This window comes from Rhipicephalus sanguineus, chromosome 2, assembly GCF_013339695.2.
Source record: "Rhipicephalus sanguineus isolate Rsan-2018 chromosome 2, BIME_Rsan_1.4, whole genome shotgun sequence".
Classification (NCBI taxonomy): Eukaryota; Metazoa; Arthropoda; class Arachnida; order Ixodida; family Ixodidae; genus Rhipicephalus; species Rhipicephalus sanguineus.
This window is the reverse complement of record NC_051177.1, coordinates 138100850-138245028: the sequence shown is the minus strand read 5'-3', so window position 1 is coordinate 138245028 and position 144179 is coordinate 138100850. Positions and strand designations below refer to the sequence as shown.

Sequence of the window (144179 nt, the reverse complement as noted above, 5' to 3'; positions counted from 1 at the left end):
ACTAGTGGTTACGTGATGTCACGTGATTTTTAGTCACTTAAGGTACTCGCCCGTCATAGTTATTGAATTCAACGGCCGGAGAAATAGGCGCACGTGTTGTGGGAGCGAAGCAGAAGATGAAGAAGAGGATGAAGAGAGCGCGAGCCGGTTCATGACGGCGATGGTTGCTGTTCGCACTACCCGGCGCCACGAAAAGCTTAAACGGCTCCGCTCTTAAAAAAAGAAACGGAAAAATAATTTTGTTTTAAGTGTATTACTTGATCTGCTTGACAGCGATGCAACTTTATTAAAGTTGCCAAAGCATGCACTGCAAATGCGGTGTGTCTGGCTCCGTACATCTAGCACCACAAGCCAACCTGCGTGTAATTTAGCAGCCATAGTAGCTGTTGCGCTGAACCCGAATACCCTTAAAAACGGTGATACCTTTTGGAGTGAATATCACTAGCTTCAACGTTGCCTCCTGGCAAAGCACATGTCTTGGTGTGGTTTACAAACTGTTTTGTGCTATGGTGTTTTCCTATCTCTAGAGCGGAAAGCGTTGGCACAGGCCGCAACACAAGCGCGCTGCATGTTTCCCGCCTCCGTGTAGGGCACTGAGCGGTAAAACATGAATATGTGAAGCACATAACCTTTGACCTTTGCTGTTTGCCGGTTAACGGTTCATCAAGCTGAAGCGTTAATGATAAGAAAATTAGGCTATCGTAGCTGAATTTCAGTGGAAATTGAGTAAAAGGCGATGGCCGGCGTATTGCGCTGCCCAGCACCTAATATATTATTGTGGTACAGAGTGCTCTAAAGAGTGAGGATACTAGTTTAACATGCTGTTATTCAACACGAGCTGTACAAAAACTTATTTAATAATAAAAAAGAGACAACCGAAAAGCTTTCGTACTTGAACAGTTTGAACGAAACGCGCCAGACACTACACTTCGCTGAGCCTATGGCGATGAAAGCATAAAATTACAGAGCTTCTTAATGTCTTCCTTGCTGCATCACTTATTGCTTTGTTAATCTTAGCGAAGCAAGAGCAAGTGAACCGTGCTTGAGGATTTTTTGAATGGTCTCAGTTGCTTCGCCTGGCACTTACTGACATAATGCCGGAACTCAATGTGGCAATTGGAGAGAAGATCACACGTTTCCGTAGAAAGTGTCTAGCTTCGTCTTGTCAACAAATAAAGAAAAATAACGCTCACACTGACGTTGAAAGAATATTACTTGGAGTCCGCAATTTAATGAAAGAGAAAAAAAGTCAGAAAATTTTCGAACGGTCGCGTCAGGGGGAAACACATTAAAAAAAATAAAACATTGTCGGTGGCGAACAGAAACTAAAAAGCAGGATTTAAAAGAGACTTACTTGACGCTGTTGTATGTCTAAAAAATGTTCTCCTTTGTCATTCCGTAGCTTACATGCGCTTATACGTTTCTTCGCAGTTCTCTTGTGAAGAGGCTTCTTCTTGCCACGTCTGCCCTCCGTGATTTCACGAGGAGCGTACAATTGTCACTTTTTAAGACAAAAAGATATTTGAGAAAAATTGAATTAGACTGCGATGTTTTACGTGCAAAAACCACGATATTGTCGGAGGGCGCGCCGTAGTTGGGGATCTGTTCAAAAACCTGAGGTTCTTTAATGCGCACCTAAGTTAACCCGCCACAGTGGTCTAGTGGTTATGGTGTTTGACTGCTGACCCGAAGGTCGCGGGATCGAATCCCAAAAATAGGCCGGCAAAAGAACGTTTTAGGCCTCCAATATCGTAAATATACGCACAATAAGCTTTCACATAAATGCAAATAATTTCAAACGGAGACGTGCGCGACCTCTATATACGACAGGAAAACAACACTATTGTTGCTTAGGATGGCACAAAGTCGCCAACAGTTGAACATAGCCGGGCAATTGTGCTTCGTGCGGCAGAGTTCACATAACACGTTGTCTTCTGCAGGGCGAATCAAGTGTCCACTGTCGAATCAACACACTCCTGAGTGTCTTTTCCGCATGACTAAAAAGGGCAGAGCGGAAACAGACAGCCAGATCTCTATAGGACCAGAAGCGCGGGATTCCATTAATGGCTGGGTCGAATCACATAGAGCCAATTTCTTCCTTCGCAGTGAACCACTGGCGTAGCCAGGCGGAGGGGGTGGGGGGTGGTCGGAGGGGTTCAACCCCCCCACCTCCCTCGAAACGTTTCAGTTTTGCGTTTGCTTATATAGATGCACACATACAAACGCATGCAAGAACATGCATAAGGTATGGTCGACCCCCCCCCCCCCCCTCGAAAAAACTTCTGGCTACGTTACTGCAGGGAAGACCTTAAAAAGTAAATTGCAAGCAAAACAAAAGCTGCGAGCTCATCACGTTTTTCTTTCGTCTTTTGCTCTTCAATCTTCTTTCCGCTGACGGCTCTCCGCGGTTTCGCAATCGCTAACAGCTGCGCCATGTCAGCGCGGCGGCGAATGCTCACCGGCGTGTTACGCTTCACAGCTGCTAGCGGTTGTTTTCCCGGAGATGGTTGAACTAGAGGCCTAGGTTGAACCCCATAGTTCCCAACAGTCAATGTTACGCGTTAACATGAATAACGCTCTCAAACAGCACCCGGGAACGAAACGTGATGCCAAATAGCGTCTATGTGAGCCCCAATTTTGAAAATAGGCAATTATAGGCATTTTAAGCATGTAGGCACTAACGCCAAAAATAGGCGTTTATAGGCATTATAAGAACACTATAAAAGCCCTTCTTAACCTCTAATTTACGCTCATATATCAAAATGGCGCGGTAGGAGCGCAAGGAAAAAACAGGCATTTGCCTAAAATCCGGTCTCTAGTAATCAACCCAGAGGAACGGCAGACATTGACCTTCGGCAGTGGCGTTAATCCGGATTTCTAGCTTTCCCAAAGAAGGACATAAAAGGCTAATCCCCCCGCCTTTAATCTGCAACCCACCTTCTGCCGTCCCTAATTAACGCACTCCTACTTGAGATAAATAAAGGGTACGTTACGTGCAATGTGCGAAGCAAGCGCTTTTCTATTCCTTTCTTTGGAGTACGATTTTTTTTTTAATGGTGGCGAGAGTCGCATTTCTTGATACGTTAAGCGCAGGCGTCGGCATCCTTGTACTGATTGGCGATTTCATGGACATATGAACATTTCTAGACTCCAGCGCTCGCGAGGGGAAAATCACTCAGCCGTAACTAACGGCCCCTTCTATATATTACGCGCAGCGCACGGCTGTCGTCGTTGATGTGTTCCAAACGATCAAGTTCCATTAATGATTCAGGCAAATGTCGCCGAGGCTAGCCGGTCAAATGAGGAAACCGAGTGAGGGGAAGATTGCGTGAACGAAAGGGAGTAGGCTTAAGGGGATAAGTAAAAAGCAAGGCAACGTGAGTTGTCGTTTCGCAAGGCATGCAAGCGTGTCGAAACGTAGCCCCGCTGCGGGAATAGATTTCACGGGTCTCCGTGATTCTGGTGAGTTGAAAAGCTATAGCTTGCCCACGAAAGTTGCTCAGGCACATGGTGGCATCCAGCCACGTCCATTTTCAGCCTTTGTTTATTTTGCTAATATACGTAATTCAGGCAACGTAGTTTTTTTCACAATTTTTGTTTCGTCGCACGGGCCACAACACTGGCGCAATAAGCCCGAAAGGTTTCTCAGACAGCGCATTCTTCAAGAAAGAGAGCCCCGCCACGGTGGTCTAGTGGTTATGGCGCTCGACTGCTGACCCGAAGGTGGAGGGATCGAATCCCAGCCGCGGCTGCTGCAATTTCGATGGAGGCGAAAGTGTTTGAGGCCCGTGTACTTAGATTTAGGTGCACGTTAAAGAACCCCGGGTGGTCAAAATTTTCAGAGCACTCCACTACGGCGTCTCTCATAATCATATCTTGGTTTTGGGACGTTAAACCCCAGATATTATTATTATTCAAGAAAGAGAAACGCGTTTCGGTTCGCTAAACTCCTTTATGATTCAAATGCGACAGCATTTTCGACGTTACACTTTCATCGCAGAGTCTGCCGAGTGCGACTATCTACAGGCGATCGATCACCTTTCGTGATCAAATACGTCTAGTCGCCCAATCATGGGTTGTGAAAGTTACCCAACATTTGTGCTATACCGATTGTAATCGAATGATATCAATACGAGAACCACGCCAGAGAAATGTACTTAACCGGGACATGTTATTACGCTCCGGGGATGTCAGCGAAGACTACGTCATCATTACCAGGTTGGCGCGCTAAGCGACGTACCAAAGCCTTTGTGATAGCAAGTTGCAATACGATGGAACTGCTGACGCATAAAGATAATTTAGGAAAAAAATGTCCTGGAACAACTCACGAAACATAAGGCAGAATTTGTTTTAATCCATCTAAAGAAAGCAGCGCTAATTTACGCATGGACAAGGCAAGAACACAGGAGGACGGCGCTGTCTTCGTGTGCCCGTTCTCGTCTGTTCTTCACTTGTCCATGTGTAAATTAGCACTGTTTTCTTTATATGGATTCTTGCCAATGTGGTAGCTTCCAAACACTTCTATGTAATAATATTATCTGGAGTTAACCAGGATACGACTACGAGAGGCGCCGTAGTGGAGGGCTCCGGAAATGTCGACCGTCTGGCGTGTCTTCAACCTGCACTGACATCGCGCAGTAACCGGCCTCTAGAATTTCGCCTTTATCGAAATGCGACCGCCGCGGCCGGGATCGAAACCGCGACTTTCAGGGCAGCAGCCGAGTGCCATAACCACGGTACCACGGTGAATTCGTCAGTTCCTCGTTGGTTGGTTTATAAGAAAACCCTGACAAATATATTATAAACGGAATCTAAACAAAGCATGGTCCTTCCTTTCACTGAATCTTAACGCGGTTTATTGAACGCTTATGTAGGGCACAACACCGAGCAGCCGTCCTTCTACGACGGCAGGAAATGTTCAGCAATCGACCGCTCTGTAACAGCAGCCAACTAACAAGTATCACTTTATTGAAATAACTTTACTTGTTGTAGAACTGGATGGGGATGGCAGGGTAAGTAATAATGCCCAGTGGTGGGCACTTCGATCCCTCTCTAATTTACGAGAACGCCTTCGCCTGCGTTGTGCTTTCAGACTCCTCCATGCACTCTGGCGTGATGCGCAGTTAGCGGTTGTCCCAGGAACCACTGCTGCATCGAACGGCAAGACCTCGTCGATATTATGACGAGATGTTTGGCGATTCTTCCGACTTGTTTTAACGCAACGCATTATCGTGATCGATACCTCCCCGACTCCCCCTTCTCCCATTTATTCGCTCGTAGGACGGGGTAATGCGCTCATCGACCGTCAAAATAGTGCTGGTGAAGGAACTCTGTCCCGTACTCTTTGACGATGAATCACGCCGTGAAACCTGTTTATGTAATGTCATTTGATAGTTATATCTAAAACGAGGTTGGTCTATTGAAGGGAAAGCATTCGTCTTGTCGGATGAACACACTGGGAGTGCCAGAACTCAGCAATTTTTCCAGTAGGTCCCACTTTTGTGGAAAGGGTTGCGGTGACGAACCTCACAAAACAACATTACAGCGAAGCTGTATGTAGCTTCGCGAAACCGAAATTAGTATCTCCTACGTACGCAAAAACACCTAGCGCGTATGTGCCATGGAAATTGGGCAATCGTCACACACTCACCGCTGGTCCACTAAAAATGAAGTCGTCCGCGAACAAAAAAAAACATATCTGCCACAGACATTAGACAAATCTCACTACTCACCAGTCTTAAACTAAAAATGAAGATGGAAAAGCCCCAGTTTCGCCTGAAGGGCGAAGCAATGAATGCGAGAGCAAGAAATTGGAATGCCAAAGGAAGAACGGCAAGCAGCTAGAAGCAGCTAGAGCTCTGTCACAGTAGTTACTTCAACTAACCCCTACTATGACTCTTCTAGCTAGCAGATCGCTCCATCCGCAAGCGCGGGCACTGCAGCGAGCAAAGTGACCTTCCTTTGGCCTATAGCTTCAACGCAAACTTTGCGGTGAAAGCACAAGACTTAGAAACTCCCCCTTATGAGATAATCGTGCGAGCACGGTCGACCACGCCGTGTATGTCAATGTACAAGTCGAAGACGCACATCCCAACTCCGGCGAAACACTAGACAGTTTTATAATTGGGGACCCAAGAAATTTGCGAGCCGCCAGGACGCATGCGCAGAACGCAAGCCACTCTCGGTCTCTTGCGCTCGCGTTGTCCCAAGGTTCTGCAACGCCTTCCTTTGGGCGGCAAACAAAACCGCACAGCGCGCGACCACAAGAGAAGAAAATGAAGAAGAAGCTTGGCAATGGCACGTGAAGCCACGGCTCACGTTCCCTGCGGGCGTCGATTCTGGTCACTAAGATAAATCTTCATTTGGCTCTAGTTGGTTCCTATTCCTGAGGCTAAAATTACAGCTCAAACGCACTACTTTGTCCTCCTTACTTCTTCTTTACTTATTTGTCCCTGCACCCATTTCAATATGATTTCATGTCTTCCCGGATCTAATGCACTATCATCCTTCTAACACGTTTCGATTTCGAGCTATTGTTGTGTGCGCATGTGCGGTAAGTTTGCCTTGGGTTTATGTATGCATTGGCGTATAAAAGAATAAAGCAGTTGTTAGTCAGCGCTTGTGTCGTACGTTTTTTCTCTTCGCGGGTATCTTGTGCGTTCGCGCTGTAATTTTAGCCTCAGGATTGTGGTCGCGTTGTAACATTTATACTGTGATTCTGATTCAACCGTCTCGTTTTTTCCCTCCTGTGGCATGAGTCTAGAAGAGCCAAAGCGTTTCCACTGGCTCGCACCACCACGAGCCACGGGACGTTCTTCTTTTTCCCTGGCTGACTGGCCACGAGTGGCGTGGTGCTACAACCCCAATATGGAAAATTAGCGTGGGTCGCCAGCGATACGCGCAAACGCAGTGCGGGCAACGATGCAGCATTGTCCGCGTCTCGCATAATTTTAATTTTGTTACGTGTAGCGTCCCGTGCGTTTCACCCAACGCCGCGTGCGGTTGTATTCTGCCGTGAGTATCGTGGAGAACGAACATGCTACACGCTACCTTCTCCCATCGTCTCTTGATGAAGTGCCCTTTGACATGTTTTTCCTTATGGGACTGCACAGTCTGGAAAACGCGCATGTAAGACCGTAATGCACAACTAACCACTGCTTCAAGTATGCATTTCGTGCGTATGGCTCTCCATCTAAAGGAGGTTTACGAAGAACTTGACATCAGACCAGATTGACACCCCATCTTGATGAGGTGTTGAGCTTTGAAGATCTTTTCCCGTTTCTCTGGACTTGCACAGTATATATGCATGTAAGCCTTTGAATGCTTGCGCAGTGCTTGTGCGATTATTGTCGCTAAGTCACTAAGTCACTACGTCACTACGTCATTACGTTTGTGATAATTTCAAATACTCATCACAAGACCGTGACAAAAATTACACCATTTCCCGCTAAAGGAGACCACGAGGCGATGCGAAGCCGGGGCACTTGCACGATCGCGTTCCGTTGGCGTTCGTTGGGGGGTGTGTCCAGATAAGATCGAACACGAGGTCCCGGTCACCATTCCCGATATTGATGAAATTTACTGTAGGCCTAGGCATTACACCCAGAACAATGGTTTCGCAGTTAGTTTTGCGGAAAAAAAGGTTGTTCGCCTAAAAAAAATATACAAATTTTGGCCGCAAAAAACGCTTTTCCGCCAATTTCGCAATTTCTGAATTTTGAGCGCACCTAGGGAAAAAAGGGTGCACTTCTTCGTCACAATATTTATTCGCCTTAAAGAACAAGTGAAATACAATCTTATGAGTCTTTTATTTCCCTTGCTTGTCGAAGTACTTTTGAAGAAAAAAATCACAAACTTGGCAAATTGCACAAAATACCTGTATTTCAGGAATTTATTGCTGCAAGCAAGTTAAAATGAGGATGATAAAAATCGATACATATTAACTTTGATACTTTCGCTTTCTTGTAAAATAATCTGCGTGGTTTTATCGCTTTGCGTTTTACTCGATAAGTGGGCTGAAATGTAAGTGACTTACCAAAAACGCCGAACTTTGAAAATAATTTTCTCAAAAAGGCCATTTGTAACTTTTTTTAAAATCGCTCTGATTGAAGTCAAGGACGTCGTCTACCATTCTGCAGAAAAAAAACGTTGCATTATTTTGGTTGCCAACAAGTTATAGTGCATCAAATGTGACCATGCCAGCCTAGCGTTCGCGTCATTCGTTATGTGCTGAAACTCGGATATAAATTGCTAAAAATACTTGCACGGGACATAATCACAAATCAGAAGCTCCACACTACGCGCAGCCAGGTGTCATGGTTCAGCAAGCTTTGTTTTGCGATCAGCCGCTTGACAAACCCGCAGCAGCCGCCGCTCGATGCTGCGGGCACTCACATTACACGAGTGCCGCTTCGACTGTGGATGAGCTCCGCTTGTGCGCCAAACTACGCTCAGAGGACAAACGAGAGAAGGAATGCATCACTCTGAAAGTTAAAGGCTGTTAAGTGCCAACAAATATCATAATATGCAACGAAAACTCTGCCGGCAATTTCCCAGTGAGCGCCTTCAATACAGCACGCATGTATTTTTTCCCCCTCCTGTTATGCCCGAAGCCGCAAAATATCGTGATAAACGCTCGACTTGCGTTGAATATTCTATCTGCGGACGCACAACAATACAGTATTGTAAAATCGGTTCTTTAATGAAGCAAAGGACTTGGAGACACTTCTTTTACAGCCGGCTGACACAAGTGTTCTGGCACGAGATGAACAACTGCAATTTGAGTTGTTCGACCATCGGAAGCACGTATGACAGCTTTCTTTAGATGTCAATGGCTTTCTTTTGTGTGATATGTTGCTCATAGAATGAACGTAGTTATCTTTAGGCCATCAGAAGAGAGAAAGCAAAACATGAACGTATTACTGCAGGCGCTCACTGGGAATTTGCCGGCAGAGCTTTCGTTGCATATAATGACATTTGTTGGCACTTAACAGCCTTTAACTTTCAGAGTGATGCATTCCTTCTCTCGTTTGTCCTCTGAGCGTAGTTTGGCGCACACGCGGAGCTCATCCGCCGTCGAAGCGGCACTCAAGTAATGTGAGTGCCCGCAGCCTCGAGCGGCCGCTGCTGCGGGTTTGTCAAGCGGCTGATCGCAAAACAAAGCTTGCTGAACCATGACACCTGGCTGCGCATTTGTTGGTGTGGAGCTCCTGATTTGTGATTATGTCACGTACAAGTATTTTTAGCAATTTATATCCGAGTTTCACCACATAACGAACGACGCGGACGCTAGGCTGGCATGGTCACATTTGACGCACTATAACTTGTTAGCAACCAAAATAATGCAACGTTTTTTTTCTGCAGAATGGTAGACGACGTCCTTGACTTCAATCAGAGCGATTTAAAAAAAAAAAGATTTAAAATCGCCTTTTTGAGAAAATCGTTTTCGAAGTGCGGCGTTTTTGGTAAGTCACTTACATTTCAGCCCACTTACCGAGTAAAACGCAAAGCGATAAAACCACGCAAATTATTTTACAAGAAAGCGAAAGTATCAAAGTTAATATGTGTCGATTTTTATCATCCTCATTTTAACTTGCTTGCAGCAATAAATTCCTGAAATACAGGTATTTTGTGCAATTTGCCAAGTTTGTGATTTTTTTCTTCAAACGTACTTCGACAAGCAAGGGAAATAAAAGACTCATAAGATTGTATTTCACTTCTTCTTTAAGGGGAATAAATATTGTGACGAAGAAATGCATCGTTTTTTCCCTAGGTGCGCTCAAAATTCAGAAATCGCGAAATTGGCGGAAAAGCGTTTTTTGTGGCCAAAATTTGTATATTTTTTTTCAGGCGAACAAATTTTTTTTCCGCAATACTAATGGCGAAACCATTGTTCTGGGTGCAATGCCTAGGCCTACAGTAAATTTCATCAATATCGGGAATGGTGACCGGGACCACGTGTTCGATCTTATCTGGACACACCCTGGGCATGCTACTGACCTGGCGTCGTGGAACGCGAAGAGGAACGCTACGCGCGTCGTGTCTTCCCTCTAGCCCGGCCGTTAATTCTCACAGGGCGAGCGGGGAACGCGGTCGACAGGTGCGCGAGAGGGTGCAGCGTAGGAGAGGAGAGGGAGGGGGAGGGGACGCACATGCGCTGGCGCTTATCGCGGCGATGCGCAGGAAAGAATTTCGGCATGTCGAGCCCGTGTTTCAGAGGTGAAGGGGAGAGGAGGTGTGTGGAGATGGTTTGCGCATGCGCCGAAGGGTGGTCACGCCGCACACCACCACCACCTGTTTGAACTCCGCTATAATATGCCTCGCATTTAAAAAATGAGGCATGGCGTAATTGTCTAAGGCAACGAGCTGCAGAGCGAGGGGTCGCAGGTTCGGAACCACGGTCGAGCTATTCGGAATTTTTTTCTTCTGAATTACTTTTATTTGTGGCTTTTATTTATATATACATACATATACATATCCGGGCATGACAGCGACGGCGACGGCAAAAATCAGCCGCGAGTGTCCATATATTTGCGATCGCAATAAAGCATATGGGCTGCAAGTACCAGATAGGATTTCTGAACGTAACCAATAATTGAGAATTACTTTAGTGAACTGCCGGGATTAACCCAGTGAAAAACACAGGGACCGCAAGTTTAGGCTTCGTTCTCTGATTCATGCGCATGGAGTGCTTCGGTGCTGACTGATGTTTTTGTTACTATCTATCTGGGAATGACACCCAGGCTGCGCCCGCCACCTTAGTAGGGGCACGATAAACCGGCGGCGTTTGGCGAAGGAAAGGGAGCGTTCTCCTCGCACGCCAGACGAGTTTTATTATGGCAACTTTTACGGGTCAGATACTGCTCCAAGTGTGTCTTTGTGTTACTAGTTTTCTTAAGTGAGCCTCAAAGTCATGGCAATTTTTATTGGAGATCAATCGCCAGTACTCCTCTCGACGGGTTACTTTTGTCGGCAACAGCGTTCTTTTCTTTTATAATTAACGCAGTATTTACACTAACAGATCAAAGCCATTCGATATCTAAGTAGGCACCACCAGAAAAGAGCATGTTTCCGAGCCCCTTGGTGGGCAAAAGCTGGTATCACCTGTGCTGGCGAGACGTTGCGAGAGCTTCCACTCCAGAATATTAGATGCGAAGTATCTTGCGGCGGAGCTCAATCCGGTGGTGGTGTGCGGCGTGACCACCCTTACTGCGCATGCACATACCCTCTCCACACACCTCCTATCCACTCCCCCTGTCCTCTACCCCTCCCCTTTCCCCTCTCCACTCACCCTCTCCGCTTTCCCTCTCCACTTTCCATCTCCCATACCCTCTCCCCTTACCCTCTCCCATACCCTCGCCACTTCCCCCCCCCTCCCCTTTCCACTCTTCCTCTGAAACGCGGGCTAGACATGCCGAAATCCTCTCCTGCGCAACGCCGCGATGAGCTCGAGCGCATGAGCGTCCCCTCCCCTTCTCTCTCCTCTCCTATGCTGCCCCCCTCTCGCCCGCCTGTTGACCGCTTTCCCCGCTCGCCCTGTGAGAATTAACGGCCAGGCTAGATGGAAGATACGACGCGCGTAGCGTCCCTCTTCGCGTTTGGCGACGCGAGGTCGGTAGCATGCCCAACGAACGCCAACGGAACGCGATCGTGCAAGTGCTCCGGCTTCGCATCGCCTCATGGTCCCCTTTAGCGGGAGATGGTGTAATTTTTATTTTTTTAAACCTCCTTGGCTCGGCTACATGTCGGGCTTTTCGGCAGCACAACTTACATCAGTGGGCGACACTAGCGTGGGATACTATCGTTTGAGTTTAAGAGAAAAATCATGCTTGAAACTCGAATAACAGGTGAAATACACGTGTCAACGCGGGATGATAGCATTTATTGTATACGTCTGATCCTTTCCGCGACTTGAGGAAGAATTTTGCTCTTCTGAGTTTCACGAAGGTGGACCCATAAGAACGTTGTGCATTGCCGTTGTTCTTCAATCACGCGACTTCGCATATGCTGTTATATTCAGTGCCTACTAACGGCATCGCACGAACAAAAAATATAAAAAAATAATAAAAAGAGCAAAAAAATGTTGTTCATGGCGTCACTTACTTATCTGCAATGTTTTTTTTTTCTTATCAGCTTACATCGCCCTGGTTCAAAAAATGTCCCACGTAGTTATGACATTTCAAGTTGTTTCATTTGAAGAAGACTTCCACATGATTAGGAACACATATGATACCGCCGCTGCACAAACGTAGTATTTGAATAGAACTACGCAATATACTTAATATCTGGAGTTTAACGTCCCAAAACCACGACATGATTATGAGAGACGCCGTAGTGGAGGGCTCCGGAAATTTCGACCACCTGGGGTTCTTTAACGTGCACGTAAATCTAAGCACACGGGCATGAAGCATTTTCGCCTCAGTCGAAAACGCGGCCGCCGCTGCCGGGATTCGGTCCCGCGACCTTCGGGTCAGCAGTAGAACGCCACAGCCAGTAGAACACCGTGGCGGGGCTACGCAATGTACGTATATAACTGAGAAGCGCTCCACTGCTTTGGTAGCGGTGGTGAGCATTAAGCTGACGAGCTTGCATGAGAGCAACTCCTTACATGCCAAAAATGCGCAAGAACAAAGCGCCAGGCCAGCGTGAAGCACGCAGCACCGCCACAACGTTAAGCTGCAGGAGCGGCCTTCCTAGAGACCGTTGTAAACTCTCTTAGGGCGCCTACTGCCAATGCAGTTTCGAGACAGCCACTGCGCTATAAATGATCATGATTGTGCGAAATAGCAAAGCACCCACTACGAGTCTTTAAGGCAACACGCGCAGGTGCGTTGCTGCACACTTTGTTGATGCTGTGGCAGAAGATGGTGTGGGAATTAGGGCTGAGCCCTCCGCGTTGTTTGAACAGCTTCAAACCACCCACTTGTTCAGCAGTGCACGTGGTTTCACGCGTGCTGCGATTCCTTTCTTTTCTTATTTTTCTCAAATAAACATTAGGCTGCAGCAGTGAGGCCATTCGATGATTACTTGGAAATGTGATTATTAACCCCTTTAAAGAAACTAGCACAACGACACACGTTTAGCAGTGTCTATCCTGCAATAAAAAATGCCATGTTAAACATAAAGATCTCGGAAGGGCAACCGGGAAAACCGCACCACTTTGATCGCTGCACCCTAACGTTTTAGAATGTCCCTCCTAAGAGGGCGACCGCAGCCGACCAGACCAGGGAAAGGCTTCGCTCATGAGTAGAGGCCGGATTTTTAGGCATTAAAAAAGGCCGTTTTAGGCGCCAAAAATAGGCAGGCAAGACAACCTTTTAGGCTTCCAAAATCGTAAATATAGGCGCAATAAATTTGCACACAGATGCAAATAATTTCAAGGGAAGACGTGCGCGACCTCTATCCACGACAGGAAAACAAGAATGTTATTGCTCAAGATGGCACAGAGGCGCCAACAGTTGAACATAGCCGTCCCGCACGGTTCGCAGAACACGAACTTTCCCGTGTTCTGCACGGTGAGTAAAGTGTCCACTGTCGCATCAACACACTCCTGGGTGTCTTTTCGGCATGACTGGGAACGGCAGAGCAAGAGCATATAGCCAGATCGCTAAAAGACCAAAGGTAGGGATTCCTCCTAATGGCCGGGTCGAATCGCGTAGAGTCAGTTTCTCCCCTAACAGTGAACCACTGGCGCAGACAGGGAGGGAAGGAGGTTCGGGGGCTTGAACACCGCCCCCCCCAAACCCAGGGACATTTCAGTTTTGCATGTGTATATACACACGCACACATGCAAACGCACGCGCGAACATACATGAAGTATGGCTGAACACCTCCTCCGAAAAAAATTTCGCCTACGCTACTGTATGAACCCCTTAGAATGCAAATTACAAATAAAACAAAAGTCCGTGCACATCACATTTTCTTTCTCTTTTCGCTCTTCACTCTCCTTTCAGCTGACGACTCTCCGCGATCTCGCATTCGCCAACCGCTCGCGCCATGTCAGTGCGGTGGTGAATGTTCGCCGGCGTGTCCCACTTCACTCCTGCTAGCGGTTGTTTTCCGGAAGCTGGCTGAACTAGAGGACTAGGTTGAACTCCAAACAGTTCCGAACAGTCACTGTTGCTCGTTAACATGAATAACAGTCTCCAAATGCACTTCAAAGCGAAACTTAAGGCTCAACAGCGTTCATATAAGCGCCAGTTTTGAAAATAGGCATTTATAGGCATTTGTAAGCATTTAGGCACGAACACCAAAAATAGGCATTTATAAGCACTATAAAAACACTGTAAAAGCACCTCTTAACCTCTAATTCATGCTCATATATCAAAGTAGCGCGATAGGAACGCAAGGAACAAAATCGGCATTTGACTAAAATTCCGTCTCTACTCATGAGACACATCTATGTGAGACATACTTTCAACTGCTCCCATTCCCTTAAAGGGCCCCTCACCAGGTATGACAATTTTGAGCTAACGAGCGCAATGCATACACTGAGCGTTCACGATCACGTCTGCAAAAATTTGCAACGCTACGCGCCGCGGAAATGGGTCAAATTTCAAGGTGAACGCTGCTTGCCCTTCCCCTCGCGGGCGCGCGCTTTAGAGGATGAGGGGATGACGTACATGAGAAAATGGCCCTACGTGGATGGTAGTGCTGCGACGTCGCTCCTCTACGCAGACGACTGTGCTCTGACGTCGCCAACAGTAGGACGCGACACTGCGATAATTATTTGACACGACATGTGTAGTTTTTGTAATTTGTTGCTTGAATAGATTAATAAAACTTGAGAGAAATAATGAGACACACAAAGGAAATGTGTGCGTCTTTTTCATTTTTTTTCGTGAATTGCAGCGAGATGCGGGGCTAATGTGCCTCCCTTTCCCATGCGTTCGTGCCCTCGCGGTTAGCGCATCGAGCAGACGCCGGCCCTGGAAACGAAAGTAATGTTCTAGCGCGTTCGAGCACTCATCGTGCTCTCTTATTCTACCCCGTCCAAGTAAACGTTAATGCGGCACTGGCTCATGATACCACCACTCTCGTGCCCGTACAAATGTCTCAACTTCCATACCCGTCCCGCAGAAACAGGCAGTACACCACAAAGAACGCCTACAAAACGCCCACGGCCGCTACATCAAAAAAAAAAAAAATTGGCGCGTATCTGCGTGCTTCGCTGCAAATGTCGTCTAAAGACGATAGAAGAGGCGCTTCGTGATATATGGACGCCATCTGGCAATACGTCGGGAAACATGAGTGCTGTGTCGCGGGCTGGTAGTCCCGGCGCAGCAGCAGGCGAAGACCGGCGGTGACCAACGCGACCGGCGGGGACGCCAGCCAGCCCGAACAAGCGGTTTGACGCGAAGCGTTGAAGCATTGGAAACGTCCGCACTCAACGAGTACTCTCCACACACTCTTTTATTTACACGTCGCCTAGGTAAAACAGGAATGCCAGAGCGGCGCCCCATGGCATTCGTACAGTGCAATACAGAACCGAAACCGAAGCACAACAGTGAGTTCGTGCGGAGGGCACAGAGGAAGGCAAGTTTCAGCGCAGCTTAAGAAACTATAGGGTCTTTAGAATTACGTATGTATGTATTTTCTATTAAAGGAACACACCACCTAACACTTACCTAGTGATGTTGCGCCTCAGGTATGCGTAATGTTTGCTTTTTCATCGACAATGTACAAAAGTATGAACCTAGTCAGCCGTTCAAGATGGCTGGCCCTTGGGCAAGTGGTTCAACTTTGGCCGAGTGGCTGAATTGAGTGACGTGCCGACAAACAGAAAGACAGACAGACAGAAAGACAGACCAAAATTTCTCCGTTTAAGTATCCCAAGAAAGACTATCGTCTTTAAAAGGTAGCGGCCGTGCAACGCCGCTCGCGTGCTTGGGCTGGCTCGGCACGTCATGCGCACGTGACCATGCATCCGCATGACGTGTTCATGCGTATGTGTCAAGTGAAGAGGGCAGGGAAGGGATTTGGCTTGCTAGGGCTACACGGGGCGAGTGGCAAGGGTTTGAAACTCGCCTCCTCGCATCATGGTTCCGCACCGCTACAAATTATTCTTTTTCTCAGCTCGTAATGAACCGATTTGAAAAATTCTTGTGGCATACTACTCTTCATTCGGCACACAACAACTTCTAGCGTCTAACTAAAATTTGCTACGTGGCCTGGTGAGGGGCCCTTTAATAAACCATCCAAGAATCAATGGCAGAAGAATAAAATTAAATGTGCACCGTTCTCGGGCTTGAGCACTTCCATCTTTAAGCACCACCCACATACGTGCGCTGGCTGCCGGCCTTGTTTCATACAAAATTACGTATAGTGATATGCGTGAGTCACACCAAATACTGCATCGCAGCCAATGCTCGTCATGAAGAGCAGGATTCCTTTATTAACCATTTACTCCATCTTATTGCATGTACGCAACATTCCTATAATTGGTAGTAAAAACAAACCGCCTGTATACGTTGAGCTGCCTGTACACGTTGTTGCATGCATTCCCGCCATATATGTTCCCTCAACATTGCTTTCGAAAACTCGCCGTGTTGTGCTGCTATATGTGTGCTCATCCCACGCGACTGTTCGCAAAACATCCACTGCGAACGCGGGGTGTTGTATGTCTTGTGCTTTCCCCGCGATGTCCGCGCTGAAGTCACAGAGCGTACGAAATTCGCTTCGCTCGCTGCAGCAGCCGTGTTTGCGAATAGAGCGCGCTGTTCAGACAGAAATAAGTAACAACTGTGACAGTTAGTTCGCGCTCGTCCTGTGTGTACCTGTTCGTTCGTTTCGTGTGTCCTGCTTTTTGTTTGAGCAGTGCGCTTTAAGTGTCGAGCTGTGACGCATTATAGTTCGCGCTCGTCCTGTGTGCGTTCTTTTCGTGCGTCCTTTGGGCTCGAGTGACGCGCTGGCAATTTCGAGCTGCTTTCCGTTCTTCGCGTTACATTCCAAGTTATTGCTATTGCATTCATTGTTTCGCCGTTGCGGTGAAACTGTGAGTTTTTTTTTTCACATTCTGCTCTACCCTCACTCCCGTGCGTTCATGCCCCTCGTGTCCCCACGCTCCTCATCGTCTTCGTTCCTTGACCCAGCCCGGAACGTGTAATAAAAATTTACACCATCTCCCGCTAAAGGCGACCATGAGGCGATGCGAAGCCGGAGCACTTACGATCGCGTTGCGTTGGCGTTCGTTAGGCATGCAACCGACCTCGCGTCGTGGAGCGCGGAGAGGAACGCTACGCGCGTCGTGTCTTCCCTCTTGCCTAGAGGGAAGACACATCGTAGGAGAGGAGGGGGAGGAGGATGCGCATGCGCAGTAAGGGTGGTCACGCCGCACACCACCCCCTCCACCACCGGAGTGAACTCGGCCATAAGACGCTTCGCATCTAAAATGTTTGTGCCTGCGTTTAGCTCCGTATTGCCGCGCATTTTATTAGCTTTGTTACGATCTCTTTCCTCCTTCGAATGTTCAACCTCATGAGGAAGAGCGCTGTAAGTTTTCTGGTTGCACGGGAATCTGCATGACATACTGCTAGAAGTGTGGAAACTGGCTTTGTTCAACAAGCAAGAGCAATTGCTTTCTTTTGTAGCACACTAAAACAGGAGTGCGCGCACTCATTGTCATGTGCTAATAAATATTTGATTTCGAATCACACTGAGTACCTTCCCCTTCAACATGTTCTTTATTTGGTTATTGTTGCAAGTATGCAACATACCTTTTTTCGGCTAATAGAAACTCTAAAAATCCACGAAGTTATTTTCGATGGTAGTGCAGGTCTTGTTATGCTTGCGTGCAACTCCGTAAATACTAATACGATTAAACAAAAAGATGTGCAGAAAAGGTTTAAAGCTGAATTTCACAATGCGCGCTTTTTCGAGGTTTGCCGTTTGGCGTGTCTGCTTAGTTGGCCTACATACCAGCCTAATGTGCAGCTTACCACTTCGCGTTCTCCAGGATCGCCTCGATCTAGCGGGCGGCTCCGGTATGGCAGGCAGTATTGTAGCAAAGCGTCCCGATCTCGGAGACAGTACAGAGCGATTTCACTTGGATTTCATAGGCGGTGAGAGTGTCCGCGTCTTGCCTTATAAATTGATCAAAACGTAATGTGTTTGAGAAAAAAAATCACAGCATATCCACGGAGTGAATGATGATGAGTGGGCGAAGCTGCGGAGGTTCATCGGTAAACCGTGAACCTTCCGTGAATTCTGCCCAGTACATCATCACCGACGTGAGATCGGGCGCGTTTATACTAAAGGTTCGATGAGTTATGACGACTTGCAGCGCACTTTAATTTTACATGTACGCTGTGAATTTTCATTGTTTAGAAAACCATTGCTTAGAAAACATCTGGCGTCTTTCGTTAAGCAGCTGGCGTCTTTTCGTTTTGCTTTAGAAACATCTGGCGTTCTTTCGTTTTGCTTTTACAAACATTTTACAAAACATCTGGCGTCTTTTGTTGGTTTATTTCATCAATCAACGGCGTTTTGAACAAAATTTTTATTGTTTAATCACGCACAGGAGAAATCTCACCAGGCACTACCTTGGAGGTAAAGAATGGCTGCTAATGGGAATGAGAGACAGAAGAAGTCGGCTTTTAGCTAACGCTGCGAATTTTTTATTGTTCAACAACGCACAGGAAAAATCTCCCACCGGCACCACCTTGCAGGTCAAAGCGTGAGACTGGTTACATACTACGCTACGAGGGACGAACGGGTGCCGCTATAAGGAGCTTCGCCCCTAAAATGTAGCCGATTTAGAGTACTTTGTACTCTCCAATGGGACAACTGTAAGCTGCCCCAGAAGTGCTTCTTCAACTATGGTAATCATCACAAAAGAAAGTTTATTGAACCGGTACGCGCAAGCGCTACGCTTATAAACTAAATACTTATAAATTGCGTCAGTGTAACTTACACAAACGCTAGACGCAATCTTATGCAGACGTCAGTAATACACTTTACGCTACGAAGTAACTATACAACAACACACACGTTAACTGAAAGCATCGTGTTTCTCAAGGAGATGGGAAAAAAAGAAGAAAAAAGAACGAAAAAAAAAAAAACCATAGCATATCCACGGAGTGAATGATGATGAGTGGGCGAAGCTGCGGAGGTTCATCGGTAAACCGTGAATCTTCCGTGAATTCTGCCCAGTACATCATCACCGACGTGAGATCGGGCGCGTTTATACTAAAGGTTCGATGAGTTATGACGACTTGCAGCTCACTTTAATTTCACTTGTACGCTGTGAATTTACATTGTTTAGAAAATCATTGCTTTAGAAAACATCTGGCGTCTTTCGTTAAGCAGCTGGCGTCTTTTCGTTTTGCTTTAGAAACATCTGGCGTTCTTTCGTTTTGCTTTTACAAAACATCTGGCGTCTTTCGTTGGTTTATTTCATCAATCAACGGCGTTTTGAACAAAATTTTTATTGTTGAATCACGCACAGGAGAAATCTCACCAGGCACTATCTTGGAGGTAAACAATGGCTGCTAATGGGAATGAGAGACAGAAGAAGTCGGCTTTTAGCTAACACTTACACTTCTACTTCTACTAACGTTTCCTACTGGAACATGCCAATGGCTGCTAATGAGGAATGAGAGACAGAAGAATTCGGCTTTTAGTTAACGCGCACGCTGCGCATTTTTTATTGTTCAACAACGCACAGGAAAAATCTCCCACCGGCACCACCTTGGAGGTCAAAGCGTAAGACTGGTTACGCACTGCGATTACTACGACTACGACTACGAGGGACGAACGGGTGCCGCCTTAAGGAGCTTCGCCCCTAAAAGAAAGGGGGATGGGGGATGTAGCACGTGGAGTCGGGTAACTTGTTTCTTTTTCTGAACTCAGTATGGCGCTGCTGGAAATTCCAGTTTTTCCACACGTAATGCGAAAAACCGAGTGCGCCAGCGCCCTTAAGAGCGCATCAACACCACTCACTTCCAGCTCGTCGAGTAGGTATGCGAAAACAGTTTGATAAGTACAGTGCATGGCTGGGAACGCTGGAGGTTGTGGTTGTCGACGAGCTTCTGCCTGGCACCGACACCTCCAGATCACATACATTGTGACCAAGAGTATCAATTGGGCAAACATGCCGTTACTCCTTTGCGACAGCGATTGAGCTCTAATTCCAAAGGTGCTCCAAACGAGGTGCCATACACCTTTAGTACCAACACATTCGAATAACGCATGCTTAGTTGTCTGGGATTGCCCAATACTCGTGAATCTATGATTTGGTGTCACGCGCTACCTGGCGAGGCGCTCACGCGTCGGTAACACGCTCCATCTTCTCAGCCAGTCAAATTCGCGAACCACTTCGAGAACTTTGCTTTTTTTCCATGTCTTCCATCGAGTTGGGTTCGTTTTTCTGTTATCGTCGTCTTCTAGCGTCTCTTCTATCAGCAAATAGCTTAAATCTATTGGCGCTAGTACTTCAAACCCCTTCCCATCCTTTTTTTGATCTACTGCGCGCCTAAAGTCGCACACACTCTTGTAAAACTCTAGCGGTTTCTGAGCTTGCGGTCCGCTGTATCTCTGCGTTTAAACGTAGCCTTTAGAGAACTTGTCCAGTACATTAGAAAGCTATTTCCTGGGTATTCCGGATCAGCAAACAACCTCGCGATTGCCTTTGCTGCCCATTCTCTAGTGAAGATCTTAATATGCGGTAGACCCAGACCGCCGCGATTGAGGCACCTTCACCTTGGCAGGTTTATGTTGGCATATAAATGGTCCGGTAAGTGTCTTGAGGCGCTGTACGAAACTACGCGGCAACAACGCAACCTGTGCGATATAGCAAGCACACGAGCACGCCTGCGTCTTCAGCACACCTGCCTTCGCAGTGAGTCATATTCAAAACAGCGCTATGATTGAGGAATGCCGTGGTGGGAGGATGTGGAATAATTTTGACCCCTTGGTGTCTATAAAAGTTCACCAGAGTCTGAGTACGAATGTCTTGTTGCATTTGGCCGCGTGGAAATGTGGCCGCCGTGGCCGGAAGTCAAACCGGCGCCCTTTAAATCAAAGCTAATGCCTTACAGCCAGTAAGCTACCACGGCAGACTCTTCTTGCCTGACGAACACGTAAACGGAATGGTCCCAAATTCTGTGCAGTTTATGATCACCTGTAAAACAATTCGTTGCTCGCTTATGAAGTATTAACGTGTAGACCCAGACATGCGTGACAGGCATAAATTTTAATGGTGAGAGAGTGTAAGAAAGAGAATGAAACTTTATTGTGCAAAAAAAAAAAAACCCTTTCACAGGCTTTTTCATGCATTCACCTAAGACGACTACAAGGCGAAAGCCATCAGGATCATATCGGAGCTTGAGATGGTGACGTGAGTTTTTGTACCGCACGCTGGATTTTTAAGGTCAGTCTTTTTGTTTATGACGTCGGATAATGACGATGAATTAGAGCTCAGCTATTGTAATGGCTTGGCAGATTTCAACCACCCACTCGTTGCGGTACTCACATGGTCTGACCCTTGGTGCGTTTCTACGCTTCTGCGCCGCAATATTACACCTGTTTATGTGACTGCTTACCAGACATGACGGCTCGGGATTTTACGGTGAGGTCTACTTGACGGTTGCGCCGCCTGAAGACACATACAACAGAGAAGGCACGCTCGCTAACGTCGTCTCGAGTATGTATTTTCTGCTGCACCTGTCTTTAGCCTTCGCTACAATCAAGTAGAATGCAATACCGACAAGCCCACGTTGCGAACCTCATCGGCTATTAATGTCACGGGGGTTTTTGCACTACACGCCGCGTTTTTCAAGGCCAGCGTCTAATGAGGCGCTTGAGGCTTTAGCCTCAATAAAAATTCTTGGAGCACCTGGTTGAAGCCTTCCACAGTATAGAGGGCCCGACTGGCCTCGGCTAACCACTTGACCCGGTTTATCTCGAGAAGTTTGCTTTGCCTGTTCTCCTCACTTTACGCGGTTACGCGGTCCTCACCGAGGACCGCGTAATAGGAAGTGCGTTGGTTATCGCTCCCCGTTAGTATTAAGTGCTAACGTGGAGCGACTCTGCTAAGGTAAAGCTATTCTTTGGGCAAGCTCGTTGTACACGTCAAAGGCTAACATTGCGGAAACGACAAGGACGAAAGAGAGGAACTAACACGACGGACGATGCGCTTACTTTCAACTGAAGTCCATCCAACGAAAGAAAAGAAGAAAAAATTCCAGGCAGTTCCGTGCCGTAAGAACCGTCGCACAGAGAAGCTATTGCCATTTTTCTAGCATGTTGCATTTTCTGTCTTATTTCGCGAGTGATTTCAAAGAATTTTGTTTGTTACATCATTGTTACTCTATATTAAGCCATGTGGCGCGAGCTGCCGGTTCTGGAGAGCATGGCTTGCCCTGGATTGCCCGCCTCTTGGCAGGCATAAGTGCTTCTTTCTGTGCTGCGCCGAAGTCTGTTAGGCCTTCACACCCGCTACCCATCCAAGCGAACGTACAACGACGCTCCTCTCTTTCTACTCCTCCGAGCGAGCTTCTCTCGTTCGCAACTCTCGGTGAGGCGCAGTCCTTCTGCCCCTTTCCGCCGAGCCTCACTCTCGTCCCTCGAGTCACGTGATTAGCGAACATAGAGTCAACTAAGGCATCTTCGCTGTGGTATAGGAAGCACGAGAGTTAAGGGAATATTAAAAAAAACAGCAAAAGAGTAAAACGACAAAAATTATATAACGAAATCCTACATCATTTGTGCTTTTTATGCGCCCGGGCCAAATATTGAATTTCTTTTTCCACCAAAGCAATTGACGACACGCTTACACAATTTGTACCGAATCTAACAATCTGTCCTGCCTCTATTTCCCGCGTTAACTGGGATCCGCTTCGCCCCAACACCCGGCACTTATCGAAAAGAGGTTTGCAACTTGCGGTGTCACACGTGCTGCAGTGAAGGGCTAAGAACCCGCTGTTTATTTGGCAAACATTGTTGCTGTTCAGGCGCAAACAGTCGTTCAACGGTCATGCAAATGGTCGGCACATACGTGAACGACCGTTTGCATGGACACAGCAACAATGTTCGCCAAATGAATAGCGGGTTCTTAGCCCTTCACTGCAGCACGTCTGACGAAGGTACGGACTTTAGAAACCATAGAGTAGATAAATATACACGAGAGGGAAATCTGACGCTAGTGCCTATGGAAGCTTGATTGCATGGTGCTTCAGCCAGCATGGTAATCAATGATGGTACATAGATTTGCTTAAGATTTGTCCTTTCGGTTCCGTGTACCAATTTTACTTTTAAAACTGATAATCTAAAAAAATGTCCAGCAGTCCCGCTTGACCACGTTGAATCTATTAGGAGAACCAATCCAAATCAGCTAGCGAGGTTCACAACGAGCCATTCTCTTACTCGCAACAAAAGCCAAAAACACAACAACAAACGAAGCCACAAGTGCGTTCCAATCCAAAAGCACGAAGGCGAGATAAATCCATGTACTACCATCATTCCCACGGTGGCTGAAGGATGGCAGCGCCACAGTTTTATCTAGTAAATATTGTGGGAAACTCTATACTTGGACATGCCCCAAGAGAACAATACAATCCGAGGGACGCGTGTAGTAGCAGTAGTAGGAGTCTGAGGCCAAAGGAAAGACCCTTACTTCTGCAACCCATAAGGCAGCACGGCCAGCGTCGTTGAGATGGAGGAGGAGGAAGGGAGGGACGTGAAAACTGTAGAGATGTTTTCTAGCGTCTTCTCCTTATCACACTAAGAGCCCCGCCCCAAAACTCCACAGAATGTTCGCTTCCGGAAGCGTTTTTCGTACGCGTGCGCATGAACGTCGGTGAAATTCGGGAGAGGTGTTCTGGTAAGCGTTGAGGGGAAGATTGAGAGAGGGGACCTAAAAGAGAGAAAGGGAGAATTGCGGGAAAGGGAGTTCTCATTGAGACGGGTAATGAAAGGGGACGTCGGAAAACAAGACAATACGTGACCTGAGGTGTATCGTTCGCTCGTGGCAGCTCGTACCACATATCCCAGCACTGCCTTAGGGTAAACGTGAATTCGCCTAGCATTCTGCAGCTCAGAAATATATATATATATATAGCCAAATGAGTTTCCGCACAATGTGGCGCTAAATGCAGCGGCCCCACAAAGGCAAACAGCACGTTCCTCAGCTCAGCATCCATTCGCCCTGACCCGCCGTTCTTCACGCACTATGGCATCAAAATAATGAGAGCAGCTTCCTGGGCAAGTTAGTAATCCATTACTTGAGCATGAGCGCGCAACAGGAAAGACACGGACGTAAGCGAAGAAGGCACGCCCAGCGCAAACTTATGAGATATTCCGTGCATGTAGCTTACTGCACCTACTTTGGGGCGTTTGCCGGAAGTAACATCCTGAAAGGAGAAAAAAATAGTCCTGCAGAAGGCAAACGGGAAAGTGGTCTTGTCTGCTCCCAACAAGCTTCGGGGAAGCTATGCAAGCTGACGGATCCAAATCCCGTTCGGCCCGAGAAGGGCACTAAGGGGCACAGAAACAAGACTGTTCAGTGCGCTGACCACGTTGCGTACAGCCTCCCGCTTTCTTGCGGGAAGCAACACATTGTGTAAACAGGGCGTTGCCTCAGTGACTAGCTACGTGAACACCACAATAACGTCAGAAATGGCACAGACGGTTTCTTGGCGATGCATTGTCGGGATTGTGGCTGGAAGCATACATTTAAACCTTTGCACGGTTTTGTCCCGTGGCAGGATGCAGCTCATTTGCAAAATCACTGGGACTGAGGCGATTGCTCAAATGGGTGAAAAGTGCGTTAGTTACCCTTCACTATATAGCCCTCACCGACAAGGAATTGATTATATCGGCGGAGGCATCATTTGAATCGTAAATGTTTTTAGTTTTTGTTTTTATTCCTTGTATATGCATGCATAGTCCACACTGTTTTAATATATGAACCGGTTGAGTAAATAAATTTAGGTGTTTTTTGTAATTTAGGTGTTTTTAATAAATTAAGTGTGTTTTTTGTAACCAATACATGTGTTATGTTAAATAAACTTTCAAACTTTCAAGGTTAACATTTGCACTGGGCGTCCATTCTTCGCTGAAGGGTCTCTTTTTTTTTGTGCTGCGCAATCATACTCAAGTGATGCATCAACATGTTACAACACTGGAGGGCATCGCATTGCGCCTTCACCCCAATGGGATGTACCATTTGAGTAACCATAAGAGTACACTATTTCTAGCTGTCTACACTATGAAAGGCTCCAGCGACCCTGAAAGCAGGCACGTCTCACGGTGTGGGTTGTGTACTGTGTAGACTAACAGAATGTGTTGCGCTCTAGTTGAAGCATTGGTGTACCGCTGATGCATTGTAACAAGCGTTATGTACGTGTAAACTCTGCGCCAAAATCATCGCCGATGATGATGATGATGATGACGATGAAAACTTTATTTCTCCCACAAGAGGGGACCGACCCAGAGATCGGTTACGCTGCCTAGGGTAGCGCCGTTCACCGCCAATCAGCGCTATCACTACGCTAAATGTTCGCTGAGACCGATACCAGCAATCCGTGACATCGGCATATATTATGTTTATATCTGTGTACCTTGCTCTCATTTCTTTAGTTTGCGTTTTATATACCGTAGCGGCTGCAGTTTGTCGATTGCAATATGGTATGGGAAAGGCCTGTGGTGGCCTAGAGTCCCATGATTTCGCCATTTATTATTGACAAAAAAATGCCATTTTATTAGCGAAAGCCGCCCGAGTGGACTTGTTTCGTTGGAAGATGTTGTACATTATTCCTTTATATTTAAGTCGATGATCATTTACGCGTTCCGACAAGAGTTTCTAAATGTAGCCGTTAATTATCGCGAAGAATTACTCGTCACTGTAAAGTAATCATTTCGAGCCGTTGTCAGAAAAAGACGTCTTAAGCATCGATAGCGCGATGATGTAATTGACATTCCCCAGGTTTAACTTGTGAAAGAGTGAAATCAAGCGACCGCTTACTCATTATTACATTGTTGCATACGCCGGTTCCGTGATGAGCTGGTTATTTACATTTTGCTGTGAGAAAGGTTTGAAAGGTTTGCAACGCAGAACATGCAACGAACGTTCTTCGGTATGCAGTGATAGTCAGCGCGCCACAATGGGGGTCCGTCACAAAAGCTGGCACATAGAAGCGAGGGGATAGTTTCTTCTTAGCCCCGTTATACTTGTCAGGTCTTGCCTATAACTGCATCCCCCCCCACCCCCCCACCCCCCAAAAAAAAGACGAGAATGGCAAGACGCCAGCTGTGGCAGCGTTCTTCTTACACGTGGAAGAAATCTGGTCATGCTGCACCGCACAAGGAGGCGAACCAGGGTGACCCTAGCCGCCATGGGTTGGGTGTTATGCAAGGCTAACACAAAAGCAGCGCAGCGACTTCGGTATATGGCGGTGCTGCAACCGTTTCTTCTGAATGCATATTTATAAGCGTAGCGTCATGTTATTGCAGCGAGACCTGTTATGAGATCAAAACGGCATCCAATTTCGGTGGCGTAGTTTTACGACGCCGCCGCCGGTGTCCGTAACATATATCGTGTGCAATCACACACCCCCCCAAAAAAAAGACATGGTTGATCCCTCCGTCATAGGAATCGGAATAACACGAAAGCAAAGCGTGCCCTTACACAAGTAACTGAATATTTACTTTACATTGATATAAGAAAGTTTGCACAATGTATATTGGTGTCTGGCAGCTATAGCACCGTTTAACGTGGATGCACCCACTTTGATGATTGGTGGTATACATCTCCATCCCGACGACTAACGTCCATGTTAAATGATTAAGCAAACCCTTGCGGTAGCTGTAGTAGTTAACGGTGAAAGCGTAATCAGAGAACGATAGGTGTGATAGCCAGAAGAGCGTCGCATATTGGACGCAGAACTTGGTCGCCATCCCGCGAAATGTTAAAATGTGATTGAACACCACGGCCGAACTAGAGGGAAACGCAAAGCGCGTCGTGTCGCCCCGATAGCCCGGCCGCGATTTTTCTAGGGGCGAGCGCGGGAGCGGGGAATGCGGTGTTACAGCCAGGTGAGGCAGGCGCGCGTCGCAGAGCTATGAGCGAGGCCGATGCTTTTACGACGCTTGGCTAAGATCGCCACCTTGCGGTGTGTTAAGGCATTGACAAAATTGAACTTCTATTGAAAACGCGCCGAATGGGAGGGACGTGTAACGCATTGCAAGTGCTAATCGCGAAGGCCACAGTAATGACGAATTACTTTACCGCTCCCAGAGGGCAACACCAGCCCGCCGAACGGGAGAATGGTAGACATAAAAGGCGCGTTTGTAAAGCCTCTAAAGTCTGTGGCCGTGGCGGAGTGGATAGCGTGCCCGGCATCTGCTGTTGCGGACTGAGCGGTCGTGGGTTCGATGCCCGTCGACGGAACTTTTTTTCTTTGCCATCTGGTCGTGTATATTTTTTCAACGTCATTTCCGTGACGGATATACGTCACTGAAGTCTTGGTGGACCCCGGCATAAAACATTTTCGTGTTAAAAAAAAAAGAAATCGTGTGGGTTTTGAACCCATGCACATTGCGTGGAAGTGAAGTATTGTACCACAAAGACACGCCAGAATAGAAATGATAATAAACAAACACAAAATCACGTAGGTGCTTGAATACTTTGGAAAAAGACCCTATATAGATGTCATGTAGGGGAAGGAATCACGTTAACAGATGTAATATAGCGTGGTAGAAGCGTAAATTAACGCCAGTTGTCACACAATGCGAATTGCGTAACGAGTAGGTGGTTTATAGCATACAACCCGTTACAAAAGGCTCAGACATAATTCTAAGCCACATTTTCAACAAAGTGGACATAATGCTTTACAGACACGTAGTGGGTACCTCGCTTCTCCGCAGAATCATGAATAATAGCGCAGTAAGTACCTCCACACCTCTCCAAATGCTGCTTACAACGGGCTCTATAAAGACCGCTCTTCCAGCTTTCGCTTTGACTGTGCTGTGTGTGCTGCGCAGACCTGTTTTCTCTCTTTCTGTGTTTTTTTTGCTAAGAGAACTGATTTAATTTTAATTTCATTAGGTTCCTGGCGACGACATCTGGCAGATGACACTAACTCAGGACAGAACACTGTGGAAATGTGAAACTTCATATCATTTTTCATCGTCTGCATTTCTTTCTAGTGTTCAATGACCAGGCCGGCTTCTGGCTCATCCTAGGCAACCAAATGATCTGCGCAGTAGCAGAATTCCTCGATTGTAGACAGTCAATGAAAAAGCAATATAGAAAATGAAGCGTAACTTCCAGCACATGCAACTGGCGTCAGCAACCCTCGCTCTGAACAATTTCAATAACCGATGCACATCATATAGGACTTCTTTTCAATATGCCGCTGTGCTTATAATTATTCAATCAGGAGGAACCGTTACCCAAGCGCCTTATCACTAAATTGCTGATTTTTTTGCTGGCGTTGCATAACGACCATACCAGCGCAGCCAGAGTTGCTGCGAGGCTCCTCTTGCAGCGCTGCATGACCAGATTCCTTCGAAGCGTAAGACATAGGAGCGGCAACAGCTTGCGTATCGTCATTCTCGATTTTTCTTGAGTTATGGAAGTCTGGGTAAGTCTAACGAGGCGAGGAAGCAAGAAGGTGTGTCGCTTCTTTGCATAAAAAAGGAATCAAGAACTTGAGCGAGCTCCGTCGCCAGCTGGTGTCGGGGGCATCGCTGGAAGCAGCGATAGAAGATGAACCTTGGCTCGATTAATCTCCACGCAGTTACACGCCGTGTAACAAGCGATCCCGTAATGCACTAATGTTCGAATTTGTTGTAGCAACAGCAGTTGTAGCAACATCTACGCGGCGTCGTTTTGCCCATTTTTGCAAAGCGTGAGTTGATACAGCGGAGTCAGTGTGCAAAGAGAATGACGAGAGCGTGTGCGTGTGCAACAAAAGCGAACGGGTTACGATGCGAGTGCCGACGTTAGCGTGATAGCGATGACATGAACGTCGCCCGCGTTCTTCGAAGAGAAGACACAGAAGACAGCGTGCTGCGTCAAAGACAAGTGTTACATCGCGATGTCAGAAGGCGAACGCCCGAGTTAAACAAATAGAAAGAAAATGTGTCTCGTGTTCCTTGTTTCTTTCATTAAGGCGCACATTTTGTCCCTGGGAAATCCGGAACGAAAATAGCCGTACAACGAAGCCCGCGTCCTGCGTTGTTTCAGCAGCGCGGACAGAGTAGGGCGAGAACATTGTTTCCTCGATGTACGTGACGAGCAATCTCGCACTTGTTGGTCTCCGGGGATCAATGGGGGGACGACACGCTCGACGCTCGTTTCGCTCCCGTAACCCACTTTCGTCGCGCCGCACTTCGTAACCCAGTGTTCCATGGCCCATGATTCGTTTCATTTAATGTCCGCTGCCATCCCGACCGCTGTGGCTAGTTTTGCTACGTTTAGTTGCTTTTGTTTTCTTTTGTCCCTAATAGCCCTTGCCGCTTTGTTGCCTCACTGCCTTTACACAGACACATACTGAACGACGCAGATAGAAAGGGCAGCGCGCAATGGGTCATGCTTTATGACTGCGGCGTGTTTCTATTCGTGCGTCCTCTGATCCTTTGTTTTGGCGGTAGCGATTTTTCCCGCGAGAATTTGCGCGCTCTGACAAGCAATGGGGGTCCCGTGACCCGCGCGACAAGGGTTCTGGGACGTCGAGAAGGCGCCAAAGCATTAACTCCTTCTTCAGCTAACATAATGTTGCTTCCTCACGCTGTATGTTGCTACAGTGTGTTGCGCGTTTTTGATGTTATGTGATCTTCCACAAACAACAAAAAGAAGAAGGGGTATCTGCTAGCATTTCACAATATCCAAGTTGTAATAAAAGAAAACACAAAACTACAGAAAGAGAGTGACCTGAACTCAGCTGAATGGCCTCTGCCTTTTCTCCCTTTGTTGACACATTGATGTCCGCTACGCGGGGGTGTAAGGGTGACAATTTCCTGAGGTTTTACGTGCCCGGCAAAAAACTATTACGATTACGAGGCGTGCCGTAGTGGGGGACTCGGGACTAATTACGAGTAACCGGGATTCCTTTGTGTGTACATAAATTAAAACGCGCGGGTGTTCTTGCATTCCATTGCTCCTTCATTGGAGCGTGACCGCGGTGACCGGGAGTCAAACGCGTGCCCTCGATCTTCGCAGCGCGACGCTATCTTGATAGGACGGTATGCTTATGACCGTAATGATGACGAGGCGATGGTCATGCTGGGAGTTGCGCACAGGAAGATACGATCACCTGCAATAAAAAAAAACAAAAAAAAAAACAGTTACATTCATATCGTTGGAGGCAACTTTTTCCAGCCAAATGCTCTCCTGCAACGACCTTCGCAACCCCGTTACGTTTCTCAGCCCCATTTATTCAGATGCAATTGCCGAAACGGTAATTAGAGCCAGGCGTATATTAAGGGATGTTAGCACGCTGCTGATGCATGCCGCTTACAACGAAATAGACGCGCACTACACTTGTTGGATGGTGGTTGTTTTCGACGTCGCGTTGTTGCAAGTTGTCCGAGGCAGTGCGCGCTCCCGACTAAGGGAACGACTTCGTGGAATATCAAAGCGAAAAAAAAACAAAAAAAAAACAACGCTGAAGGTACAGTGCTTCTCGAGTCTGCGTCTTTCGCTTCTCGCGCCTTTGATGCAAAAAAGGAAAGGGAGACGACCATTTTTTTTGTTTTTTTTAATATGATTATAATGATGATGGGATATCCGGCTCCAAAGTAGCCTACCTTCCCGTGTTTTTCATATACAAATAATAGACAAATAAAAAATACACCAGGCTAGCAGGAACAGCTCTATACGTCTGACACCTTTCATGACGTAGATGCATCCCCTGCCTCATTGACCTATACCCTCTTCTGCGAAGAATTTCTTAAAACCTTCCCTCCAACACTTGCCGCAAGCAACGATAAAAATGATCGTCGCATATTTCAGCCTTTAGGCATTCTTGCAGACAGAGCTGCGGCGTTTCGATCGTAAAAGAAAACATGACCAGAAAGACACAGGATGCTCACGCTTGTCACACAGCAGCAGATATTTATGACCAGCTTGCCGAATATTCCGCATGCAGCAAGTATCGCCCAGCTGATATAAACGTACAATAACGCGAACGTCTGCCGGAGCGTCTGCTTTCGCGATGGCCTATCAGGGGCCTTTTCGCCGCCAAGCGTGCCTTTGTTACGTGTATCCTTGGCACGCTATTCGGAATGACATCCACCACAGTGCATTATTCTTTCATCTGCAATAGTATCCATCCATTTCGAGTCGATGAGGAACCGTATACGCATTCCCGTTTCGTTGTGAGCTTTCATCGTCCTATATATATCCGATATGCCGAATAAAGTTCCTTTTACGAGACACGTACAGTGGCGCTCAATATGAGCTGCAACATGGTGGCCAAGGTTGAGTAGACTGCAACACCGGCAAACGAGAAATTGGTTTTGCAAATGCTAGTAGTCGAAACAGAGTTTAGGTCACCGATTGCCTTCTATGTCCGCGCCACCGTGCAGAGTTTGCGCCGCTTTGAGCACTGGCAGCATGTTGCAACTCATATTGGGCGCGACTGTATACCTCCGTGCCTTACGTGTGGATCAGTGTGCCCCACCAGTGTGTGACAAAACTGAAATTTGTCGCCGCATGTGCGCAGCCGGCTGAAATGAGCTTAAAGTGGCTAACACATTTGGAAAACACGGCTTTAGAAAATGGGGTACTTTTGGGCTTCCTTAAAGGACGCGCACCAATTTACTTCGAAATTTTAGTCAGCTTCTTTCGGTTGTGAAACCTACTATTCTAGTGTCATTTCATAGTCAGTTTCGTAGTCTACAGGTGATGCAGAAGTCAGAACTGTTCCATCGCTTTATTTAGGTTACAACGGCGTTGCCCTTTTTTTGTTTTGAGTGTTGAGACAATTGGGCTTTTTTATTTTTTTATTTTTTTGCAGGCTATGTGAGGGAAAAGCTCGGTGCGTGACCACTAAGCGCACATCGTGCGTTCTCATTTAATGAAGTGGTTACCGAAATTATTCTTGACGCTATCATTTCATTTTAGCTAGTATTAAATAACGTAATCAGCCGGCAATAGGACGTTAGGTCGCATTCTAGGTGTCCGGCCCAAGATAAAAGCAAAAAAAAAAAAAGAAACCGGCAGCCACTCGACAGTCTTCAGTCTTCTTGTGGCATCGAAGACGGTTTTAGTTTTGCTTACTTTCGAAAGCCTGCACGCTGGTTATCCATGCACTCGGTAGCTCCTTTTATCACTATCAAAGCCGAGCGAACTGCGAGCTACCTCGTCTTACTGGACACCAACAAGACTCGCAGATCCGCTGGGAATCTAGGCCACGAGTGGCTTTATGATCGTCGCGGGCTCAGTCCTGTATGATCTGCTATGGGCATCCCGCTTTCCCAAGAGCGGCTCTATCTCCATCATTCCAAATAATGGCCAGCAAACCGCGATGCTGCGCATGACTCGGCGCACGACTGAGCGGTGAACGATTACGACCTGCCTGTCCCTGGACTACAGTGCGGCAATCGGTGCGCCAAGGCCGAGTGTAGGGACAGAGCTTTCGTACGAATAAGAGCGAAATATAGCAGAAAAGGAAGAAGAAATAAAGAACAGACGCATACAATGGGACTGCGATGTCTTGGTAAAAGAGACAGGTTGGGCGGAACTAGCGCTTGAATGAAAAGAGCGCTTCAAGCGTCTCACCAGACAGTGCGAGAGTACAATAAAAATAATAATATCTAGGGTTATACGTGCCGGATGTCACGATATCATTATTTATTTGTTTATTTATTTATATACTTATACAAAAAGTCCCATAAGGGTGGGCAAGATACCCATGACTATTTACACACACACACACACACACACACACACACACACACACACACACACACACACACACACACACACACACACACACACACACACACACACACACACACACACACACACACACACACACACACACACACAGACACACACACACACACACGCACGCACGCACGCACACGCGCGCACACACACACACACACACACACACACACGCACGCACGCACGCACACGCACACACACGCACGCGCACACACACACACACACACACGAACATGGTGAAACAAGTTTGTAACACGCTTTTCACACAGTATCCTAGATCATAGGATAGATGATTAAAAAATTGAACAATTTCTGTATAATACAACTCTAACAAATGCTCATATTCGCAAAAATATTTACACAAATGGTATGCAGGGCACGGGCGCTGGAGAAATGCTTGAGTTACTTTGTTCCATTCAGCTATAATTCGTGCAGAAAAAGAAAGAAAGCACTGGAAAGTGTCAGCCCTTGCGAAAATTGGTGTTCGAGAATGAAGGTAGTGGTGTCGAGTACGTCCGCTTATCAAGAGGGCTTCGTATACTGCTGTGTCTAAGGCTAGCCTGTGATTAATTATGTTTGAAAGAAACTCTCGTCGCTTGTTTTTTTCTTTTTTCTTCGGAGTTGTAGTAAGTGGCTGCCGTTTGCGGTTAAAAAAGCAGTGGGGTTGTCGGTAGCCACTAATTCACCTACCGTTAATGCGTACCGCTTTTCTTGTCTTTCTAGGTTATTCACCCTTTCAGCCCTGGATTTTTATTTTGGTCAGATATTTTTTTTTTGTGCGTGTTTTCTTAATAGTTAGGATCTCAGAAGGCCAAAAACAAAAAAAATTGAGCAAGTGATGCAAGTATTCATGGATGTACAGGCATTGCATCAAATTCGGTCCTCAGGGCTCAGCGGTTGTGAAATGAGAAAAATGGCCTTTTTCCAGCTACTCACTAGAGTACACGAAATGTGAACCACGTCTCCTTTTTCAGTGTGATACTCATTCAAACAGCTTCGGTGCGTCTACCCGAAAATGGCGCTTAGCCGCCTCAGCTCACCCGCCTCGGCGTCATCCACAACTTCGGTCAAGCTTCTTCGTTGTGGCTCCCAGCCCCACAAGAATGTCACACTTGTGGTGTGGATCGCAGTGGAGATCATTGAAGAATTACTATACCAAGAATTAGCAGTTTTGGTTTCGTTCCCGAGGTGCTAGGGAAACATTTGTGCGGTGTCGTCAATTGACGACACCAGGGCCGAAAGGGTTAATGTAAAGTTCTGCGCGAGTGTCCCAAACCATGGAAGCGTGCTCAAGTTTTGGCCGAATTAAGGAAAAGTAAGAGGGAAGTTGAACACTAGGGGGGGATGGCAGTCTTTAGATTGTGACGCAGAATGCATAATTGCCGGAAAACGGCAGAGCAGATGAGGGATGCCGTAGTGGAGGGCTTCGGAAATACGGACCAGCTGGTGTCCTTTAACGCGTGCACAGTAAATGGGCATCTAGCATTTCGCCCGCGACTTTCGAGCCAGCAGTCGAGCAAAGTGGGGTAGTACGCCGAACGAAGGTTGCAAAAGACAAGAAATACCCAAAGGATGATCTGAAATATAGTTATTGGAGATCTTTTTTTCTGTAAAAGATATTTGACAGCATTCTGCCAAGACAAAGATAAATATATAAAAGTCAGCCTTCCTAATAAAAATAAATTATTGGGGTCAAAAGCTAACTCAAGGCGTATTACTTATTAACGCGATAGCGTTAAAGAGTTCCTTTCGCATAAAATTCGGTGTCGTTGGTGGTGAGCGAAAAATCAGCGTTGTCCGGGTGCAAAAATTCGAGATAGATGCGAATGAAGAAATAATAAAAATGTTCGGCACGAGTGGGAATATCAGTACTTCTGCGAGGCAAGCAGATGTTCTACAACAGAGTCACTACCGTGCTTGAACCTGTGTCGGAAAAGAACCCTATACCAATGGCATGCAGTGCGAGGAGTTTTCTAAACGCATTTAATACGGTAAAAGCTCGTTAATTCGAACTCCATTAATGCGAACTTACAGTTGATTCGAACTGATGCCCTGGTCCCGGCATAGCCCTGTGTATTTTTATGGAGGAAAACGCCCGATAGTTGGAACCCGTCGGTATCCACAACGGCTAATTCGAACTGGGAGCCCCTGGTTTTCATTGCTCCTCGCGGAAGTCCGCCCAAACGTGTTGCAAAACCGAACGAAACCAAGTTTACTAGAGATGTAAAATAACGAAACAGCAGCATTTCTCAGCAGATGAGAATTCGGACGCTGCGCTGGAGCTCTTTGGCAAGCTGCAAAACGATGCTTATGGAGTCGCGACAGAAGAAACGCAAGCAAATGGAAATTACTGATTACTTTTAATTTTGATTGCGTGAACTCTGCCATGTAAATAAACGTATTCTGGAGCATAAATAGCGTCAGATATTTCACATGAAGGCTCACTGCTCTCACGAATGCATATCGATGATTGTTTCTAGCGTATCAATGACAGATCAAATTATTCTGTTCACTGTTAGAGAGACATGAACTTAATTAACGAAATCACCCGCAACAAGCGTGTAGTAGCTCCTAGTTCGCGATAACGGGTCCAGAGGTCGCTTCTTTGGGTTCTGCCCGCGCAGTGCGGTGCGATGTCCGTTCAATCTAGCGCCCGCCCGCTAATTCGAACTCCGCTTAATTCGAACAACTTTATAGTCCTCTTCGAGTTCGAATTAACGAACTTTTACTACTGCGTGGGAGCAGCGTAGGTTCGCATCAGGCATCGAGACATGTGAATGGCTGAATGAATGGTAGGCACACCAAGTACAAAGCGCACATGCACAATTAACCATCGTTATCACCTTAGAAACTTCGAGCGCGTGCTATGAAAGGGACAAAGAGGGAGGGAACGACACCGGCAAAAGGGAGAGGAATTTTTATTCCCGCCTTCTTTTTCCCTGTAGTAGTACGCGCTCGGCTCTTCTAAGCTGTATATGTACCAACCAGGCCCGTAGCCAGGAATTTTTTTCGGAGGGGGGGGGGGGGGCACTTGCAGAAAAACGCCTATTTCCATAATTTCGTTTTGGTAAAAACACCTACTTCACCAAAATTTCACCAAAACACCTACTTCGCCAAAATCCCCCCTCTCCCCCCCCTGGCTACGGACCTGGTACCAACTAACTCGTCTTTCGGTCTTACTTCATGATTATCAGCAAGAGCCTCGACAAAGTACAACTGCGCAGGTGCGCATGTTAAGCCTTACGGACGCGTAGTGGGTACTTTGCCATTTCGTAAAAGGAAAAAAATTGTGGCGTAGTGGCCACTTCGCAACTGTACCTGTACTAGGCATTCTAGGATAGTTTGAAACGGCCAATTTTGCGCTCACAGGCGTTCCTTTCTTAGGGGCACTGTTGAGGGGTCTACCCAGAAGCGAAGCGAGGCTGGCGATTGTGAAGGCGATGCGAACGGGGCCCGATTACGCTTTCCCATTCTACTCTTGAAGGCGAAGCTCAAGCTTTTGCCATGTTTTTTTTTGTTTTATGTACGCGTCAGGTGGTAATGTTCTTCACATCCATTCATTTCGAAGTTTACAAGACATTCATGAACCACTTTGAAGACAAGAAATGTAATATTCATAATACAAAAGAAAGAAAAAAACTGCGTTAGAAATAAGCTGATCAGCCGCATATATCCCCAACTTATTGAATACGTTGCCCTGAGTCTACTAAGGTATCAATACGTCAATGAACGATTATGTTTATTGCACGTGTGAAAGCGCGAGCCAAACTAAATATTGACTTTTCATGTATATCCTGCGCGGCAGTGGCGTACGTGCTTAATTTCGATTGTCAATGGTAGTGGCTCTGGACAGTCGCGTTTGCCGTGGAAGAAAGGAGGGAGCGCAAACACGGACACAATAGGAGAGAACTGTGCAGACAACACGGATGTCGACGGCCGACTGAAAAGTCGCACTACGGCGGAAAAACGGCGTATGCACAAAACTTACACAAAGCTCAGAAATGGAAGCGGAACTCGTTATTCAGGCAGGCACACGTGCCGATCCACGCGAGAGGGAACTGCACTAAGCATTTCATTTCTTCTACTTAATCGAAGGCTGGCTTCCGCAGGCACTCCCGCTACTGCTGATATGACAAGCCTCAACCATGACACAGGCTCTTTCGTTGTGGTGCCTGTATAAAATTTCGCATTCGTCGAATTCGGTGAGGGTTTACAATGGCATTAGTGTAATTGCTCCTCGCAGAAGTCCGCCAAATAAAATAAAATTCGATGCCGAACTTCGGTGGCACCACTATTCAGAGCTGCTGGACGCAACACGATAATTCGATAAATGCACTGTTTTATAAAAATAAAAGAAAAATAAACGCGTTTCCTACTTGAGGTTTGACGTAACAGTAACAGCAGAGCTTCATGCGCGAGCCAGCCTTAGATGAACTTACCTAAGGAAAAAATTATACGCTCATTTAAACAGTTTATGTTTGCGTTTTCTCGTTCTTGTATGATGCCCATGTTTCAACACCTTATTGCTTACCATGAACAACTAGCTCAAACCTATGTCGTTATAAGCCTTGTTTGTCTTCACGCATGGGGTATTGCGAATGTGTGATTGATGGGACGGCTTGCTGACAATGACACCGATCGTTGGCGGCGCATCGGCATGAACATACGCACAGAAGCATAACACAAACTTATGTTACCAGCACTTAAGCACTGTCACAGGAAAACGTAATACAATACCAACAAACAACAACAACAACGTGGCCAGAGGTGCCCTCGGAGCAACACACCAAACCACGTGATTAGTAAATGCACAACTGTATAGGGTCGCTGTCACGTGTCCATATAATATAACCGGCTGCACCAGGAATCCATATAAACCTACCCCCCGCACCGAAGTGACAAATCCTCCAAAGTCGCGAACGCCACAGGCGGAGAATATGAGCTCTGTAGAAACTTGAACGAATCCATTATCGTCTAGTTACTGCGTTAACTATCATGCTGTTGGTTAAGGTGTGGTATCGTCGTTACAGTTTTATGCCCAAAGCCGCATATAGTGGAAAGGGAGAGATATTTTCCAGAAAGAGGACGGTTTCTCTCTGGGACAATCATAACAATGACTGTCTTGAACGCGTCTAAACTATTATTGTACAGATAAATCCTAGATTACCTGTTTTCACAAGCTTTTGATGGGAGCTAAATGCATAATAGACGATGTCGGCAGTGTCAGGCACATCGGCACTGAGCGATACATGTGGCGCTACTATAAATTAGAAGCTGTAACAACATTAGAGCCGACATCGTTGCACACGCCGAAGTGACGTGCTCACTTTTCCTTTTTCATCGCTGAAAGCTGTCTACAAATACGGGTCCAGCATGTATACAGCCGCATAAAGGGTGGCCTAATAGGCGATTTGCATAACTGCATCAGACATTTGTGCTGGCGTTTGATTAGAGACTGGAGACTGGAAGGAGCTCACGCAACAGAGAGAAAAGAATGATGCCACGATGGTAATGAATGAGAAAGGAAAGCGCCGGCTGCTGAGACCGCTTAGCCAAGCAACACTTAATGAATGGCGACAAGAATAGCGAAAGCGAGTACAAGTAATAGCTCGGTGTTAGGCGGTAATCTATAGCAACTCGAAGTAAGGAACACGCCGGGCTGTGCTAATTACTCGCTGCTTCCTTTTCTTAGCCTAGGCAGCATTTTCCGAGCACTTGCACAACATTTGTGCTGGTAATTTACGTAGGTGTACAATGAAGTGCTTGTCGAGTACGAACACACCCACTCAGAGGCAGGTAGACAGATTAATAAACGCGAAGCATTAATTTGCGAACCAATTGCCCTTTGACCGTATCTATCTATCTATCTATCTATCTATCTATCTATCTATCTATCTATCTATCTATCTATCTATCTATCTATCTATCTATCTATCTATCTATCTATCTATCTATCTATCTATCTATCTATCTATCTATCTATCTATCTATCTATCTATCTATCTATCTATCTATCTATGAAAAACACGGTTAACAGGTTATGACATTCATAACTTCACATGTCTGTCTTCTACGACATCAAATCCTTTCCTTCATTCACGTGTTGCGCATACTCGTATAGCACGGCCCAGGGAAGGCGGGTAGGCGCCACACGTTATTCACAGTGTATGTCAACCCGCAAACGGAAAGAATAGACTTTAGAAATTTTAACGCGATAGCGCTAAAAAGCCAGTGTCGCAGAAAATCCGGTACCGGCGTCGGCAGCTTTTTCGGTGAGCGAAAGGTCAGGTGGACGTAAAGTATAAAAAGTCACAGTTTCGCCGTAAGGGCGAAGCAATGAATGCGATAGCAATAAATTGGAATGTAACGCAAAGAACGGAAAGCAGCTCGAAATTGTCAGCGCGTCGCTCGCGCCCAAAGGACGCACGAAAAGAACGCACACAGGATGAGCGCGAACTCTCATGCGTCACAGCTCGACACTAGAAGCGCACTGCTCAAACATAAAGTAGGGCGCACGAAACGAACGAAAAGGTACACACAGGACGAGCGCAAACTAACTTTCCCAGTTGTTACTTATTTCTGTTTGAACAGCGCGCTCCTTTCGCAAACGCGGCCGCTGCAGCGAGCGAAGCGACCTTCGTACGCTCTGTGATTCAGCGCGGACATCGCGGGGAAAGCACAAGACATACAATCCCCCGTTCCCCCTCCCCCCGCCAGCCGCCCCCTTCCTTCCTCGAGATAAGCGCACGAAGGCGACCACGCCCTGTAAGTCAAAGAGCAACGGCGGTCGCAGGATCGGGGCGACGATCTTTAAAGCGCGCCACGCGTGCACATCGCGCCATCTATGCGGTAACTAAGAAAGTATGCTGATGTAAGTGGTGTATATAAATAGCTCGCCGTTAGCAGGCTGAAAGGTGGTACTGTTGGTGGCCTAACCGTCTAACGCCTCTCGCTGGAAAGCGGGCGGTCGCCCGTTCGATTCCGCGCGTCTTGAAAGTTTTTTTGAATGATTATTCTTTGTGGCTTTGATATATATATATATATATATATATATATATATATATATATATATATATATATCAAAGAGGAAAGCACGGCGTCATGCACCGTATATATATATATATATATATATATATATATATATATATACACATACGGTGCATGACGGCGGCGGCGGCAAAAATCAGCCGAGACTGTACATATAATTGCTATCGCAATATTAATAATATATGTCGGGGTTTTACGCCCCAAAACTACGATATGATTATGAGGGACGCCGTTTTGAAGGGCTCCGGAAATTTCGAGCAATAGGGGTTCTTTCACGTGCACCTATATCTAAGTACACGGGCCTCAAGCATTCTTGCATCCACCGAGAATACGGCCACCACGGCCGGGATTCGATCTCACGACTTTCGGGTCAGCAGTCTAGCACCATAACCACTAGACCACAGTAGCGTGTGGACGTAAAAAATGAAAATTACGCTATGAAATGAAATTAAAGCCGGAATCGAATCCAGGCATTTTGTGTCGCAAACGCACATATTCTACCACAGAACTGTGCCAGTGTTTGAAACTGCTTCGAAAAAAAGATCCCGTACAGACGTCATGTCGGGCAACGCCAATTGTGGTTGCAGTGCTGGCAATCCGCTTTCGTAGCAGTGTAATAATAATTACATATGTAGTCCTATGACTGAGCAGGCTATAGTGAAGTGTTGCTCCACGTTGGAGAAATACGTCGACGACCGCTGCTTATGATATGCACATCATCGCACCATAGCGTGCACTTCGTGTCGGTAATACAGACGTCTGTGCTCTAACGTTATAGGCTTCCCAAGCAACGCTTAGCGGCGCTGCTGCTCTTGACAGGCAGCGCCATCTCTGGCAGAAAAAGAGAAACTGGAGTGTAAGCAGCGCGCGTTTTTCCTTCTCTACACCGCGTTGCTGCTCGCTTCTGTGCACGTGCAGAGCTCTCGCGGTGCACTTGCGGCGCCTCACAATGTACCGCTTGCAGTGCGGCTTCAAAAGGATTTTCAAGCTTGACTGGCACTTCCGAAAAGCGAACTTGATAAAATGAGAAAGGCTCGTCAATCACCTTAACGGTGAAGAGCAGACGATCGACGACAACGACGCCCGACTCAAAGCGAAATTTTCCCAAGTCGCGATTACACCCTGTAGGACGTATACCTCGAGGTAAGTCTCATTCTGTCATGCTAAAGATGAATAATGGTCCAAATGCACTCCGTAATGAAGCCGTACACGCTATCGATGTTCTGCGGCGAGGACTACGAATAATATGATTGTTGTTTTGATATGGCATGCTCACAGTAGCAGCCGTGTACTTTCGTGGCACTGCTTCATGAGAAGGTTAGAGTCAAGTCCTCCGTGCCGCTGGAGAATCACCCGCCGATTAAGACGCGAGGCAGCTAGCTGAGCTTTAACCACTGTGAAGCAAGATGAACTGCTCGCCTCGTTTTTTCGGCTCTCGCGTCATGCTTGCAGTCTCTTTTTATGATATCGACTTGACAGGCGTATAAAACCTGTTGCGTGAACGCGGCTAGAAAATCGCACAAAATAAGAAGGTGGTTACTTCAAGGTTGCAATTGCAAAGCATGTATTAAGTGCCAGTTATATTTAGCGGCTTAAATATATATCACCCTAATAAAGTGACAAAAACAAAGCAAACCTGCAGAACGATGTCAAAGCTTGCTGAAAATGCACAGACGTCCGTTCCGGCGTGATAAAGCAGCCTTCCCGACGCGTGAAATGCAGGCGCCGAACTTCTGACAATGTGCCGAGTTCAGTTGAATTCAACCAACCGCGCAACGCTAACGGTATAACGCGAATGTGAACGTTCAACAACGACGGGTAGGTCTCACGAGCACGGGGAATCAAAACACGAAGTTGCTTCACCTACAACCGTAACTGGACTTTAACAATGCGAGAAGACAGCGAGTAATCATTACTGTAGTCGCTGCGTGCATGCGCCGCGTTACTTACCGATTCAGGTAGTCGGAACGAACGAAAGCGATGAACTCATACAGCCAAAATAGAAGGCGAGACAGCGCTGCCAGCTATCCACGCTTGCCGCCTTTATTTCTCGTGCGACACGCCCGGGAACCGTTACAGTTTAACACGTGAATCGTGTGCCTTAGTGTTGTCTGCACTGTTGTGGCTGGCCACTAAACCGCAATACTTCGGCCCACGCTTGCGCTTCCGCGGAGTCGCTTCTGCCATCGCGGAAATGCGCAGTTTCGCACAGCAAGCCTCTCGGTTCAACGTACCCAGCTGACGGTCCCCCAGTTACCCGCACCGAGAGAAGAACGCGTGCGCACGTGCGCTACCGCTACCGTGAAAGGGGCTGAGTCGGCCGCGCCTAAGGTTCAGAGCTTTCTGACAGAGCCGCAGCGCGGCTGGCGCGGCGCTGTCGTCGCGCCGCAAACTTGAGCTTGGGTTCCCTATAGCGTTACGTCGGATGATAAGCTGCCTTTAGGCGCATGTGTAGTCGACGTGCCTGGTAAGCCCACGATATACGCACAACTACTCAATGTACACAAAGGCGTCGATTCGCTTCACAATACGCGTATTAAATAAAAAGGAAAATGCTACATAGGCTTACTGTCTTCTACGCATGAAACCGACTCCGACAATTTCTGGGATCTGCCGGAATTTTTTTCTCAGCTGAAGAGACGAGCGTTCGAAGTGAACTGCTTGGCAGTCTCTCCTCGATGTGAGAATGTGCGCAAGTTCATAAAAGACAGCCGAATTGGGGTTGTTTATGCCAGGGCTATGGGAGAGGCCTTTGCCCTGCAGTGGGCGTAGACAGGCTGATGATGATAATGATGATGATAATAATGATGATGATACCAGGGCTACGAATTCCTCACCAAGTTCTCAATGACGAGCTTAGTTTCGCTGTAATAATAAGCTTTTGCGATCAAAGCGTGATATGTGAAACGCCTATGCACCATAGTGCCGTCTGCTTCATTTTTTTTGCCGATTCACGCCATTTTCTCGTGGTAGACCACAATTTTTTTGGTTTCAGTGCGCTCAATACTAAATGCTTCTGAAAAGCCTAGAATCCCAGTGTTTCTGTCTTGAAAGCTTTTTGAAATATAACTTTTATAATAGCAGTGAACAGTGAACATCTAGCCTTTGTCCTTGTTGAATTTCTTGTACGTTCCTACGAGTTCTTGCAAATTCTTGCCGGTAGAAGATACGGTACAGCTTTTCAGCTGATGCTGTGTTGGTGGACGCCTCGTCTGTGATGCTGCCCGCTACCACCACGGCGAAGTGCCGACAGTTCTAGCACTTTAGCAAGAGTAGACGCTGGACGGAAACGCCAGCATTGCTCGTGTGGCAACCGGCTGGATGACTGGCATACTCTGCTGAACTCCAAAGGTCTTTTTATACGGCCTACAGGAGTAATTAAAGCTACAGTTACCAACAGATATTTCACGACGTAACACAACACTGCTGCCTTGGCCTGCAGGTCAGGGCAGCCTTCACCAACTTATCGAGTTATCGCGACAGCGTGGCTGATTCACCGACGAAAGCTAAGTTAGGGTGGCAAGAATGGGGAGGTGTGAAAAGCGGCCGCGAAAACCGGCCCCCATATCGCGCCGATGCCGCAAGGGGCGCTGTACGCAGGGGCGCGTGGAGCCGAGCAGACGACGTGCCGCGTAGCGCTGCTCATGTCCGGCAAACCTGTCTCGCGCTATTAGCTTGCAACAATTTGCTGCGTTAATCCTCTTTTTCCTTTTCCCTTTCAGCGGGTGCAGTAAAAAAGGGCACATTGTAACATCTTCCTCTCCTAGTAAAAAACAGCGCAAAAGCTACAAAGACGAGACAGATGAAACAGGACTAGCGATGTGTCGTCGTTGTAATTTTCGCGCTGCTTTTTACTATGAATGTGTACCAACAAGCTCAAGTTCGTACGCTTCTCATCTTACTCTCCTTCTTTACTGATTTTCGTGAAGGAATGCTCGCGAGAAAGAACATATCGGAGTGAGGTGCGGTACGCACCAACCAGCAAATGTCGATTGGTGTTACTTCCTTGAAAGAAAAAAATTCGTTACACACAGTATGGATAATTCGAGAAAACACATATGAAGGCAAGGGTAACTAGAAAGTTAGATTAAAAAGTAACCATCGAGTAAATGAAAATGATAAATGAGCAAGCGGTCATACTGCCAGATGGAATTTATGAAAGAGATAACCCTCGCGGTAGTAAATATCTAGATGTGAAGTAATGCAAAGGATCCATCTACACAAAATAGATTTGGAACAAAGAAAAGGGTAAAAAAATAAGCTATCACGGTAATCTTTTTGTCATATTTATATAACCAAATACAGCATAACAGACATCCCTCTGAATATAAAAACAGTAACTTATTGTTAATCATATCTTCTGAAGTGAAGGTGCGAGGTACCTTTTTTTCTAATTGGAATATTGGCGACAGAATAAAAGGAAGTGGTTTGTTGTTTCAATTGATTGCAAATATTGCACAACGGCCGAGGACGCCATGAGACCAGCATTATATAAATAAAAATTCACTTGTGGAATTCGTCAGCGTAATCTGCTGTAAGAAACTTCTAATTGTCAAGATGCACACCGCTGTTTATTCCAGAAATACCTTACATGTACGAAGTTTTTAAATTTATCCAGCGATAATTTGCCAGTGTCGCTTTCCAAACAAACATTTCCTTACCTTAAATCTGTCGCATAAGCCGTATCTGGTAAATTAGGAATCAGAGGTCCACATAGAGATACTGAGGCTCATGAATCAACCATTTCATTCAGATACAATCCGCGGTGGCCCGGTACCCTCCGCAACCAAATTTTTTTGTAAGTTTGCAGGTATTAGATAACGAAACATGCTCAGGAGTGTTGAATTCGTTGCCGTATATAGGAAGTGCTGAATATACTGAAAAATAATCGGTAACTATACTGCTGTTGATTCATTTGACGGGAGCTTGCTAATTAAAACAACAGCCAATATTTCTGGGAATAATATAGGTGTATATATACGATGATAAGAGGAAGATAGAAAAAAAGCGCTAATTTCTGCAACCCAATAGGAGCACGAGTACCTTAGGTGTATGATTGGGAAGTCGAATGGAAAAAGACCCCTGAAAAGAGAAGATGCCTAACCCAACGTTACTAGACTAGGTAAGTAACCTAGTATAGTGACGTTGGCCTAACCGTGCCCTCTACCGATGCATAAGTCGCGGTTTTTTTTTATTGACATAATGAGTTCTATTGCTAATTGCCATGTGAGCAAGGTAATCGTGCACTGGTCGTTTAAATATAGAAATGGCATTTGTTTAACGTTAGTAGAAAAAAAATATTACGACATTGTGTGCGAAGGATCGAACTGAGCTTACTTGAAGAGGCAGTTATGTTATATTTTTACATTGAGTAGTTGTAACAGCGCTTATGCGAATATAATCTGAGGGGTGTGCACTCACGACCAATGTGCTTCAAAGAATAAATTAGGTTTTTAAATGAAAACATATAATGATTGTCTCTGGTGTGAACTGTATATCTTTAAAAATGTACGTTTGAACTATTGGCATCTCTGATCTAATTACAGACTAGGGTAATCGCGCTACCATATCTAACACGTTGTTCGCAACGATGATATCTGTAGAAGTCCAAGGCACAAGCGCAAATCATTCCTTTTTAATAGTATTAGAGGTTTCATTTTTTAAGCTGCGTTGCCAGAGAAAAAAAAAACAAGAAAACGACGCCCTATACCGTCATAGGGCGAATAAACATTTTGTTAATCATTATCATTTTATTTCTTCGCAATTCAGTTCTTTGGTTTCAGAGTTTTCGCAGCAGCCAGGAACGAAGCACCAGCGTTCAGTTCTCTTCGTTTTATAGGGCATTATCACCACAGCTCACTAATGCATGACACGTGTGCAATAAAGAACGCGTAAATGGTGAAAAGAAAAAATTACGCCGCCTTTCCTTGTGGTAGCCTTCCAACGGGCAATCTGCGACAGCGGCGGGTGTACCCGCGCCCCCTGCAGCAGCGCCCCTGGCGGCATCGGCGCGCAGAGGGACCCTGTCTGGCAAGGGAAACTCGCTGCGCACAGCACACCTCCCCATTCTAGCCACCTTAGCTAAGTGCAGGTGGGAGGGGACCATCGATATTCCCGCGAGACAGTGTTCTCGCTTCGATAGACAACACTGGACGCTCCGGCGTGCCTAGTACAAACTTGGTTATGTTAATTTCACGGAAGGAAAGGCCTTGGCAGCGTGTCCTCGCAGCTCATTAGTCCAGATAGCAACACTAGCTAGAACATAGCTAGTCTTACTATTGCATGAAAGCTGTTCGCGCGAAGGCGAGAGGTTCAATTGGTCACACCGTAGATAGGCTGCACCATGCTTGTGAACGGAATGATAGACTCCATGCCTTATCCCTTTCTTTTTGCAACTTCATTGCCTACCCAACGTGAGCTTGAGCTGATGAAATCTTGTGAGCTTTATCAAACTGAGTGAAGTCCGGATCATCTCGCTGTCTTTCGTTCCTTCCTTGTATGTTTCAAGGGTGCAATATCTTTGTTATATTAAAAAAGCGATTTCTGTCATGCCTTGTTTTCCTGCTGTAACTAATGCTCACTTGGTTAGCCTAAATTTGAGGTACAAGTAATAAAAGCTCATTCTCTAATTACTAAGTGCTGCACGAAAAAGTCGCCACAGAATTCGGTGTCACCGTTTACGCATGATGACGTTCGTGCTATTACCTTATGCTTACAATATAAACATGTCATAGAAGTCGCTAAATTTAAATCACTGTCTGGGTTTAAGGAGAAAGCATTATGTTTGTTATGCGACCGTAGGCTTGAACGAAAAAAGGGTGTGAGCGAAGTGAAGAAAGAAAAAGACCTGATGTCTAGGGGAACCAAAGCCATATAAAAGTGAATGAAAGCATGACTGTGGATATGTATGAATACGAGTGAGTAGCGTGGGAAGTTGGGCGAGTTGGTGAGTATTCATTTTGGTCTAGCGGCGCGGTGGGACGGAACACGAAGAAAGAAGTGAGACGAACAAGGGCAGACAACAACTTGGTTTACTGAAGGATGAAAGCAGCCTCTTTTTTTAACAGCGTCCGCCCAGATGAGATGCCCCCACTTGGGGTTAACAACAGAACACCTAAAAGCCATGAAAGAAGGCGCATTAAGGGGTTAACAATCAAACAGCATCAAAAGCCAACAGAATGACACGTAATAGACCAAGAAAAAAGCACGATGTGCATGAGAATATATACGTCGGAAAACAGCGCAGGCTCAGCTGGTTACATGGGACGCGGAACGGAGACAAGCATACTCCTGGTCAGAATAATCGAGGGGTGGCTGATGCACCCCTCTCCTTTTCTCCTGATATGAAGCGCCTCGATAAAACCCCAGAAATTGTTGTTATTGCTATCGGTCACTCTTGACCGAATGTTGTTCTTCACAATTTTATAGACAACTGAACTGTTTAGGTCAAATCGAAATATGTTGTCATGTTGTCAATCGTGTTTAGAGACAAGCAGTGGAACAATTATTGAACGAAGTCGTTCGTTGAGATTGCGGTGGAATGAGTGTCACTTTTGGGACGTAGAGGGCGAGAAGGTCAGTGCACAGTTACCCACTACATTACAGGCGTCTGGCCCCTAGCTACGGCGACATCCGAGTTTCTTTACCTGTCATGAAACGCATCTCGTTGTGTACACCGGGAGAAGAAGGAATACGTTATCGTCCAGTGGGCACCTTCGCGTCCCTTGACCATGCTATTGTTCATTTTTCGCATCCCTTGCATTGCGTTTTGGCTTCTTATCTGACACGTGTCTCCGTCTAAGTAATTTCCGAGCACGCGTCCACTTGTGTCATGCGCATGTCGAGGTGACAGCGGCCATCAACACGTGGCGTCGACGAGGAAGAGGCACGCGACGTGCTCGTTTTCTCGTGGCGTGCTCTGTCGCCAGCAAGGGCGACAGCCGGCCGTCCTGTGCTGGACCCGAGGGGCCGTCTGGATGAGATTGGTAATTAGCCACTGCAGCAACGTTCTTCGGTGACGCACGTCAGCCACACGACGCGCTGTGGCGGACTTGTAGAGACATATCTGACGTTGCAGGTTGGTCGTTACCTGGGTGCAGGATCGATAGAGCTAAAGGAAACCTTCCCGTTATTGTGCTTATCTTAAAGTGTGATGATGACAAGGAAGTAGGAAAGAAAGCGTGTTTTGCAGCTCCAGCAGTGCACCTAACTGGGCTGGACGGTACATCATTGAGACGGGCAGCTCGTAACTAAGCAATAGCGTTTAGTGCTCAGTGGACGATGACAAACGGATACGGAGGCACTATGGACATTTTAATTGTAAAGGTGCGCTTTATTGCTACAGTCTCAAACATTTCTACAGTGCCTATCTGATCGACCATTTAGTCAAATATAATATTCGGAAAACTTCATAACTCTTCTCCCCAGGTCCTGACAGCAGGCTGATGTATCTCCTGAAATCCTGTGCTAACCTGGTAGTCATGAATTTAACCTTAGTCTTCACCGGCTCTCCCACTATACATAAAATTTTCTGTCCCCGACAAACTGTAGTGGGCTTGAGTCCCGGACAAAGAAAATTCCAAAGATAGAGAGAGGAAGAACTTTACTGAGGTCCCTAGGGAAACGGATCATGGGGGGCCCTATTGGCCCCTTGGGGTCAATTCGGGGGCTCCACCAAAGTCGGAACCGGGAGACGGAGTCTCTCGGTGACGGCTCGGACCCTCTAGACAGCCTTCAGTTGGTCTGTGAGTTCCATGCATGTCAACGAGGCGTCCCAGCTTCTCTCGTAAGGGAGGCTAGAATCCCTGTTTGCAGCGCACAGCCAGAGCATGTGACTGAAGTTGTTGTACTTGTGTTCGCAGTATGGACAAGTGGTTGAAAAGTGGGGTTCTATTCGGTTAAACGATGAAGGAGTGGGATTCCATCTAGTTTGGATCAGTCAAACCGTGACTGCCAGGCAACGCGATTGCTGCTTTTATTCCAAACCCCAGAAAAAGGTGCTTGCGCTGGTAACATTGGCTTTAGTAAACAAATATGACTACGATATTCAGAATCCCGGCGCCACTTTCACTATACTTTCGTTTGGCGCTAGGCTGAAGGTTGTGGCGTATTTGTAGCGTTTAATTCCGGTGTTTCGTCGAAGACAAAATGGTGCTTCCTGCTGATCGCTTTATATCAATCGGTCCGGAGCATCGCAGTGACGAAAGAGCGGAAATAGTCACCCTGTGTGGCACACCACAGGGTAACTATTTAACCACGATATGCCAGATCTAGTGGTGGGCTGTGCCTGAGGAAGTCCAGCCTGTACGGCTAACGACATCAGATTTCTTTTCTTTTTAAAGATAAAACGCCTTTCAAGCGGGCCGGTGGTTGAGAAAGGCAGGTCTTCGTACGTAGCAGGCGTCTCCTAAAGGTACATGGCATTGTACGCGGCGGGAGATTCCGAATCGGCACAGCAGTCCTCTTTACGTTTTCTCCAAACTGGAAATCTCAAATTGTGCATAATGTGCTGTGCACTTTCCGTTTTACGGATAGAAACACACTTGTGAGTGCGTTGTGCATTTAAAAGCCAGGTTTGCACGAGTCAGGAGAGCATCGTTAAAACGTTAATCGTCAATAAATAATTAAAGAAAATGGCTTTTTCTTAAATAAACCGCGTTAGATTTTCAGAAATTAGCCGTGACTTGTGTTAAGTTTATTTGTGTGCGTGTAAGGGCATCACTTCGAGATGAAACTATTGCAACTCAGAGCAGTTTTGTGCACTGTGTTGCAAAGCAAACTTGTGGTGATGTGCTCAGGACTGATGCTGCGAAAGCTGGAACAAGCGCTATTTGCAGTTGCTCCTAAATTTCTCGCGAGCAGATGAACTGGCATCGAGCAACGTTGAATGAGAACACAGCATTGTCTGCAGACACCGTAGAAGAAAAGCATGCACAAAGCACGTGCGTCCATCATGAGCACACCGTGTTGCATGCGGACGAAAGTACGTCAGCGAAGATATTCCTGCCACTTAAGTTGATCGTCAGTAACTCCAAGGCTGGTCCACAAAATTTACGTAACCATATTTTTCGCGCGTCCACAATTTGTTGAAGCGCGTGCTTAACTGAAAATACACTCCGGTCTTCCAGAAGCGCTCACGATAAAAAACAACAAAAAAAAAAACAACGCGCATATGGTAATGGTCTACCGACCGGAGAAACAGACGTGGCGAGTGAACTCTTCAAAACAAACCAGCATAGCATCAGTAGCTTTTTTTCCAGATGCTACGTGTGGAAAGCACGGTATTGGATGAAAGCCCTAAAATAAAAAAGCGCTGTTTTGGAAATTCCACCGAATTCTACTGGACCACTTTAATCTCGCGAACAAACATGCAGAACCTTCACGGTTGACAAGACCTCGACATAGGCATTACTTCATATCTGGCGAAGTGGTATAGGGAGCTTGCACGAACGGCGGCGACGCTATGCACTCTGGGTAGGCAGCCATTTTTTTGTCAGAGCCGACCGCGGAGTGCAGTGGCGCAGTCGTGTTTGCGAGCGTTGGCGCAGCTTGCAGGTGTGATCAAGAGCGAGCGCGACGTAAATTCAACTCCAAGGAGCGTCGTGCACGATGTCAGCTACACTGGAAGACCACACCGCAACACTGTGCCCAAAAGACCGCGAGCGGTACGAAGAAAAGACGAGACTCTGCGGGCTGCACGCATTCACGCTCCGTCGGACGACTGTGTAAGCGATGTGGACTTGTGGCCGCGCGTCGACATCTCCGATATTCACGAATTTCTCGTTTTGAGGACGAGTTGTATTACCGGGGAACAGCTGAATTCGAGAAAGGCCCTCGAGGGCCACAGTTACGAGTGGCTGGGAGCTGTGGGCGAAGAAAGTCGCCGCCGACACCGTGATCGTCGTCACGCAAGTAAGACGTGTTAATTATTTGACTTTTCCGTAGGTGCTAATGCTGTGATTCGGCCAGTTCGTCAAGCGCACCATTTTACGCACGTTTTGCTTCCTTGTTCTTGCATCGATGCTCCTCTGAGCTTTATCATTTACGCCAAGTGTTGCGTAAATTTTACGGCACCTTTCCAAAAGCTCTTGGTGAGTAAGGGTTAATGCGGATCTGTCGTAAAGCCGACGCAAGTCAGCGCAGAGAAATAAACATCAGCACCTACGAAAAATTCAAATAATTAACACGTCTTACTTGCGTGACGACGATCACGGTGTCGGCGGCGACTTTCTTCGCCCACGGCTCCCAGCCACTCGTAACTGTGGCCCTCGAGGGCTTTTCTCGAATTCAGCTGTTGCCCGGTAATACAACTCGTCCTCAAAACGAGAAATTCGTGAATATCGGAGATGTCGACGCGCGGCCACAAGTCCACATCGCTTACACAGTCGTCCGACGGAGCGTGAATGCGTGCAGCCCGCAGAGTCTCGTCTTTTCTTCGTACCGCTCGCGGTCTTTTGGGCACAGTGTTGCGGTGTGGTCTTCCAGTGTAGCTGACATCGTGCACGACGCTCCTTGGAGTTGAATTTACGTCGCGCTCGCTCTTGATCACACCTGCAAGCTAAGCCAACGCTCGCAAACACGACTGCGCCACTGCACTCCGCGGTCGGCTCTGACAAAAAAATGGCTGCCTACCCAGAGTGCATAGCGTCGCCGCCGTTCGTGCAAGCTCCCTATAGGTTGCTCATTGTCTTACAAATATTATTACGCACTGAAAAATGATCGAAGAAATGTATTATATTTCGTCTCTAACAAGAAAGTACAAGGCTACTTTTCATTTACCTCTAAAGAACAGAGCTCTGGATTGTTTTCGCACATTAAAATGGTTAAGGTTTCCTTGGGACGATCGCTTCAATACGCTTCAACACGTTAACACTGTTTACAGGGCAGTAGATTTCGACTGTTAACCTCTGTCACATGCTCTGGAATATTTTTCCGTGGTCACTTATTCTATATGGGTGAAGGCGCCTATAACATTGTACAGATGAATTTGTATCAGGGCTGCCGTAGACACTTTCCTCTGAGATACTGCATGCCTAGATAAGTGTAAAATACTGCGACGCAGTGTCTTGGTGAATTACGCCGCATACCAGTTCAGCCTCTCTCGCGCAGTGCCACTGATACCGTAGTCGCGTTAGAGTGCGCGATGTGTGACCTTTTTTTTTCAAATGGTGCGGGCATTTTTTTTCAACCAATAGAATTAAAGCGTGTCAGAGCATTCAACTGGAGCTGTCTTTTGTGGCAGCAAATTATCTTAGTCATGTGTTTTTAAGGGCTTCGCTTCCAAGTTAAGCAGGCGCTGCAGAGTCAGCTCTGTCGTGAACAACTATGTTTTTTTGTTCGCGAAGTTGTCAACGGCAGTGCATGACCATTCTAGACAGACCTTTAAATAATATTACGAAGGGCTATTAATGTACCGTATCGTTAAATTGTTTGTTTATGGTGATTTTCAATACTTTGATTACTTCGAACGGGAATAGTTTAAAAAAAAGGAAGCATATGCATTCTTGTTTCAATCAGAAATATTGTACCGGGAAAGCTTCCATGAAAGAGCAATGACAAAACTCTCTGAAGTCTGTAATTACTTTGGAGGCTGGTGCTTTAGAGCTAGCAAAATGAGGCAGAAGATCTGTTAGCAGCGTTAACAGGATTTCACAGCGAAGAGCCATTCTTTCGTATCACCCGTGATGGAATCCTGGCCGCTGCGGCCGTATTTCAATGAAGACAGAAGGCCAAAGGTTCATGTGCTTAGATTTACGTGCAGGTTAAAGAAACCTGGATGGCCTAAATGATGCGCCTGCCTGGCATTTTCGCTCCTTGTTTATCGCGGCGGCCACAACTGTTTTGGCCATCAGAAGCGCTGTCGATGGCGTAGCACTGAAGAAGAAAAAAAGAAAAAGGCAGATCCCACACATTGTAGGAATCGGTGTCATGCGGAGCAGTCAGCGAGTACTTCTATGCTGTATTTTATGGCTTTGAGCCAAGGGTTACGAGGTGGATCGACGTGTTTTTGTAAGTGTAGCAGCTGTGTGCATATCGCGGGCTTTCCAGACACGTCGCCAACACTGGCGTTTAAAGGGTAACTTATGGTGCGACGAAACGTCAGTCCTCACGTTAGAGTATATCCGTCAGTTTTATGGAAACTAAGTACACTTTATGGTGCAATCATACGTAACTCGTTAATGCATTCCTCCGGGCTCGGGCAAAGCTTCAATATAGCTTGCTGAATAATAGGAATACGAATGTAATGTTCATTAGACTGCTGTAAAAGCGGAGCCAACACTGGAACCACAGACGTTAATGTGATATTACGCCTATATCGTAGGAGTATAAATATAGTGTTTATTGTTTTTTTGTAAAAGAGAGCCAGCACCACAACCACAATTGACATCGCACCGTAGTTACGCCTGCATAGGCTGTTTTTACAAACCAGTCTATCAGGTAGAACTGGTTTCTGGTCAGGTAAACCAGGTAGAATACCTGATTGCCACGTACGTAGAATGCTTGGGTTCGATTCCTGCTGGGATCATTATTTTTGTTATTTTCATTCGTCGGCTCAACGCTGGCAATGTGGGCTTTTCTTAACGCTCTCGCATTTAAATTACCGATGTCTTGTCTCGCCAATCCTGGGTAGATATAAACTGTCAATCACCAGTGGCGCATACCCACACACCGCGGCCCGTGGTAAACGGGTGTGGCTGGAGGAAAGGGTTTGACGACGTACGTGACAGGATTTTCACGTTAATCATGTCATGAACAGACAGTCATATTCGACAAGTCCTCTTGCCCTCCCATGCCAATCTAGGTCTACACCAAGTTAAGGAGGCGATGATGAGAGCACCCAGACGTAGGCGGCTAGATAGATAGATAGATAGATAGATAGATAGATAGATAGATAGATAGATAGATAGATAGATAGATAGATAGATAGATAGATAGATACCTTCAAAGTGCCGAAGGTTCGCTAAGAAATGCTTCGCATTTTATAGAAAACGCGCGATGTATGTGCGATGGACTGCCGAAAGAATGATGACACCGCTAACAGATGTAATGTTGCAGCGTAACTTGCCTCGTGTGCTCAGCCCGTTGAATCCACGAGTTTTCTTTCTGTATATTCTTTTTCTGCCACAAACAAGGTTTATGACGTTGTTGCAGCCGCTATAATAGACGATGAGAGAATATGCTAAACCGAAGGTCGCGGGATTGAATCCCTGCCGCTGCGGCCGCATTTCGATGGAGGCCTTGTGCTAGAGGTCCTTGTGCGTAGATTTAGGCGCGCGTTAAGAAACCCCCAGGGGTCGAAATTTCCAAAGCCCTCCACTATACGGTGTTCTTCACGATCATATCGCGATTTTGGGACGCAAAACAACAATACTTAATTATTTATCGGATCACCCGTGTCGAGACGTCGTCCGAAGGGGTGGTATTTTTCCCGCGTGATATTTCAGCGAGTTATTGGTCGCGTCTGGACTCGCAGTGCGTGACCTGTGGCTAACGTCACGAGGATTATTGGGTGAGGAGGCTGCAGGCTTATGCGATCTTGTCAAACAACGGATGCTTTTTTGAACTGCTTGCTAAACATGAAATTGCCAATAAGTTCTTACGATAAAAAAGCGTCTTTGGAAAGGAAAGTAATCAAAGCTTCTTTTAACACAAAATTTCTTTATGCCGGTGTTCACCACCGATCGATTGACGTCATTTCCGTGGCCGAAATCAGGTCAGTAAAAGGGCGTAGGAATACTTAAAGAAAAAAAAGTGAGAGACGGGCGAACGTCGGCAAGCAATGCACTGTTGCGCTAAACAGCAGCTGTGCTGTCAAGGCGATCTGCTCACATTTCAGTGACACCCAAGGCAAGATTTCATAGATCTGGGACAGTATGATGAGTATATATAGAACCAAAATGTTCAACGTCTAATAAATTTTCCAATTTTTAGTGGATACATTGGTCATGTTTAATGTTATATTCGTTGTTATCTATTTTAATTTATATGTCTGCGGCACTAAAGTGAAACGAGGTGGGGTGGAGAACTTAAATTGTCTCATGTCATGCACTGGTAAGCAGGGCTGCTCCGAAAGTAAACGATATTGAATTTTATTCATTATTTTGGTAATCGCTGAATCTAGTTCTAGACACTGTCTGCTGCTGTATAAGTAAACCATACGAAACGCACAAATTCAACAGGCATTCCAAGGCCCTTATTTGGACGTGGAAGTGCTACTGGAAAACTCCTTGGAATTTTCATTAATGCGTTCTTTTTTTATAATTGCAGGTATACTACGTACGACAACATCACAATGAACTACGACTGTGAGAGACAAGGAGTACAAAGGATACGCCAAATACCTTCCATCAATCGCTAAACAAAAAGCATCTTTGTACTTAGGCGCCAGAAGTCCGTGCGCAGATGTGCGTCAGTCGCAAATTCCATAGCTTTCTGCACAGGTTCAGGGGCGACCCTGAATGAGCACAATGGTAATATCTTATTTACATAGCTACCTGGAACTTACGCACTCGTCGCTCATGCAAGGCGTATGTACTAGATGCACCCTCCAAATAACATAACATCACATGCCGTTGCAGAGGGGTTAACAATAGTGCGAAGAGGAACGAGTTCTGTGCAGGACACTGGACTGTTGATGGGTGTGGCGAAGAATGAACTTTTGATATTACTCCTGGCGACAAAAGGATAGCAAGAACTTTTACTTTCCTGGTTTACTTATAGCAGGATTAAAGGTAAACAGAGACATTATCGCCTATATATAGAATCTTCCACCATCATTATCAGTGACTCCACGGACCGGCACTCGTAAATGGCACAGAACATGAAAGACAACAGAGCGATGGTCGACGAAAAGTGGTTTTTATAGTCGAGAAGCGGCAGTATTTCTGCGCACGTATTGTTGCTGGAAAAACGTCTGGCCGTAGGAAGTGCGGGATAACGAAGCAGCAGCCATGTACGGACTGATCTTCGAGAACCTGAGTCAATACGTGACTTCAGTGTACGGCGCCGAACGCTGGGAGGAGATCCGGCGTCGGTCGAGGATCGAGATGGCCACGTTCAGCACGCACGAGGTGTACCCGGACAACTTTGTCCACAAGCTCGTCAGCAAGGCCTGCAAGGTTAGTGAACTCTTGTTCATGGTGTTTTATATAGTTCGGTTCTGTAGCATGCGTCTTAGTTTAGCCGTACTTCAAACTTGGCACCAACCCGCGGCGACCATAGGAGTATCCGAGACACTATCCGCCACTAATCTGGCCGAAGCTTCCGGTACACACCGAGGAAGTGCCGGCGTAAAACTGGCCCCTTGGGAGGCGCTAATACTTCTCCACACGTTCGCGGCTGACTTGTGTCTAAGTGATAGAACTTTTATTGCGATAGCAATTATATGGACAGTCTCAACGTTTGCTTCACGTTTCCCGCGGCGTATTTTGCCGTAAAAGAGCGAGTCGATCTGACGGAAAATACCCGCTCCGGACATGGAGAAAATAACGAGTGATTTGAGCGTGCAATATAGGATTGTGTCTTTGGGTAGGTCAGTAACATTTATGACGAAAATACGTGTGAGTTGGGTAACTAAGCACGTTTTTTGCAGCTTCCAAGTTACTCTTTAATGCGCCACGCTGGTAATGCTGTTTTCAAAGTTGTGTTCTCTCGAAACTGTTTCACGGATGCGAAGTGAAAATTTGATGTGCGTAAGTAGTGTATGGGTTGGTGGGAACATGATAGATAAAATTTGACCGTTCTACATGCCTGTTGGCCGTTACAAAATTGTGTTACATTCTATGCTCGAAATACAGTGTATAGAAGTAGAATCATTGCTGCTCGGGAATAGACGTGCATAAGCGTTCACTTGAACCTTCAGTTGTACCTCCGTATATATATATATATATATATATATATATATATATTGAGTCGACAAAAACGCTGACTAAATTGTGGACTGCAAGGTTCTTGCGTGGTCGCTGGTCGGCAATATTTACGAAACTCTCTCATATTCATTGCTAAAATATATATTTTTTATCAGTGCTCACTAGGTTTCAAAGTTCTGGTAATCCGGCCTCTCGAACCCATTCTCAATGAAATACTGCTCGTAATAGACCTCAATCACTTGGACTCGGGATCATCAAAACTATACTGCGACTGGCTCTCTCAGGTTACTTATGGGCAATTATGAGTGAGTTAGTCGACTCATGAGCGCGTTTGTCATTCAATGGTTATAAATTATCTCGTGGGATGCGGCCCTCTCACGAAGAATGACATTTGTCAGGCGGTCTGCATGATACTGCGGGAACTCTCTGGTGAAGCGTATTTCTGATTCCATATTAAATGAATCCAACATACAACTAGCCCAAGGGCGGCATAGGGGCCATTAATTGTTGTTTTTTCATTGCAGTGTAGTAATTGTGACGTAAATTGAAATGAATTAAATTGCACGGAAAGCACCCTTTCCATCGGTGGTATCCGATCCTACAACCTTCGAATTACGCGCCCGATGCTCCACCAATTGATCTACAATGAAAGGCGCTTCCCCATCCACTTAGTTGGGTATTTCTGTAAATATAATACTTGGGAGGTGTTAGCCAACTTCACCCGTAGCCAAGGCTGCTATTGCGAAACACTCTGTTTGCCGGAAGGCGTCACGTGGCACCTGACGAACAAACCCTGGCATGTTACCCTAACGCATTAAAGAGACATTAAAGGCAAATAACAATTTGTCACAGTGAAAGCTCAACATATGAAAACGTCTAAAACGGCAATATTATCAACAGCAGTGCCCTACTTACCGAGAAATTAAGCTAAATGTACCACACGATGAGCGCCACAAGCGGGACATTTTGGAAATGATCCCGATGACGTGAGAGAGTCAGACTGCAATTAATCACTCGTAATCAAACTAGTTGCAATAATAAAAGAACCTTCCGTGCACCAAGAGACGTAATAAAATGCTACTTTTTCGTTTCTGTTTGATTCATGGAAAAAATAACCTCTTTGGCGTTGCCACGGGGAACGGCGCGCGGGATTCGAAGGTTCCGTTTTCACCGAACTACGCTTCGCCCGGCGTCCTGCTTCGCTTACGCGGCCGCGTGTTCGTGGTAGTTTCGGTATCGCGTACTGCTGCGTGTGTTTTGCGCGCTCGTGAAAGTCGCTCTGACAGAAAGTTCGACAAAATCCCGCATGCATGTGATGTTTCTGGATGCCCGAATGGTGCACGCCGCCAGTGCACGCCGCCGCGCAGTAAAGGCGGGTAACGTTGGGCACGACAACAGTGACGTGAGAAAGACCGCTTTCAGGCGGGTAATTTGAAGTGCGCTAACGTGAAGCGGACCACCACTAAAACGTTATTTTATTTCAAAATAAGCAGTTCCTTGGCACAAAAGTTACCACTACGAGGTTTCTGGACCGCTATTTCAACAACCAACGTCGACTTAATATTTGCCTTTAGTGTCCCTTTAAGTCTGCCGGGACGAAGCCCTCGCTGTGAATGAACGAAAGAATGGGAAGTTTTTCGTGGGGCTTGTTCCTTTGTGAGACAAAACGAAATGAGTGAGTCCAAGGACGAGCGAAGGAGATCAGTCTATGACTGACTACGCGCGCGCGAGCGAACGTGTGCACACCAAAAACACAGCTCCCGACAGCTCACGAAGCCTTAGTAACACTCTTAATGCCCACCTGCATAAAAAGTGCTAGTTATAACGAAGCAACTAGACCTTATTTATCTAGATTTCTGGCTATAGTATTTCACTCGGGACCTAATTAAGAGTGAAATACCGTGTTGACGTTGCACATTTAACCTAATGTGTACATTACTCCACACTCACACAGACAGTAATAATTAACGCGTGAATACCCGTTGGCGTCAAGTGAGAGCATGAACAGAATGGTCAGATGGCATCGGCGTGCAACGTCCCTCGAACAGAGACCCTGGGCAGACAACAATCCCCGAGCGTTGGCGACATCTGTACGAACGACGATGGCGAAATCACCCATACGAGCTGCTCGCACTTACACCATCACCACATGGCCGACATGGCTCCCAGGAGACGGGGAGGGTGTGCGCGGCGTGCGTCGAAGCGTCGTGACATCGCGACCGCACTTGACCGCTACCGAGTGGCGGCATCCAGTGGGCCAGTGCGCCATCGGGGCAACGAATCGTAGAAACAAGCGCACGCAATCTTTCGCCTTCGCTCGCACGCGTCAGCGCTCCTCCCATCCGACGCTTAAAAAAGATTGATCGGCACCGGGGTCATCGACAAGCCGAGCGGGTTGCATGCAGCGATCGCTGTTTCCGGACGCATGCGTGCCCCAGTGTTCTTTTGCGTCAAAGGCCACCATTGGCATTCGGGAGGGGGCAATGTTATTTCCTCTCCGTGGCGGCAAGCGTCGCAGTCTCTATGGTGGAGGGTGGGAATGGTCAGACGCTGTCCTGATCCTTCACCGCGAGTGAGAATGCACGGCGAACCGTTTCTGTTCGGGGTCAGATAGGTCGCTGCGCATGCCCCGTTGGGTCGCTGCCAGGCTACAGTTAGCTGGCGGAGAAAACTTGGCCACTTGCACGTTTGCGCCGCATGTTTTACATCGGCTGATCGGATTTTAATGCGATCACTGATGATTTTACACTGGCGTGTACTGCGGGTGGTCAGTGAAGACAAACGCTACTCGTACGTCCGGTCCACGCCACAGCGAGATTGCGTTATTGTATAAAGTTAGCGCAACAGGTGCATTCGCGTGCCATTGTCGTCAACGCATGTAACTTTCAAACTCAAGTCATGTTTACATATACAGGGTGTTTCACCTTACTAGATCCAAATATTTCAAACAAGGGGTTTACCGCGACTCTATCGAACCAACGATATGTGGCTTGCCGTCACGTGGCGCTCGTTAGGGTATGTTTTATATGACGTTTAATCCGTTAGTGAACTAAGAATACTTATGCCAACGTTTTAATATTCCCTTAATAGACACAAGTGTGTTTACTTACGTTGTAGAGGGCATTCCAAAGTTACCGACCCAATTTTTCGTGGCATCGTACATGCTGTGTGTAATATTCACTTAATAGACCCAAGTGCGTTTACTTACGTTGTAGAGGGCATTCCAAAGCGACCGACCCAATTTTTCGTGGCATCGTATATGCTGTGTATTGATTTTACCGGCGTTTAAAGAAAGCTCGCAAAATATGAAACAAAACCACGTCACTGCGCTCATGCGCTACTGTAGTTCGCTCGCAGCCGTGCTTCGAGCGAAACAAACCTATCGCTTATCAGAGACGACGGCACCTACTTGCCGTATGGTATCCTGTCGTCAAAAATGCTGCGGAACTGGTCAGTCGATGCCTGGAGCGGGGGCCTGCGCGCCGGTTGTTTCGCAACGAATCGTAACCGCAACTAGCCTTCGGCTGTGGGTGCAAACAGCTTTTAGTAACATTGCCCGTTGCACGTCTGCAAATAAAGAATTTGTTTTTAATTTTGAATATTTGCGACTGTGCTTGGAGCCAGATTTCATCAACCAGACTTCATCAAACCAGATTTAGATTTCATCAAAATATTATCTCTGGGAACTCCATCCGGCAACACACCTTTCTTTTCGATTCACAGACAAAGAAACGAACGCTGACATCAAAATATACACAGACGGCTCCAAAAACGACGAAAAAGTCGGAGCAGCTTTTGTCGCTTCCAACACAACAGGACAAATAATCAACACTCAAATATACAAAATGCCACCATACTCATTGAGCTTCGAAGGAGAAGCAATAGCACTTACCAAAGCAACCAAATACATACAAACACTTGGATACAACAATACATACCAAATACTCACAGATAGTCTCTCATGCTTACATGCTGTACAAAACCTTAGAAACAACAACCCACTGATAGTAAACATTAAGAAGAGATTATTAGAGATGCCCAACGAAGTACTAACATCAACATTTAATAAAGGTCACAGCGGGAACAAACGAAACGACATGGCAGACACATTGGCAAAAAAAGCAAGCACATTAGGAGAACAAATATATTTACCAATCACCAAAGCATTCATAAAGACACAATTAAAGACAAATCTAAAAGAAACATGGAATACTGTCTGGCAAACCGAAGGCAATTATAGTTACACATAAGAATGAATAAAAAACGTCAAATTAATCCCAGATAAATTCTTAGCGAATGCGTACACCTCTCAGGCAGCTTCAGGACATGGCAAATTCCCACACTGTATTTCCAGATTTCATTTGACTAACTCAACAAAATGTACATGCGACCACACAGCCTCATCATTTGATCATTACCTACAAGATTGTACACTCACACAAACTCATAGAAGCAAGCTCATCAAACTATTACGAGCAGACCCAGAAAGACGAAAACCAGGAAAAATAAAAAAACGAACAGGCTTTGGATATCATTGAAGAAATGATGAAAACAATTATAGAAAACATTCCGCAAATACAATCATCAATACAATAAACCCTTCAATAAACCTACCGCGCAGTCCCGATGTCGCACGGGCGGAGAGCTGGACCCCGTCAGGGCAAGGCAAAGACGCCCGTCCGTCCGACATCCGGTACAAACACAATACAAAACAACATCACTCAGTAGAACCTTGCAGGGCATTCCCTGAACATTTAGCGAGGGACTCTGAACCTCCAGGCAGCAAGAACCATACAGCCCTCCCCCCGACCCCCCCCCCCCCCCCCCAAGGAGCAGGTGGACGACAGCCAGGTCAGCTATAGATTGTTAGCCAAGAATGAATGACAAGACGCATTATGTATCAGACTCTTAATAAATCCCGCGCAGCCCGCTCCCTGCTGTCGTTTCGCAAATGGTGATAACTTTTTTTTCAATTCTGTTCCCCCTCCCTTTTTTTATAAATCCCACCCCTCCCCTTCCACCCTCTAACCTGCGATACAATAGTGGTGCAGGTCGGGACCTCCTCATGGCCCTCTCACATTCTGTGCTTGGAGCTTATCGGATAATCATGGCTGCTCTTAAACTGCCCATCACTATAGATCTACCACGCTGCGCGAAACCTTTTGCCGTGGTAATACCCGAGCTCAACTTTAATGCGTAGTTCCCGGCGAGTTCGTTGGGCTTGCTTTTCTCTCTGGCTGCGGTCAGTTCAGTGATCTCTGCGAAGACGAAGTCGCTGTATAGGCTTCAGTATGTGTTTCCGCAGTTCAGGGCTCTCATAATGGACTTGAGAGGCTTCGTTTCTCATTTGGGTGTTATTGAGTCTAGATGTCGAAACCTCTAAGTAGTATTTTCGTACTCTTACTGAAAATGTGTATTGTGAAGGCATTTCTTCGGTCTGCCCACCGAGAAAAAGAGCATGAGATTTTTTAAACGTGGACAACCGGAAAGCTAATATTGAGGTAATGCTTCGACGTTATAGCCAGACATTGTCCACGAACAATTTACCCGGTTAAAGAAAACTAAAGTGATATCAGAAGTTAAACTGGTTTCGTGAAAGATGTTTACGCCGCACAAAGATATTGCTACGTTAGGTCCCGAGGGTGTGCTCGTTCCGACGATGGGTGGCTGATAAAAGGAGATCGTCTCATATTCTTAACCAGTATACCGAAATCCCCGCTTTCAAGAAATTTCAGAACGCGCAAGCGGATACTTGTTACTGAAAAATACCATATGCGAGGGATAGAAAAGTCACATCTATAGTTCGCCGATAAATTATTTTTATATATAAGGAAGTGAAGTTTTACTCCTTCGTGCTGACACATTGTCGGATGGCATGTGTAGTAAAAAAGTGAACAAAATTGCTTTTCTTTTTTTCTTTTTTTTGTCCTTAATGTCAGTAAATGCCGACGCTGAAGGTGGATTGCAGTGTTTCTGGGGTCTTAGAACTTTATCCGTACTATACACTAAGGGACATTCCAGACCAAGGGAAATAAGCGCAGATATCTCAAGTCACAAAGCAGCAATCGCTACCATCTTCTACTGTAAAGAGGCCTCCGCTACAGTGTTACGACCAGCTATGACCACGTTATACATGAAAACAAATTTCAGAATACACTGCTTCAGTCAACACTCAACACATGTCTTACAGCGCACATGTAATATAAACATCAAGAACCATGCCTTGAGGGCAAGTCTTCATTGCAATAAAAAATGAGTTTGCGTAAAGCAAAGCAGTGTCGATTTTGTTGAAACAACTACATGGACGGGTCACTGGCGAAAAGCAGTAACACATAAGATACTTCGCCGATTAGAAACTGACGGTATGACCGCAATAATATAAGTTTACAGAGGTCTTGGCTACAGGCACGTTCCACACACGTAGGTATGCAGACACCAAGATTTCATTCACTGTAAGGCCATGAGATGTTCCGCAGAAGAAGAGAAATTTAAAAGAAATTTCCATGGGCGTGCGGTGGATAAGGTGTTGATTTTGAGATTAAATGATACCGTTCGGCAGTTTCCTATTGGCAATAAAGGTAACCAATTACTCAATCCTTCTCCTTTCATCCTGGAAATAAAATCTCCTTAATCTATATCAGCAGACCACATTTTTTTACAAATGGTTTTTCATAGGGGTTTCAAACAATCTCCAGCCACATCAAAATTGTTCCTATAGAAGTTGACGAATGTGTTTGAAAGAGCTCATTTTGCTTTTATTGCAACAGTCATTATATGGAGGCTCTGGGCTGATTTTTGTCGTCGCCGTCGCCGTCATGCCCCGGATATGTACATGCATGTATATATATAAAAGACAGAAAGAAAAATAAAGCGGAAGAACTTAGCTCGTAGCACCCGACCGCGGATGCGAACCAGCAACCCCTCGCTCCCCAGCGCGCTGCTTTAGACAACTCAACCACACGCCATGTATGCGCCGGCGAAATAGCGGTGAGCTATTTATATACACCATGTACCACTGGTGGTAAGCAAAGCTTCAAGGAGCGTGAGCGTGTTTTCTATGACGCAACGCTCCTAATTTTCTTTCAGTTTGAAAACTGCCCTGGACACGCGCACGAAAAAGTGGCCCTTTTCTGTACCCACTCGTGATGTGGAAGAGAAAAAAACAACAAAGAACACCGGGCACACCTTGCATCAGACGACCCCGTGTGGCTGGAGACGCAGGGGGCCACTCCACGCGCCGCAGTTTAAAAGAAAAAGAAAAATCTAAGGTCGACTGATTCTCCATTGTTAACACTACCAGACGCAACACTCATCATTTCCTTTCCTTTCGAAAAATGCCCTTGACACGCGCACGACAAGGTGGCCATTTTCTGTACCCACTCATGATGTGGACGTGCCGCAGTTTAAAAAAGAATATCTAAGAGCGTCTGATCCTCCATTGTCGACACTTGCAGCCATAGACGTGCGCACGGGCGGGGGGGGGGGGGGAGGGCAGGGGCGCCGGCCGCCCCCCTATTCATCTAAGAGGGGGGGGGGGCGCAATGCCAGCGCCATACATTGAGATATTTGGCGTTGCGAAGAACCTTGGCCCCTCCCCCCCACTGAAGGGTAACTCTGCGCACGCCTATGCTTGCAGCTCGTTGCTCAATCACGTAGACATAACAACTGTGACAGTTGTTAGTCCACGCTTGCCCTATGCATGCCTATGCGTTCTTTTGGGGCGTCCTTCTTTGTGCTTCAGCGGCGCGCTGCAAGTATCGAGCTGCTTCTGGTTCTTCGTGCGACATTTCAATTTCTTGTTATCGCATTCATTGCTTCGCCCTTGCGGTGAAACTGACTTTTTTAAAGTTCGTAATAGAAGGATAACTTAAGGCATCGAAAATGAAGCCGTAGACATCGATTCCTTGAATGTCACGCCTATACAAAACCGGTGATTGCTCGCCGTTGGAACTTAGCGGCTAAGTATTGGACATTTAAGCTCGAGGACGCGAGTTTGGCCGCATTTCGATGGGGGCGAAAATGCAAGAACACATCTGTACTTACATTTTGGCACGCGTTAAAGAAGGCCAGGGGTTCGAACTCAATCTATAGCCCCCTCCCCTTTGCACACTAAGGCGTGCCTCAAAATTATGTCGTGGTTTCGGCGCGTAAAAGCACGAAAACTATAATGATGACCATTATTAAATACAGCGGTACGTCAGCCTGACGTCAACAGTATTGAAGTAATTGTGCTTTGTATTCGGACCACGATAGCTAAAAGGAAAGCTTTTCCAGCCAGCCCAGTTTACATTCTGGGTCATATAAAATACAATGTAGTTCATCGTGCCAGAAAAAAAAAATTAAAAAAAAATTACCTGGCTTTGAGGCGATGTCAAAGAAGTTTATGACGTCAAGACGAGCTGATGTGAGATCCTTAATTCGGCGCTTCTGCGAGTGTTTTTTTAAATTACTTTCTATGGTTTCTCAGAGCTCCTATAGTGTAAATTATTTGGAAGAATAGCACAGTGACTAAATCAGGAGCGAGAGAAAAGAAACGTATTCAATACTTTTCAAATGTTTGTTATCTTTCCTTTTGCTCATGATTTTGGCAAATGCAGGGTTTTCTAAAATGTTTGCTCCTCGACACATGGTATTTCGTCCGACATTTTACGTGTGATTCATGCTTGAATATTGTAGAATGTCAGTCAGTCCACATATATGAAATAAATTTCTTCGATGGCTTTTCAAACTACAAGCTTGTGCAACAGCCTTTCTGCCATGACGGTGTTAGAAGCGACCGACGTAAATCTACATGGTCGGAACGCTTTGCCCGGCTCTTTCACGCAGGTGCTGAAGGTGAGCGAACGCGAATTCCTGGAAGGCATGGGCGTCTACTTCGTGTCGTTCCTGGCCCAGTACGGTTACGACCGCGTCCTCTCGGTGCTCGGTCGCCACATGCGCGACTTCCTCAACGGACTGGACAATCTGCACGAGTACCTCAAGTTCAGTTATCCACGGATGAAGGCACCCTCGTTCTTCTGCGAGGACGAGTCCTCGACTGGACTCACGCTCCACTACCGAAGCACCCGGCGAGGCTACCTGTGGTACACCGTCGGTGAGTGCTTCGCTCGCCAAGCCAGGGCCTTTATCCACATAATACTCTGTTCGAAGAACAAGATCATTCTCGTGTTGTCGGCGAAAACTCCCGACTAATATCTCCGCGATAGTGTCGCATCGCTGCACATATATGGCTCATTCAACGTTTGAAGCGCCTACTTCCTCGCATATGCTCGACCAGCCAATGAGTACGCATTGAAAGTGATATCACCGAGAGGGATCACCTTAGAAGGCGGTCCGTGGTCTGCGATTGGAACACTGGAACAAGTGCCTTTACGGGGGTTGGTCCTCACTGGGAGGCCGGTAGATATAAGTGAAATATACAAAGATAATCGCGAAGAATAACCGATTATCACCGAAAAATCTAGGCAAGGATAGGTCATTTTATTGGAAATATTTACATCAACTCTCTGTTAGAACATTTTCAAAGACAGCTTTGAACTGCTCTAGTTTTATAGCAGTTGTAGCAGCGACGATCGTATATTGAAGCGAAGGTGCAAAAGGGAAATTTTTTCTCCCCTCCTTGCCTTTTGCAGGCTGCATCAGCTGAACCATCATTATTGTCACCTGTAGCCTTGTCCGAGATAGTTGTATCGAGATGATCTTTTTATGCTACGGGCTGAGAAATAAACAATCCGCGTGCATATGTATGCATGAAAACTGTGAAAGACGCGGTGCGGGGAGGGGGGGACACCACCGGAAATAAAAATCAACTCCTTCCCTATAGTAGCCTAAAAACGGTGAATCGAACATCTGCCGAAACAGTGATGTCATTAGCAAATTATTTATGTGCATACACTGCAACACTCTGCTGTCTGAATCGAACAGGAGTCATATTGACCCAGGAGAGCGCTCTATTCATGCAAGGCTCAATGTATGTGGGCTTCCACCGTCATCACCAAACATTCATCTAAAAACTAATCTCATGCACAATGGCACACCGATGTTGAAATGTGTCCGGTTGTTTGACTGCGCCAGTAAACGTCTTGAGTGTATGTGATAGGCAGAGGCAGACTCACATTTGCCTGCTGATTGAATGCATGGCGCCAGGCCCAGCGTGTTGTGTGATAGAACAGCCGCCTTTCATAACGCAGAAACTCCCTAGAAAAGAAACCCACGACTGTGTGGATAACAGTGTTCCCGTGGAAGTTGCATGCAGTTCGTGTTCTGCTTCCTCCAAACCAGGCCAGATCAAAGAAGTGGGCCGGCACTTCTACAATACAGAAGTTGAAGTGGAAGTCTTGAAGGAGGAGTCCATCTTCAACACGCTACACGTCATCATGAGGCTGAATTTCGACAATATGGCTTACCAACCGCCGTCTTTAAAGCTGGTAAGAGATCCTGGTCAAGTAGAGGCTGAAAAAAAAGTGCATGGTCATTACACACAGTGATTTTATAAACGACAAGTTATCTTTTGAAATGGTCGAAAACAAATCTATATTTTGACGGTGTCTGATAAACCTTCCTTGAATATGCCACGTTGATGATATTTCGGTCTTGAGTATAAAAAACAAACTCTCGGTGTTCAATCAACAAAGTACGTTAAAGTCAATATGAAATGGGGTGGAGGAAGGAGAGGGAGATGCATAACTTTATTGAAAGCTGTTTTGTTTTTTGCCTTTTCGTCGATATGACCTACTGAAAGGCTCAGACAAGGAGGCCTTTTTTTCCTGTCTAATCCCTGTATGCTTGGCAATGATTAAGCGCAACGATTGTCGGGGAATGTGGTTGGTATGGATCGTGGTTGGTATAGTGTCACGGTTAATTTTCCCGAAGAGCAATATCAGCAAATATTGATCATCACTTTGAGATAACCTCTTCCCTGCGAACAATTTTTGAAAATGAGCTTGCCTGCATTTTCTTACAGCCTACATATTCAAACACACGGTTTGCTTTTATTGCGATAGCGATTATATGGACACTCTCAAAGAATTTTGCTGTCGCCATCGCCGTCATGTTCGGAATATGTATATGTATGTATATGTAAATAAAATCCACAAATAAAAATGATTCGGAAGAAAAAATTCTGAAAGCCTCGACCGGCGTTTCGATCCTGCGACCCCTCGCTCCGCAGCTTGCTGCCTTAGACAATTACGCCATGCCTTATTCATTATCCAGGCTACTAACGACAGAATACAAACGCACGCGGTGTCGGGTGAAACACACGGGACGCTACACGTGGCGAAATTAAAATTATGCAAGACGCGGGCCATGCTGCATCGTTGCCCGCGCTGCGTTTGCGTCTTATCGCTAGAGACCCACGCTAGTTTTCCATTTTGGGATTCTAGCGCCACGCCACTCGTGGTCAGTGGGCCAGGGAAAAAGAAGAGCGTCCCGTGGCTCGTGGTTGTGCGAGCTAGCGGGAACGCTTTGGCTATTGTAGGCTTATGCCACAGGAGGGAAGCAACGAGACGGCTGAACCAGAATCACAGTATGCCCCGCCACGGTGGTCTAGTGGTTATGGCGCTCGACTGCTGACCCGAAGGTCGCGGGATCGAATTCCGGCCGCGGCGGCTGCATATTCGATGGAGGCGAAAATGTTTGAGGCTCGTGTACTTAGATTTAGGTGCACGTTAAAGAACCCCAGGTGGTCGAAATTTCCGGAGCCCTCCACTACGGCCTCTCTCATAATCATATCGTGGTTTTGGGACGTTAAACCCCATATATTATTATTATTAGAATCACAGTATATACGTTACACCGCGAACAGAATCCGGAGGCTAAAATTACAGCGCAAGCGCACAAGACACCCACGATAAAAAGAAACGTATGACACAAGTGCTGACTAACGACTGCTTTATTCTTTCATAGGCCGATGATATAAGCCCAAGGCATTCTTACCGCATATGCGCACACAATAATATCTCTAAACCAAAACGTGTAACAAGGATGATAGCGTATTACATACACGAAGACATGAAATCATACTAAGATGGGTATGGGGACAAAGAAGTAAATAAGTAAGAATGACAAAGTAGTACGTTTGCGCTGTAATTTTACCCTCAGGAATATGCCCCAACTAGAGCCAAATCAAGTTTCATCTTAGTCACCAGAATCGACGCCTGCAGGGAATGCGAGCCGTGGCTTCACGTGCCACTGCCAAGCGCCGTCTTTATTTTCTTCTCTTGAGGTCGCACGCCCTGCGGTTTTGTTTGCCGCCCAAGGGAAGGTGCTACAGGGTCTTGAAAAAAACACGAGCGCAAGAGTCCGAGAGTGGCTTGCGTTCTGCGCATGCGTCCTGGCGGCTCGCAAATTTCTTGGATCCCCTATTCTAAAACTGTCAAGTGTTTCTCCGGAGTTGGGATGTGCTCCTTTGACTTGTACTTTGACATACAGGGCGTGGTCGACCGTGTACGCGCGATTATTTCTTGAGGGGTATTTTTCTACGTCTAGTGCTTTCAACAAAGTTTGCGTTGAAGCTATAGACCACACGAATGTCACTTTTCTGGTTGCAGCGGCCGCGTTTTCGAAAGGAGTAATCTGATAGCTATAGAAGAGCCAAAGTAGGGGTTAGTTGAAGCAAAAACTGTGAGAATTTGCTCTCGTCTTATGCGTACCTGTGCGTTCTTTTGGTGCGTCCTTCTTTGTGTTTGAGCAGCGTGCTGCAGGTGTCGAGCTGTGACAGTTAGTTTGCACTCGCCTTTATGTTATCTATTTTACACAGTACGGGACCTACTGCTGGCTCCACTTATGTTGAGAGATGAGCGCTCAGGAATGTTGATAGTATGAAGAAAAAAGCGAAGTGTGCCAGTGGTGGTCGTTAATAAATGACAGAAAAGCTATTGTGGTTCCTCATAGGGATTCACGGGAAGTCACGAGCGAAAGAACAGTGTAGTTACACCAATTTGTTTCATGTACCCGACTAACATGTGAACCAAAAGAAAACTAAAATAACAGCTGAAGAGCTATGTTCCACTGCTGCTGTTCTACTTCCTTAAGCTGCTTTATCGAATGGCAGTACCACTTAGAGGCAATTCGCGACCCCATTGGCTGAGCCACTATAGTGCCGTGGTGCCGCTGAAAATCCGGCTCAAACCGTGGAAAGTAATTTCGTCTCGACTACTGCACTCACTACACCGACGTCGTGCTGTTAGCATTGTTTTACGATCAACGCCGGTCAGCTCCTCTTGTTTTTGCTTCCTTTTCTTCTTCGATCGGCTAAGTGCACTCATCCGGAATACGGAAAAAGAAAGGAAACTAGCGATAAAGACCAGCGATGAGGGAGTTGGCTCAACGAGAGTGGAACTGTGCAAGAATCAGCCATTTCAGTTTACGACGCGGCATCGAAGAGTCGTTAAGCCGCGTTAACCACCACGGTATCGTCGCACTTTTACGGCGCGGTTACAGGCCATGGCGGGGAGTACGCCACTTGCCAAGAGCAACGAATGGCGGCCGCCAAGCTCGAGAGGAAATGTGGCCACTCACCGAGCACGTGGACAGTTCGGGGGAAGCACCGTCCCGCTACCGATGTCGATGTGCAAAGACGGATGAAAGGGATGTCGTGTACGGTAATTATTAAAAGAGCCGCAGTACGTGACCACCACGACCTCTTTGTCCCCCGTTCGAGCGACGGAGCAACGAAGCGCTAAGTACCTGCAAGGAACTCGCTATATTGCACAAAGAGGCGTGTAGTAACGCCAGTTGCTGTAGGTAACAAAAAACATAATTACAGCTTTTACAGGGCTGGAAACCGAAAGTATGATTTGAGAAATAGAAAGTTGAGGCTTGGTTCCAGAACAGGGTAAACTCGAAGTCATTGGAAGAGGCCTTCGTCCAGCAGTTGTAATAAATGTGCTGAAAAGCGATGATGGTGACGATGGTGGCGATAATGATCACGTAAGGAAAATTTGAAAAAGCGTAAGCGGCGGTTCGTTTATGACAGTTTTTTCGCGTATTTTACTTCGCAGTATTCCAACGGAAGGTATTGCTCACGATTACAGCTTAAAAAGTTAAGGAAACTTGCCAGTTTTGTGAGCCAATGTTCAGTTAGTTCCGTGCTTAGCTTTCCTATTTTCTTTTCCTTCAGACAAAGTAATATTTTACATCTTGGCCTTGGCAAACTTGAATCATTCAGTCAATAAAATTAATTTGTATTATTCACAAATTAGCTCGAAGTACTTAAGTATAACACGTAAGCTGAATTAGGAAACGGCGGGTTTTATTAGCCGCTCTCTAAATCAGCGAAACATATAGCGCGAATCGTTGCAGCACGAAAAGCGGACGAGTCGTACAAGAAATGGTGGTACCCGAACCTACTGACATTGACAGCCGGCGGGGGGGGGGGGGGGAGGAGGCGGTAAGGAGTGATTGACACGAACAGTGATCAAGGTTGGTCGACTACCTCTGACCCCCTCCCCGATAAATTTTCTGGCCACACCCTCGTCCGAACCGGGTGCTGACACCAGAAGAGCAGGCTGAGGCAAGACCTCTCGCGATGCACTCTTTATATACGACCAGTGACAAAACTAGAAGTCACCTCAACGCACCCCACTCATCTGCGTCGTACCCAATCGAGTGAATTGAAAATGCTGCAGCGACAACTGCAGACAAAAAATGTAGGCGGCGTAGTAACTCTCCAGGATAGTTTGTCTCAAAGCAGTTTTTAGCATTTGAAACCTCCCTCCCTCTTTCATTCCCCTCCGCTCTGTATGTTTATTCCGGCGGCTGTTCTTGTTTGGCCGGAAGTATCGCACAAATCAAGGCCACGACGACGAGGATGTGCATCATCTGTTGCTCGACTGTCCCAAGCATGACACACATAGACAGCGACTCGAACAAGAACTTCATATGCTGCACTCGGAGCGAACGTTTTCGTTAGCAAAAATACTTGGCCCATGGCCGACTAGGATAAACCGCGAAGCGATGAAAGTGCTCCAGCGTTTTTTTTTTGAGGACACTAATATTTGCGATGGCTAGTGAGTTCTTGAACTTGTGGGACTGTGTATATATATATATATATATATATATATGGATAACGAGAACTTCTTCTGGCTACCGTAATAAAAATTGTGAAAGACTTCGTACTACAATATACAGGGTTCATAGCAACTGTGAGAAATAATATTCAAGGGTTTTCAAGGACTTTTAAGGACCTTACGAAGGCTTTTCAAGGACCTAAAGTAACACTTTAAATCGCAGAAAAAGACAACGCCACTTTTTACAACATAAAAATTCATACTTTATTGCACAGAAGCAAAAGCAAACACATTTTTACAATCAATATCAAGACATATTGCACCTCACAATTAAAACATATTACACACACAGACACACACGCACAAAGAAAAGGCCATCAGTGGACTAGATATTAAGTTCATTTAGCTTTCCTTTTATCTTCTCATTGATTTCTACAAGTTCCGCAGCCTTTTCTTTCGCTGTTTTTCTGAGGCTGTTGGACTTCACAATAAAAGAGATCTCACTTGTAGCTTCTGCCCGCTCAGCGTAGTTGTCAGCGCAAGCTGTTAAGTCAGCAATCGTTTCTTCGAGCTTCCGCCTCTTTACTTTCATACTGTGAATCTCGTCTTCAACATGGCTTCTCTTGGATGCCTTTGCCTGCTCGTTCACACGTTTTTTCATCTCCTCCAAGTAGGCCCGATAGCGGCTGTGTGCAGCTGATACAGATCTACGCAATTTCTTTGTTATTGCAATGCTCATGACACCACCAGCCTTGCTTACTGCATCACAGACCATTCGCTGCGACACATGCGAGATCTCCTTGAGGTTTTCAACAGGTACCTGTCGGTTGACGCTAAAACCTCTTTCAACAGAGGCCTGTCCATGGCTCAAGACTAGTAGAAGTCGTACAACCTTCCAGAGGCGCGTATATGATGAATCAATCTTTAGCAGCTCAAGGTAAAATTCATCCAGACTATAAGAGTGTTTGTCAAACTGCCGCAGGTTGGGCTTCTTCTCCTGAAGAAGTTCTGCGTATTCTCCAAGCACCACATCGCGCTCATGCTCATCTAATCGTCCAACTGCAATGAGTGCGTCTAGGACTTTTCTGAAGCTTGGAAGACACTCATCAGGCTTTGAGGCCATTTGGCGGGGGTCGAGCGAAGACAGGCTCCTAACCCAGCTGATATGCTAGTGGGCTCTTCTCCTGAATTTTTTAGGGGCGAAGCTCCTTAAAGCGGCACCCGTTCGTCCCTCGTAGTTGTAGTCGTAGTGCGTAACCAGTCGTAACGCTAGTACCACATCTTGACCTCCAAGGTGGTGCCGGTGGGAGATTTTTCCTGTGCGTTGTTGAACAATAAAAAATTCGCAGCGTGCGCGTTAACTAAAAGCCGAATTCTTCTGTCTCTTATTCCCCATTAGCAGCCATTGGCATGTTCCAGTAGGAAACGTTAGTAGAAGTCGAAGTGTAATTGTTAGCTAAAAGCCGACTTCTTCTGTCTCTCATTTCCATTAGCAGCCATTGTTTACTTCCAAGGTAGTGCCTGGTGAGATTTCTCCTGTGCGTGATTAAACAATAAAAATTTTGTTCAAAACGCCGTTGATTGATGAAATAAACCAACGAAAGACACCAGATGTTTTCTAAAAGCAAACGAAAGAACGTCAGATGTTTTCTAAAGCAATGGTTTTCTAAACAATGAAAATTCACAGCGTACATGTAAAATTAAAGTGAGCTGCAAGTCGTCATAACTCATCGAACCTTCAGTATAAACGCGCCCTATCTCACGTCGGTGATGATGTACTGGGCAGAATTCACGGAAGATTCACGGTTTACCCATGAACCTCCGCAGCTTCGCCCACTCATCATCATTCACTCTGTGGATATGCTGTGATTTTTTTTGTTGTAGCTATAAGGAACTGTTTGCATTCCATTCGAAAGGCAAATACTTCTTTGGCGCTCACCTTTGCAGCTTTGACTATTTTTTCAGCAGCATGCCCGATGTCAACCTTCTCAGCAGACACATGGTTATTTGGGTCTGCGAGGTCCATTTTGAGTATGCTTATCATTCCTGTAGAAACTAACAGCACTGAGCATTTCACGAACCTCGTGAGGAGTTTCCTCAAGAGACTCTCCATCTCCCTTTTCAAAAAGATCTGCGGTTTGTCCAGCTGGTATTCAGTGAGAAATGGTTTAAGAATCATGGCAATGCCAAGTGCAAACTTATGTTTGGCCAACAGCAGCGGGTCCTGGCAAAAGGCGCATATCTGTGTGTATGATGCACACCTTGGTGTGTTCACGTCTTTCCTTTTTGTGCATTCCACATATTTCTTCACATCATCCCACAGTGCGATGGCACGTTCAATCACGGCTACACTCTCAACCCAGCGATGTGGAGCAAAGTTCAGAGGGAATATATCTTGGCTTGTGACAGTGGAGAAATCTTCTCTTCGTGCTGGTGCGTCATGAAACATGGCACGGAGGCTTGACAGAAGATTTTCTAGGCCCCACTTGCTGGCAACAACACCCGTACTGTAAGCGTTATGAATGGTGTGTAGTCCGCAGGTCCCCATGTTCAAACATTGAACTAGATGGTTTTTCTGCAGGTAATCCTGCATTCCTCTAAAACACTTCAGGTTTACATTGGGGCCATCCATCGACAGCTGGACGGTTTTCTCCAGCGGCAAATCTGTCAAGGCACCTAGAAGTTTGTCCTGGAGTTCTTCGGCGGTCGAATGTCCCATGAAAACCGACGTGTAGTATCGCGTCGTTACGTTCTCCGGCGTTGTGCTCCAGAACCGCAAGTGGATGCCCATCTGTTTTTACTGTAAACAGTCGTTCAAGGACTCGTCGAAAAGAATGGTGTACCCATCAGACTGCCCCGCTTCGCGTTTCAGGCAAGAGAGAAAAAATGGTCTTAGACCATGACACAAAACATACGCGGACTTCTTTTCTCCACAGGAGAATGACTTAGCAATGTTACTATCAGGGAACATTTTCCTGAATAAGTCCCCTGTACGTGATGATGAGTTGTAAGAGTAGTGGGGCGACACCATCTTCAGGGTCCACAGTATCTCCGCGTCGGTCACACACTGATGCGGTTGGCAGACGCTGCTCACATCGGACGACGATGGAACTGGCTCTACGCTTTGCTCATTAACGGCTGACATCGGCTGACACAGAATGCGAGGCGCTGATAACTAAAGGCTGGTAAAGAACACTAATTCGAAAACATTTACGCCCCAACAGACAACTTCAGAACAATCTTTGTTAAATCTTTCTCAAATTGGTTGGCTGTCTACGTTATTGCACGCTTACGAGATCAGTGCACGGGAATGGTCATAATGCATATTCCTTCCGTAAGCGGGGTGAGATAATCGCCCTAAATAAAACTGAAGGACAAATAAGACGCCGGCGACAAAAATAGTTTATCTGAAATTTGCCCAAATATTGCACAGTGATTAATAACAATACACGGCGCATAATACTTCAGCGGGACAGCGTTATGACCGAGTTTAGCGGTTCGTTTCTTACATGCATGCACTGTTGCTCTGAGGAAACGACGTCGAAAAAATGCTCTCTGACGGTTAAAACTAAGTAAAGCTATGCAGGCGCGGTTTTTTTACCGCCTATTCTTTGTTATATTACATTCTTAGCAACAAAACTATTGATTTACGTTCAGTGAGTAACTAGCACACAGTTCTGAGTCATGCTACATACATGTTAGTGAGGAAAGCCGATTTAGGCGCTTTTTTATATGCTATATTAGTTAAACAGTTGACTTCGCAACGCCTGCCTCAGAATGTCGTCCGACGTTATGTTGCGCAATAAAATCTGCCATAAACCACACAGTCTAAAATGTACACGCTTCTGCAAATTTTACGAATCATCTGCGCCAATCTGTGCTTAAGATGAGCGTTTTAAAAAGGTCGCGCACATGACCGTGACGTGCACAATTTTTGTTTGATGACTGCATGGCCATTACATTTTGTTGCATTCTTCGTGAAATCTAGTGAATTTTGTTTTGTAAAAAAGTGACGCTTGTTCTCGCTTTCTTTCTTTTGCATGGCTGCGCTTCTTTGTCAGTTGGAAAACAATATAGTCGTATCAGCGAAGCTCCTGGACTCTCTAATAAGAAGCCGTCGAGTGGGCACTCAGGTATGCAATTGTTACGGTGGTAAAGGAGCAAGCATATATAAGTAATACAGCAAGTTGACCGAATTACTATCCGCTGCAAATACTCCTTTATGAGCGCGCACAGTGGATAGGCAAGATAGAAGACAGGGTGAGCGCTCACTACGAAGTTAGCGACTGAATGCTCCCTCACTTGTGAGAACTCACTCGCTCTCTGATTGAGCACTCATCCTGCCTTATACTTTGCCGCTGTCCTGTATGTAGAATTCCCCTTGGCGTAATTCTGCTTCAGAGTAGTGTAAAAATAATTATGCATTAAGGCTCTAGAGGCCACGTCACACCATTGCAGACACGTTAAGCAGAAGGAACTTCAGAAGGGCACGCTCGCAATTGTTTGCTGCCTTTTATATTTTCGAAAACAGGTTTTAAACGATTAAACGAATGTGAAGGGAAGAAAATGACTCATCGCAGTCTTTTGATGTGCTCGAAGTTCTTTGGTTTGGTGCCGAAGACGAGCGTGATCTCTTTATTATATGCAAATTCCTTCCTTGAGAAGGCTTAGAGAAATTTCGTGCGTCCCGTGTCGTCAGCAGCTTAACATTTGAAATTTGAACCAGGACATGCAGAAAGCCATTTAAATCTGAATTTTCCTCAAGTGGAAAGGCAGATTGTGCAACGCGTTTAACGCAAGGTTCACGTCTTGACGCGTGTAAATCCGCACACACAATATAAGACGCTCGCACCTTCATAGCGATAGTTTCTTACTTCGTCGAAAACGACGTACATGATAAAACAAGAGTGCTCTACTATGCCCTATTGCTTTTGAAGTTTCTGGCTTGACGCATGACGTTCTCGCAATTAGATCATCTCGTCGCATGATGCCAAGGAAAACAAAACGAAATCTTACTGTTGGTGCTGCAGAGATCTGGGGTCGCATTTATAAAAACTACCACCCGCCATCAAAAAAAAAAAGTAATTACACAAAATTTATCATGAGGGCACCTTCCTGGCATAAGGGAAATGAATATGCCCAGGAGGCTTGACGTGATGTATTAATATGGACATTCAAGCCGTCATTTATTGCCGGACCGCTGCTATCTAGCTCAACGCCAAGTCGTCATGAAGAAACGAATGACCTGTCAAATACGCAATATGCGAATCTCATACGCTACCGAATCGGTCTAACTAAGGCTTACACTGACGTTGCCAAAGGCGCCGCTTTGTTTAGTGCTTCTAATGATACATATTTATGTTTTTGTTTCGCATAATCATCAATATCAATAAAATTTCTGTTACTAGAACATGATGATTATGTCACTCAGCTATAATGCGCGGTTATTGAGAATTCTGTGAAATGTTCAGCGGAATGCGCTGAAACAGTTTTCAATAAAAATACATCTAAAGCGCTGGACGCTGTAATTTGAGATTTACGTTTTGCTCTCTCGCCCAACTATATACTCGCATATGGCGTGGCATACAAGACAGTGGGATACAGCAGCCAAATGCAGAGGTAATGCGTATTTCTAAAAAGAAAGTTAGTATATGTTTTGTGGCAGAAATGACGAGAGTATGGCGCATGGCCGCAATAAGATCGAAGGCATGATCGGTCGCTTGTTTGCCCGAACTTGATAAACTTCTGATTGCACATGGCAGGTTGCTGAAATGCACATTTCGATCAGAGTTCCGTTTTGCCGGCTCCTTAAAGCCCCATTCCACGCGCCCTCTGCTGCTTGCCATAACAATGGATGACTACTCAAAAGAGATTGCTAGCCCTGTATTTGTCTACGGACAGATGAAACGGAAGGCTTTCTAATCTTATAAAGTTGTGCCAGTGTTCTTTTTGGAGCTGTCTCTTACGTCAGACATATCCGTTTCAGTGAGCGCGTAATTTGATGCTACTCGCACGCCAGGCCCGTAGCGGGGGGGGGGGTGCCCCCCCCCCGAAATTTTTATGATACGTGGTGTTTTACCGAAAATAAATAATGAAAATAGGCGTTTTTCTCAAATAGTCAAGGCTTTCAGTAAGTGCCCCCCCCCCCCCCCCCGAAAAAAATTCCGGGATAGGGGCCTGTGGCACGCGTATCAAGCTGTCTGGAATGCTAAACCAAAGTAGTGTACTCGGCATGGCTTCCCTGCCGGGTAGAATGATAGTGGTGGAAACTGTTTAGAGAGTGCGTTCTCTGAGCTTTTCTTTTCGACTTTCACAATGCGGTGTCCCTGTCCCCTTCCCTTACGGCTTTGGCCAGTGAGGTGGCTTCTCTGCATGCCGGTCACGGGTAAGTCATCGTATTCATGCAGCCGCTACACACTCTTTACCCCTCCCCTCAAGAAAAAAAGAATAATGCATCGCAGAAAATGGTGGGAGTCGAACAGGGACAGGGGCGTAGCCAAGGGGGGGGGGGTTGAACCTCCCCCCCCCCCGAAAATTTTCAGTCTGCGTGTGCATATACACGCACACATACAAACGCACGCACGAACTTACATAAAGTATGGTTGAACCCCCCCCCCCCCGAAAAAAATTTCTGGCTACGCCCCTGAACAGGGACACAGCGTAAGAGAACGAGACAATTGACAAAAGCCGGCTATCAGCTGCAAGGGCGCACAGAGGCGGAAAAGAAGGTAGACACAACAGTCATCTGCGTATGATTACGTATGGAGTGCCACCTGTCCATCGGGCACACGTGCGAGCAGTAACAGATTAGATATTTGAAGTGTTCGTCGCTCGCGCTCCACGTAGCGCCATGCACAGGAAGCGGCAAATACCAAGCGCATGCGCAAAACGACGCAGGGGGCCGCACGTGACGCGCATCGTCTCCTGTTGTACCAGCCCTTCACAATGCTCGCGCACGGCCTCGCTGCCTTGGCCCTGCCGTGCAATCGCACGTCGAGAGACTTGCGAAACGTTTGCGCGACACATTGTGCCTCACAGATGACGTGCAATAAGAGCATTAGAATAGTTATTTCAGATTTTCTGGAACAAAAAGTACAAAGGAAGCAAAAGGCATTCGCACTGATGGCCTTGTAGCGAGGTAAATTTCCGTTAGCTTGCTACGCAGCCCTTATTCTTCGGTATAGATATTTATGAGTAGGAATTCACTCAAAGTTTTCTCGGGGCAAGTGCCGAGCCTATGTCGCTTTGCGCATGTGCTTGGTTTTCGCCGCTTCGTGTGCATGACGCTGCGGGCAGCGCGAGCGACGCGCTCGCGTGTTCCTTCTAACAGTGGACCGACCTGTACAATGTAGCGTTGTTTCGATAGAACGCATGAACACGTCGTGTTCATCACGATTTCAGTGGGGTCAATTTTCGGATTTTGCATGCGCTTGAATATTATGCCTTAAGGGCAAGTTTTTGTCGGAATAAAAAGAAAGGATATAGGAAAGCATTCGGCCGAGTGCGCGTAAACGTTTCATTCATTGTTCCGAATACATGTTTTGAGAAAAATGTCGTGGTAAATAAGATTACGCCTTCAGGAGTTTTAATTAGATAGAGGCGCACATTTCTCCGAAGGCGCATATCTCGAGAGGTGCTGAAAACTTCTAGCACTAAAAGGACATTTCATGTGCATGCGCTGAATTGAATAGAAATATATAAGAAATACAACGAAAGTCGGCTATGTCAACTAACGGTTCCCAAAGCGTGTATACCGATGAACTGCAAGTTGTTTAACGATAGTGGATATGCGTAATTCTTGTGCTGTGGAGATTGTACCCCTGGTTTACATTTCTACTGATTTATTGTGGCGCTGTCTCTTTTAATAACGAATGTTACAAATATCTTAATCAAATCTCATGTAATCACTACACCATTGAAAAACGAAAGGGTCAAAAAGAAGGCGCGTGGCAAATATTTATATTCTCACATTAAGCCACGCCGCAAGCACTCATACTGAGCTCTCTGGTTTTGTAATACCCATGTGCAGCAACAGCGCACGTTGTCGTTAATTTCACTGTTTTTATAGAATTATTTAAAAGCCACTTTTGTCAGCGATTCAACATCTGTTTCACGCATTTGCGAAGAAAAAGAAAGACAGTGTGCTATGTAGAATTCGCCAATGAACGTGCTATCACGATTGTAACGCAGAAGAAAGGATCAAAACATTTAAAATACATAGGCCAGCTCGAAGAAAATCGTTTTCACATGCCTAGCCCTCAAATATGAGCCACTTGACAGTTTCGACGCTTCCGAATGTTCGAACTTGAAATACGGCTTTGAGTGAGCGTAACTTGCACAAAAGGTTTCTTTTTATTTTTGCGTGGGGAAATGAGTTAATCTTCACGGTTTCAAAGGTAGCGCTTTTCTTGGAAATTATTGTTTCTTCTTATTATTAGTATTGCTTGGTATGCAAATGTGCAGACATAAACACATGTGCATAGGAATGAAATGAAATAGGGAGGAAGCAGACTGACAAGTGCATGCCGCCTGAAAGGTTCACAATGCCAGACTTGTCTTTAGGGACGATAGAATAGGAACTAAAGTTAAAGATAGAATGAATCAATGAGAACAAAAAAGAAACAAAATGACAAAAGGTGAAGTAGGAGACGAAGACTAAAATCAGCGTATGACCAAAATACGTTCTTTCGGACTGCGTTGCTTTTCATGTTCGTGTGTGCCCGTACAAGAGCACCGTCGTTAAAACTACAGCTTCTAAAGTGTAACCAAGTGTCTCCGTCGATCAGGACGAAGAGGACATGGTGAGCCGAACTCTGCTACCGGTCAAGGCTTTCGTGTTCCTCGAGATATTCCCCTTCTGCGTCGTGTTCAACGAGGACCTGACCATCACCAACATCGGCAACAGCCTGCAAGCCGTGATGCCTGCCGTGGTGGGAAAGCGAATACCCGAAGTGTTCGACCTCACCAAGCCCATGGTGGAGTGCTCCTGGAAGTCGGTGAGCCGTGCGAACATGATAGGGCAAAGCGCCTTCATAAGATTTTCAACGTAGACTAACTCCGAGGAAGCAGAAAGAAAGCGCGAGAAAGAAATGCAGCAGAATCTCCATATTGTGAACTGTCTGATGGAGAGTAAGCATTACTCCTAATGACATCACTTAAAGGGGTCATGAACCACCCCGCTTTGTGAGAAAAAGACATACTGCGGATAGCAGATACTGAGATACTGTCATGGACCTCTCAGCTAAATCTTGCAGTCGTGCGTGCCACGGAGAGCTTTCAAAGGGAGCGAGAAGTTGCCATTTTCTCAGTCGCACTCTTTCCTTACAGAGACCCGTCCTCACTCGCTCCGGCGCCCGCTGATCGACGTCGAGCAGCGAATAGCATGCTATTGGCCAATAGTCGACATAAATTAAGCGCGGCGTTTGGATCAGAAGCGCTTCTTGCCACGGGGTGTCGCCACGTGCCGGCACAGCGCCCCATAGTCCGCTAACAGTTCCTAGTGAGCCACATTCGCGCACAAAAATAACAACGCGACAGAGTGATCGCGTGTCATCAGCGCGCTCAGGGCCGTGACGCGCGCTGACGTAACTTCCTTCCCTCGTGCCATCCTTCGCTGCTTAGCTTCTAGCATGGCTTCTAGCGCGCTCATCGGGACGAGTGAAAAGAGAAAGTGCTTAAAGCGCGACAAACCGTTGTAAGTTCATTCGTTCTTGAAGAACTCGAGAAATTTTTGCGGGAATCGATTCATGAGGCAATAAACTCCAATACTCAGATCATTCGATGAATACTTGGAAGAACTGTTCGTAACCTCTTTAACCAACGTATATGGCAAAGATAGCGAAAACTAGCAGACATTGTCCATCAGAACGCACGAGCCAAGAAGAGCAATGATTTAGGCACCGGTATACGACACTAACTATTGAGGGAGACGAGCCAGTAATATCCAATGTTAACCATGCTTGCCGAAGTAAGCCATTATTAGCCAATGTATTCTCAACGCTAGCCACCACAAGCGGGCATTAGACTCCCCTTTAGCCAACGCTAGCCTGTATTTTAGCTCACTTGTAGCGATAGTGATAGTAGCATACCTAATTTAGGCGTCGACTGTACGTTACTGTTACATGGTGCTTGCAACTATACTGGCCTGCTGGGTTTTTTTGCTCAGTGTATGGCATGGTTACTTGTGGCGCTGACTGTGTGATATAGATACCTGAATTTAAAGTTTATTTTATTTGGTGGGAGGAGACAAGAGAAAAAGCCGATTGTACAGCTTGACGAAGGTTCTGCCGAGGGGGCAGGGCGGCATGGTGTTGATACTTGTGGCGGTAATTATACTCCCTAGATTTTTTTGCGCCAACTGTAGGATATAGTTACTGGTGGCGGCAACTATTGTGGCCAGCTGTTTTTGGTAGCGATCGCATACTAAGACACACGCACACGCGCACGCAGACACCGGTTTTACCCCGGGGGCCAAGTCAAAGAATGCGTTTCAGATGCGCTTCAGATGCGCTTCAACGCATTAAAATTCTATAAAAAACGGATTTCACATGTTATCGCATATCAGTAGACTGCAACTTGAGCTGGTTCTGCCTGAAAAAAAATTATTGTGTATTTTGGGCCTTAGTCTCGCACAGCTGGCTTTATTTAGTCCATGACAACGAGCTTGGTCATTACGCTGCGGTTGCATGTAAAACGAGTACACGATGGTCACAGAGCACTTGTTAGGTCAAAAAGCAAATGTTACGAACGGACTGAAAATGCGCAGTCCTGTTATATTGCGCTGGTGGTCTTTAAATTACTATTTATTCCTGAAATATGATTGTATGTACTGTGTTATTTCGTGGCGGTTCTGTTTACGCGAAGGAGTGCGTTGCTTTCGGTGCGTTTGTTTCACTTTATTTCGGAAACTTGTTATGCCCCGGCGACCTAGCCTAAGAATGCTTGCGTTTTAAAATGTGCTAGGCAGTCGTTCTGCATGTTGACGCTGAGGTGGTGCAGTGGTAGAACATCCGCTTCCAACGTAGAAGATACTGGTTTCGATTAGCAGCATCAACAATAACTCGCCGCAGGTTTCTAGAGGATAGATGAATACACAGACAAGACGCTAAGTCATGTGTCGGTGTTCATCTCGAAGTGGGGTCCCTATAAAGGCCTAGACGGTCTCTGGGCGCGCCTTGTTCGACCACAGCTTTCGTGCGATATTCGATATTCTATCTACGCTGCTGTGGTAGACACAGAAACGGCCCGCCTCGGTGGTCTGGTTGTTATGGTGCTCGATAGCTGACCCGCAGGTCGCGGGATCGAATCCCTGCCTCGGCGGCCGCATTTCCGATGGAGGCGAAAAGGCTTGAGGCCCGTGTACTTAGATTTATGTGCAGGTTAAACAAGCACAGGTGGTCGAAATTTCTGGAGCCCTCCACAACGGCTTCTCTCATAATAACATCGTGGGTTTGAGACGTTAAAACCCAAAATTATCATTATTAGGCAGAGAAACGCTGCCGCCGTCTACCCGCCAAGGAAAGTAGACAAAACCTGTAGTTGGCGGAAGGAAGTTCCGAGTCACTTGGGAGGATGCCCAGCCTCTGAGACATTGGTTGCGTCAGACTACCGGAATGTCTTATAAATTCATCCTGCGCGTTTCTTTGACAGTTACGCACTTATTTACTCAGAGTGTAGTGTGTACATACAATAAATAATCCAGCAACAAATCCTACATAGTAAGGGCTGCCTGTTTCTTGTACCATGTGATGCATATATGCCCATTTACAAAGCATCGCGTGTTTTGATTACACTTATTTAACATCACTTAACATTGAAAAGTCTAATCTCCACATGAAAAAGTTATAAACACGTGGCCTGATGGCAGCGCTTCCGTATTCGGTTTTTTGTGCGAATAGGATACTGTAATAAGCAAAACTTCAAAACAGAGGAGACGTAAAATTAGGAAAAAAGTTTACATCAAAACGTCGATGCTTTGCAATGGTTTGCCGTTTGTGCTACCTGAAATGCGTTAGTATTCGGAAGTGAATGTATGAAATGCCGTAAGCAGCTTAGAAATAAATTCCCGCCTACCTTAACTTGGTGTTATCAACAAAAGCTCAATAAAATATTGTGTGGCCTACGCAATTTGATCACGGCTCTGACTCGAATTTTAGTAGTGTCGTGCCTAAAACGAATCATATATTCTTAAGAAAACGCGGAGATAAGAAATTAAGTAATTCATAATGTGAGGCCGTCTGCAGACGCGATAGGGACAGTGGGAGCAATGGCTGATACTTTTAGCATTTGAACTGAAAACTAGGTAGTGCAAACCACTGGCCTAGCCAAGGTTTGCAGCACCTCAAGGGGTTGCGGTAGGGGGGTTAAACGCCTCCCCCAAAATCCTTCAATTTTGCATGTGTGTGTGTATACACGCACACATACAAAAGCACGCACGAATATGCAAAAGTATAGTGAAATCCACCGCCCCCCCCCCCCCAAAAAAAATGATTTCTGGCTATACTAATGCAAACTGGCATATAGTAACGCTGAAGAGAACTCACACAACAAGAAACACAAGGCGATAAAACAGGAGCTGTACCGTCGTCTTTAGTTTCTTTTTGTGTGAAGATAGTGACGGCATACAAAAAACACTACGAAATTTTGTTTTCTGGTAGCACGATTTGAGTAGCCTGTATGAAGTAGTGGTTTCGTGTAAGCTGTATTAGGCGTTTTGCACAGACTCGTTTAATTACTGAAGGAAGCAGTAGAAAGCCCTAACTAAATTGATAGACACAGACGCTGGATAGACACAATGATAGACTCAGATAAACAAACTTGAAACATTTGGTACATTATACAAATAAAAAAATTCGGCAGATCCCATACCTTGTGGGAATCGATTACACGCGAAGCACTCAGCCACTAGTTACGAGGTTGATCGACGTTGTTTTTTGTAAGTGTAGTAGTTGTGTGCACATCGTGGGCTTACCAGGCACGTCGATTGCACCAGCCTTTAAAGGGGAACTCATAGTCTGACGTAACGTCAGCACTCAAGTTCGAGCATGGACGGCAGTATTATCGAAACGAAGTGCACTTTAGGGTGCGATGATGTGAATATGGCACGTAATTTTCGTTAGCGTATTCCTCCGGTGTCGGGCAACGCTTGAATATAGATTGCGGAATCAACACGGGATACCAATGTAATGTTTATTAAATAGACTAAAATAAAAATAAATAGAAAGAAGCAGACGACCAGAATTACACAGCTGCTCAAGATGACGATTACAAAGGTGTAGTTCTTGCGCGTTGGCTAACGTATGTGCGTCGTGCGTGATATAATTGCAAGCGAAGCCCGCACACCCGCACATAAGTCGGTTGATGGTTCTTATAACGACGCTCCCTCATTGCGGACATCTCAGAAGAATATGGCAGTTGCACTCGTTTGCGTTTCGGTTTCGCCGCTGAACTTGGGTGAATTTGATTACTTTGCAATTATTACTAGAGGCCGCTTTTTCAAAATCTCAAAGTTGCAATGGATTCTTCGCATAAAGGGCTTCGATTTTCCCATGTGACATAACCGCCTAAGTCCACTAATTAAAAAATTATTTAATTTAGCTTTTTTAATTACTGTCCCAGATGATGTCTTTAGCCATCTTAAGAGGTCTGCGGCTACAGAAGAAGTAGTTGTGAAGGCATCGAACAAATATTGCATTTTCTTTATTTTTGAGAATTTTGGACACATTTCTTGAAACACCCGTTATATTAGTGTTGGAATCAGCTACACAGCACGGCTTAGGAGTATGTAAAGAAATTGCCATATAGGTTTAAGGTATATTGGTGAGTTTAATAACTATGTTCCTGTCCCAAGAGCGTTTGACAGTAGCAAGACGATCGTGACAAGGACCGTGTGGCGCCGACCACACGATTTACACTTCAGCTGTTCAAAGCACCCTGAAAACGTACCGGTTGCTGGAATTTGGAGAGGTACTGGACGGGCGTTAGCGATAGGTACGATCGCACGCTATATAATCGTACTTACAAGTACGTAAACTACTTATAAGGGCTTACGTTGCTCGTACAACTTAAAGCATAGACAGAAGTATGCATGCTTGCGGCTATATCACGTGATGTACGCTAGATTAACGATGACCATTTACACTGTGCTGACGAAGGCTAAAGCCTCTTCGACCTGGGCCGATCATGAAGGCGGTACAACTTCGAACTCTTTCTGCACAGTGTCATCCGATGCGAGAAACATACTGGGAGTCGTGGTCCTCCAACATGCGGATACGGTTTGTTATAGCATCTCGATTGAACGAGCGAGTCGTCGCAAAGTAAGTCGCGAGAAAATTGTATACATGTGGAGAGGGGAAGGGGAGAGGGTTAGTGGAGAGGGAAAGGGGAGAAGGGTAGACACATGGGGAATGGTGAGGGGGAGTGGAGAGGAGGTGTGTGGAGAGGGAATGCGCATGCGCAGTAAGGGTGGTCACGCCGCACACCACCACCACCACCACCACCACCGGACAGATACTGCCGTTTACTGCCGGCTGCCGGGAGATACGCCGGACAACGGAGACGTGACAAGGTTAGACTAAGAGGAGCTATGCCCCTAGAAAAGACTATGCGTTACTCTTTTCGGTTAGCGCGGACTTTCTGCATGACTGTCTTTCAGGAGACACTTCAACGCTGTTTGGGCCCCAGAACTGTCAGACTAGAGTTTAATGGTCTCCTAAGGAAGTTCACGTGTCTCATTAAAGAGGTAATATACGCGTCAAGTCAGGACTCACAAGAAAGAGTCATAGAAGTTTTTTTTTTATTCTTTGAGTATAGGAGTATTGCGCCACAATGTTCAGAGGCAGCGGTTCGGTTCACCTGCTGGTCATGCATTTATTTTCGTGGGATCCCACCCGATGATAAAACAGAATATGTGTACGTTCTTAACTTTCAAAAAAGTTGATGAATAAGGAAAACGATGCTCGCACTAAAATTTACGAACGCATGATGTCAGTGCCGGCACCGGTGCCAGTTGCTTTCTTGTGCTTAAGCATAATTCCTGGTCCGAAGAGAAATAATGACTCATAGGAATCCTAACAATGGCCTCTAGAAACACCCAAACAGAACCGATATATACGTGCACATTTATGCCTACTCTTCGTACGTATTTTCGTGGCTTGTTTGTGTAGCAAGCAAATGTGACGGTCATAGACCCGGCCCCGATCTCTGACATCAAGCTTGAGACGCTGTCCCCACAGTCGCTGACTCGTGCGGTTCCCCGTAGATGCTTTTTGATGGGAGCTCGCATCGCTCCCGCAACAGACGAACAAGCACGACCTTGCAAGAATAAAACAAAGACAAAATAAGTGCGCCGAATAAGGTTGACGATCGCCACACAGCGGTCGTTCGCCAAAGAAAAATGCGCGCAGTTTGCTAGCTGTTCCAGATCGGAAAAACGACGGCCAAGGCCGAAGAACTGAAGGAGGAGCGAACCAGTGTTAGTGTGTATACGTAGGGCTTCGATACCCTAATAAAGACTGATATGTATAGAGCCCTCTTGCTCGAGGTTCCGTGCAGTGAGAATTGGTCAGGGCAGAAGACTTCAAAGAGGAATGCGTAACAGTTCGCAGTGATCGACATTCACAAATATCTGTTCAATAGCACCGTCTATTGGGGTACTCAAAAAATGTCACACTTGTCATGGAAATTAGTTCAAGAGGTCGCATTATTTCTTCCGCAGCGGCTCGAGAACAACTTCGTTCGGGCTAAACGCAAGTAGAGCTTCAGATATACTATTTGTATGTTGTTTTTGGTACTGCGCTCGGGGTCGCAGTTATGCATCGAGCAGCTTAGGATTCTGTCTTTTGAACACGAAAGTGTTTTATGCCAGGGTCCACCAAGACTTCAGTGACGTATTTCCGTCACGGAAATGACGTCAAAAAATATACGCGATTAGATGGCAAAGAAAAAAAAGTTCCGTCAACGGGAATCGAACCCACGACCGTTCGGTCCGCAACAACAGATGCCGGGCACGCTGTCCACTGCGCCACGGTCACATTTTTTTTCTTTATTTCCAGGCATTAGGAAACACTTTCCCAAATGCGAGACCGGTGGACTCCTACTGCGCCACGGTCACAGACTGTAGAGGCTTGACAAACGCGCCTTTTATATCTACCATTCTCCCGTTCGGCGGGGTGGTGTTGCCCCCTGGGAGCGGTAAAGTAAAGTAATTCGTCATTACTGTGGCCTTCGCGATTAGCACCTACAATGCGTTACGCGTCCCGCCCATTCGGCGCGTTTTCAATAGAAGTTCAATTTTGTCAATGCCTTAACACACCGCGAGGTGGCAACCTTAGCCAAGCGTCGTAAAGGCGTCGGCCTCGCTCATAGCTCTGCGACGCGCGCCTGCCTCACCTGGCTGTAACGCCGCGTTCGCCGCTCACGCGCTCACCCCTAGCAAAATCGCGGCCGGGCTACCGGTGCGGCACGACGCGCTTTGCGTTTCTCTCTAGTCCGGCCGTGGTGTTCAATCACATTTTAACATGCCGCGGGATGGCGACCAAGTTCTGCGTCCAATATGCGACGCTCTTCTGGCTATCACACCTAGTTCTCTGCGCTTTCACCATTAACTACTACAGCTACCATACGGGTTTGTTTAATCATTTAGCGGGGACGTTAGTCGTCGGGATGAAGATGTTCCACCAATCATCAAAGTGGGCACATCCACGTTAAACGCTGCTGTAGCTTCCAGACAATAATATTGCAAACTCTCTTATATCAATGTACAGTAAACACTCAGTTACTTCTATAAGGGCACGTTTTAATTCCGGGTTATTCCGATTCCTATACCGGAGGGATCAACTATATGTTTTTTTCAAAGTCAAACAGATGGCTACTTATGGAGTATCTCGCTGCTAAGCAAATATTTTTGGCAGCCTCGTAGCTGTAAACAAGAGAGCTTTTCTAGGTTTTTTTTTTCTTCAACAAGAACAATCATCCAGCACGAAAATGTGCCTGCAAAACATTGTGGTTAGACGCAGGGCCACGTACTGTCTTCAGGTTGGTCAGCGCAAGGAAAACAAACACAATACTGCACCGCACAGCCTGAGGACTATCAACCAAGAAGCCCGAACTTAAACAATCAGTTGGTGTCGCAACTCAGCATTTCGCAAAGTCTATTGCGCAGACATTTACCATTAGAGGAGCTAAAACTCACTAATGTCAACACGATTAGTCCAAGCTTCTATCACGGTATTCCTCAACTGAAGCTTTCACGCGTTCGTTTAGTTTTCAGCCGCAAATCCCCACTCCCGGAAACACTGCGGTCAAAGGAAAAAAAAACAAAAACAAGGACGGATTTCCCTGCAGAAAGAACGGATATTTAGTGCAGTGCCGGGAAGCCCGGTAAAGCGTGCTTACAACGGCTCTCTGCGCCCCGCAAAACGTGGGTTGCAAGACCTTGGCCCTGCGATTGGCTGCGGGAGTCGCGTGATCTCCTACGACTTCGGGCGTTGAGGCGAAAGGCCGGCGAGAGTCTGTCCGTTGGCATTTAATCAACGGAGCGCAGGGAGACTCCGTGCCTACTTCTTCGCTTTCCTTCCTTTTTTTCTTTCTTTTTTTCTTGCGTTGTTTCTGAGGCGGCGACGCACTACTGCTGACTGTCGTGGTGACTTCGATGGACGCGGCTCGCGTGCGAGGCCTTCGCTGACAGCCGGGCATTTAGGCGTCACTGATGGTAACGGCAAATTTTTGGTGTTTGTATGCTAGCGGAAAGAACGGAGTTGCGAAAGCTTAACGTTTCATTACGAAGCCCGTGGCTGGATTCAAGGAAATGTAAAATACATGAAGTGACAGTATGTTTCTCACTTTTTTTTGCGAACACGTAACCAAAGAGACTACTTCCGTTGCGAAGAGATGAAGAAGGCCTGATTTACTTTGGAATAGTTAAGTAAAATGCGACTAGGGATATGTGGGCGGGTTACTTCTTGGCTTATTCTTCTGTCGTAATCTTACATTTGTGACGGAAATTGACTTGGTGCAGGAAGGATTCCTGGGGCGGACCTAGAACACAATTTTTTTTCGTAAGTATTATCGCAGTCTCTGTGAATTCCGCTGAGACAACCAACGCGCCGCTGAAGAAACACTAGTGGTAAAGCGAGGACCGTAGTAATCTTCCACCGGCATCGCAGTAAGTAGTTATTTTGTGGCGTAGTAGACGGGGAGAAAGTAGCCCAGTGCGGGCGGCTAAAATGAGTTTAGGTTGAGCTGCCGTAATTTAACTCCAACTCGGTCGAGCATAATGTCTGTCACACGCCGCGCTGGCAGAAATCTGAGGAGGAGAACTTATTGCACGAACAGTGGCACAGCTGGCAACCTCGGCGGGAAAGCGACACTGACGCGACGCGTGCAGTAAATGATCGTCGTCGCCGTGCAGCCGCCACCGCACTTCCATTATTTTCGATATCGCCCTAGCCCGCGTTAGAGCAAAGTCGTTTTAGAGTGCCGTAGAACACAAATCTGTGCGACTCGGATGAACGTGTCTTCAAAAGCGTCAGCTGTATAACCACAGCCTTAGAAAATATGCTGCTATTGCATTTTTATACTTCTATCTTCCTCCGGCATAATTTGCCTGTTTATCTATTTTGTGTGCTTTCTTCATATTAAGATGGTAGATGGCAAGTTGAAACAAAGTGATTTCAGTGGGCGGGGGAGGGGGGATGCTGCCTAGTTTGCAGATATTAAAAATGTTAAAAAGAAACGTATGAAAAAGCTGTCGTTCCGGCCATCAACAAGGACAATGCAGCATTGTGTAAGAAGGCTCACCGCTTGAGTAAGAAGGCTGTATCTTGATGCACAACTAAGCAGTCATGACAGCTGGATATATAATAACAAGATTCCACGAAACATTGACACACAACAAAGGCCTTACTACGCACACATAATACACATAAACAAATAAAGAAAATGTGCTTAAGGGAAGGTCTTCATCGGAAAGAACGAAAAATAACTTTTCTTCAAAAGAGCGTTCACGACAGAGTCTTCCAAGGTGGGCGGCGTCTCTACAGTGCGTGTCACGTATCAGGTGCAACCACACTGCGCTAGAATTCTAGTACACCAGGTGCAACACTGTGGAGGCTAGCGAAACGTCTTGCAGTAGGTGTGTTGCATTAAGAAATAATCCGATATTCTCACCTCCTAGACTAGATTTTTTCTTTTCGTTTTTAGGCTGAGTAATAAGTGAAGATTTTAGTGCCTTGCAAATAGACAAACACCCTTATACGGCTGTTACTGTATGACTGGATCGCTTAGAGCCTTGTTGTTTTCGTTTTCTTGGTATTTCATTTGCACGCCGTCACTCGGAGGCGAGCCTCCGCGAGCGTTTGCAACGTGGCAGTGTTGTAAACGAGCGTTTACAATGACGAAAACGGACCACGAGACGTGCGGTCTTATACATTTTGCTGAACGAACTCCTCGCATAGCTTCCACAGCGCTGCACGTGATGTGTGAAGCAGGACACCTCGGGCCTCAGCTGACAGCTTGGCCCTGTTCACGAGACATCGCTGATCTTTGAGCCTGTCGGCATTTCTTGAATGTTCATATAACATGTGGGATCGCCTGCATTTCAGAAGCATTACAAGTAATATCTATGACTTGATAACAAAACTTGAAAGGGCAGAAATGGGGGAAATAAAAGTTGAGCGATGAACCGTATTTGCTTCTGCCCCTCCCAAAAATAATATGACAGGAAAAAACACAATGCTCCAGCCAAGGAAAGAGTGAAATTCCGATATAATTACTACAGTGCAGGCAATTCCCGTGAGAAAGACACATTCCTAGTAAACAGTATAGGTTTCAGGGCGCTCTCAGCGAAGGACAATTGGGACAAGATATGTTTGTGCAACATATTTTGTTGTGCAAAAGAGGGAACTTACGCGGGCGTCTGTCCTTCTGCAAGAAAACAGGCTCTGACTGTGATCGACGGTGCTGCAGCGTTGGTTTGATTGAAAAGAAAGTGACGCACTGCACGATCGCCGGTGACACGCCGATTTATTTGTTTGGAGCACAGAGAGGATTGCGTGTTTAGCATAATTGTCCACTGAATTAGGATACTTCGAAAACTAGGAAGCAAGCAAGAGCAGCAAGAAATGCAGCACTATAGCGCCGAGCACGAATGTACATTTCATGTGGAACGACAACTTGATATCTAGGACGCTGAATATAAGTATTGCGAAACGAAGGAGACCGTGAAAAGGCGTTTGCCTTTTCATTGTATCGCCCTCGCGCATGTTATTATTTCTTGTTTTTGCGTTATGTAAACCGATAACGATGCTTTTGATTCATCTTCATGAGACTAGGCCCCGTAGCACACCTCGAAGCGTCCTCAGCTTCGCCAACAGGATCATGAAGTGGTGCTTGTAGGCGAGAAATCACAGCGAACTCACCATGGGCTTTTCTGTATCATTTACACACACAGTGGTTTATATAGCTTAACTTAAATGCTTAGCCTAAGAACGATTGAAAAATGCTTGTTACAGCTTTCGCAGGCAAATCGATCGTCTACTTGTCCAATTGGCTTCGTGCGCATACCTATGACTATAGCCGCAAAGGCAGTGCTTCGAGCGCAAGTGGAGGGGCAAAAAACGTGGCTGATCCCTCCGTCATCGTAATCGGTATGACACCAAAGTGAAACGTGTCTTGCCAGAGGTACTCGAGCGTTTATTGTGCATTGATGTATGAGAGCTTGTAGAATGTCTATTGGCGTTTGGCAGCTATAGCACCGGCAAACACAAAGAAGGACGCACGACACGAACGCACAAGTATACTCAGGACGAGCGCGAACTAAGAACTGTTACAGTTGTTACTTTTTCGTGTTTGAGCAGCGCGCTCTTTTCGCAAACGCGGCCGCTGCAGCAAGCGAAGTGACCTTAGTGCACTCTTTAACTTGAACGCAAGCTTTGCCATGAACGCACAAGACGCACAAACTCCCGCCTCCCCCTCACGAGATAAGGGCGCGCGCACGAGCGAACACGCCCTGTAGGGAGGCGCGCGCAGCGGGGCGACGATCTTTAAAGCACCCCCTTCGCGCTCTTCGCACCATCTCGCTGCTGATAACGAGAACACGTTGAAGTACCACGAAGCTCTGAGTACCCCCAGCGGTATATGGTGTGTATAAATAGCTCGCCGCTAGTGCGCCGAAGAAGCAGAGTTGTCGGATGCTACCGAGCTAACAAGCAACTAATAATCACAACAGAAGCCCCAGAAAGCGGCTGGGCTCTCACGAAGAAGCCCCCCCCCCCCAAAAAAAAAGAAGAAAAATACATTTCATAAATTTTCACATCCTTGAAAATATTTTTCATTAAAAGAAAAAAAATGTCTCTCAGGTACAAAGGGGAGTGGAAAACATGACAAATATGCGCAACTATGAAGGAAAGCGCATATTTACTTTTTAAAATTGGCTACAACGTAGTCTCCACTCGGTTGAATGCATGTTTGCCAATCCATGATTAACGTTACTTGTTGATTTCCCCAACGTGTTTGGCTTCAACACCACTGAACTACTCAGTCGTTGACAAACGCGCTATGAGTGAACAATAAGAGCGCTATTTATGCCGTGATGATCACTAAACTAACTATATTTACTGGAAAAATTCAAATAAGTCCAAAAAACGCGACAAGCGACTAGAAATTTCTACAAGCAAGTCGGCGAAAGGAGCAGCCAAAATCCGCTTATTGTAAGCGGAAGTGGCAACTCTGAGAAGAACGTACGCTTTGTGGCCGAGTCGTTTAGCGCCGCGCGCTGTGGAGCGAGCGGCAGTGGGTTTGATTCCCAGTGGCGCAACTATTTCTTTTTTATCATCTGTTAGTGTACATTTGACAACGTCATATCCATGGGGGAAATGCGTTAGTGAAGTCTTGGTGGGCCGCGGCATAAAACACTTTATTGTTAACAAGGCGTTGTGTGACTCGAATGCACTAAGGGTCTGTCGCTTCGTTTGTTTTTTTCCTCACTGCGCAAGAGACCCGCTGATGACGGCGGCCGCAAGGTCAGTGAAACCATTACTCTACTATAGTAAATAGACTGCTCCGAGTCAACTCGAGTAGCAACGTTCCTTGGAATCAATCAGAGACCGTTATTAGTGAATCAAAAATAAATCGACAAGTTTTTTTAGCTGCTTGAAGTCGATTGTCCGATTAGGTTTCAGTACAGTAGTCAGAACGCCTTCTCATTGCGGTAAGGTACTGAGCACCACAAGATGACACTCGTACTATCTAATGAGACCTAACAGAAAATAATGCCAAGGAATGCTCGTACTGTAGTAGGTTACAACTTAGCATTATTGCAAAACCTCATAAAGACCTGGTGCGTCTGTCCTCCAACTCTGCGAGACAGTCGTGCCAGCTCGTTTTCGTTGGAAGCCTAAGTACTTTCTCCATGCTAATGTTAATACTCTGCTTACTGGAAAATACAAGCTTGAATTTTCTGAATAAAACGGTGTATTGAACTTATAATTGATGTCAGAATCTTCGGTAAAATTTTTCGGGAGCTTCGAGATTTCTTAAAACCAGCAACACCAAAATTTCTGTATGGAATAATGCGGCTATCTTCTATACGCAGAAACACTTGATGTCACGAAATATTAGAATGAGCTTATGGCTGTGAAAGAAGCTTGTAATATGGTGCAAGCACCTAGTGGCATTATGTTCTTTGGGGAGCACCGAAGATTCACTACCGAGTGGGGGTTCTCCATGAATTCGAAAAAAAGGCCGACAAAATAAAACAACACAAGAAAAGAAGATGTTAAGATTTTAATATGACACATATGACATAGCAGCAGAGGTTTACTACAAAAATTGGCCAATTAACTATAAGGGAAATTATTCGAATCAGTTGAATGCGATTAGGTGCGATGCGAACGAAGGGTCTCTAACGCGACCGGCGTCGAGATAGCTGTTGCTCCATTTACGCTTTCTTCGCACAAGCTACACCGATCCATAATGCATTGCGCTGGAACTGGTGCCGACACTGTTTCGTTGTTGAAAACGGCGCGTGGGTCGAGAACCATTGTGCGCATGCTCCGAAGAAAGCAGCGGTCAGTGCACGCGTTGGGCTGTGCGTTGAGCTATAGGCGAGACGGCATTTCTGTAGGCGCGCCGGGAGCAGCGTAGCTTGACAGGACGCCACCAGTGGTCGCCCACGCGTCGAGCACGTGGGTCTATAAATGCACCTTTACACGTGTGCGCTTTTGTGCGGGCTTACGCTTGCTCCGTTCGCATACAGTGGAGGTGGACGACGGTCAACATCAAGGTACTAGCTGTCTATGTGCGTTCACACAGTCCATAAGTTTAAGGATCCTAAAGTTTACCGAAACTGTACATTCAAAAGGGAATTGTCATCAAAGGAAGTTAACCTAGCTAACGTCATTACGTCATTTAGCCGCAGCTAAGGAAATCTAAACATTTAACACGAAAGTGTTGTATGCCGGGGTCCACCAAGACCTCACTGACGTCACTTCTGTCACGTAATTGAGGTTGGTAAAGTGCACACAAACAGATGACAAAGAAGAAAAGGTTCCGCTCGCGCGGGTGACCTGGGTGTCGAAACCACGGCCTCTCAGTCCGCGGAAAAAGTTGCCGAGCGCTCTACCCACTCTGCTACCGAAACACTTACACGAGTCTTTATAAACTAAAAAATCTCGAAAGTCAGGCATGTTGGTAGCGCATAATGAATGTAAGAACAGCGCAACAGACAAGGACTGACGAAAATAACACACACAGCGCTGTCACACCTTCTCCGCGAGAGGGACGCCAGCGGAAAGGGGAACGCCTTAGCACGTTCAATGCTCAGGCCGTTTTTCTGCTCAAATGACGATGCTTTGAATGAGCGCATATCGAGTACAAGTTTTTATTTTATGCTCGTTGATTCTATACTTGCGCGCAATTCGTCATATGCTGCATCCAGTTGTATGCTAGCTGCTTCAGCTATCACAAAGATTTAATCATGACCACGGACGTTAGTCGTCGGGATGGAAGTGAGCCACGAGGCATCAACGGCGGTGCGTCCACGCTAACCGGTACCATAGCTGCCAAACACCGTCATTCTGCAAGTTCTCGGATAAAACAAACACTCAAGTACTTCTGTTACGACACATTTCACTTTCGTGGTATACCGATTCCTATGACGGAAGGATGAACCATGTATTTTTCATTTCTTAGCGAACTTCAGCGACTTTGAGCGTATCTATCTATCTATCTATCTATCTATCTATCTATCTATCTATCTATCTATCTATCTATCTATCTATCTATCTATCTATCTATCTATCTATCTATCTATCTATCTATCTATCTATCTATCTATCTATCTATCTAGCCGCCTACGACTTTCTGCTCTCCTGGCCGTTTCATTAATCGGATGTATACCAATATTAGGGTGTCATAACATGGCCTTATTACGAACATAAATGACAGGTCATATCATGAAAATCATGACACGCATGTCATGAACAGCATGATATAGATTGCACGCCCTTTGGGCTCTTGCGGCCGTTCAGTTAATTTCATATATACCAAGAGACAAGAGTTCATGACGAACATAATGACAGGTCCTAACATGCAAATCATGACGCGCATGGCATGTGCAGCATGATTTACATGACATGGTCTCGGGGCGCTCGCGACCGTTTAAATGAAGGGATATATACGAAAACTGGCATGACGAGACATTTCTGTATGACGAACATAACTGACACGTGGTAACATGAAAATTATGATATGCATGTCACGTACGACATGATTTACATGCCACGCTCATTGCGCACTCGCGTTCGTTTCGCTAGATTGATATGCACCAAAAATTGGTCTTGTGCGATGTGACTGTATGAAGAACACGAATAACAGGTGGTAGCATGAAAACCATGACATCCATGACATGTGTGTCATGATTTACATGCCACGCTCCTGGTGCATTCGTGGCCGTTTCGCTTGCATGATATACACCAAAATTGGCATTGCGCGACACGACCGTATGACGAACGTGAGATGTGGTAACATGAAAATCATGACATGCAAGTCATGTACTACCTGATTTACATGCCACGCTCATGGTGCGCTAGCGGCTGTTTCAGTAGATTGATATACACCAAAATTGGTATTGCGCGATGTGACTGTATGAAGAACATGAATAACAGTTGGTAACATCAAAACAATGACATGCATGTCATGTATGTCAAGATTTACATGCCACGCTCATGGTGCGCTAGCGGCCGTTTCAGTAGATTGATATACACGAAAATTGGTATTGCGCGATGTGACTGTATGAAGAACACGAATAACAGCTGGTAAGAAGAAAACCATGACATGCGTGTCATGTGTCTTGGTTTACATGCCACGCTCATGATGGATTCGCGGCCGCTTCGCTAGCTTGATGTACACCAAAATTGGTATTGCACGAAGCGACTGTATGACGAACGCAAATGAGATGTGGTAACATCAAAATCATGACATGCATGACATGCACGACATGATTTACATGCCATGTTCATGACGCACTCATAGCCGTTTCGCTAGATTGATATGCACCAAAATTATTATTGCGCGATGTGACTGTATGTAGAACATGAATAATAGGTGGTAACATGAAAACCATGACATGCATGCCATGTATGTCATGGCTTACATGCCATGCTCATGGTGCATTGGCGGCCGTCTCGCTAGCTTGATATACACCAAAACTGGTATTGCGGTATGTGACTGTATGATGAACATTAGTGACAGGTGGTAACATGAAAAACCATGATATGCATGTCATGTATGGCATGATTTACATGCTATACTCATGGTGCACTCGCGGTCATTTCGCTCGTTTGATATACACCAAAATTGGTATTGCGCGATGCGTCTGTACGACGAACATAAATGAGAGGTCTTAACATGCGAATCATGTTATGCATGTCATCTACGGTATGATTTACATGCCACTGTCATGGTGCGCTTCCGGCCGTTTTGTTAACTAGATATATACCAAAATTGGTACGGCATGACACGAGTGCGTGGTGATCATAAACGACAGGTCATGCATTGTATATACCAGAATATGGGTTTCATTGGCATGGGGTGCTATGCAGGATGGCCCGAGCTTCTCGGGCACACGAGTTTGCTCCGAGCTCGAATTACGGCGGTCATGACAGGAAGATAGTGCGGAGCACGCGATAGCAGCGTTGATAAAAACGGCTACAAGAACGAGCATGACGTCACATACGCATGTACGGCATTTGCGGCGGTTTTCAAAGGAACGCCGCTTGCGAACGCGTCAGTGCCGCCACTAAGTCAATATTTTGACAGTCTAGCGGCGTCAGCGTGATTGTCGCGCTATCGTGTTGCTAACTGATCATCGCGCCTCCTATGGGCGTGTTCGTGGGCGTTTGTTCTCTTTCGGAGAATCCTTTCGTTCCACCTGCAGCATGGAAATTTCCACTCTCGAAGGCAAGAAGGGCGCACATACAGCAATCTGGTGCAGTTCGTTTCGCTTGTCTTGAATATTACAGATAAATAAATGGACAGGTTACTGCTACTTACGTTACACGTCTGAAGAATTTTCTGTAGTAACGAATCGGTAGAAACAATGTCGCCACAAACAAGTAAATAATAACACTTCTCGCCGCAAATCCCACCAGGGGCGCTTGCTTCGTGGCTGTGAATGGTACATCGTGAGCGCGGTGAAGTTGAATGCGAGACATCGTAGCCACGTGACGATATAACCTTTAGTTCTTTGTGCTTGTGTGCATAGTCTGTGCCATTAGGCTGACAGATGAATCGTGCCGCTGGCTGGCGTTGCGCCGGGAGCACTGCTCTTCCACAAGAGCAGACGTGGTGGGCGGACCCGATCTTCGCCGCGGGCGTCTGTCAACCAAATTGACTGACGTGCGAACTCGGGCACAAACTCGTTGATTCTGAAAAGGCCAGAGTTCAACTCGGGACTGTCATAGTGCCAGTGTGCCTGTCAAGTGTTCCATGCAGCGGACGCTACTCAGCAGATTCTTTGCATATAAAATAATTTGGTCAGCTTGCACTACTTGTGCAATGCTGGGGCCATCGGAGGAGCTTGTGATCACCTTGCTTCTTCAAGCTTATTACGTAGCTCGTCTACTCAGTATGCTTGGCCTGCTTCGGAGTAATGACCGTGTCCGTTCGGTTTCAATATTCGTGCTATTTATTAGCTAGACCTTAATTAACATGGCAGTGAATAGTTATGTTTTAATTGGTAGTGTTTAATTAACATGGTATTAATTACTCAGGTTTCATTACCAAGGTCCTCATTAGCTCGAATGTAGTTAACATAATCCGAATTAGAGTGACCATAATTACCACGTACTTGGTGAGGAAGTTTCTAATTAGCTTAGTGTGAATTAGCGCGCTCCTAATTAGCGTCGTGTTCATTAGCATGCCCCTAATTAGCCCGGTCTTAACTAACATGAAACTGAATAGTCCTGTATTGATTGCTAATGCGTTAATTGCCGCGGCATTAATTATTCAGGTTTAATTCGCAAAGTCCTGAATTGTACAGAGGTAATTAGCATAAACCTAATTAGCAATATGTTAATTACCACGATCTCGGTGAGTAATGTCTTGATTATCTTGGTTTTATTTACACGCTATCCTATTTAGCGTTGTGTTAATTAGCATGTTCATAGTTTGTTCTTAGTTTTACACTGTTCATTAGCACGGTCTTAGTAAGACGTGGCTTAATTAGCTCGGCCTTAGCATGATTTGGCTTAATCAGCTTCGTCATAGCATGTCCTCACTTAGCTAGGTATACCGCCCAGCCAATTATCTAATCAGCCGGCCGCACCTGCTGGGGGAGCGAGCAGACGATTAATAAGTGGACGAAGGGGGCGCGCGCCGACCGAGCAACGTACTAGAATGTAGAGGCCGACCATGGTGATTATACACGTGGCCTCGACGATTAGCTATAGCCGCGGTGTTGTAAGGCGCTCGGTCGGAACTAATCTCGGAGGCCGTGGTGCTGATTATTCTAAAGGATACTTAGTGCAGACGTTAAACGCTTGAAAATGGATTCAAAGGGCCCGCGAACACATAAAAAATATAGTTAGTAGAACTTGCTGCCACTTTTCTTGCATGGGTGCACTTCTGCACTCAGTGGAACGACAAACAAATGCAAGAAGGCGCCTCTAGTTTGAAGACACCACCCAACCTTCTCGACCGCCCGTGACGTAACGCCGCGATCCATCGTAACCAATGGAACGGAGCGCGCGCGTAGTGATGGATTTCACTTTCTCGTCCTGTTAGAGGAGTCCTGACACAAATATTTTCGCCCCGCGTTCTTTTGCTGAAATGTGTTGCTGGGCACCTGTTAGTCATAACACGGCACATCGTTTGCTGCAGCGGGCGACGGATAATTAATTACAAGCTCCTCATAACCGACACAGCATCAGTTACGGTTTGACAGGACTCGAAAAACGACAAGCCGCCGGGTGCAACTATCACCACCTAGCGAGTGAAACGCTCGGTCACGTCAGCACACAAAACAGTGACGCATTTCCGCGCGTCAAGGAAATAGCGCAGAAGGATTTCGGCATTGTGGCCTGTCACTGCAGCCCAGGCAGCACAGGGAAATCAAGAAGTCATTGGGAGCAGGAAACGGGAAAGCGGTAGTGTCGCCAAACACAAAACTTTCAACGCGTGCGCCGCGGCCATACACTCACGAGCAGCCGCCGAGCAGACACCAACAGCGCAGCGGCGAGCGCGTCAAAACAGAAATGGCGGCTACGACGTCATCATAACTTGTTGTACCGGCTGCGACGGTTACGTAGGGGAAGTAGGGGGGTCACCTCGGGTCACCTCCGAGGGTGTCAATGCAACAGGTGCGGCATAATGCTGGATCGCGCACGCGAACTTTAAAATTCATATAAAGTACCTTCCAAGCTTTATTCGCTGTCGATATTTTGCAGATGGTACACGCACAGAAATCGATCCAGCAGGCTATCTCGGCCGCGAAATTTTGTGTCAGTACCCCTTTAACTCGTTCAAAAAGGGGTGTTGCCAGAGCTCGGAAAGATCCCGAGTTTCGCCAAACTCGGGCCATCCTGCATAGCACCCATGGTGTATACCAGATTGTGCATGCATGCGTGCATGGCAAACATGCGATATATGGTGGAGTAGATGCCATGGCATGAGTGATTTCATTTGGCTCAAAGACAAACAAGGCGATGTATGCAGCTCTTTGCTGGCTGCTTCGCATTACATCGATTCCCACTGTGCGGGGGATCTGCCGGATTTTTTTTTAATATTAGGTTGTAATAGACTATACACTCTCAGAAAAAGAAAAAGAGCATGTGCCAATATTTTCGGTAAGTCTGAACTTGTAGCATATATGACTATCTTAAAGGAGACAAGCGCCATGACTCTTTAGGGCTTCACGACTCCCCGACGAGACTATAATGACCTCCAGTGACGGTTAACGTGTCTCTTTAAAGACAGTCATATACAGGACAAGACAGAATTCACGCGCGCTAGAAAACAGTCATACGACTTTCTTTTTCTTAGAGTGTAGGGCCCTAATCCGCCCACGTCGACCGCGCGCGTCTAAGCTCGTCCGATACAGATCGCTGAACGTATACGATGTCAGGCTGGTAGACACCCTATTTGATGAAAACATCGAAACGTTCGAGAGAGCTTGATGGAAGAAATATGCATGGAGAAATTAAACGCAATGCAATACGTTACAAAATTTTTCGAAATTGAATTTTCGGCACCGTAATCTGTGAGACCATAATATTTGGCCTGTCAAGCTGAAGCATGGTAAACTGAAAGTGCGCTTGAAAAAGAATATTTGGTAAAAATATTGTTATTATGAGTTATCTGACGCACTATCGAAAATTTTCAAAAGATTATCACATTTGCTTTGTAGGAATGTCTAAGCGTTAAGAAAACAATCTTTGCACTTTCCCAACTATTAAGATTATGGGAAGTAATGTTCTTTGAAAGACACTCTCCGTGTGAAGAAACATAAGCTGTGCATATATTCGTAGGGACTCGGCGCGCAACATGAACTGGTCGTTTCGGCTTGGGAAACGTTGGAGTGATACTTCAAGCAGTGAATTAATATATTACTACTTTGACTGTGTGTAAAAACGTCAGCAATTCTCTGTGAACATTCACACATACATGCAGGCGATGTTCGAATGTTTTAGATGAAACGGTGAAAGTTATTTCATAAAAGCGACAGCCTTACTTGCGAGCATTAGCTGCAAGCGCTCGTACGCCACTGGTGCTTACTCATAACATCGGGCTGAGCGCAAAGCCGACAAAGAGATGCAACACATACAGGTATTATTGCAACGCGACAGGACACGGACATAGGAAAGATTGGGCAGCGCGAGCGCTAACTCGTAATTGGTTTATTGGGGCTCCGCAGAAAAAAATAAACACTTTTGAAAACAGTCAAGCACATGCACACAAGCTCTTCACGGCAAAGGAAAAGACAATTCAGAAATGCGTCTCTCGCTACCAAATAAGCAGATTGACGTATGGCTGACGCACTCCGTGGCTCTTTTAGCAGTACATACTTCAGACAGTTCACGTGCTGCAGTATCTTTACTTCAGCCCAGAATCTTAAGCTCACGAAACCGTCGTCACACATGCAGGCCATTCAACGGCTTACGATGACCTGCATTTACAGAGAGATGCAATTGGAGGTGAATACTGAGTATGCGTAAAGGTTGTCTGCGGACATCGGGATGCCCACCACTCGCGCAATTTTGTTCATTATGCAATGTCGGTTACGGCGCCAACCACTCGCAGATCATGGGCCACACGAACAACGTATTCGAGTTGACTTCGCTGGAGGCGGTGCGAGCCCGGTGCAACCTGAACAGCAGCCAAGACAACGTGTCGCAATGCGACTTCAGCGAGAACGGAGATTTCAGTGAGTTCTTTTTTGAAGAAAAAACACTGACACGATATACGATACTACACAGTGCCGCGTATCTTCATGATGACGTTAGTCGTGGCCACCTTTTGTGTTGCCGAGTTTTCCATCCTTAGTTCTCTCAGTTAAGCGCAGGAAAATGAACTTTACATACATTCATAACTTTGAATTGACTATTTCACGAGAACGCTTTTACAACGTTTGCGTAACAAGATTGTAGTAAAACAATGCCGTTCTTGTGTAGCGATTGGTGTAGCACCAAGTGCTGCGCTAAATGCAGCTCAATTACTGTGAAACATGAGGAAGTGCGTAGCACGGGCACCCAGCGATTCCCGTTCGTTCAGTTTCCACTGCTCTGTTTACCGAACCGTCGATAACGCCGATGTTTGAGGTAAGCATGTAGGGTTTCCCAGGACGAGTAGAATCTCGTCCGGGCTTTATTGACTCCCTCATTGCTACAGTAGTTGAGATACGTGTCGTCCGCAGCGAGTTTCGTTCAGTTGTTTCCGGCTTCAGATTTAGCGCCGGAGATGTGCCGGTGAGAGGAACATTCGATTGCTTAGCGAGGCGGTAGTGCCCTGTCTTGCGCGGCGCCGGAGTCAGACGCATGCTTACGAAACGTTTTTAGCGGTTTTAAGTTGATTATTGCAATGACTTCTTGGTTATTTCTTTTAATCATCTTATTTTAGACCTCGTTCGTTAGTTTGAACCCGGTTTTAGGCATTGCTAGCCTTGGTTTCGGCCTGTATTGACCATTTGATTCTGAGCGTGATAACACCACATGAGATCTATGGATAAATGACAAGCCGGGCCTTTTAAGTGCTACGCACTTAAAAGCACATTCACTGTTAGGCATTTTTATGACCACCTAATCAGCCATATTTTTGGTGTGCGTCTGCAGCTGCATTATCACGCGACATCACTGAAAACGAGGATGGTAAATCAGAAATTGCAATAGCTTTGTAATAGTTAACGGCCGTTAGAGGCATTCACGAAATTGTAATAGTTCACGGGCGTTAGAGGCATTAAAACCAGCGTTGAGAGCCGACGGGAACAGCCAACTAAATTACGATACAGCTGCAAATACGGGTTCTGTACACGGGTTATTGAAATTCCAAAAACCTCACTAGTAGGGTATTCAATACTCCAATAGTTTTTGTTGAAGAGATCTGAGCTGTATTTCCGATCAATAAAATTATTTCGCAATTACATGGGGACCTTTATTTCGGTTACTAGAGCTTACTTGATGATTTGGACATTTCGGAAGGTTTATTTTGGTCTTATGACGGCAGGATCTTACGCAATGCGCTGTTGGAATTATATGCCGGTCAGCATCAAATTTGAGCGCTTGTCTCTTTATTAAAATCAGTGGTGGTGTAACCTGCAACAGAGAATTAGGGTAGGGAAAACTCAATGTAGATCTAAGTTTGAACAATAAAAGTAGTTAGAAAGGGTACTTGCTGATTTTGTACATAATTGAAAGTTACAAAATTCGTCGGTAGTGTACTTCGGATGAGAGCCTAAAGCGATGTAGAATGGCTATGTGTTCCTTTTCTTTATTACAATGCATGTTCCTTCCCCCCTCTCTTTCTACTGGTGAAATAAATACAATACAGCAGAGGACCGGTGCGGTTGATATTGCTGCTTTTGTTTAAATGGGCGAGGCGCCGCACATAAAATGGCGAAATTTAAACGTGAATGATTGTTCTGCGCTGGTGACTTCGCAGAATGTTGCGGAGTGCTGTACTGGGTCATGCCCCGCACAGGTTTTAGGACCATATTTTGAATTTTTGCAGATTACGAGGACGCACTGCTGCACCTAAAAGGACAGATGATGTACATGGACGAATGGAAAAGCATGGTGTACCTAGCAACACCAGTGTGAGTTACCATAAAATTCTGAATTTTTGATCAAACTTCGACTTCGGAATTTCGTGTTCACACTGAAGGAAAATCTACTAAGAAAGAAAGTTCGTTATGCTTGAGCTAAATGACATGATGTAGTGTCAGATGAACGTCTTCTTCATTATGTTCGGCATTAAATCATGGTGGGGCAACCGTCTATCACCATGTATCACCGCTTAAACAATATGCAATCCATGTAAAGCATTTTCCACAATATATCATGGTAGAAAAGCAACTAAAACGTGTTGTTTCTGTCGGAAATTTTATGTAACCTCCGAGGCGCGTTGAAAAAGCAAAAAGGTCAGTAAGGCAGGGGCTTTCTTTTTCTTAACGCAACATTCTTCTCATAACCTGCGATTAATAGAACAGTTTGTTTAAAAGAAATACATGGAATAGCTCTTGAATCTGCAACACTAACATTTACAGTCGCAGCTGCTGAACTGAGGGTTCACGCAACTGAATTCGCAACAGGTTACCATTGACAGATAAAACGGATTAGTTTGTGACTATAATTAAATGTAAATAAAAATATCCAATGATGGTTATCTGTTATATTTAGAGCTGTGGACGTTAAATTTATAAGTGTTCTTGTAAATAACGGGAGGACGAAAGACTGCGCAGATGACTGTGAACATTATTTGATAAGCAAGAAATAAAATACTCTCAGAGCATAAAACACAAGCGAATATAATGTGTTAATAGGGTCAAATAGGGCTTGCGCTGCGTAACTTTCACAATGAGAATACCGAGGGCCTGAGACGAGACCGGTAATGCAGGGCACATGTACTTCCTGATAACGTAAACTTGATATCGACCCGTGTGCCATAATGGCGTATAATGAAGCAAATGATTAGCACGTAGGCCCTCTACCAGACTTATTTTATCCGACGTTGGTTATAGACATGCATCAAGGTAACAATTGTACTCAGGCCAACACTACCTACAAATGACAATGTCCGAGCATAGCACATTAAGCGTATATGAATTATTGAAATATTAACGAAATGTGTTCGCTGAGCTGCATGACACGTCAAATTTTCCTTAAATTTTAGTCGTATTACGCACAGTGAAGAATTGACAGCTTAGCAGAGACGAGTGTTTCCGCGTGATCTCATAGGCGTGACGGCAGGCTGTTTTGGGGGTCCATACAGAAAATCATCTTCATTTTATAGGACCAACAAAGGGACAGATCGAGGAATTATTGAGATGTCGTTACCATTGGGGAAGCACATATAAGAGCAGTGTTGTATCAATAGTCAGATTTACCTTCGACACCTCGCAAGTCACGTTGTTTTGTCTTCTACAAGGTATTATTAATTCATTTACGATGGTTAAATGCAGCATGCGCGACCTAGAGACAATGGTGCTGACGGGACTCTACATCAACGACCTCAGCATGCACGACTTTAGCCGGGACATGGTGCTCGCCGGACAGCAGCAATCCGCTGAACTGAAGCTCGCACTAGATCAGGTAAGCATACAAAGAGGAATGGCCGATGGGTGAGATTGAATACAATTTATTTATGACATTGGTTTGTGTGTAACGTATACTCTAAGCCAGCTGTAAACACGAGAAATACAGCACGATCCTGGAGGAATGTGTGATAGACAGTAAAACTGCACGGTCTAACCGACGGTCAGCAGGTTCTTCTGAACACGAGAGGGAGATTAAAAAGAAAGTTCGATTTGACAGCAGTTCAAAAGAAAGCAAAATACGATAAGCGTGAATACTACACACATTCGTGTTGGTTGGATATTGCAGCCGGATGACGAGAAAAAAGTGAGATAGACAATGTGGTTGCAACTCGTTTACTTGCGCGAATATGCGTGTTTTAGCTTATTTCAGTTTGAGTGTGCGCTTGGAGGTGTCGTTATACAGTAGCCGCTGTAACATTGCTCATAATCAGCGAACGTGGCCAACACGTTTATCGCAGGAATTGTTCTGTGTGCAGTGCAAGGATTTTTAACTGATTTATGCTCCTTGCATAGCAAAAAGAAAAAGAAGGCCCTTATGAAAAGTAGAGAAACATCACAAAGAGAGGAGGCATATAGACTAGGGCTCTTGACAGCGAAAGGGAAGGAATCTTTGGAACGAAAGTGCAGTAATCTTGGCTTCGTATAGAACAATGTATTGTGCTTTTATGTCAAAGTGGTTCAGATTTGATTTGTTCTGCATGCAAACATGACGATAAACAATATATACGCGTCGACGACACGAATCACTGCTTCTCTCTCATGTCGACGTCTGTAGAGTGCTGTAGTCTGCGCGGAACACTGATTTCTTATTCGTATGCATACGAACACTTGCGTATGGGATGTATCAAGACTACTGCACTGAAGCAAACACTGCCGGAGGCTGTCACTTGTTTAGCACTTTCGTTGCCTCAAAAATGATCACAGTACGTGTAGAGGCCTCTCGTGCGGCGACGTGGCAACACTCGCAATAAAGTATGTGTTGTCTAACGCTTTCTCGTGCCTTGCAAAGACAGCGAATGGTCCACAAAAACTTGCAGTTTGCTCCAAGTGACGCATTTGAACGGGTTGCTGGCTTGGAGCAACGAGGCGATGGAGTGTGCGGCGCCGGTGGCATCCATAGCTGCTTTCTGAAAGACGGGTATTGCTGGGCAAGGCGTATGAGCCTTTACCTTGTAGTTTATATCCAATAGAGCGATGAAACGGTTGACTAGACAGACGAGTTGGAAAAATAGAAACAGAAAAGAACGAATGCTCAGAAGCGTTTCTCATCCGCCGCGAGCTCTGTCTTCTTTCTCGCCCAAGATTCTTCCAAATTTCACAAGCTGGCCTGCGAGAAACCAGGCTGTGTCTGGCCTGCTTTACGTTCACTTCCTTGTTTCGTACGTACATACATAGACGCACTTCGCATGTACATAGAGAACATGCGAAAGGTGAGAGGTACAGCTCGCATCTGCAAATGATTGGACTCGTCGCAATTTTGGGCGTGTTAGCGACAAACTGAAAGAGAAGAAAAGGCGGACTGCAATTCGAACAACGCGCCTATATTGATAGTATATAAGGTTCTGCTACCACGTGGCGATCTCTTGTATATTACAACGTCTTGAAGTACAGGGGAATTCTCTTATGACTGCTAATGTTTTGAGTACTGTAACAGCATAATAAATGCGATATAAGGTAGCATTTTTGCTAATATGAGATTCGTTGTATGAACAGCCATCATCTTCACTTAACCAACGCAGCTTGTTACACTCTAGTGCTTACTACCTGGCAGGGCAGGGGACCATTTAGAAAAAAATATTCCTTTAGATATTTGTGCAAATACGGAGCTTTAATACTTCATGAAAAACATCTGTCGCTACTATACGCGCTGTAACATTTGAAGCCGATTCTCTGCAATGAATTGAATATGCATGAATTCCTTAGATATCCATTAGCCATACATCGCGCCCAACTGAAATCGGATACTAGGCTTGCCGCTAGGCACACCGCTCAAACATTTATTAACGACCAGTTTTTTCTATACAGAAACTCTCTTTGATTTTAGAAGCTGCACCCATAATATCATAAACTCGCGCATCCTATGTATGTTCAGCAATGCAGAAGTACAAATTCCTACAATGATTTTAATTGCTTAGCTAACCACATTCCGTAAAACAAGGCTTACGTAATTCAGTCGCCCGCTCGCATAAATGTGTCGAGCAGCCCAATGATACAGCTGGCTAGCAGAACGGCACTGTAGCCCCAGGACAACGCACACTGGTCAGCAGCACTGAGATAACATTAAATGGACCATCGTGGCAGTGGCCGCACATATACGGTTGGGAGGCTGCGCGAACATTTGCCGTGGACAACATGCACAAAAGATGTGCGTTCTGTGCTAGTAAGCGTCATAGGCTCACTTTCATGCGGCGCTGGCATCCCTGTTGATTAGCCTCCGGTGTAGCAATCCACCATGACTCCCGGATCAGTTTTTGGGCAATTTCGCTTCAGCGAGGAATAACTGAGATCCAAACGGCCTGCTTCGTATCAAGAATTTAGTTTTGAATAGCCTCGCTGAAATAATTGCGTAGGAGGTGCTAAACGGCTGCTATTACACAATTGTGCAGAGTAAGGTTGTGTAGTTCACTTTCCGCCCTCTATATATTTGTGATAGGCCTGGAAAACAGCCTCACAGTACCCGCTACTCTCACATGTTGCGACGGCTTGCTGTGCCCTACCGGTGATAATAAAAATTGATTGGCATGCATTTTATGTACTAGCACGACAAGTGCCTATAGTGGCTAAAGTTCTTACCCTATCTTCGCTGTTTATCAATTCGACATCAACACAGTGCCACATCAATCACGAAAAAAAAAAAAATCCACAGCATATCCACGGGGTGAATGATGAAGAGTGGGGCGAAGCTCGGGAGGGAATCATCGGTAAACCGTGAATACTCCGAGCGAAAGTGAAAGCGCACCAACAGCGAGCGGATTTTATTACAACGGTCCCGCTAGCGTACGTCGCGCACTAAATCGAATGATTGCCTTCCACCAATGACACGCGCCATATGTGAATGTTCCGTGAATTCTGTCCAGTACATCATCAACGACGTGAGATCGTGCGCGTTTATACTAAAGGGTCGATGAGAGTCATGGCGACTCGCAGCTCACTTTAATTTTACATGTACGCTGTGAATTTTTATTGTTTAATCACGCACAGGAGAAATCTCATACATGCACTACCTTGGAGGCAAAAAATCACACCATCTCCCGCTAAAGGGGACCATGAGGCGATGCGAAGCAGCGTTTCGGCATGTAGAGCCCGCGTTTCAGAGGTGAGTGGGGAGGGAGAGAGGCAAAGGGGAGAGGGGAAGTGGAGAAGGGAAGGGAGACGGGTAAAGGGGAGGGGAAGTGGTGAGGAGGTGTGTGAAGAGGGCTTGCGCATGCGCAGTAAGGGTGGTCACGCCGCGCACCACCATCGGATTGAACTTCGCTATAAGATGCTTCATATCTAAAAACGCCATCTAGCGTGCATTCACCCAACCGCTATATTGCACACATCTCTATGGGACAGCGCCATCTAGTATATCGTCACCTAGCTGCAGTTTCCATGCATCTCTATGGGACAGCGCCATCTATTGAATCATACGGGGGACGCGACGGCGGGGGAACGCCGGACGGAGTGACGACCGACCAGGTGATGCTATAAGGAGCTTCGCCCCTAAAAAGTCACTCTATGTAAATAGATTTCATGCTTGCTTGTGTAAGCAGGAATGAAATCATTTGAAATTTCTTAAATGGAAAACGCGAACACTGTACAATACCGCGGCCTGTTTGAACCTTTATCATTCATCACTCTAGTGCACTTAAAATTCTTTATATGAAATATATTGCTATTCCTAAAGACGGACTTGCTGTGTCAGAGACATTGTGAGCATCGACTTCAGGTTGATAGCCCGCCAGGCCTGTGCATTCATAATGCATGGATGATGAGAATTCTCTACCGCGCGCATGGCAGATGGTTCGGTAGGGCACACAATGGAATGATGTCTTAGGGAGGGACAGAAGAACGGACCCATTGATTCACTATAGAGTGCGATCGATCGTATGAAGGAGCATCTACTTTACTACGAAAGAGAGTAGTAAAACACATGTTGGTCAACATTCTTTACAAAACACACAATTAATTATGAATTGTTTGCTTACTGAAGCCACGATCAAATCTTGAGGAGCGCCGCAGACGTGGACTCTGAGTTACTTTTATCAGCTGCAACGTTACGTAATGTAAGTGTACAATGGTTTGTTTAATTTTTTCACTCCGGCACGTCAGAATTCAGTCAGTGCCTCCGGGTTCCAACAGACATTTCCAGTTTAGCAGCTTAGCAGCTTTCTTAACGCTCTTGTGTTTAAATTACCAATGCCAGTGCTCGCCGTTAATCGCCTGTTAATCACCTGTTAATCACATTACGGCCCGTAGTAAACGGGTATGTGCCACACGTGTCTGGAAGAAAGGGTTTGACGATGTACGCGACATGATTTTCACGTTATTCATGTAATGACGAGACAGTCATATTCGTCAAGTACTATTGCCCTACTTTTGGTCTCCAACGACCTAAGGAGGCGATCACGAGAGCACCAAGACGTAGGCGGCTTGATAGATAGGTACGTAGATAGAAACGCTCAAAGTGCTTAGAGTTCGCTTAGAAATGCGTCGCATTTATTAATTATCATGTGCGCAATAGGGGCTAGCAGGTACAAGAGTTTTGATAATAGAATTGCAAAGGTACTGCAATGAACAGCATTTTACAAGTCTTGGGGCACATTATGCACGCGACACCTGTGTAGTCAACAAACGTGTACTTAATATGTATCACTGCTGTGTTATTGTTCAGGCACATCTATGCTGAAAACTGCAAAACGAGAACTCCCAATAGCCCTATTGACCATGGAAGCATGCCTGGCCTTTGCTGTATCAGCGCTGTGACCTGTGCTAAACAGCTTCGCTGGTCATCGACCTTCACAGAGTGGAATGGCTCACAAAACTTTTTCAGATATTACTAATGTTCCTAATTTGTGGTTGCGTATTCATTCCCTTCCTTGCTATTATTAGCATTTTTTGTTAACAAACCTGTCGGAGTAACTGGCCAATTGCGTTAGGTTAAATCAAACTTGCTGTGGAACAAGAGAGAGAGAGAGAAGGAATGTAGGAAAGGCAGGGAGGTTAACTAGACAATGCGTCCAGTTTGCTACCCTACACATGGGGAGGGGGAATAGGGGAGTAAAAGAGAGAGAGAGAAGGATAGACACATGTCACATCACACACACAGTGCCGAGTTTCACAGGCGGTCGCTCAATAGGGTTCTTTTCAAGTACCGCAGTAGGGCTCGTGTGGCTTTCTGGGCTGATATGCTGCGCGACCAGGCTCCTAAGATCTTTGCTTCATTAAAGGGACGGTCATCCAGTCTATCCAAGGCACACTGGAGAGTCCGGCGATCTTCATCAAATTGCGCACAGTGGCACAAGAGATGTTCAGTAGTCTCTATACAATTGCAGCTTTCGCACATGGATGAATCGGCCATGCCAATGCGATGGCTGAATGAGTTAGTAAACGCTACACCGATCCACAACCGGCACAGCATTGTAGCGTCACGTCGAGAAATCTTGGATGGCAGTTGTAGCTGGAGTAATGATTCAAGGTTCTTAGGGCGAGGATTGGAGTTAAGCGGAGAATTCCAGTGCGCAAGCGTGGTATTATGCGCGATGCGACGAAGTTCTCTAGCTGCATCTACTCTTGACAAACTGGTTCATTATGCTTAGGGGAAGTACAGAGCGAATGTGATGTATTATGTTGATGTTACCTACTAAGGTATTGCATGAACGAGTGCTATACGCCGATCTCTTTGCTTTGTAGAGAGGGGGCGAGAAGGCAGTGCGCCGGTGCATCTTGTAAGGACGGAATTCATTCTCTCATATTTTGCTTTTCTAGTGTCCTATATTTTCCCGGAATTTTCTTTAATATTTTGCAACGCGTTGATTGGTTCCTGTCTCATTGCGCATGCGTCGTATTTTTGTTCGAGTTGGTGGTTGCTGATTGAAATGAAAGTAATGTAAAGTTTATATGTTAGACCGACTCTTTCACTTCTCCTTCTTCGCAATTTTGTTCCGTGGTCAAACTTAATGAGCTTTTCCAAATTGGCGTGATAGAAGGAAGCGGTTTGTTGCTCGTTTCAGGAGAATCCAGTATTTCGAAACTTTTCGGCAGTTTCTGCGCCCATGCGCCACCCATTAAACGTGATAGTATAGTCCGTTGCAGTTAGTACCACTTAGTTGCGCTGTTCACCAGGGGTGATAGGACCCGGTATCGCGGATGAACTTTAGGAGAAGCCGAAGCGTATGTCTCAAATATCCAGTGACCTCGCGAAAACCAAATGTCACTTGGACTTGAGTTAGAGGACAACACCTTGCGTTTTGCTCCACTCAATAATACATTCTGCGTTGAATTGAGAAATGAATATCACAAAGGGCAGGAATATTGCACTATATGGCATCATATTCCTAAAATGCCAGCTCGCCGTTTAGCCTCTACAGAAGGTGTTGTGGAATTCGCCTGTTAGAGCGGCACTTGACATAAATATTTTCTGCCTTCCACGCAGGAGCTCCAGAAAAGCCGTCAGTTGGAGGAGTCTATGCGCAAGTTGGACGTCGAGATGAAACGAACCGACGAGCTACTCTACCAAATGATACCCAAAACAGTAGCTGACCAACTGCGAAGCGGAGAGACGTCTGTAAACACGTGCCAGGTGCGCAGCGTTTTTACATTTTCTGTTCACCTGACCGTTGCCCACGAAGGTTTTCAAGAGCCGACGCGCTGCTTGAAGAACTGTTCGACGTGCAGGGTCCACCGCGAAGTGTATATGTCTTCATATAGAGTTCTTCGTAGCCTTCGTTCACTTATTTCCCTTCCCCCAGTGCAGGGTAGAAATTGAGTGTAGAACTGAGCGTAGCGCTGTTGTTGAGTTCCAGCTTTGAAGAAGACAAGTCCACTTGTCGAAACGTCAGCTCGAGCACCCACCCACTGTTTACAGATTTTTTCATTTCCTATTCCATCAAGCATGTACGATGTAGCTAAGTAACAAATAATACTAAATAAAAAAAACCTGTGCGTGTGCATTCAAGCGGCACTGTAGTCAAATATATTTTGGTATCAATATGTAGATTTTAGTTCAGAATAGCCTGCTTACTAAAGCTGGCAAACTCATTTTTTGCTTACAAAACAAGAACAGCACCTCTAGAGTTCTTACTGCACTCTGCTCATATCTGCTACGTGATGTTGAATTTCGGCCAGTTGATACCTGTGCATTGAACTAATGAGTGCAGAGCGTAATATTAGTATACACGTTGAATGCCTTCATAGCAGCAAGTACGACATAAATGCAATCAACAGTTACTCATTGCGATGATGAACGGTGATCATGCAGTATTATAGAGCGGCTCACCTTGAGAAAAATGATGACTCGACGCAGGGGATAATGAAGAACTCCGATCTGTGCCTCATTCAGCACAATTTTCTTTTGTGACGCCCCCGTGTTGTAGTCGCTGTACTTTCAAGTTAGTTCAACTCTCGTCCGATCGTCATGCATTATTAAGACGACAGTCCTAAATGGCTCATTAGTCGAAAAATCAGGGCCCTTATTTACAAAAACGTCTCACGCTAAATGTTTTCGTCAGTGAATATTTCAGCCAATCACAATGCGGAGCCTATCATTAGTGAAGGCGCCTGACCAATGGGAAAACACAACTACGACAGAGAACTTTTGTGATTTCGGCCCCTGACTTCCGGCGTCGTCGTGAACACGATTCATACCGGAAGTCTCGTCAAGTGAACCCCAAAGACAATGATGTCAAATGATTAGAAGCCCAAAAAATGTGGAATTCAGAAGGAATCAACTTAAGTTCAAATGAATGAAGAGTGAAGAACGTACAATGAAGCGAGTCAAGAGTCAAGCGCCGTGCATTCAACCAAGTGAATTAAGAGCGATTCGAGCGAATTAAGAGTGCTTCTCAGAGCATAGGCTTTCGCCTGTTACGTCCTCAGCGTCAGCCAGAGGGACCCGGTGATTTTCTGATTAGCATTCTGCATAGTAAATAAGGTTTACTAATGTGTGCGAATGGAGCCTGTGAACACCACAACGCACAGCCAACGGGCTGTGTGACAGTTGTAATTTTTATACACTTTATAAGAGAAAGCTGAGACGGTCGTTCGGGAATATATAATTCAATAAATTGAGTTCAAAGGCTAGTAATCATCACTGCATCACAGTTGGTTATCCTTTCAGCAGGTGGCAACCGTAAATATGATGTACCAAAGGGGCAACTGGGCTGTCGAAAAAAAAGTCAATTGGAGCTACGTGGAGCATTTCCTCCGAAGCAAGGTATACAAACTCCACGTCGCGATTCACACTCCCGTCCCCTACCCCCTCCTCCTCCCTAGCTTCCCTTCTGAAGCACGTCGTGATGGCGCACTTATGGCGACCCCGTCCCTGACCGGCGCTCAGATGCCACGTCTGAAGTGGCTGCGCGCACCGGGAGAAGTCCGGCTGACGCGCGGCAGCTTTTAAAGCCCGCAAATTTGCGTCCCTTCGCCGCTCTCCTAAAGCGACCGCGTCAGACACTTGACGCTCCCAGTGCGCGACCTTGCCCGGGGATTTCAATATCGCGGCCAAGTCCAGGCGAGCAATTTTGCGTATGTATACCGTCCGGCACATCGCCGACTGAGCATGCTCGGTTCTGGGTATTTCTTATAGCGTCTTTCCACTCTTATAACGGATGCCTGGCCCCTGAAGTAGGCAGAGCTTGCTGAGTGGTAGGAACATGATGCAGGGCGTGTCTCTGGTTCGGGATATATTGCGGTCATTTGTGTATCTTTCTTTCACCTTATGCCAGCACGCTCAGCTAACGGCTGCTGGTTTAAATATAACCATTATAACTATGAATGTAATTTATCTATACATTTTTGAAACTTTAATTTGTTGTATTAGAGTAACACTAAAATTACTGTATCGTGTGTTCATTTTAACACTGCAAGTTCTTGTGATGCTTACGATATCAGGTACACTGGAGTGTTAATGATTTATGTAAATCGAAATATTGGAGGAGCTGACGGGTTTAGCGATTGCCAACTCGTTTCAGCAACAAGGCGTGAGTAGTTGTAATACCTACGGACTGCCTTGAGAGCCATTCAAGGTTGGTTTCGCAGAACGTTTTCTTCGAATAGCGCAGCTCAGAAGGAGTAAAGGACCATCAACTCATGTTTATTACTACATCTGTCTCCCGTTTGTTATGTACTTGATTCTTGTACGCTTTCTTAGTTGCACTAATGCTTGAAAACTATTCTTTCACCCCGCAATTGGCACATGTCTTAGGAAGTAAAAAAATAATGTTAACGCGTGGTTATTCATGGGACAGAAATAAATTCACACTGAACCCGACATTGAAAACATAAAGGAGACACGAATAAGTTACTATAAAATTGAATACAGCGCAAGTAAAATGGAACAATAATGTTCGTTTTAAACGAATAAATGGAGAAACCTTAACAAAGAACCGTAGCGAGTTGGCGAAGTGCATGCATAAAATGCTAGTTAATCTGGCATTTTAAACATGGACTCTGCGAGGTATAGCAGGAAGAAAAAATTGGCCGCGTATCTGCGTGCTTCGCTGCAAATGTCGTGTAAAGACGATAGAAGAGGCGCTGTGTGAGATATGGACGCCATCTGGCAATACGTCGGGAAACATGAGTGCTGTGTTGCGTGCTGGTAGTCCCGGCGCAGCAGCAGGCGAAGACCGGCGGTGACCAACGCGACCGGCGGGGACGCCAGCCAGCCCGAAAACGCGGTTTGGCGCGAAGCGCTGAAGCAGAGAAACGTCCGCACTCAACTAGTACTCTCCACACACTCTTTTATTTACACGTCGCCTGGGTAAAACAGGAACGCCAGAGCGGCGCCCACAACCGGCAGCCTGAAGGCCGCCCACAACGCTGCTTTTTCATTTTTTAAATATTTTTTTTCACCTTCTTGGCCTTCTCAAAACTAAAGTTTTTCAACACCAACCCATGGCATTCGTACAGTGCAATACAGAACCGAAACCGAAACACAACAATGAGCTCGTGCGAAGGGCACGGAGGAAGGCAAATTTCAGCGCAGTCGCATTTTCAGCTTTGTTGAAACAGCGCTCACTAGACGACGACGAAGTAAAAGAAGGCACACGACAGGCAGCGCCTGTCCTGTGCCTTCTTTTACTTCGTCGTCGTCTAGTGAGCGCTGTTTCAACAAAGATGAACGCATACCAACTCGCTCAAGCTTGCATTCTTATGCATTTTCAGCGCAGCTTAAGAAACTAGGGTCCTTAAAATTACGTATGTATGCATCTTCTATTAAAGGAACACGCCACCTAATACTTACCTAGTGATGTTGCACCTCAGATATGCATGATATTTAATTTTTGATCGACAACGTTCACAAGTATGAACAGCCGTACCAGTTCAAGACGGCTGGCCCTTGGGCAAGTGGTTCAACTTTGGCCGAGTGGCTGAATCGAGGGACGTGCCGACAAACAGAAAGACAGACAGACAGAAAGACAGACCAAAATTTCTGCGTTTAAGTTCCCCAAGAAAGACTATCGTCTTTAAAAGCACTCCCCCTGAGCTAGGTCGTCGTAGCCTATGCTTAATGTTCTGTCGGTTTCATTCGTGCTGCGCTTTAAAGTTTTACTTAGTAACTTCAAGAGAGGTTCAAATAAGGCCATTGGGACTAGGTTTTCCTCTGCCAGAATGTGATAACTTTTGAGCTCAAATCCACAGGGCATGCCTGGTAATTAGTGCGCATCGGGAACATTACGCGACCCAGCGTTGCGGAGTGTTGCTCGTGTGCTCGTGCCCTGCGAAGGCAGGCAACAGACAAAGCTGCCGCAGTTCGTAGCTTGTACATTAAATGCGATGGAAGGCATGCAAGTGCTAATGGACTAAGCGAATTATAAAAATATTTTCGGAAAAAAAGAGACATTACGAAAATCTCTTCGGAGAAGTCGCGCGTCTGCTACGTGGCAAAATTCAGTGCATAGAATGCTTCCCGAGACTTGGTGGGGAAATGGGGGGAGGAAAGGGGATGTATTGCAAGGTGTGCTGGTCGTGAATTTATCGGCCTGCTGGGCACCGTCGCACGCTTAGCCTTTAGTGGTTTAGTTCCGACGGGTCCACGGCAATTAGAAGTAAAGAATTTTTATTGCCCTTAGCTCGTGACATACGGCATGCACAGAGAAGGTTGTATGGTGAGGATGCTTTAGCGAATGCTTCAGCAGCAACCATGGGATTAATAGTACTCCTGGGGAGAGGGACAAGAAAACTTCCTTTCATATTGTGCCGATGTCATGCGTTCAGCTCAGCATTACTTTAAGAGGAATGGAGCTAAGTGTTCACCAGGTTGTTCACGCCTAAAGAGAAGATTTTTTAAGGGATTTTTTCCTAGTGCGCAATTGGTGAAACATACACTCGCATACAAATGCAATTTAAGATTTCTGTTGTATGCACCGACCATTGGTAGCGCATAGGAGCACCAGATGAAAGGCGATCAAGTTTCCCGGAGAGTTGCAGTCTATCACATTTCGTTACGCTACTGCCTTTATAAAAGCCAGCCGATGCATCGCGCTCTTGGGGATAAAGGGCCCGGATAGAAGCACATGCAAAGAGGGACTTATGTTTCAGCCTCACTGTGGCATTTTGTGATATCAGCTACGCGCATATGAGGGCTTGATATATACGTAGATTATCTTAAAGTGCTAGCTGCACCTCTGGTATGCGCTGACAGAAAAAGTGCAGCACTTCTCAAATACTCGTTAACGTCTTTCACCACACTTTTCGAGTTGAGTAGGAGCACTTCAGAAGCCACCTACCATCCGCAATTCTTGTCAAATGGAAGTAGGTTGATGACAAAGGGCCCTATGTCGTGCGTAACTACAGGCAGTGTGATTAACACTGCATGACCGCTTCACGTTGCCAAAGCGTTCGAATCTTGTCTTGGCTAGTGCATTTCCTCTAGGGGGTATACAACTTTCTACTGTATTGGCCTGGTCTTTAAAGCAAGCACAAACGCTGATTAGGAGAGTAGCATGGCTCGCGTTGTTTCAAGGAACCATTAATCTTTCTGGGTTCTCTCTGAAGCTCCTGTCTGGGTAAACGCGGTTTCAATTAAGGTTGGAGATGTAGCATCGTCTCTTACTCTAATTACTGCTGGAGGGAGAAACTGAGCTACTTGTGCTGTGGCTTCTGGCGAAGTCAACGATGGTCTTCCATTGTATGTTCTCCAAAAAATAGAGGAACTAAGAAATAGCACTTTCTAAGCGGCTTCCCGTGTGCCCGAAACCTGAAACTCGTTTGAGTGCTGTATTTTCTTCTTTCCTTCACGCGTTGTGTTTAGCATCCCCTTACATTGCGTTATCGTATTTCTAAACCGCATTTGGTCGGTGCAGGACGACTGCCGGAAGTGCTGCGCAGTATTGTTGTTTGTAAGCGGCATTGGTTCGTATTTTCAATATGTAGACCGAAATAAGTAGCAAATGCGCTGACGTCAGATCTAGTGTCCAACGAAGCACTACAGAGATGGCGTTCTCAGTCGGCATAGGGAAACCTAATTACGATTCTAGGCGGAAGTGCGCTATCACAGTTAGGTCAGACTGCGGGTGTGTAGTGTATGCTCTCGCAGTTTATGCGTAACTTGACATTTCCGGATAGACGTAAACTTGACACGGGTTTCTTTTGAAAGAATGTGTGGATGTCCAAGGTCCAGCATTGTTACGAAAAAGCGTCAACGCATGTCAGCGCACTCAGGATATTATAGCCATCTGTGGATGGTTATGACCAAACACAGGACTTACTTGCTTTTTGCGCTCTTCGCAGTACTTCGCGTCGGTCACCATTCTGTTCAGCGACGTGGTGTCGTTCACGGAGATCTGCAGCCGAATCACGCCCATGGAGGTTGTCTCAATGCTGAACTCCATGTACTCGCTATTCGACGAGCTCACTGAGAAGCATGGAGTCTACAAGGTGAGCCACACAAAATGGTTTCCGTTCAGTGACAAAAAGCTTGGAAACGAAGTAATATATGACTATACGGCTGTGTGGCTGTGATAGCGTGCCTATATTATTCCGAAATACGTCCGCCTGTCCTCCCTCTCATCTTCCAGTACCCTTTCTCTTTTCCGAGTGTCGTGTAGGCGATCGGGCTCAGCTTGGTTAACTTTCTTGGCAATCCTTGGTGACTTCTCGCTTTCATGCAGCAATAGTAATGTCATAATGCAAAACAACGTAGCCAAGTGTTAGTCAACATGTATAACAGTAGCGTTTAAGATACAGCCTCGTATAGGCTGTGTTCATATAAGAACGTCGGTGAATATCCGCGGATGCGCTTAAATTCCGCTGAAAAAAAATTTTTTTTGCAGTTCGAGTCCCCAGGGCCGCGAAACCATCGTTAGATTTGCGAAAAAAAGTTTGCCTTAGTAAAAAAAAAAATTACGAATTCTCCACTCAGCAGAATCACTTTTTGCGAATTGCGCGAACATGGGATTTTGACGAGATCCTACAATATAAACGTAGTAGCTGTGAGTCTCAAAATTGTTCTTGGCATGCTACGAGTAACGTATGTTTACCAAATATTGTTATCTTCCAGTTTTGTTGCCCGTATTTTATGAAAAAAATTGCAAATACGGCACTTGCTCAATAACGCTCTAGATTCAGTATTCTTTCTTCGCGTCTGTAATACTCAAAATTTCCACATTTTCCCAGAGTTTTGCCACACATAAGCTTGATAATTGTGCTAAATATGATTCCCGTGGATGGTGTCAAACGCAAACCAAAAATGCATAAATGAAGGCATATCTATAAAAATGCAATACTTTGAAATGCAATTAAAAAAAGCCATCTTCGATTTTCTTTGATCTACCCAGCATTAAAGCCTAGTTCGCGCTCTAGCTGAATCTGTAAAAACATGTAATATTTTGGGAGGTCGGAGTTACGACGCCGCTAAATTGCCCAAATTGACGTTCCCGTGCAATCACTTATATGTGCGATCATGTAGCTATCGTTGCCATTGTCGTGATGTTTAGGTCTTAAGTATGTTCTCTCGTGTGAACGAAACATCAAAGTGACAGAAAAAAGGACGAAGCGTTGGTTTAAAGCGCAAACTTGTACATATGCGTGTTTGTTGGATAATCAGTGTACGTGAGCTGATCGTTCCCTGCGAGCTCTGTACTGTTCTCTTGTAATTTGCTTATTGTGGACGGATTAAGGTATATAGCGCCTCATCCACGCATTTTCTGCACAAAAAAGCCTAATGTCTACGATAAAATAACTAAGAACGAGTAAAAAAATCACTCCGAAATCCAGTAGCAAGCCATTTTTGGGAACTGTGCCAAGACAACACAGTCAACTAGGCCTACCCACCGGCAGCGCATACTTCATTCACCATAGTTCACCGTAAACTATGACGTTCACAGGCACACATTTATCTGCAAGCTGCATCCAGAATATGCGGTATAGATCGTCGATTCATTGGTAACTGCCCATGACGGCTCATCACAGACACTTCGTGTACGCGAACGAGCCTCAGTGTCTCCCGTATTCGTTGTGTAATAACGGCTGCTGCAGTATTTTTGCGATTATCGAGAGTAAAGTCTTCCTTGTAGATGAGCTCTTGTTCATATGCCTCAACAGGTGGAAACCATCGGCGACGCGTACATGGTGGTGTCCGGTGCCCCGGAGCCGGAGCCCAACCATTCGGAGAAGGTTTGCGAGATGGGGCTCGCCATGGTGAAAGTGATAGGTGACCTGAAGGACCCCTCGACAGGAAAGAGCCTCAAGATACGCGTCGGTACGTGACAATTTAACAGCACGTTCAGATGTGACCTTTATTTTAGGAAAGACGCGTGAAATTTATTTGAACGAATACACAGCGTTTAAGGAAATACATACACAGAGTGCAAAGAACGAGGACGGGCGCTTACTGTCAACAGTGGATTTGCTGGGCGTTTAACACGTATAAAGGCCAAGAAAAATAGAGAAGGAAACAAGGGCAGACATTGGATTTACTCTGTTCCCTGTCAGCGCCCATCCTCGTTTTTTGCCCTTTGTGTAGTGTTCCTTTAAGCGCTGGATCCTTACGAAGTGGATCCTTACCAACGAGCTCGCCTCAACACCCTCTTAAGTCACATGAAAATTCGCCATCAGCGTCATCATCATAAGCATATGCGTGTGCAGGGCTCCCCATCAGGGGGGGGGGGACAAAGGTTCATCACAGCGGCCCCCCCCCCTCACCCTGCTCTACTAAGTGAATGTATGGGCCAGATTTCGCCCCACCCCTACTAGGTACCGATTGTCTCTGGCTTGCGCGAGGAAACAGGATAAGCGGAAATAATTACACGCTTTGGTGATCATTGAGGCTATAATGAATATCAATATATTCATTATAGGCAGCAGTGCTATTAAAAGAAATTTCAATTATTCAATACCTAGCGCATATCACTTATATTCGTTGGCTGTCTTTATAGATTCGAGCCATGCCAGGCATCGTTCATAGAAATCATAAAGACAGCCGTTCTCTTTTGCGCGTGCTGAGATACTTGGCAGAAGCGGCAACAAAATGGCTTTTGAGCTCTTGGAGGCACGCTTCATTAAAAGGAAGGTACATGTGTGTGAGTGATTACCAGTCACGCTCTACAATACTAAGATGTACTTAATTGCAGCAGACTTCGGAGGCACAGATAAACCTGCAGTGCTACGTCACATCCCTTGCGCTGCGCTTGTGCTCTAATGGCACTGCGCCCCAGCGTTATTTTTCAACAAAATCGGTAGGGACGTTCTGTGTGTCCGTGTGTTTCTCGCTGAATTTGTTGTTATAGCGCCTAAAAGTCATTCCTAGAGCGGTATTTTAAAACCAGATTTTCACTGGCGACAAAAGCTGCAATGACACATAAATTTTGCTGGCATAATATGTTTCATAAAATGTCGTCAGTGTGAGAAATATATGGAACCTTAAGTATTAATCAAAGCACACGCTTTTACAACATAAAAAACGTGTTGATATTTTAATTGGTAGTTGTACCTTAAATCAGCCATCCGTAATTATTAATTGGTGAGAAACAATGTTGTAAATAAGGATATGGACACTTGTAGACCGCTCAATATAAACAGGGTATCACGCCAAGCGTTTTAGACAACAGTCTAGTTATGTGATTTACGTAGTTGTCCCATGCCACGTGTTCACCAAAGTAGGCTCCCAAGTTTTTATTCACGGTAAGAGAAATGGGAGAAAGCAAGGACCATTAAATTATGTTTAACGAATGGTGAGCCAGAACAATGTTGCAGGACAATTTAGTGTATCTTTTTGCTAGCATGGAAGTTTTTATTGGCATTCAGTAGTTGCTAGCTTGTCGGTGAATGCAGATGACAATGTCCTCAGAATTCGTCCTCCCGTAGCTGCCGAGTGCATGCTGTGATTCGATCTCATGTGCGAAAAGATCCTCAGCTGCTAAACTTTTTCGAGTCACCTTGTACATGGACTTACAGTAATAAGGGAAGAAACTACTATGCGGCTCTTTATTCTTATTCAAATATTTCCCGCTTCGTCTTGAGGCAATACAGCAAAGGGGTTGCAAATTTGAAAAGAAAAACGTCTTCACTCACATTGCACATTTGCGCAGACGTCAGACTATTCCACCGTTCAATAGTTTTCAGAAAAAACGACTGTGCATATAGGTTCGTCTTCAATTACTTCAAGACCCAAAACGGCAGCACAAATGCACATGATGAAGAGTGGAGTGGCAGGGCCAGTTTCCAGACCGCGGAAATGGTTCAATAAGTGAACCACTAACTTTATCTTTTTGTTGCATGCTCCGCTATTTTTCTCGATTGTAACCAAATAAATAGTGTGGAAGGTGGTTACCGAAAATGCTTAACGACCATAGATGCAAGACAGATAGAGAAGAAGACAAAGATGTTCAAGAGCATTGGCTGTGTTAGGCCAGTTCTCAATTTTTTTTACATTTGTCCCAATGTGACAGTTTCTTTTCAATTTTTTGTGCTTTGTACTCAACCCGTGACGACCTGGAGGTCCCCGTCCACCCGGAGAAGCGCGTTAAGCGGACGTCTAGGCGCTCTGCGCCGTACCGATCACGGCACGGAACATCACCGCCAGATGCACTTGATGCAACATATATGGCAGTGGTGGCAACTACTACTCCTGCAGCCTCTCTAGAAGGAACTACAGACCATGGCCCTGCAAGCAAGAAGCTGCGCGACGAAGAAGGCAGCTCCGATCCTTCGGACGAAAATGCAGAGGATATAGACCAGGCATCTTTCGCGGTTGTGTCCTACAAGAAAAAAAAAAGAGGTACTGGTGTTCCTGTCGGCTTCCGACCAACCATGGAAGGAGGCCGCTTATGGAAAGTCAGCCCTAACATTTTGACATCAGCGGTTGTAACGTCGGCTCAAGAGAAAGTTTTTAACCATCGCCTCAACAAAGATGGAAGCCTGATGGTTACAGTGTCAACACTGCCCGCCGCCAACCGTTTGCTAACGGTGACTGAACTGGCTGGCGCACCTGTGGAAGCCTGAGTTCCGTTCTCATACACGGCGAGAGTGTGAACATTACAAGATGTTCCTCAGAGTTACTCAAATGAGTTACCCACTTTCGGCAATGGTTATGGTCGGCTGCAGACTGGGAAGCTAACAAGTCAGGCAAAGTTTTACTTGAACGCAGCAATAACGTAATTATGTAATAAAATTTATCCTACGATTCTACAGCGACGACTGTCATCCGTGTGTCATGACCAGGCACTGTAGGCTACCTGCGGTGCGGGCTGCCTATTCCACGCTTGCACGCCCCGTGCTCCAGCATTGCAGTGGAGGCTGTCGCTCAGCAGCAACATCACATCAATCTGTGATGATTTTGTTTTGTTTTGTCTGGCCTGAAATTTAAGTAATCGGCGACGCAAATATAGGCGGTAACCAGTAAACGTTTTATAGTCCGATCAAATGCTTTCCTCTCTCAGGAAATTCAGTTCACTTCTTTAAAACATGTAGCATCGCCACTGCTCTATATCCAAGCTACTGTGAGTTGAGTGCATAGAAGTGTCCAGTATTTTAGTTTTGCCTATCCAGGACAGCTAAAATGGATTCCCACTTTAGTCTCTGATTCGCCTGCTTCACTTGGCTTATCATAAGGTAGCCTGCAGCGATCGTGGCGACTTGTAACAAGGCAGCGGACTCGAGGAGATTGAGAAGCCCAGCTTTCAAGTTTGACCCGTTACTTGATGTACCTCACCAGGGAGATGATCAGCGTCCACGGTTTTCTGGACTAGGCTGCCCACCTGCAAAGGATTGTGTCTGTTCCTAATGTTGTTTATTTCTCCCTCTATCTCTTTGTCAGCAACGATGAGTTCACAGAGAGTTGTACACGCGCAAAAACAGCTGAACATCGTTATACTACAAATGAAAGTATCTATTATGCACATAGGAATCCATTTCGCCGCTCCTATAAGCAGCCGCTGCCAATGTGAGAGGCGGGCAGTCTTCTTAAATTACTCAGAAAGAGCCGCTGTCTGGCTATTCCAAAAAATGAGTTATTGTTCAGCACGGCGATGTGCTGCTTATTATGCACACTTTATTTTAATGCCGCGAGGTTTCGCAGACTTGTGACGTCGCGAACAAGGAGGCGATTTTACGGCACATTGAAAATTTTTGACGAATAGCGAAGAACCAATGAAAAACAATACGCCGTATTGGAAATACTTCATTATTATTTATTTTTTACGCAGTCTTGCGCAAGTGGCAATTACGCGGTGGATCACTTATGCGTCATGTTGTTGCGTCGTTTTACGATCACGTGCTGTGAGCATGACCCCGAAAATTTTGACCAATCATTAACGTTACAGTCGCCCACATTTTTTTCAAGAGAAATTTCGGCTTACACAGTTTACGTAGGCTGTTTACTTGAAGGAACCGGAGGGGACGAGTAAAGGGCCCCTTCACCGCTTTTCCGTCCGCCCCCCCCCCCCTCCCCCCAACCAAGCTGGGAAATGTAGGAGCACAAGGAACGAAATGTAGTATATAAATTCGTAGTCATTTATAATCTTATAACTGTACACAACCCGCTCAATGTGATTTTCTTAAGTATTAATCGACTGAACTTGAGCTTCTCCTTTAGAAAGACTTTATATTAGAGGGCTCTAACAGTAAATAAATTGGCACTCGGATTATCCTGAAGACTTCTGAAGTACCTCGCTTTGTCAGCCACATGTTTTGTTTAATAAGTGAGAATTTAAGATATTAGAGTCATAGCAAGTTCTTTATACTCATCGTATTCGCAACGCGAATCTGAGACTGTGAAGTTTGCAGATGTGATGCTCAGATGAGGAACAGGTTAAATGTGGCTGCAGTTCTTAAACTTCACGGTAATAGTTCCAAAATTTCCTTAAACACTGCTGCGTTGTCGCGGTATAGGGCGGCCCAGCCTGCACAATCTGTTTGTGCAGATTCTTCCCTGATTTAAAGCAAACTGTTTTGAAAAGCAAGTCATCTGATCAGCTCTATGAATATAAAAAACATCACCCTAAATCAAATGTGTATATATATATATATATATATATATATATATATATATATATATATATATATATATATATATATATATATATATATATATATATATATATATATATATATATATATATATATATATATATATATATTTATATATATATATATATATATATATATATATATAGGCAAGGGAACTAATTCCGCGACCAAGGACGATGAACTACGCACTACAATGACCCATTGCCTAAGAGAATGCACGCATGTTTCAGCTAAAAATGACAAATTTCCGTGAAATTACGAGCGTTTTCAAGGAATGTGTGCTATTCACAGGCGAGATGAAAGGAAAGTTTTGAACACCTTCGAGCCTGCCGACGGACACAGCGTCATATCCAACGCTACCTGGGTAAACGTAGCTGGCAAAAATGCTGGCGAAACGTAGCTGGCAAACCTGTCGCCAAAATATGGCTGTTCTTTAGAGGTATGCGCACGCCACTTTAACAGCTTCGCCCTTTCGCCGCACTCTCTCTGCATGACCGAACATCTCCCAAAGAACTCCCAGGAAGATACTGCACACTCCTATGAGCAACTTCAATGTCTTGGACCTCCTTCGCAGATAATCAGTCTCAGTCTAGTGATTCACGGGCGGCAGTTCCAGCATTGGACTTGCCTTTCAAAGTTGAAGAACTGAACACTGCTATCGGTAAATCAAACAGGCACACATCGACCATTCATAACGAAATAACCCATAAAGCCATCGCAAAGCTACCCCACACTTCCCGTCTCCGACTCCAAGAATATTATAAATCTTCGTGGATGTCTGGTGATGTCCCCGGAGAATGGAAGCTGACGAAAATTGTGCCTATTTGAAAACCTCGTAAACAGCCAACAAGCTACGCCTCTTTCCGGCCCGTCGCCCTACTGAGTTGCGTTGGCAAGCTCATGGAGCGGATCATTCACAAACGACTGGCATGGTTCCTAGTAAAGCCGCAATGAACTCTTCGCTGGGGACCTCTTCGCTTCGCACATCCCGATAGCTGTTTTCCTTGACATCAAATCAGCTTTTGACTCAGTCTTTCACCATGCCATTCTCGCAGCCATGGACATTCTTTGTCTCGCAGGAAAGTTATACAAATAACTTGAGAGCTATTTAAAAAAGTGGAAAATATATACGAGCGCTCCAAACGGCACCACACAGTTCTATGCAGTAGAGAAGGGCGTACCCCACGGGGCTCTACCCAGTTCGCTCCTTTTCAACCTTACCTCTATGCACGAAACCACGACATTGCCGCGAGGAGTACATGTCACGATTTACGCCGATGGCGTCTGAATCTGGAGCGCTTCAAGTTAGTGTTACATCACCAAGCAACGACATCAAACAGTTTCACTGAACCTCTCCACGGATTGGGCTCCCCAAGGTCTGCACCTTTCACCACAAAATATTACAGCCATCGCTTTCACAAGAAAGAAAATGAGCAAGTATCCTGTTCCTCTCGGTGGACGGCCTCTGACCTATGTACGGTCTCAGCGAATTCTGCGAATAGTCGTCGACAGAAATCTTTCCTGGTCTCCTTAGGTGAAGAAACTTCGAGCGAGAATAGCAGCAGCGTCGCAACTCTTCATATTCATAGCGGGAAAATGAATGCGATGTACATGCCGCTCAACTGTACTGCTTGAGAAACCATATATTGAAGGAACCTTGCGCTATTGCCTACCGGTGCTTCACCAGTTATCGCCAGCAAACACGAGAACTCTAGAAGCCACACGAGACAGCTGCCTACCAATATGTCTAGGTCTCCCGAAGAACTCATCGGCCTCGGGAACTGTAGCGAAATCAAGATGTCTCCATCTAGATGTCATCTCTACCCAAGACACTATGAGCACTCATCTTCGACGTCTCCTACAAGGGAAGAAATATTTTCTGTACCGCGCACATCAAACCGACATAAATTCTGCATTCGGCCTAGCTGTGCGAATGCTGCAACTTACTCCTATTAGTCAGCCACAGAAAGCAATTCCTGCAACATCTCCTTCTTGGACACTCTCGCCTCTAAATATAAAACAATTTGTACATGGCATCGATGGAGCAAAGGAATGCATCTCACAGACCGCACAGCTGCAGACTACGCTCATCTACTTAGGCGATCACTATGCTCAGCACTCTCATATTTACACTGACTCCTCAACGACTCAAAATACATCCTTCCATGACATTCATGCCCTCTCTACAAAACAAATGCTCTTCTATCGGCTACAGCGGAGGACATCATCAACGACAGCAGAACTTCATAGCATGAAAGAAGCTGTCCTCTATATCTTGCGCCATACGCCTGACCGATGGGTAATCTTCACCGACTCCAAGGGAGCACTACAGATATTGTTCAACTTCTTAAAGGAAACAAATTTTCATCCCGTTTCATTCGACATAACATATTTACACCACTTGGCTAGTACCTCAGGCCACTTTATCACATTTCAGTAAACATCGGCTCCTTGCGGTATTCTGGACAACGAAAAAGCACATGAAGCGGCATGCGAAGATCTTCAAGACAGAAATTATAGGTTACCTTATTTCACCAAATCTGATGTTTCCCAGCTTGCTAAACGACTTGCTTCTGAAGAAAAGAAGCGGCTCTGGAACCTTCCAACACATCCTTATGCATTTCTGCACTCAATCGACCCATATCTCAGAACATGACTCCCATCCGGAACTCCTCGAAATCTGGAAACTCTGTACCATCGTCTTCGCCTAAACGCTGCCTGTGGAAACAGCTTACGGTACCGCTTCGGCCAAGCGGCAAGCCCATACTGCAAAAACTGCGACTCCATCAAAACTGGGGAACATATTTTATTTCAGTGTCGAGCGTATGCCGATGAGCGTGCGCTCTATGAACATTACATTAATTCGGTAACCCAGAGAACTATATCATTTGACTGTGTCTTGATTCCTTTAACCTGCCTCACGCAACAGAGGCGTGTGATGAAACTTCTATTCACATATTTAGACAGTATCGGTCAGCTCGAGAAATGCTAGTTGCACCTTGAAACTCCGCAATGAGAGACTCTGCCAGCGCACGTCCCTGCCCAGGAGACAAAAAACTCGGTTTGTTTTTATTTATTTTCATTCTATTTTAACACTTTATGTCATTTTTTTCTCTCTCTTTCATTGTCTTTCAGTCCCCAATCCGCTTCCCCTCGCAGAGTAGGAAGACAGCGATTTGCATACGCCGGCTATATAAATTCTCTGCTTTTTAGTAAAGAGTTCTCTCTCTCTCTCTCGCAGAGAGGCAAGAACGTGAAGCGGACGACAGTTTTTGATCCACTACCATTAAAACATACTGGTCGATTCCACGAAAGATCGAAAAAGGGTGTATATTTGATGTTTCCGATTTTCCTTATAATTTTGTATGTTGTGCACATATGACTGCACAGCACGAAATCGCAGTTCGTTTTCAAATAAAAATTTTTTTCAACACAGGAAAATTCGACAAGTGTCGCCGGTTGACGACGACCATTTTACGAAGAGTGCGTTTTCGTAAATTCACAATCATGCTGGCAGCCACTGAAGCTATATATTACAAATATCTTTCTCTTTGGCGGAAGTAGAAGTAAAGAGGAAATAGATCTTATCATTTCATGGAATTCTGAGTAAATTATGTATTTTTAAAAATTCACGAAAAACGCTGCGTTTTTGAAAATCAGTCAAATTTGGGACGCTATGGCTACTTCTGTGAACATCTTAGCTTGTTCATATTTGCAGTATGAATAGGCCTTTATGTGAATAATGAACCTCTGCATTTGTATTTCTCTAATAATTTTCAAAGTAGAAAATTTTCATGCTCGAAACACCAAAAAGAGAAAAGTGCTCCTCCATTCAAAAATCTATAATAAAAAAAACCCAATCTCAATTTTGTTCAAAGTCCCCCAAAATGTTCTCAAAGGACTGCAGAGTGATATTATGAAAAAACATGTTGCATCATTTTTATTACAACAAAAGCAGAAAATGTCAAACATTGTGTTTCCAGAGCATGGTGGCTACTGCGCAAAGGACATCTCTAGTAACAAGAAAATACAGTAACACGTCTTTTTTCTTTTCTGAGCTTCGCTAAACAACAGTAATGATCTATGGTCGGAAATTGGGAACTGTTTTGTAAAGAAAAAGACCGTTCCAATTAAATGCATTCGCGTGGTTTGCGACTTCACGCCAGTGTTAGACATCCCTCAGTCCACAGTATGCACTTTCAGTTGTAGCCTCCTTTTCTTTCATCTATTTCAGTTGAGTATAATTCATATCTTGAGTGCTAAAGAACGCATTCCCTCCATGCGTCTCTTATGATGATGTACTGTGCCAGAATTGAGAGATTGGTATAAAAGCCAAGGTCTCTTCATGAATGGAGATGAATTTCTGGAGAGTGGTCGCCAAGAGGTGTGGTTTTTGTTGGCCCAAATGTGTACGTTGTCAAGCCTTATGTGATCAATGCAGAGTTTAAAAAGAATCGATTACGTGAAGATTGGTGGCAGCAGTTCTGGCCACGGACAAAACACGTTTTGTTTGCATTGCATCTGCTTTGTTTTGCGTATCCTTCTTTCTCTTGAAGGAGTGCTGGCAGATCTGGTTTTCCTCTTGAATTGAGCGCGCATCCTGCTTTATGACCCTCCGCAAAAGAGTCTCGATCCGATATCTTCTACGTAACGAAAATTCTGCTGCAGCGGAATTTTCTTTTTGTGCACCACGAGGCAGTCCGTACAAAATCTCGGCCATGGCTATAACGCCTACCCATAGCCACCTTCAGAGCGTAGGATAGTGATCGCATCAAAGTGAAGCACAATTTGGATGCTTAACTTCTATCTCAGGTGGTGTTTGGCTGACTGGCACAGCCGTACTCGTTGCTGTCGTCTGCTCAGGCGGGCGTCCATCGCGCCGCCCTTTGCACCTGTCCGCCTAACGCATGCTACTCCGTTTACACGAGTGCTTGTAGCGCGGGCCACTCGATCCGCCACACGATCCGCACGGTGCGGATCCAGAGACCGGGCGGGAGAGCGACGAGCGGTGAAAAATGTATCGTGTAACCAACGCAATCGACACCCCAGCTTTTTCTCGTGCATAGCGACAAAGCCTGGCAAACAATGTGTGGCTGCTGTGCTTAGGTTACACTGCGGTACTCGCCGTTCACCACTGCCGCCATTTGCGATTCCTCACATTCTTACGATGCATGATCGACTCAGCTACACATATTTCGCGTTTAGCTTCGTTACTTTTATATAAGCGCATTTACTAAAAAAAATTATCCAGAGGAATGAAAATGTCCGTGCTGCCCGTCGACGAGGAATGTAAGTGGTGTCTCAAATGCATTTAATTGGAACGATCTTTTTTTTCTTTACAAAACAGTTCCCACTTTCCAACAATAGATCATTACTGCTGTTTAGCGTAGCTCAGATAAGAAAAAAGACGTGTTACTATATTTTCTTGTTACTAGAGATGTCCTTTACGCAGTGGCCACCACGCTCTGGAAACACAATGTTTGACATTTTCTGCTTTTGTTCTAATAAAAATGATGCAACATGTTTTTTCATAATATCATTCTGCAGTCCTTTGAGAACATTTTGGGGGACTTTGAACAAAATTGAGATTGTGTTTTTTTTATTATAGATTTTTGAATGGAGGAGCACTTTTCTCTTTTTGGTGTTTCGAGCATGAAAATTTACTACTTTGAAAATTATTAGAGAAATACAAATGCAGAGGTTCATTATTCACATAAAGGCCTATTCATATTGCAAATATGAACAAGCTAAGATGTTAACAGAAGTAGTCATAGCGTCCCAAATTTGACTGATTTCAAAAACGTAGCGTTTTCCGTGAATTTTTAAAAATACATAATTTACTCAGAATTCCATGAAATGATAAGATCTATTTCCTCTTTACTTCTACTTCCGCCAAAAAGAAAGATATTTGTAATATATAGCTTCAGTGGCTGCCAGCATGATTGCGAAGTTACGAAAACGCATTCTTCGTAAAATGGTCGTCGTCAACCGGCGACACTTGTCGAATTTTGCTGCGTTGAAAAAAATTTCTATTTGAAAACGAACTGCGATTTCGTGCTGTGCAATCATATGTGCACAACATACAAAATTATCAGGAAAATCGGAAACATCAAATATACACCCTTTTTCGATCTTTCGTGGAATCGACCTACTTTTTTTCCCATGTTGCTACAGATCACGAGTTGTTGATATACTCCACTAACAGCAAAACAACAAGAAATGTTGAATATAGTGGCGCCTTTCCTCCTCACCGATACGTAAAAAAGAGATAGAATGACCAGCGTTGTCAACTGGTTCAATTATCGCGCGGCGAACAATACTGATGAATTAGAAAGATAGTGCAGTGTTAAGAAATGTGTTCAGTAGGTAACGCAATTAGGAGCAGAAATGAAGAGGGTTTGTGCGAAACTAAAACAGCCATAAAATTATGTACTAACAAAAATATTCTTTTTACAGAAAAGTGGCCATTTCTTTATGAATATCCGCCGCACATTTATTTGAAAGAGCGTTAATTATGACGAACATAAAATTTTGATTCCGCAGATTATTGTTATCTCTGACGGGGCTCTTAGACATTTTCAGAAATAACCTTGTAGAAGCTCTTTGTATAAGCTATGTCGTAGTGAACCACACACGTACGTTTTCTTTTTTTGGTATGAGTTTGGAGGATTCGAGCACGTATAGTAAGCTGCGAAAAAATGTCATTATTATTGAAGTTAGAGCATCACAGTATAGTCACACGTCGTTGTCCTACTGCTCTGTGTACATCTTGACTGCAATATTAAAAAGAAAAAAAAAGACATTCAGCATTGAACAACGAATTCCCGGCGGCTCTTTCGCGCTGTAATTAGCAGAAAGAACATACGTTGTCGATAAATAAATTATACGATGTACGTGGTGGAAGACGAGGACGCAGACGAAGACGCATGTGGAAGACGAGGACGCAGACCAAGGATGTGACGACATGAGCGCTGACTCTCAACTAAAGTTTATTGAAAGGAAGGACACGAATAAATACATACAGAGGCCAACCCGCTATCGACCGAGCAAGTGCGCGTGTGCATCAGAGTCATCCAGGTGATAACCAAATTACTCAGCGCACGTGGAACACCAAAGTGCGTCAAAAATCTTATATACAAAACAAGAGACACTTACAAACAAACGTGTGACGCCACCTAATCCGGCGCCAGTCAAGACAAGTTTCGATTAAGAAATTGCACCTCCTTTTCGCTAAGGGCAACCGACGGATGGCTTATACACCTTTCACCTTCTCTGCCTATGACCAAGGTCTCCATAACCTCCCTCGTGTTCTGATGGTTATGGCGGAACAAACAATCTGTTTTCCCCGTCATCGGCTCGCAATCACATTCTCTGCTGTTTGAAGGCAGGTGTAGACCGCCTGCAGCCCTTAATGATGACAAACGTTCTCTCAATCTAATATTTGCATATCGTCCGGTTTGGCCAATATAAACACGCCGCATGACAACGGCAAACTGTGTACAACACCTGAATTGCATCTAATGTATCTATCTTTCTGCTTCTTGGAACAAGAATTACAAGCCTTGCCAACCCCCGATAGTTTCTTATGCGAACGTGAACAGATAGTCGCGAGTTTACTAGGGGCAGACAAGGCCAGGCGCACCCCACATCTGTTCCCTACATTGTTCAGGTAGTGCGAAAACTTATGTACATAAGGTACAACCACCAGCCTATTTTGCTTGCGTAATTGCTCTGTTGTCTTTTTTGCCTTATTGGCACCCTTGACCTACTTGATCAGATGATGGCAGGCTCTCACGATTTCCGTTTCCGGATAGCCGATCATCTGAAATTTTTCTATCTGGCTCATGAAACTCTCCTTTAGAGAATGACTGTACGTTTTCTGGAGCACGGCGCGCAGTGCCGCGTACACGATGGCGGATTTCACCGTCTTAGAATGGCCACTCGAAAAGTTCAATATGGCCTTTACAGAGCGTGGCTTATATAACCAGCACAAGTGGTCCTTCTTAAATCTGAGTTTAATATCCAGTAATTAGAGGTCTGCGTCAGCGGGTAGCTGAGAAGTAAACTCCAGTCCAATACCGCATGCCGTAAAAATCTTTAGAATACTATCTACCCTGTTATGCTGACTGTCGCATTCAGTGATGACCCAAAAATCGTCAACATATCGGAAAACCTGTAAGGCCAAACTGCCTAAGCTGTTGGCGATTGCATTATCAACGCGGCTAAGGAAAATATGGCTTAGGATCGGTGCCACCCTCGACCCAATACAGATTCCTTATTTCGGTGCAAAAAAGTTCCCACTCCTTTCAACAAACATGGATGGCAAATAAAACGACAGCATTTCCCAAAAAACTTTCCACAGAAGTACCACACTTGTCAATAAAGATCAGCTGGTCATTATTGTCAACAATACAAGACTTAACCCCCCGCATGATTTCACTGTGAGGTATCGAATAAAACATATCTTCGATATCTATGCTAAAAGCGTCACAGGAACCAGGGTTATGATCCTTGAGAAATTCATAGATACCTTCTGAACTCTTCACCGAAAACGGACATTCAAGGACTCAAGTTGTGCTTGTAGGTAACCCGACACTTCGTGCTGCCATGTTGCTCTTTCTGAAATAATAGCCCTAAACGGGGAATCTCGTTTGTGGGTTTTTACTGAGAAAAATATCTGTAAATTTAAGCCTTTCGCCTTCTTAACTCGAGAGTACAGACGGGCAAGATTACTTTCTTGCAGCAAAGTGAGCGCCTGCTGTTTCACTTTTGCTGTCTTAACTTCAATGCGGTTAAAATTTTTCAAGACCGCCGCCTCCGACTTCTCAGTGAATACACCTTCCGACATTACCACAAACATCCCCTCCTTGTCCGAGACACACACTCTCAGTCCCTCACGCGCCAAACATCCTAGTAACAAATTAACAGGCGAGGGCTTATTCCCGGTGGAATACCGTGCACAAGCATCGATACAATCTGACACACAGATTGTTTGCTCCCCGCTGGAACGAACCGTGAGATGGACCTAGAATAGGCAACTTTTTCCGCCGGAGGCACATTGAGTTCAATGGCGAAATTCGGTCCCAGGCACAGTACCTTTCGTACTTTCTCCGGCACCGAACAGTCCCCGAGAACGCGAACATCACCTTGGGGCGGCCTTTTTTTTCCTAGTAGCCCCAAGAGCATTTACAACGGGCTCTAGAAAGGCCGCTCTTCTAGCTATCGCTGTGAGTGTGCTGTGGTTTCCGCGCAGGTCTGGTATTTTTTGATGCGGCGGCATTCATTCGCTGGTCGGGAAGGCAGATTTGTCTAGTTTGTTAGCACCATCTGGTTTATGATATGGCCAATATAAGTGTGACGTGCGACGGTGGTTGTTTTCAGTCAAGCTGTTGGCGCCTGTGCAGCCCTAAGAGGCCTGACGATGCGTTGAGAGATAAGTGGTGTGATTCAGAAGCAGTTTTCTTGTTGTGCACCAATTCTAAGCTGGAAAAAAATGTCTCGCATCCTGTGGGAAAGTATATAGTCTAGCCTACGACAGCAAAATAAAAAAAAATTATAGAAGAACGTTTTGCGACGGATATACGGATGTTGTTATGCGTTACATTCATGTTTGCCACACTGCAACAATATCTTCAGACAAAACTGTACATATTAAATACTGTATCCGTGCTGCAAAAGATATGTCCAAGCAGTTTTTCGATAATTAAATTATTGAGATGTTTGAACTAGAAATACGGCTCCCGTGATGATAGTTAGTTTCCTTCTGGTGAACACCATGCGAAGGTGTTGCTTTCGGGGTAAAAACGCATCAACGAACCATTAGGCTAATTATTCAATCTTTGCTATCTCTATAGCTTTTCTGAACTCCAAAAAATTATGTATCACTTGGTGCTGTGGTCACGTAAAAATGTTATTTAAAGCCTATATTACTCACAATTTACCACCTTTTTAACACTTGCACTTTACGAATGTCACCATGTCCTACACAAAAGTTTTCAATAAATTGTCACATGTGATTATTACTACTCACAACTGCACCATTGAGGCTCACCGACTAAATATTTTTTTTTCAGGTGTTCATTCTGGCGCAGTGGTGGCAGGTGTTGTCGGCCTGAAGATGCCGCGGTACTGCCTCTTCGGTGATTCCGTCAATACGGCATCGCGAATGGAAAGCACGAGTGAGGTAGGACTTACTGTAACCACGTGGATTTGTTCGCTTTATTTGTCTTGGATAAATGTTGGTACATGATAACTTAATTCAAGTTACCAAACCGTTTTCTATTGGCTGAAGGGGGGCAAGTGACCCGACTTCGTAAAGAGCGCCATGCAGTAGTTATGGCTTGAAGGTACTTGAACTGTATCGAAGGGTTTATTGAACGGACTTTTTCACTTAATGAAATGGAGTGCCTCGCAACAAACCATTTTTTTAAGTGGCAAATAGATAGGCTATAATTACTGACTGAATAATTGGTCCTTGTGTTCCATGCCATTCTAAAACTAGGCACTTCTACATTCGTTCGCTATTCCCGTTTTTAATATAAGCGTTGAATGTTATGCTGTGTAGACGGCAAGGAGAAACAGTAAGCCGCTTGTAGGTGTGTTAATTTAGCATATCGTTTGCTTTGGCAGTGCTCTGCAGCTTCCACCTTAATTACGTTTAGAAAGTAAAGCGCTTTCTCATTTCGGAATGGGTACAAGAAATGACAGATACCTCACAATTTTACATAATCTGGAGAGACTTAATGAGTAAAGAAAGAAAGTAATGTGTTTTCACGCAAATGTTTCCACTGTCTTGAATATTTTTTATATGAATTTTATTCAGTATAATAAGGATTCATAAGTATACGTTGTGACGCAATATATATATGTACGCAATATATATAACAGAAGACATGCCTTTGAACAGTATGAAATAAATTGTAATTTCGCAGGCCCTGCGCGTTCACATCAGTCAGAAGACAAAGGAACTACTAGATGAATCAAAGTGGCTGATTCAGGAGCGCGGTACCGTCGATGTCAAGGTACGTAATTGTGACCTTCCAATTCACCAAGCAGTTCTTGTGGCTTTTCATTTGAAGGATAACAATTCACCAAGCGCAAACACAATTTCCGCACAGGAATATAAGGTAATTCATGCTGCGGTTGGACATTCCGCGGTTCCGTAACACCAAAACACACTCATCTGGAATGCCCAGCGAGCTGCTGCAAACTTGAATGCAGCTCCAACTCAGTCCAAAACATTCACCATGCGCATTGTTAGATGAATAAACAACGCACTAGCAGTAATGTTCAAATGTTCATCATTGATTTCTGAAATGCAAAAAAAAAAGAAAACACGTGTGTAGCGCATTCGCGCACCGCGATCGTGCTGCTCTCAGCCGTGGTATCAACGAACGAAATCAGCTGCGGCTGCCACTCGCCGGATCCCTTGCAGCGGTAGGCCGGTAAGTTGGCGGTGGTCTTGGCCCGCGTCATCCAGTCGGTGCACGCGACGGTGCAAGTTGTAGCGAGCGCAGGCCATGAAACCCCCGCCGACTAATCGGCCTACCGTCGCAACTGAGCCGGCGAATCGCGGTCGCAGCTGATTTCGTTCGCTCAAACCACGGCTGAGAGCAGCAAAATCGCGGCGCCCGAATGCGCTAATCACGTGTTGTTATTTCGCGGGCTTTCTTTGCAGCTTGCAAAAATGGTAGACGTGAGACTCTATCACAAATAATGCAATGGGGGTTTGTGAAGACGCTCTTGAAATTTGCAAATTCCATTTCCGGCCTAAAGTCAATGTTTAGCAATTTAGTTGTAAAATCCTATTTAACAAATGAATTAATTACAAAACAAAAAAATTGTCTATAGTGCGCAAGGTGGCTGTCAGCAATATGCAACTGATTTGCAACTGAACCTATAACATTGCATTTTTAAACCCTTGCCTAAAGATAGCTGGGACAACCGGCATAAGCAAGATCTTGTCCAGTTGAAAAGCATTTCTGATTTGTGCTGCATTACTGACCTGATTTCTGCTGCATTACTGAAGGAAGAATTTCTCTAACGACGTTAACATGGCTCGCAACTTAGCGAATTATCTCAAAAAAAAAACTCTTTTTCCTTGATCAACGCATGTCTTTACGAAGCAGGAGCGTCGTATCGAAGAAAACAGTAGCACAATTAGTCGCACAATAATAGAAGGACGGAATGAGGCCGCGTTTACAGTTTAAGCTTCATCAAATATATGCAAATATATGCAAAAGTGCGCACGCATGCTGCGATAGGATGAGATAACAACCTGCGAACCTTTGACCACCCCTCCACATGGACGCGAGATGTTATAATGTTTTGTGCACTCTCTTTGTTATCTCAATTTTTTGACTCCAGGAAAGTTACGAAAGTGTAACAAAACATCCCAACCCATTTTGATGCTGTTATTGCTTCTGTTGATCTCATAACAGGGTAAAGGCTCCATGAAAACCTACTGGCTCCAGGGAAAGAAGGGCCAGGGAAACGTTAACCGGCGGTACCCGGATGCTTCGACTGCCCTGTCCACAAAGCAAGAGTCCAAGCGCCGCAAGTCCTCTGTCGGGGCCCGTTCCGTGTATTCGCCGGTGACGTACGAAGAGATAGCCAAACACTCGCCGTCCAACACGCCTCCACCACACGGAGGAGGCAACGTGACGTCAACGAAGCCAACAGCTGGTGTCAGTCCCACGACACAGACGGCAGGCAACGCGCCTGGCACTGCAGTCATCAAGGACGTCACGGGGAACACGGAGATTCCGAACGGCGGCTCTACATCACCTAAGCGTCGGACTATGAGCGTCGCTCCTACGACGACCCCGGTGAACGCCTCGCCCAGGGAGACGAACGGCCGGCCCACACCTCGCAAGAGTGCGTGGACGGAGCTCGAACTGAAAGTTCCTACGCAGCCCCTGGCTCCTGCGTCAGTAGTGACCGTGCCGCCGCCACCAATCTTGACCGCCGTCGGGTTGCAGCCGCCCTGCCAACATTGCACGCACTGTCATAACAACTACAATCAGCAGCAGCGAAGGCTGGCTGACGTCTCGTCGGTTGAGTCTAGGGGCGACAAGCTAGGCTGTTGGGCGTCTTCGCCGCCTAATCGGGCTGGTGTCGGTGGTCAGCTGGCTTCGAGTGCAAGTGGCGGCAGTGGCGCGGCTTGTTCTATCTTGTGAGAAAGGACGCTGGGAGTGCCAGTGATTAGCATCTTGAATGGCGGCTCAGTGGATGCCCATAAAAAAAGAACTTGTGGGCTTCTGACCAGGGTCGCTTGACGGTGTGTTATTTATTTAAGTGCAAAATATTGGTTGTCTGGAAAATTTTCCGCGGTGCTTCGGGAAGGACATGTCAAACTTTAGTCGGCATCCTACCCAACTTCACCAGTGGTGTGCGGCTTATTCAAATGCTAAAGGTTATTTGCCCGGAGAAGGAGATTGGCAGCGCTTCTGGCCGGACGGATGTGAACATACACGCTTGCTTGGCATGGAACTATTGTAATGGCCGTCAGTGTAGTCGCGTCAACCTTGTCTATTATTGAAAGGCAGCGGCTGGTTTTAGACTGCAGGAAACTATGTGAAAAGTGCATAGATAAGCAGCTGCAGCGAGGTGCTTACAATCAGCACAACGCAGGCGAAATCTTCGTATGGCTTCTGAAGACTAGTGCGGCCACGATGTAGCCGCAATGCTTAAAATGCAAAACGTTTCGGTATGAATTTTCAAGCTGTGTCCGTTGTTTTCCGGCGTCTGTAGTTCAACGAAAACGTTCACTGAACGGAAAAGTACGTATGTTATCAGGCTATGTAAAAAAAAGCAACACGGTTGGATATGTATGAGTGCTAGCTATTTCTTTTAAATAAATACAGCGATGACTGAAGAGTGCCTTGCTGCTGTTCAGTCTTAACAGAACAACGTAATAACGCGCTAACTGCAAGCCAGGGATCACCCCAGGGCGAAACATTCCGTTAGCATGTTTCGCTTACCCATAACCCCGTTCTCTTGTTTGTCCCGTGTCTTCGAGTAGACCCAGTTTAGTTCAAGTGTGACTATGCTACGGGAGGCCAGAAAGTAGTTCCTTTGCTCGGTACATTTCATGATCGGGCGGCGTGTAAGAATGCAGGCAATGAAAACTGGCACTCTTGGGCGTAGGAGTAAATAATGGAAAACAGGAAGCGCTGAATTGTTAACTTTGGCAGTAACGCCCAGTAGCTATATATGGCTGAACAAAGGCATTATGATTGTATTGTGCCCATATTATTTTAAAGGTGTCGTAGTGAGATGCCAATAACGCACACAGAATATTCCGGCTTATATCACTTGATGGCGCTTTCATTACTGAATGGTTAGAGAATAAAAAGGTTAATGAAAGTGAAAGAGAGGCGCTTTTTTAGAACGGAGCTCGACAAGAGTGCTAATATTAGGAAAGCAGTACCTGTTTTGGTGATCGGGCTGAGAATACCACGTTGCTTGTAGTCGCTATTAGAACGTTTGGATTTCGTCTAAGATAGTTGTTTGCAATGCCAAATATGGCTGGTCGAGGCAAATATCTATGTTGAACTATGTTGTCTAGTTTAGTATTACCTCTACAAATTTATCCGTATCTTAGGCAAGACTATGAAGAATTTCATAATGTATGTAGCAAGTGATCTGCTTTTCGCCATGCATTCTCCGTGCTCTCTGATATCTCTGTGTTGTGCTTGTTGATTACAGCCTGTCATTTTAGACTTGTCAGTCAAACACAGTAAACGTACTAGGACACGTACCCAGCTTGTTGACAGAGACGACTGCGCCAGGACGGACCGCTACAAGCCACATAACTATCACAGATGCGTTGCAGTCAGGCACTTTCGCTTCGAATATTATAAGCCAGTGTGATACGATAAACGTAATGAAATGGCCTTATCAATCACAGAGGATATTTTAGATCTAAAGAAACAGGAAGAGCTTCCATAGGTGGCGTGTAGACGATGCGTGCAAGGGCAGCATGTTCTCGGGCAATCGTTATGCTAGCGATTGCAGTCTGTGATGCTATAGAAGAAGGCGATAGACACGGATCAACCGCGCGACTCACCTGCCTTCCTTGACGTGTAAAGAAAGCAGGCAATACGCAGGAAGGCTTCAAATTTGCAGCTATTCTTGGAAAAGTTTTCATAAGGGCGGCGCTAGATGCGCCCACAGAACAACAGATGAAAGTGACGAGATGTATTTTCATATGCATTTACCCTCGTGGTAGAAAGAAATGAGCATTGCTGTTTATAACTGGCCGGGTGCTAATGTTAAGCGGCAGAAAGCCTTCGAACATGCGCGTACATAGAGAATTTATTAATGTTGTGCATGTCTCATAGCTTTTGAACGTTCATGACACGTGATACATGCACTCGGTAGCCTCAGAGGTTGGCCTAGTGCTACAAGCATTTAAGAAGGCATGACTACCTACCATAATGGTTCTGCTTTGTTGTTTGTGGTACTTTCGATGAACGGACATAACGTGTATCCGCAATCCTGCCTTTACCTGCTTAACGTGAGAAACCTTATTGTTTTTATTCTCATTCAGTATGGTTTGACTTTATCCGCTTAATCATAACGGTGATATAGGCGGAACATATTTCTATAAAAAGATGACAAATTAATAACTGATTCTTACATGGCGCATTCTAGGTAATCATCTTGAAAAGCAAACACATAGAGAATTAGTCGTTTGAGGAGAGAAGGAAATGTCTAAGAAGTGTATACACAGTCTTTTGTGATATTTGCGTTGATTTCGCAATGATGTGCAAAAAATGTTTGGTTACTGACATTTTTGTATGTGTGCCATACAAAATGTAGTCTAAAATGCTTGATCGCCAATTCTTGTTATTGCTATAAATGAAGATACTATAAGTCAACAGTGCGCCACACCAACGTTACTGAAAACCACTCTTCGTTTTTAATTGTCGCACCACTTTGTATTTTGACTCACTCGCTACTGTTCTAACAAAGAAGCATATGTGTCACCCACGTTTGTTTCCCTCTATTCTTTGATTCTTTAAAGCGTCATTCGTGTTAGGCAGTGGTTAAGCTCTTTAAGCGTGTGCGTACAGCTGTTGACGGCTTTCTGTGGCTTACCGTGTGTTGCTTCTATAGCCGACGTCGTTTTAGTGTTTAACCGCATCATTGTTGTTCGCAGGGAGCAATGTACGAAAAAGTTGTTTCTTGCAAATAAAAAGATGAGGCAAATAGAGCAATACAGAAACACTGCTTATGTGTACTTTGATTCGGTGGCTGGAAACGGCGACGACGGTTGAAACATTTGTTACTCGCAATCTGAAACGAGATTTTTTACCCTGTTGTGGGCCCCCGGTATGTGTATTCAAAGCTTGGTGTCGCTTACTGCTTCAAGACAACATCCAGCAGACGTCCATCGACATCGATACAGTTATTATACGCCTGTGTTGCCCAGTGAGCCACACATGCAATCGATATAGGAACAAGTTATGGCTTACTGAAACATGTTACCTTGCTTTGTTGTCTCCTGTACGTCTTACGTCGGCATGATTTTGCCTTTCGCACTTTATATAAGGAGCGTACAATCTTCCACAACCGCTCATTTACCTGTACGAGTGTGTGCCGTCGAGTTATCATTTGTGGAAGCCGTTTGATTTTGTAATTTCTTGCTCGCGTTCTATTTGATCATGAATGTAGATACAGCCTGAAGATGAAGCAACGCTTGAGACCGGGCCAGTTCGTGCTCGGTTGTGAAAAAAAGGACCACAGCAGCGGACGACGGACTAATGAAAGGCAACAAAGACAACCCCGGAGTTTCATGTGAGAGTTTATAAAATAGCCTATATATATACGTACCTTAATACCCATACACAGATACGCACAACCTTCTGAGGCATCACAAGGCTTTCAGAAAGGTAAAACAGAGGCCGCAAGAAGCGGGTGCAGCTATACTCGTGACTAACTCATAAAAAAGAAGACTTGCAATGTCCCGGGCACGCGCCAGAGTTTGCACAAGGGGAAAGTGGAAAGTATCAACTTCACGTGCTTGGCGTTGAGAATGCCTACTTTCATTCAAAAGGTAAGTTATCATCCTTTCACGCTTGCGCCTCGCACCTGCCTACTATTTTAAATGAATGTCGGCTAGCAGGGCTCTAAAAAAGACACGATAATAGATATGGCCTATGCGAAGTTATTAAATGCGAAGCATTTATGATCAAGCCAAAAGCACGTTGACCGATTCTATCTATCTATCTATCTATCTATCTATCTATCTATCTATCTATCTATCTATCTATCTATCTATCTATCTATCTATCTATCTATCTATCTATCTATCTATCTATCTATCTATCTATCTATCTATCTATCTATCTATCTATCTATCTATCTATCTATCTATCTATCTATCTATCTATCTATCTACCGCCCACGTCTGGGTGCACTCATGGGGTCGCCTCCTTGACTTTGTATTCAGTGAAATTGGCATACCTTTGTATGCGAATATGCATCACACGTGATTCACAGTCAATATCAACACAGGAACAACTAACATAGATATTGAAACTTTTAGGACACGTTTCGACCGCTAGAAAGAAGAAAAAGATACCGTTTCTTACAGTTTGCGAGTGCAATGCAGCAGACAAACGCAACGTGCTGCACAGACACTGTGCCAGCAACCACGCGGTAAAGATCGTAAATAAATGTATTACATGAGTTCTCGTGACGTTTGCCTAACATCAGCTGTGGGGGTGCTTCTCTAACGTCAATTGCGTTGTGGTGTTGCTATCTGTTATAACAACCTAATAAACATTACATTGCACTCCTATGACCTAGCAAGCTGAAGTAAAGCTTTTCTCAACGCCGAAGGAATGCGTCAATGACCGCTACTTATGATAAGCACATTACCGCATCGCAGAGTGCAATATGTTTCGATGACACTGATATTTGTGTGCCAACGTAAGTGCTGACGCTACATCGGAATATGAGCTACCCCTTCGGCGCCAATGTAGTCGACGCACCTGGTATGTCTATACACATGCACAGAGCTATTTGGTTTAATACTCTATTCAACTACTCGATTCGATAGGTATATAAATTTTCAATTTACACTAAAACGTCGACAAAACTATCGTAGCTCTTGACTCAAAGCCAAAAAAAAAAAGAGAGAAGAATGCGGTGTAGACAGTTGTTCTCGAACTGCTTCGCATAAAACTGATACCCACAATGCGTGGGGTTGGCTGGAATTTCCGTTTCGGTTGGACTTCTTAATTTTCCCTTCTTTTGTGCTGATTTCTCTGCCTCGTTTGCGGCAGGGTAGTGGGTAACGCGCACTTCAGCTTCGTAGGCGACAACAACAGTGTTGCGCGTTCTTGATTATTACCGAGCCCGAGTGATTATTCTGCAATGTACTC

The 144179-nt window shown here is 45.5% G+C and overlaps 1 protein-coding gene across 1 annotated transcript; it reads left to right on the top strand.

Annotated features, from left to right (window-relative positions):
* Positions 1 to 55486: 55486 nt before the first annotated feature.
* Positions 55487 to 139718, top strand: LOC119383701 (soluble guanylate cyclase 88E). Its single transcript, XM_037651971.2, has 13 exons — positions 55487 to 56055; positions 65632 to 65899; positions 67087 to 67232; positions 80603 to 80812; positions 102612 to 102735; positions 104535 to 104619; positions 105985 to 106114; positions 112754 to 112900; positions 119050 to 119196; positions 120862 to 121018; positions 135858 to 135967; positions 136716 to 136805; positions 138225 to 139718. Exons 1-13 carry the CDS (start codon positions 55888 to 55890, stop codon positions 138960 to 138962), a joined length of 2520 nt encoding a protein of 839 aa, XP_037507899.1. The 5' UTR covers positions 55487 to 55887; the 3' UTR covers positions 138963 to 139718.
* Positions 139719 to 144179: the final 4461 nt, after the last annotated feature.

Bases quoted from the DNA above. Each gene is read 5' to 3' on its own strand.
- LOC119383701 (XM_037651971.2), top strand. From the start codon at position 55,888: ATGTACGGACTGATCTTCGAGAACCTGAGTCAATACGTGACTTCAGTG. The intron at 106,115-112,753 runs GTAAGCATACAA...CCTTCCACGCAG, and splicing joins TGAAGCTCGCACTAGATCAG to GAGCTCCAGAAAAGCCGTCA. The intron at 119,197-120,861 runs GTGAGCCACACA...ATGCCTCAACAG, and splicing joins AGAAGCATGGAGTCTACAAG to GTGGAAACCATCGGCGACGC.